The 144,179-nt window shown below is 44.7% G+C and overlaps 1 protein-coding gene across 1 annotated transcript; it reads left to right on the top strand.

Moving 5' to 3' along the window:
• The first annotated feature begins 47,238 nt into the window (after window positions 1-47,238).
• Window positions 47,239-135,884, top strand: DKK2 (dickkopf WNT signaling pathway inhibitor 2). The gene is made up of 4 exons (XM_004612741.3): window positions 47,239-47,792; window positions 129,204-129,354; window positions 130,271-130,426; window positions 133,604-135,884. Exons 1-4 carry the CDS (start codon window positions 47,604-47,606, stop codon window positions 133,852-133,854), a joined length of 747 nt encoding a protein of 248 aa, XP_004612798.3. The 5' UTR covers window positions 47,239-47,603; the 3' UTR covers window positions 133,855-135,884.
• Window positions 135,885-144,179: the final 8,295 nt, after the last annotated feature.

Below are 144,179 nucleotides of genomic sequence, written 5' to 3'. Positions count from 1 at the left end.
ATCTCCTCAGCAGGCGTCTCTCTGAAATGCAGGGCTTCCCCTTAGCAGGCCTCTCTGCCTCATGTGGAAACGCTAGGACTTCTCCTCAGCAGGCCTCTCTGCCTCGTGTTGGCAATGCTAGGGCGTCTCCTCAGCAGGCGTCTCTCTGAAACTCTAGGGCTTCTCTTTAGCTAGCAGGCTTCTCTGCCTCATGTGGAAACACTAGGGCTTCTCCTTAGCAGGTCTCTCTGCCTCATGTGGAAACGCTAGGGCTTCTCCTCAGCAGGCCTCTCTGTCTCGTGTTGACAATGCTTAGGGCATCTCCTCAGCAGGTGTCTCTCTGAAATGCTAGGGCTTCCTCTTAGCTAGCAGGCCTCTCTGCCTCATGTGGAAACACTAGGGCTTCTCCTCAGCAGGCCTCTCTGCCTCATGTGGAAACACTAGGGCTTCTCCTCAGCAGGCCTCTCTGCTTCATGTTAGAAACGCTGGAGTTTCTCCTCACCATCAACTGATACTTGTGTAAGCACCTTCAAGGCATTTTGTAGTTTCTTTCCCCATCAACCTACTCAAGTTTCTTTCTCTCTTCGAGTCCATTTTGTATGTCTTTAATTCTCTCTTGATTTGTTATCAGAGCCTTTTAATTGGCTTGTCTTCCTCTGTTCTGTGTCTTCCAAATACAAAGTTAGTATCACCATCTGTTCATAAACGTAGAAATGAACCTTTCCTCAGAGAATAGTGGGTCAGGTGTAGGATCATATTTACACTCTCTGAACTATGCTTTTGTCGCCGGGGCAGGGGACCGTATGTGGGGCTAAGGATCAAATCTGGGTTGACCAGGTGGAAGACAAGCACCTTAACCCCTATACTATCTCTTGGCTCTTGCCTGAAACTATGAACATAAAAAATAAATTCCAAATAAATGACAGTGCTTCTCCAGAGTCTATGGTAAAACTGTTTGTAAAGTCTGAGGAGACAAAGAAGGAGCAACCACTTTATACCAGAAAACTGCCCTCAGTTGCCTTTGAAGTAGCCAGAGAAGGTCTCAGAGTTGTGTTGATCTAAGGAGATGACAGACTGAGGGAGGCTTTCAAGAGAAGCGATCATTGATAATCGAGGTGACATTTAACCAGTGTTAAAGGTTTTGTAAGTTCAAAATAGTCGGGGGAAAAAAGACATTCCTGTGGAGAAAAAAGTATGGGAAAAGCAGACTCCTGAGGCAAGCGGGCAGGTGCAGAGCCTGGGGTGAGAAAGCCGTGGCAGATGCAGCTGAGCACTCGGGTGAGAACTGCACGGTGAGTGCTCACGGTGAGTGCTCACATAGTAAGATAAGGAGGGGGGCACAGGAAGTCTGATGTTCCACATGGAAGCCACATGGGAGTTTGGACCCTGGTGGACATGATCCTTTAGCTTTATTTTAATACAGAATAAGTCTTCACAGGGCCTCGGTGGGAGAGAACGATTAAGTTACCTGATGTAACTTGTGTTGTTGTCTAGTGTAGCGTGAAAGCTTGAACAAGCACCTTCAGTTCCATCTTCAAGTATCAGAACGCCCAGGGGAAGAACATGTCAGAGGGGGAAGTGTTTCTGTTTAGGTTCAGTGGGAAGAACAGGATGCAATACCATCTTTATGAAACGAGACACACTACAGCTGACAGGCTCACTTAAAATGTAAGCCAGATTAGAATGTACAACCCCAAGTTACATGCCCCTTTCCTAGTCTATCCAAAAATTAAGAGATTTGCCTGTGCTCTTTCCCTTGAGGTGGGGAAAGAACAGAGTATATGCTTCTTTAACATCTAAAGATTCCTTGTAACTCACTCCACTTATTTCCCCATTTTTAATTTGAAGGCTACTGTACCCACAAATCCAGGTATATAATTTCCATTTTGATGTAAGCAGTTTTAAGCAATTTTTTCTCTATCAATATTTGTCCAAAATTTTTGGAGAAACCATATGTTCACAAGAGACCTTTGTGAATGTCATCATGGATGGTAGTACAATGAGCTGGTTTCAGATTTTAGCATATTCTGTAATCTCTTTATATGTGTGTATGTGTGTATGTGTGTGTGTGTGTGAGAGAGAGAGAGAGAGAGAGAGAGAATAACCCTGCAGTACTTGAGGTGGGCACCCAAAGCCACCCAGACAGAGCTGGGTCTTGCTGGCATGGAGTATGGGAGATTGAGCTCTGGATCCCACGTATATTAATCTCTCTCCCCAGGCCCCTAGTTATTTTTGGTTATATTTTTTTAACAGCCAAACCCATATCATATACCATGTGAGTGTATTGTAGCTCTTTCCTGATGTTTATTTTCTACTAGGGAACAATGGTCTTCCAGAAGAAGGGATCATAGCTGACTACGCCCTATGCCCCCGGAAGGCCGGCACACAGAGCTGTGGGGAGGGCTAGAATGGAAAGACCATCTATTTTCCCTTCAAAAACCTTCAACTAAGTTCTGCATCAAAAGCCATTGGGAGGCAAATGTGTCTCTTCGGTCCTGTGGGAAATGTTTTGTCATGAATAGGAAATTGGCTCAGAAAAGGAGATAAAGGGTAGTGATAAATGAACATTTTCTTGCTGGAAAAGATAAACAGTGGGGTTCTCAAGGATCAGAACTTATAAGACTTTTTTCAACATTTTAACAGATGGCCTGAGCTATAAAAAAGGTCTCTGTAATTTTCATATCTGAGATTACATAACTCTTTCAGGTACAGGAGTGTCAATCAACAGAAACACTTTGCACACTGGACAGGCAAAAATCTTAGATGAAGGACTTTTTCCTTTTTGCTATTAAAAAAGATTTGCTGGGGCTGGAGCGATAGCACAGCGGGTAGGGCGTTTGCCTTGCACTCGGCAGACCCGGGTGCAAATCCCAGCATCCCATATGGTCCCCTGAGCACCGCCAGGGGTAATTCCTGAGTGCAGAGCCAGGAGTAACCCCTGTGTATCGCCAGGTGTGACCCAAAAAGCAAAAAAATAAAAAATAAATAAAAAATAAAAAAGATTTGCTTTTTGCTATTAAAAAGAAAAACATGATAAATATGTAGCACAAACAACAACTCCTGGTTCTAGTCCATAGATATCCCACCTGATGTAATTGCCTGCAGTCCTTCTTGGAAGCGTGCACATGTACATGAATTTATAGGTGCTCCGTCAGACCAGACCCCCCTCTGCCTGTGATAACCAGTGTGTACAGTGAGATGCTTACTCCCACTATATTCTAAACATTGCTTCTGCTTATTTATTTATTTTTTAATTTTCTTTTTTTTTCTCTAGGCTTCCTAGTGAACATTGGAAAGAAGTTTCTTTCGTGAAAACCACTGCCTTAGTGAAACGCATTATACTCTTGTGGATTATAGTTAATGCAGGGTTAGTACTGCAAGGTTATTCTCTCTCTCTCTCATACACACACACATACACACATATAAAGAGATCACATAATATGCTAAAATCTGAAACCAGCTCACTGTACTATCATCCATCTTGTTAACTTCTGATTCTGAAGTTCCCTGATGCTGGATATGTAATTTTCTCTTTTCGTTATTATTTGTTGCCTTTGCTATGATTTTGTTATTGTTGTTAACAAAACCAATACTGCAAGGACTGTATTTCCCACATCTATTTGGATAGAATCCCAGACATGAGAGTACTCAGTCAAAGAGGAGATGAACTTGGTTTGCCTTCTCCCTGGTGCCTCCACTCAGTGGTTTGCTGATGGAAATTTCTTGCCAGTAGAAAAGAAGCCTATTCCCCTATACCTTGCTCAAGAGAGAGGATTACAAAAATCTGGTAGTTTTTTTTTTAAAGCATCACTTGTGTCACTTGTCATCTCATTGATCTTCAATTTGCTCGAGCGGGCACCAGTAATATCTCCATTTGTCCCTGTCACGTGCTAGTGTAGCCCAATGATATCTGCTCGCTCCAGGAACACGAGGAACCTCAAACTCTTCATTCAGGGTTTTGACAAAGAAGTTTGACCATCTAGTAGGTGGGCAGCCACACGGTCTTTTGACGTCCTGTGGAATCCAGTGGGTAACAGCTCTAGTCCAGCGGTTGTCTCTAAATCACATTATGTGTCCGGCCCATCTGATTTTTGATGCCTTGGCAAAAAGAACAGTGTCCCTGATTCTTTTTTGTTAATTTTTTTATTAGAGAATCTCTGTAATGTACAGTTACAAACTTATGAACTTCTGTGTTTGCATTTCACTCATACAGTGATCGTTTACCCATCCCTCCTCTTGTGTCCATTCTCTTCCACCAATGATACCAGTATCCCTCTCACCACCCCCTCCCCATCCCCCACCACCCCACCCTGCCTCTGAAGCAGGGCATTCCCTTTTGTTCTTTCTCCTTTGGGTATTGTAGTTTGCAATCGAGGTATTGAGTGGCCATCATGTTCGGTCTATAGTCTACGTTCAGCTCACATCTTCCAACCCGAATGGGTCCTCCCAACATCCTCTACTTGGTGTTCCCTTCTCTATCTGAGCTGCCTTTTCCCCCAGCATGTGAGGCCAGTTTCCAAGCAGTGGGGCAGACCACCTGATCATTATCTCTACTACTCTTGGGTGTTGGTCTCCCACTCTGTTATTTTATATTCCACAGATGAGTGTCCCTGATTCTTGATCATTGACGAAGGTCAGAACTCCGGATTCCTTCTCTCACTTGAGTGAAACGTGACACTCCAAGCATAGCTCTTTTGATTCCGAATAGCATTCTCATCCTGTTTGCACAGGGCCCAGGTCTCTGAGGTGTATGTTAATGCAGGAAGAACGGTGGAGTTGAAAAGATGTGCCTGGAGCTGGAGGTTCTTCGTCCTCTTAACCACTTCTTCCAACTCTTGAAGGCGTTCCAAGCTGCTCTCTTCCTCCTGTGCAGTTCTGGCACGAAGTTGTTCCTCATGTTGAGTTCTTGACCCAGGTATACATAGCTGCTGCATTTGGAGATGTTCACTTCATTGAGAGCAAATGGAACGTTGGGGACTAGTTCATTTTTCATGAACATTGTTTTGGTGAGATTCAGCTGCAGTCCGACCTTTCCACACTCGCGGTCAAAGTCGGCCAGCATTTGTGCCACTTGGCTAGTATTTGGTGTTATTTGAACGATGTCATCAGCAAAGCGGAGGTGGTATAGTTGCCAACCATTTATCTTCACTCCCATTCCTTCCCATTCCAGTCGTCACATGATGTTCTTGAGGGTGGCACTGAAGAATTTCGGTGAAATGATATCACCCTGCTGAACCCTTCTCTTTATGTTGATGATCACTTCCTTGTAGAATGGTGAGATCCTGGTTGTGAATCCATAATATAGCTCGTGGAGGATCTTGATGTACTGAGTTTGAATGCCCTGTTTGACTAGGGCTTCGATGACCACTTCAGTCTCAACAGAATCAAAGGCCTTCTTTAAATTGCTAAACGTTAGACAGAGCAGTATCTTGAACTCTGGCGAAACTTCAATGAGCTTGGTTACTGTGTGGATATGGTCGATTGTGCTGAATCCTTTTTGGAACCTGACTTGTTCGCATGGTTGTCCTTTGTCTAGTGTTCTGCCTATTCTATTCAGGATGACTCAAGTGAACAACTTGTAGACGATGGACAACAGGCAGATTGGGCTATAGTTGCCAAAGTCGTGGATGTCTCCCTGCTTGTACAACAGGACGATCCTGCTTGTTTTCCATTGGATGGAACCTTGAATTCGGACAGGTAGTGTGTGAAGAGTCAAGCCAGTGTATTGATGAGTACTGGCAGCAGATTCTTCCAATTTTTAGGTCTGACCTTGTCCGGACCAGGTGCTGTTCGTGTCTTTACTGATGAAATGGCGTGTCAGATTTCAGAAGGGAGGACGTTGGGAATGACATATCCATCCTGCGGAATTTGGTATGTGGGCAGGTGGACGTGGCTGTGGAAGAGATCCGAGTAGAAGTCGTGAATAATCCTCTCCATTGCCCTTCTGGAAGATGTGATAGATCCATCAGTGTAAAAAACTAAGGCTCGCCAAGGGGTGAGTGCACTCTCGGGCTCTCCGGGCGGCTCTGTCTCACCACCCGCGTTCGGTGCTCTGGAACCGCAGTGTGTGGACTGGATCGGGACGGCCGGTGGTCAAGGACAGGCGAAGGAAGAACGAGGACCAAGCTGGTTGCTGATTAGTTACCGTTTATTCAATCTTCAAACTTTCTCATCTCCCGCACTCCCAGCTCCGGCCTCTCTCTGGATCTACTGCTCAACTGCTGCCTCTCTCTGGCTTCTCCCTCTCCTCCTACTTGTCTCTCCCACCTTGCCCGCTAGGCTACAACCAGCCAGGTAGCCAAATCAACATAAGAAAGCCCTTCCTGAGGGCAGGGCACTCCAAAGCCCTTCCTCACTCTTAAGGTTTTTTTTCTTTTCCTTAGTCCAGGAACTTATTAACATCTTAATACTAGTTATTTTTGTATGGACATAGCAAGGGATACATTGAGGCTTGCAAGGCAGCCCTCCTGGCAACATCTTGCCACAGGCTCAGACCACAGCACTCAGGCCAGATTAATCATTCCTCACCCTAGCAGGGTCCAAATCTAGTATCACTGTTTGGATCATGACAGCATTTGTCCATGATCAAGCTCTTAACTTATAGTTAAGCATTAGGCACTTTGGCCAGGCCCATCTCGATGCCAGGGTAGCACACAACTCACCGCTTGCCCTGGGTCCTTCTTGTCCCACGTCGGGACCGTGCTTTGGGGGTGCTAGGAAGTAAGGGCAGCTGAGGCTTAGGTCAAGAGAACAGATGCCCTGGAGGAAAATATCATGTAGAGTCAAATGACTCCCAGGTTACAAAAGCATAACATTTGTTAAGTCTTCCTGTGTCCATACAAAAAGGACTTGCTCTGAATAAACTACGAAAAGGACTCAAGGAGAAGAGAAAAACATTATTTACAAGTCAACAGAACACTAAGAAAGAAGGTAAAAATAAACAAAGAGGAATAGGAGCACTGTAACGGGAGTAACCCAATAAACCTAAACTACTGAGGCTATGTTATCCTACACATCAGGTCATGGAGGGCAGTTATCTTGGTCTTATAGTTGGCGAAGGACATAATTTTATTATACCTTTCCATTAACTTTTAAGATTTTTCTCTTGTGCTTATTAGGATTACTGTTATAAGTTTGTTATTTGTATTTGTTTGCTGTCCAGTCACTGCTAGCTGACGTGGAGTTGGAGTGTTGCCAGGAGTAAGCCCTTTGGCCAATTTAAATCTCATTTTGTATCTGCCACTCGGGCCTTTTTTATTTTCCATAGAGAGCTCTTACTTCTTTCCCTTTCTGACTTGTTTTAATTTTAGGCCTTTAAAAATTTAAGTCCACCTTTAACAGTAAAACTATTTCAGGGAAATTCTAGGTGGCGATGACAATGAGGTGCTGGTAGCACTGCACTGGAGCACTGTCGTCCCGTGGTTTGTTGATTTGCTCGAGCGGGCACCAGTAATGTCTCCATTGTGAGACTTGTTGTTACTGTTTTTGGCATATCAAATATGCCACGGGGATCTTGCCAGGCTCTGCCGTGCATGCAGGATACTCTTGGTAGCTTGCCGGGCTCTCCGAGAGGGATGGAGGAATCGAACCCAAGTCAGCCACGTGCAAGGCAAATGCTCTACCTGCTGTGCTATCGCTCCAGTCCAAGGATGCTGGTAAAAATCTACTCCATTAACTTTCCATTTTGAAATACAGGCCACACACTGTGTAAAAACACAAAAAAGAAAAAAAGGGTCGAGCAGGAGGGCACCTCACTGCACCGGGCACAGGGCACAGGGCAGTGGCGCTGTCTCTCCCACCACCCGCATTCAGTAGTTTCCAGCCGCTTCCCCACCCCGGGGAGGTTGATGGCGATGATGAGGCAGGCGAAGGAAGGAACAGAGCCAAGCTGGTTGGTCTCAGTTGCAGTTTATTCCATTCCCATCTCCATTCTCCTCTGAGTCTCCTCCTGCTTCTCCCTCCCCCATGCTACTTCATTCTCCTTCTCCTCTGGATCTGGGTCTCGATCTGGCTTCTCTAGATCTGGCTCTGGGACTCACCGGCACTCGCCCCCAGGCCACACTCACAGCCTAGTTAAATCCCTAAGAATGAAGGGTTGGGGCTTACACATAGGGGTGGTCACCATCAATAGGGGTAAAGTTCTTTCCCCCAGGGGATGCTTCTACTAGGACAGATTCTCTTTCAGCAGGACACCCACCCAAGAGTGGAATCCCATGGGTGTGTTTCCCCTCTCCTTGTCCAACTAACATATAAGCATTCATAATATTAATCATTTTTTATGGAGAAAGCAGGAGATCCATTAAGTTTATAGAATTGCTCTCCTGGGGTCATCTCAATCTCAGACTACAGTGCTCAGGCCAGATTAGTCTTTCCTATCCCTAGCAGGGTCCTAGTCTCGTCGTTGCTTTTGGATCATGACATGACATGTCCATGACCAAGCTCTTAACATATAGTTAAGCATTAGGCACTTTGGCCAGGCCCATCTCAATGCCAGGGTAGCATATAACTCACCGCTTGCCCTGGGTCTGTCCCGTCCCTCGTCAGGACCCTGCTTTTGGGGTGCTAGGAAGTAAGGGCAGCTAAGTTGAGAAAGCAGATGCCCAGGAGTGAATAATATTTGAAGCTAATTAAATCACATGTTACCAAAGCATATTAACAATTGTCTTTCTTTGTCCATACAAAAAGGACATTGTTTTAAAGTAAACTATTTAAAAGACATAAGGAGAGGAGAAAGGCAATATTAACTTACAATACAAGTTCACTGTCCTAGCAACGTCTGACCTTACCAATTAACAGTCTGATTAGGGGAAGAGCTGATTAACTAGTAGAAGTGGTTACAGATAAACAAAGGAATGGAAGTGACTCAGGAGCACTTTGATGGGCGTGACTGATATACCTAAGCTCCTAGTGGCAAAGGGAGCAGGACATACCAATGTAGTCTAGAATTGTTTAGAGATTATTACCAGATAAGCCCAAACTCTGGCAAGGAAGAAAGGACAAACCAATGATATCCTACACACACCATATGTAAAATAGTGTTGTTTCTTCAGCACGAGAGACTGCAGAATGAGGAAAAGAGGGAGTAGGTGGCCGGGACTAGACTATTCTTCAGAAGGGCTTGAGGAGAGGTGGAGAGACAGATAGAGGACATGAGAGGGCCTCATGTCAGGAGAAGCATTTTATTCATTCAGAATTTGAGTTAGTTTCTGCTGAGTTGGGGGACTCTCACTGGAGTTAGACACACGGTGACTGAGATGCCACTTGAAGACCCTGAAGAAGCTCAAGTACTGCTCTCAAGTCTCACAGGCAAATAAAATCTTTTCCAATGTGTGTTGGTCTACTGTCTACTGAGCAAAGTACGAAAAGTACACAGAAGATATAGTCTCAAAAATTCCTTCTAATTCCTTCTAATTCTAATTCTAAAATTTCAATTTTATTATTGATAGAGTGGGAGTGGAAAATGTTCTTGCATACTATTCAAATTGCGGGGGGATAATGTAAGTTGCCAAAATCCCTGTGTATTTATTTATTTATTTATTTATTGCTTTTTGGGTCACACCCGGCAATGCACAGGGGTTACTCCTGGCTCATGCACTCAGGAATTACTCCTGGCAGTGCTCAGGGGACCATATGGGATGCTGGGAATCAAACCCGGGTCAGCCACGTGCAAGGCAAACACTCCACCTGCTGTGCTATCTCTCCAGCCCCCCTGTGTAATTATTAATTCTAAGGGCTTAACTCTGGAGAAGAGAAGAGAATAGGGAAGATTTAGTGGTTACAAACTTATATTTCTTTTTTTTAATTTTTATTAGTGAATCACCATGGAGTACAGTTACAGATTTACAAACTTTCATGCTTGTGTTTTAGTCATACAATGATCGAGTACCCATCCCTTTACCAGTACCACTTCTCCACCACCAATGATCCCAGTATTCCTCCGAGCACCCCCACCCCCTCCCCCCACCCCACCCCTGTGGCAGGGCATTCCCTTTTGTTTTCTCTTTCCTTTGGACTGTTGTGGTTTGCACTAGAGGCATTGAGTGACCATTGTGTTCGATCTATAGTGGACATTTGGTTCGCGTCTCCCAACTCGAGCTGGTCCTCCAAATACCCTTTACTTAGTGTTCCCTTTTCTATATGAGCTGCCTTTTCCCCCAGTATGTGAGGCCAGCTTCCAAGCCATGGAGTAAATGTCCTGATCCTTATCTCTACTACTCTTGGGTGTTAGTCTCCCATTCTTTTACTTTATATTCCACAGATGAGTGCAATCTTTCTTTGTCTCTCCCTCTCTTTCTTTTTTTTTTTGATTTTGAGTCACACCTGGCGATGCACAGGGGTTACTCCTGGCCCTGCACTCAGGAATTACTCCTGACGGTGCTCAGGGGACCATATGGGATGCTGGGATTTGAACCCGGGTTGGCCGCGTGCAAGACAAATGCCCTACCCGCTATGCTATCACTCCAGCCCCACTCTCCCTCTCTTTCTGACTCATTTCACTTAACATGATACTTTCCATGTTGATCCATTTATATGTAAATTTCATTACTTCATCTTTTTAACAGCTGCATAGTATTCCATTGTGTAGATGTACCAAAGTTTCTTTAACCAGTCATCTGTTCTTGGGCACTCAGGTTTTTTCCAGATTTTGGCTATTGTAAAGAGTGCAGCAATCAACAATGCAGATGTCATTTCTACTATACTCTTCAGCCTCTCTAGGATATATTCCCAGGAGTGGTATTGCTGAGTCAAATGGGAGCTCAATTTATAATTTTTTGAGAATCGTCTATACTGTTTTCCAAAAGGGCTGTACCAGTCGCTGTATTCCCACTAGCAGTGAAGGAGAGTCCCTTTCTCCCCACATCCGGCCAACACCGGTTGCTTTTGTTCTTTTGGATGTGAGCCAGTCTTTGTGGTGCAAGATGATATCTCATAGTTGTTTTGATCTGCATCTCCCTGATGATTAGTGATGGAGAGCATTTTTTCATGTGCCTTTTGGCCATTCGGATATCTTCTTTGAGAAAGTTTCTGTTCATCACCCCATTTTCTGATGGGGTTGGATGTCTTCTTTTTGTAAAGTTCAATTAGTGCCTTGTATACCCTTGACATCAACCCCTTATCCAATGGTTATTGGGTAAATATTCTTTCCCATTCTGTTGATGGTCTTTGTATTTTGGTCACTGTTTCTTTTGAGGTGCAGAAGATTCCTTGTTTAAGATAGTCCCATTTGTTAATCTCTGTTTTCACTTGCTTGGCCAGTGGTGTGTCATATTTGAAGATGCCTTTAGCTTCAATGTTGTGGAGAGTTTTGCCAATCTTGTTTGCAATGTATTTTATGGATTCTGGACTGACAACCTGATATTTCTTTGGAGAATCCTTAAAGACCAAGAAATATTTTGAAGAAAAAAATTAAAAAGTTTCAACTGAGGACTCCTGGTTTCTTTGCTTACTATTTATATTTGAAATTCCTGTATGACTGCATTTTTTTATGTCTCTGCTTACATGCACTAAACCCTCCATCTAGCAAATAGGTTTTATGTGCAGTTTTATACACAGTTTGGTCCATTTCATGAGAGTCTGTTATACACATGCATTGGTTTTCTCATCTGGGATTTATATAAACTAAGAAGATGCCTGACTCAGGGACTAAGCAAAAAATAAATAAATAAATAAATAAAACTCATCGTAGATATAGAAGTTGAAATTTTTTCTTGCTGTTTTTGCCAAGAGCCTGGAGTGGTATATCACAATAATTTAGTTTAGAAGATAACTATCAGGGGTGTATCAAAATATTTTTTATCAATTTACATTGAGATGCTTGGTTTCAATATGGGCAATCTTTCAAACGCCTGATTAAATGCGTTAGAAGTTTTATTTGCTAAAGCATTTCACATCCTGGGAAAATCAAACCAAATATGTTGTTTTTCTTTGTTCTTCACTGAGCCATGCAAAGTTAAACAGAGCTTTAAAAATAGGGGGGAAAACAAAAATATGAATAAATCCCCTCTAAATCAAATTGACCTTTTCTAGGCAATGTTTTCTACAACTTGGCAGGGACCGAATCCAGCGCCTTCTCATTTTCTTGGAGCGTCTTGTGTGGCCTTCTTCCGGTGGCCCTTTCATTCTCTAAGATGACAATGTTTTTGGACTACAGTAGCTCAAAAACATTAATTTCCTGTCACTGGGAATAGCCTACGTTTAATTCGAGGCAGAGTGAAATATTCCTGCTTTCTTCCACGTGAGCTTGACTAGGCTGGTTTCAGAGCATTCAGATGCGGGGGGCGAAACCAGCTTTCTCGGGAGTCCTTTTCTCCCCGTGCTGCTTTGCTGTTGCCTCCAGGACCCCCTCGACCTTCCCCTCTGGCTGCCAGAGCTTCCTCTGCGTGAGAGTGTGAGTGTGGAGAGGGCACGCTGCAGGGAAATTTAATCAGACGGGGAATGTCTAGTTTTGATTTCTGTATGTTAGGAAAAAAAGTCACTTTGCCTTCCCTTAAAATTTTTTTATTTAATTAAATAACTGTGATTTACAAAGTTATTGATAGTTGAGTATCAGGATTATAATATTTCAACACCAGTGTCAACTTCTGTCCGCCGATGTTCCATCTCCCCTCCCCACTCCAATCCCCACCTCAACTCCACCGTCCACTTGAGGGACGCATTCCAAAGGTCCAGGGCTTGCAGCTTGGGACTCATCTTTTGAGTGTTGTTGAGCCGGTGTGTTGGATTGTGGCTGTGTCACTCTCCCATATCATCGGTATAACCGAAGCCCTGATGCCTGTTCACCCATTACTTCCCATTTCCCTCTTCCCCGCTTGATTTTTTCCTTCTTTGTCCTTCTTATTCTTCTACACTGCAGTCAAGAAGGATCTAGGCATCCCCCCCTTTACTACAATACATTTCCTCACCAGTATTCTATGGACCATAGCTAAGTGAGATCATCCCATGTTTGTCTTTCTTCTCTGGCTTACTTCACCAAGCATGCAATCCTCAGGTCCAATCAGGATGCAGCAAATTACATGATTTCATCGTTCTTTGCAGCTGCATAGTATTTCATTGTATATATATATATATATATATACAATGTATACATTGTATATACAATGTGTGTATATATATATATATATATATATATATATATACCATATAAAGGTATGGCTTTAGAATGACAGAAATCTGGAAATGTTATGTTTTGGATATTTTCAGTCTAAGAGATGACAAAATTAAGTCCCAGACAACGCTGCTCTTTCCCTTTACAACTTTCATCCCCTTTAAACCAAAGGAGATCGCTGCCTAGTTGATGTTCCTTCAGGAATGGGCTGCACTGAAGGAGGGGATCAGGATACAGAGGCAGAAGAGCAGAGACCGTGAACCAGGGGAATCTGGGCTGGCCTGACCTTACAGATAGGAACCATCACCTGATGGCAGTGTCCTGCTGTGGAAGGATGTGGATCTGTCTGGCCCCAGCAGGAGGCGGTGGAAACTCAGCCCGGGTGTGTTTGGAAGTTGGATCTGTCAGCGAAGTCTTTCCCCCAAACAGGTGGTTGTAAGCCATCAGCCTATGATTTGAAAAAGAAAATTATCTTCAGCACTGGAAGGTGGGTGTCCTCGCAGGTGAGGGAGCGTTAGAGTCACTTTGCCATCTTGTGTGTGGAGCGCCTGCTCCAAGCCATCGGACTGCCTCCCTCTCCTAAAGGAACTCAGTAAGTACCGGGAGGAACGGGAGCATGGCCGGAGCACGTCTGAGTGCCGAGGAGAAAGAGGAGGGAAACAGAGGGGAGAGCACTTGAAGCGCCTCTTGGAGCCCTGAGGGAATCGGAATCACAGGAAGGAGGCTCGGGACTAGTGTGAGCTCCGCACTGGACGACTGGCCCGTGGGGGCTAGGGCAAGCGACGGAACGGGAAAAGCAGTAACTCCTCTGCATTGGGGAGTCTTTGGGTTTACGCGCCAGGTAGAACCTAGTCCCCAGGCAGCGGGAAGCCTGGTAAGAATGACTCAGTTCCCAGTGTGTCTGCCCGCTTCATCCGTGCCCACAGTGACTCCCGTGGTGCTCTGTAACTGGAGTCTTACAGTGATGTTGGGTTGAGTGCTGCCTGCTTTGTTTTACTCCCCTGGAGAATATCTGATGTGCAGGATGACTGCAATGTATCAGGTAGTTCTGAAGTGGTTGTCATAAAGGTACATGGCCCTGTTCAGCCACCAGCAGGTGTGAGGCTTTGAGACACAGGCCGGAGACAGAGGCTGACTGGAAACGTCGTTCTTTAAGGCTTCTCAAATGTGTGTTCACTCTGACAAGTGGTGCCCACTCTCTGGATCTGCGCTGCTTCACGTGTAGGTTAGGGAAAATGGGAACCTGCCAACTGATGTTGTGTTGGACTCCCAACTTGTTCATTTTACCTTGCTTTTTCCTTCAACCATTGTTCAAGTCATGAAATGCTCCGAGACTTCTTCAGGGTGGAGATTGACTCATTTTTGCTATGGTCGCCATTGTTTTCTTTTCATTTGACTACTTTTTTCTTTTCCTGTCATACAAGGCAAGATGCTTTTCCACTCTTGACCTCTCTTAAAGCAGGTCCTCGGTGGGTTCTGGAACTCCCCTGAATCCCAGCCAAAGTGTGTGTGTCCGAAATGCTTTTCAGATAGAGTGGACTGGTGGGAAGCAAAACAGACAGAATTCAATAGAGGACATAGACACAAAAAGTCTTAGCAGCACTGTTTATAAGAGCCAAACCTGGACGGGAACCAAATGTTTGGGCTTGTGAATAGAGATGATACAGTCACATAATAGAATATTGTTTAGCTGTCAAACGAATAAATCAGGAACCTTTGTATATGTATGAAACATAAATTTAAAAACTCAGACCCTTAAAAATTCAACTATAACCTGAAATTCTTTATAGTACTAAGAAAATGTGTTAAGGAATATTATTTTACTTATATAGAATAAATTATAATACCATCACATTATAATAGAACCATATAGAAAACAAAACAGACAAATTACGCAGGATCAGAGGATAGAATGGGGAGTAATGAGGCTCTAATAGTGATTTTGTATGTGATTATTATGTACTTAAAAAATGACCCAAAAGAAGGAAGCAGAGAGGTAGCATAGTGGAGAAGGTCACCGGAAGCTGTCCCCAGCACCACAGAAGTTTCTGCATGTCACAGACAAGTAGTCCCTGAGCACTCAGTGTTTGACCCAAAAATTAAAAAAAAAAAAGTAAATGATTACATAAGAGAAGACAAGTGTCAAAGTGTGTCATGACCAAAGCTTGTGATTGAACAGACTTGTTGTGTCTGCGGTACAAAATGAAAGTCACAGAAGCATGGTGCTTGCTCAGGAGATACAAGGTAAGAGCAATGTGGATGAGTTGTTTTCAGAATTAAGTCAGATAGTTTGTGAGTAGTGAGTACAGAGTTGTAATTGCAAACTGAATCAGGGAAAACAGGAATGCCACGGGTTTACTTTAAACCCGCTGAAAATTGGCTCCTGAGCTAGAGGGGCTTCAACTTGCCTTCTCCACATGCTTCACTCTCACTAGAGCCGGCACCCCAGCCACGCGGCCAGGCAGAAGGGACTCGGGGTATTCTGCCAGTCATCCTATCTGAGGGGTCTGTGACCACTTCTATTTTTTCCTAAATTTTATTTTATTTTTATAAAGTTGTTCACAATAATTCATTACATTTAATATTCAAACACCAATTCCACCACCATTGCACCTTCCCACTTCCATATTTCAAATGTTTCCACCCCAAACCCCAAATTGTGCCCCAAAAGCTTGGTACATCAGTTGGGTAGAGTATGAGAGGTCGCTCCAGGAATTCTAAAATTTAGAATACGATTATACAGCAGATTCACTCATGGGTGAGGCCTATGTTGCTCTCTTCCAAGAGCTTTATTTCAGAGTCTCTGGATCATGGTAGTTGATGAGATTATATGGACTTAGCAACGTGACGAGCGTTTCGAGTGGGCACGGAGGAATCGGCCCTGGACTTGCTTCTTCCAACTCTGGTTTTCTTTCCACACACAAAGAACGACACCTCTGTGTGCGGGCATGCAGGACAGTGTGACTCTTTTGAGGTGCTCCACAAAATACCTCTGACTGATAACTCCTAGCAGGATATGTGAAGTGTCACTTTTCTTTCAAAGATGGCTTTGGGACTTGACATAATCCATATGAGCTATAAAACTGGCTTGTATCTTTCTGTGGCTCTCTTGCCATAGGGCTATCCTAATCATCTTTTATGTAATTGCCTTCCAGGTTTTTTTAATGTTTTAATTTATATAAGAATTACACATGAAACCTCTATTTCAGGTTACACGTATTCAAGATGAAAGGTAGAACCTTGACAAACACCTAATGACTTGTTCTACTCCTTCCCTCTCTTTGTGCCTGTTTTCAGGCCAGAAGGGGGGTTGCATCCTCAGATGCCCCAACACACTCTTCCCACCACAGAACTGTGCACTGAACTCAGGGCTCTGTTTTCTCAGCCTGTCATTGTGCCCTACAGGCAAGCAGAATAATGTGAGCAAATCATTTCTGGAACAATACAGTTATGTATGTGAAGAATATTAAATTTGAGAAAAGTCATTCCAAAGAGACCTCCAGAAAAAAAAATGTTGTCTTTCTCTATATTTCCACAGGGTAAACTCATCACCCAAGTAAACAGGAGCCCCTGCCAGCCACCCAGCCACCCGGATGGCCCTCTCTATCACTGGGTGTTGCAGTGACATAAAAGAAACTATGCTTTGCTTTCAACCGAGATGAAAATGCATCTCTGTTATGGAGATAAATTTAGAAACTGTATCAGGTTACTAATCTGCCATTGAACATCAGCCTCAAAGGAAAGTCATAATCATGCTTGTCATATCTGTCTTCAAAGGCTGTCACAAATATAGCCAATGATTACAAAGGCACCTGCCTCCACCTATATTGGCTTAAGTTTATTTACTTTGCTAATGATACAGAACAAAATTATTTCTTTTCTTTATTGAATCAGCATGAGACACACAGTTACAAAGTAGTTCGTGATTAGGTTTCAGTCATACTGTGTTCCAACACCCATCCCTTCACCAGTGTACATTTCCCACCACCAATGTCCCCAGTTTCTCTTTTGCCACTCCCACCCCCCTAGTTCGCCTCACACTTTTGTTTTCTTTCTCTCTCTCTCTCTGTTATAATTTATGATCTGCCTTAACATCATTGACATTGTAACATGTTTTTTTAAAATATATAACACAGCAAAAAACGTCTCTTACTAGATATAGTGCTTGGAATTGTGTGAATATGGACATTGGTATTTTGATCTTTGCTTGTTTTTCTGTATAGGCATGAGTTTGTGCTGATTTTTACATCTCCATTGTGAAAATGACAGGCAGTTCCGTGCTTACAGAAGATAATTTACCATTCTGTGGGTAAAAACAGACCAGAAAAAAAATCTTACAGCCCCTGGATCACCCAAGGACTGTGTAGCTCCTTAAATTGGGGTCATATAACTGGATGCAGGCGGTGTGAAAAAGTTGACAAAAGGTTTCTGAATGCACAGTGCCCCAAGATTAATTCAAAACCAGACACGTCATGAGTCTGAGATATTTTCTGACAATGCTTGATCATGTTGCATTTCTCAGGTGAAAAGGGTCACTGAGCTGGAAAGGTTGAAGAAACTCTAGTCTGGATCACAACATGATACGTAGAATTTAGGGAACAGATTTCAAACAATGAGAAGCTCTCAGAGTGGTTCAGTTTAGAACTCATTTTCAGCTCTTACCTACTCAGCTTCTCTTCCTTTTGGGAAAACCAGTTTTTATTCTACAGAAGATACTGTGGAAGAGTTTAACTGCAGCTTCATTAACGGACTCTTACAACGTTAGGAACTTTTCAGGGATACGATTAGATGACTGAAACAGAAATCAAATATATTTCCAGGGATAGATTTTATTCAACAGTTAGCTCCTTTATTATTCTTCAATGTGGTGTAAAATGAGCCATGACTATTAGATGAAACATGGAAATGGTCATATAGGAGCAATTTACTAGTAGAAAGTTCTTGAACTGAACCTGAACTTTAAAAGGTGATGACCTATGTGTTTTCTCAAGTTGCGATCACCATAAAAAATTAAGCTATCTTCACAGCGGGTAGGGCGTCTGCCTTGCACTCGGCCGACCCGGGTTCGATCCCCGGCATCCCATATGGTCCCCCAAGCACCGCCAGGAGTAATTCCTGAGTACAGAGCCAGGAGTAACCCCTGAGCATCGCTGGGTGTGACCCAAAAAGAAAAAAAAAATTAAGCTATCTTTAAGATTATCCAGGAAAGGTGATTTTATGAATTCAGATGGCAAGAGAAAGTGGCCGAATAATAATAATATATCAAGCTGAGGTCAGTCCTTGGGAAGGAACAGAAAAGATATGTAGGTATGGAATTAAGCCTAAAATAAGGAATATGAAATCTATTCTTCTTATGCCAAATTCAGCTTGTGACATTGGGCAGTTTGTGAAGGTTCACACAGAGTCCGAGGAAATCTTTCAGACTTTCAGGTTGCTGGTTAGGTCCTCCTCCTGTAGGGAAGTACTCAGGCTTGGAATTATCTACAGGGTAGGTCTTAGTTGGGAAGCACTGATAAATATCCTAGTCTTATACAAAGTGATGATATTTAAAATTTTCACCCCAAATAGGACCCATTGTTTAGAAATGCATCAGAGTCCCAGAAGAGACTGATAAGAAACCTTCCTTTAACCCAGCTTCCCCGACACTGAGAAGTAGAGTTCCAGTATAGAATTTATCACTGAACATCTTTGTGTTGTTTTTTTTTTTTTTGGCTTTTTGGGTCACACCTGGCGATGCACAGGGGTTACTCCTGGCTCTGCACTCAGGAATTACCCCTGGCCGTGCTCAGGGGACCATATGGGATGCTGGGATTTGAACCCGGGTCGGCCGCGTGCAAGACAAACGCCCTACCCGCTGTGCTATCGCTCCAGCCCCTCACTTAACATCTTGCAATGTTCTCTATGGATCTTGTTGTTGTTGTTGTTGAATGTTCATGAAACTCAGAAGATGGAGCACTGCCAAGACAAAAGTTTTATTTTTTTCTTTGTATACTTTCAAATATATGAAAATATGCTGAAGATCATTTTTAGCTTAAATTTTCTGTTTTCCAGAGAACAGTTATTATTTTTGACTGGCCAACACTTTTCAGAAGTGGCAACTCTCCTGTCCAGTGTGATTCTGTTGGGACCACCAAGCCCAATCTCACACTCCTTGTGATCACAATAGGTGTGGGACCGGGACCACATTTTTCAACTCTCTTGCTAATGCTGATAGATTCAGAGGTCAGTAATGTGACCTAAGACAAATCACCCTGTGGTTTTTTATTGTTTTTTTTGAAGAGCGCTCATTTTGAAGTAAGTTCTTCCTATCTGCACAACAAGCTATAGTCATTCATCTATGATTCAGCAGATGTTAAGGCCTCAGCTAGCATTCGCTTAAATGAGATAGCAAGTCATTAATCCATCACATTGAATGTATAGCTTTCTTCAGCCAAGTCATTAGGACTCCAAGGTCATTCTGTGCTATTAGCCACAGTGCTAAACGCCCTGCTGTCCTTCATGGCCTCAGGCGACCTCCCCTGGAGGTCTCTCTACAGTCAGAAGAGAGCGAGCCAGCACTGGGAGGCACAGTGCTACCTTTTTTACTTCACATATACTTCATCCTCTCAGTGAGGGTATTTCAGTGCTACCCTGAGAAATCTGAATAGAGCTGTACTATTCAGGACGTTCTAATAAACTAGAAAAATGGATTGCTTTTTAAAAATTTGTGTGTTTGCTTTCTTTCTGAAAAACTAAATTTAAGTCAAGCTGCTGTTGCTTGTGGTTCAGGAGGTCCTGACTAGTGCAGTGCTGGACTGGGGGCAGCTTGCCTCCTGGTCATCAGGGGTAAGTACTCAGAAGGGCCTCCCGTGTGGCTCTGGAATATGGGGTCTGCGTCAGGGAGTCCTGGAAAGACAGTAATCAGTGCACGTGGAAAAGAGCTCTGGAATGTTTGGCTCAAGGAAAAGACGTGTCTAAGGTGTTAAAGGGGGTTGAAGTCTCAGAAATGAATAGGAACAGAGCAGCAACTATATAATCATATAAAATTATTTTTAAAAAAATATTGTTTTCTTGGGGCTGGAGCAATAGCACAGTGGGTAGGATGTTTGCCTTGCACGCGGCCGACCCGAGTTTGATTCCCAGCATCCCATATGATTCCCTGAGCACCGCCAGGAGTAATTCCTGAGTGTAGATCCAGGAGTAACCCCTGTGCATCGCTGGGTGTGACCCAAAAAGCAAAAAAAGAAAAAAAATTGTTTTCTTGCTGGTTCTTTGGGCTCACCGCTGGCGATACTTAGGGCCTGTCTGTGGTGCTGTGGATTGAACTGGGTCAGCCAAGTCCAAGGCAAGCACCTTCCCCCCTGTACTTGCTGATAATCTGTGGGTGACTCAGGACTGCATCTGGTGTAAGCCTGAGTCAGCCTGCGTCTCTCCCGTTCCTCTACTCGTCACTGTCCTAACAGCATCTTTCTCCCCGGCATCATCACCTCTACACTCTCCTCAGCACCACAGTCATTCCCACGGAAACTGCCTGGCCACCACTGAAATACTGCCTCCAGCCCCCCGCAATAGCTCCAGGGTACTCACGGGAGTACCCTGGCCCAAGTTTCCTCATTGCACGCCAAAGGTAACATTCAGTTTATGACAGCATAAAACCCTGCACAACATACAAAATTTATGAAATCAGGAATCAGATATTGGTCTGTTAAACCTAACATGCTTTCAATGCCAGTTTTTCATGACAGAGAAGTCTGAAATATTTAGGCTCGTAACTTGATTTTGGAATGCATTAATGAGCACGTGAAATAGGGACAAGATACGGTTGAGCTCCTGGTTGTCATCAGGTGTTAAGTCCCAGGAGAGGACAGTGTGAGAAGGAGAGGGTCCAGAGGGAGGGTAAAGTAAGACTGGAGTCATCTCTCGCAAGGAGAGTGGGGAGCAGAGCGTTCAACAGTAACCTCCACGGACGGCTGGGGGCTCGGAAGCCGGTGATAATCTCTGTGAGACTCCTACTCACGGTGGTGTGTGTGGACAGGAAGAACGGGTTGGAATTGTAGAGAAGTAAGTGAGGAGTCACTGAAACTCTGAGGAACAGTTGGGCTTAGCCTAAGGGCAGAGGAAGAGATGGAGGTCATCGGCCCCTGAGCCCCATCTCCATTTTGCTGCTTTCAGGCGGGGGGTCAAACCCGAGTCACAGGTGGAAGATTCATATTAGCTTTCAGATAGCTCAGTGAGAGCAGTATCTTCAAGAACCAGTTGATCAAGAACCAGTTGACTTGAGATGGGCTAAAGGGTAGAATCTCCGTGGCTTGTGGTATGTCACGGTTTCTTGATTTTATCAAACCTCTCCAGTGGCGATGAGGAATCTCGGGAACACTAGCTAAGATGCAGTGCTGGGGTGGGTAGAAGGTATCCAGGACAGGTCAGGACTTTACACCTACAAAGCACGTGCTCCGCCCTTGGGACTATCTCTTCAGCCCCAGTATATCCCCATTTTAAAGATCACGCCACTACTTCTGTGTGGACACCAGGGTTTAAATATCAATGGGAAGTTTCTAAAGTAAAGAATGTATTATCCATGTAAGTTAAGATCAATTAAAAGTTTATAAAATAATTCAAAGAAGCTCTGAGACAATTATTCTCTCTATATACTCAACCCTGTTATAGACACACATAGAAGCGCATCTCTGCAGATAGCTTATAGGTATTCTCTGTGCAGATATGATTGTTTACTTAATAGGTATGTAGAAATAATAGAGCTATCCCTGATGCAGTAAGGGTAGTTTACATCTTAGGTTTTTATCTCCAGAGACTTCTAAGTAACTCTAAACATCTTTAAGAACAAGGACATTCTTTTGCATAACCACACTGCAATTGTTCTTTTTTTTTTAAAGAATTTTACATTGATTGATATAGTACTACAATGTGCTATCCATATTCCAGCTTCGTCCACTGAACCACTAATGTCCTTTATACCAGTTTTCCCTCCTAGCACTGGATCTGTTCCAGAATCACGTATTAAATTTCATTATATGCATCTTTAGTCCCCTTTCATCTGAGAGGGCGCCTCAGATCGCCTGCCTGCATTTTTTTTTTTTTGACCATACAGTCTCCTTGTTACAACAGAAGATTTTCCATTTGGGACTGTCTGATTTTTTGTCCTGATTAGATTCAGATTTTACATTTCAGGTGATAGTATTACACGAGTGATGCTGTATTCGTAGGGCACGGCACAGCACTCAGAGGTACGATGTCATCTCCATTTCACGGGTGTGTTAGCTTCAGTCACCTCACCAAGGTTCTGCCTCATTTTCCCACAGGATTGTTCCTGTTTCCCCTTTTCGACTTATACGACTTTATAAGGAGATACTCCATGGTATGCAAATAAACATATGCTCCTCATTATAATCCTCCCCGAAGATTAATCATCATGGATGATTCTGGAGGGAGCCAAGCATTGCTCTGGTCACAGAGTGATTCTCAGACTCTAGTCCCGTCTTTGATGTGTCCCCATTTTATTGGCCTTGCAGGTCACTCCTAGTAGTACGCAGGCTAGCACTGGGTTTCAGCCCTTCGATATGAAATCTACCCAAGTCGGTGTTCAGTTTAAAGCCTGAATGTTTAAATACAGGCATCTTTGTCGAGTCTTACATTTTGTACACACTGATTTTGTGTGTAAATGTAAATGTGGATATATTCCAGTCTGTATATTCCAGTCAGTAAATTCCAGTCTGTGAATGTGGATATATTCCAGAGATCATTGGATTTATGGGTCTGGATACCAGGAGCATAGTTTTGACAGATTCTTCCACAGGTGACTAAGTGCTTTCCATTACTGTCTGTTCTCCGCCGTTAGAGCACCTGGCTAACACACAGAGCCTCCCCCGGGGCTACCTCTCAGCCCAGATGGCACTGCCAGAGAGAAAATAGCACACAACGTGACAATACACCAGCATCGTGCCTTCAAGGTGACTGACACTGTCCCACCCAAGCAGGGGTTCCCTGGCTGTTCTCACTCTTTCTACTGTTTGAGGGCCACACCCTGTGGTGCTCAGGGGTAACCCTAGCAGTGCTCATAAGACTATATATGGTGCTGGGATTGAATCTAGCTGAGCTGCATGCAAGACAAACATACTCTCATCTCTCTGGCGTCTGTTTGTTCTCAAAAGGTGGTTTCAAGGAGGATGCTGAGAGGTTTTTGGGAAAAGGGGTGGTAGGCAAAAATTGTGTGGGTGCCATTGAGCTACACTTGACAATGAAGGCAAGAATACAATTTGCTACAAAATATCAGATAACACAAATTAGAGTAGAACTAGACTTTTCAGCATAGCAGATTCTTTGGAATTAAGACAAGTATGCAGGTGATGGGTGTGGTGTTGGAAATGATGTGCACGAGAGACCATTATCAATGGTACTGTAAGCCACAGAATCGTGATAAAAATTAAAAGATAAAATAACTGAAAATTAAGGGAGAGGTTTTAAAGCTATGTTTTAAACGATTGTAGGTTAAAAGGAAGAGAACTGGTCACTTGGACTTTTGGGTATTAGCGGAGAGGCTAACTTCTGGAGAGATTTTCAAGGCAGTTATTGATGGCTGATATCTGAGCTATAAGGAAAAGAGTCTTTGGAATTTTTATTATGGATTTTGAATAAATAATTAAGAAGTAATTTTAGGCCAGTGGGATAGTAGAGCAGATAAGGCACTTGCCTTGCACTGGCAGCCTATTCTTATTCTACCACCCCATATGGTTCCCTGAGCACTGCCAGGAATGATCCTGAGCAGCTGTGGTCCCCCAAAATCAAGAAGTAAAAAAGGACTAATTTTACCTATGTTATGTTAAATAATACTCTGTCTTCAGCTTCATTAAGAAGATAGAGCATATTCAGCTATAGATCCCTGTCTATACCTCACAGGATTTTCAAGGACATGATAAAGACGTAAACCAGGACAAAGAGAGTGTGTAGGGTGAAACTCTGTGCACTGCTGACCCAGGCCAAGCTCGTAGCGCCGCTGGGTGTGACCCCTACCCTCCCAAATGACAAAAACAAGAAGACTGAGAAACGCACCACCAAGCTGGGAAATTTTAGCAAACTTCTTGCAGGAATGGACAGAGTAAAGACAAAAAGTAAACAGAAAATATTTAACATATTAAAATGGCATCTAGGGAACATATTTTAAGTTATGCTACTCAATTATTGTACATTTATGCACACACAAAGTACTAATACAATTCTAACTCAGATTGAGCAACAAGGCAAATCTCTGCACCTGTGAAAAAATTATGCACGCACACATTCTATCACAATTCTGGATAGTTTAGAAAAACATAAAATTAATCTCCTACTCTGTTATTTTATGTTCCACAGATGAGTGAAATCCAGTATATAATACCAGGAAGCTGGCCTCACTTGCTGGGGGAAAGGCATCCCGGATAGAGAAGGGAACACCAAGTAAAATGTGATTGGAGATCCCGCGCGGGAAGGGAGATGCGGGCTGAAAGTAGATTAGAGACTGAACATGATGGCCACTCAATACCCCTACTGCAAACCACAACACCCAAAAGGAGAGAGAGCGAGCAAATTGGAATGCCCTGTCACCGAGGTGGGGTGGGGTGGGAGGGATGGGACTGGGGGTTGGGAGGGATACTGGGTTCATTGGTGGTGGAAAATGGACACTGGTGGAGGGATGGGCTCTTGAACATTGATTGAGGGAAACACAAGCACAAAAATGTGTAAATCTGTAACTGTACCCTCACGTGACTCACTAATTAAAAATAAATAATTAAATTATTTTAAAAATAAATAAAAACAAAAACATAAAATTTATCCTCCTTCTAAAACATATTCTAAGTGATTTAAATGAGCGGTCTGGTACTGTATCCATCAGAACTTGTGAGTGTAATTAAACTGGCACCTGAAAAATATTCTAATGTCAAAGGCTCATAAGAAAATTAATTCCTATTGTGTTGTCATCACATTTGTGGCCCTTTTGAAATGTTGCTTTGTTTTGATCAGTGTTTTGCCTGGCCATATTAATATACATAGCAGTGGCTTTTTGTATGTGGATTTAAAACTATCACTATATTACTACCATCTTGTTGATGGTCGACTTGCTTGAATGGGCCCAGTAAGTCTCCATTTGTCCTAGCCCTGAGATTTTAGCAGCCTCTCTTTACTCTTCCTTCCCAACAGTGCCACATTAGAGGCTCTTTCAGGGTCAGGAGAATGAGACCCATCATTGTTACTGGTTTTGTCATTTAAATACACCACGGGGAACTTGCCAGGCTCTCTCATGCAGGAGGGAAACTCTGGGTAGCTTGCCAGGTTCTTGGAGAGGGAGAACTAGGCTATAAGAAGTTGCGAGGCCGAAAAGCAGCTGTGTGCTTCCGGGAGTTGGTTTTATAGTCCCTGGATGTTGGTCATTGATGGCATTACACGGTGCCGGATTTAAAACTAACACTGAGTATTTCTTCTGTAATTCATAAAATTCTTATATGTGAGGGATCATGTCAGTTACTAACCTGTCCACCCACTCGATTCCCTCTGTGTGGATTGTCCTCTATTTACCACACCCTCTCCCGAGTACAGCAGCTGTGGCTTGCTCATGTGGCCTGGACTGTCCCCTGAGGGTTTCTATGCAACATTCTGTTCTACTGGTAGAAGAGAGTTGAAAAATTATAAAATTACAAATGCAATCAGTGAACAGCTGTTAAACTCCAGCAAAGGTAGATTCTGTATTCGCATGCACTAACCTACTTTTCTAGGACATCATCATAGTAGGATTTAAGGAAATATAAAGAAATATATTGCTAGACAGATGAGGAGACTCTGTGGTTGAGAAGTATGAAACATGGCTAATTCATGAAGAATTCAGACAGGAACCCATAAAGAGAATTAGGAAAGTTTGGGTATTATTGTCACTGTCATCGATTTGCTCAAGTGGGCACCAGTAACGTCTTCATTATGAGATTTGTTGTTACTGTGTTTGGCATATCGGATACGCCACAGGTAGCTTGCCAGGCTCTGCTGTGTGGGCAAGATACTCTCATTAGCTTGCCGGGCTCTCTGAGAGGGGCGGAGGAATCAAACCCGTGCTGCGAGCAAGGCAAACGCCCTACTGCTATGCTATTGCTCCAGCCCATTTGGGTATTAAAGAGAAGAAAAGTTCCAGGACTTGAGGTGAAATAAAGCAGCTAAGAAGATAAAAATGGAGAAAAACTCCACAAATTTGGCTTTATGATAACAAAGAACTGCATGTCAACACTGGACCACAGGAAATGTCAAAGTCTCATAAGTGAGGCCATATATTTTGGAGAAACTTTTGTAGTTGAGAATATTTTAAAGGAAAAAATCTCTAGAAACCTTAAATATGTTTACTTTGAAAGCCGACTCAGAATAATCAAAGAGAAAGCACGTGCTTCAAGTTTGGAAGCCCTGGGCCCCCACCCCATCACTCCCCAATATCTTCACAATGAAAGTTTTGAGAATGAAAGTTTCAGGGCTGAGAGGCAGCATGGAGTTGGGGTGCTTGCCTTGTACACATATGATTCTGCTTCAATTCATGCCACCACGACGTGGTCCTGAGCACTGAGTCAGGAGTAATCCCCAAGTCACTACCAGGTGTAACCACAAAACTGAGAGAAGAAAGGATTAAAATGCATGTATTTTATAATAATTTTTATTTGATTTACATGGTTTTCTTTTTCTTTTTGCTTTTTTGGGTCACACCTGGCGATACACAGCGATTACTCCTGGCCCATGAATTACTCCTCAGGAATTACTCCCAGTGGAGCTCAGGGGACCATATGGGATGCAGGGAATTGAACGCAGGTCGGCCGCGTGCAAGGCAAACGCCCTACCTGCCATGCTATTGCTCCAACCCCCTATTTACATGGTTTTCTATATCCTTATTTATTCAGGATAAAATGTCACCTTCTTTTGAAAGAATAGTAAACAGTGTCAAAGAATCCAGCCAGAGAGTGAGCAGATAGCAATTGCTGGTTCAACCCTGGTACTTCATCCTGTGCCTTAAGCACCAATAGGCATGACCCCCAACCACCGGCCCACGCACACACACACCCTTACCCCAAAAGTACTGATTATACTTTGAGAGAATACTCACAAACTTGACATGCCATACACTGACTTATGATAGCTGAAACCATGCTACAATGGAAGTCAGGGTGGGCTTATAAAATGTGAAACAGAGAATGAACATTTGCTATTGATTATGAGAATGTGTCAGATACGTGTGTGGGAAGAGGGGAGGGTGAATCGGGTGTAGTCGCATGATTTATTAATAAGAAACAGTTTAATGCAAGAGATCGCTAAAGCGCAGCTCATTCTGAAGCCAAAAGCCGCACATTCTTCACTTTCCCCGGCTTTCAAACCAGTCTCCCCGCACTCAGCACAGGAACTGGAGCCGGATTCTTTGAAAGCGAAGCCAGTGTTTAGAAAACCTGAGACGGAGCTAACAGCACTGCGTAGAGAAGCCATACAGGATGTTATTTTAAACTGTAATGCATAAATGTCAGTTCACTTGATATCTTTATTTGTTACATGTGGGCCTGAAGAAGTCATGTTATATACATTTTTGTTTTACAAATACTCTGTTCTAGGGGCATTTTCAACAGTCGAGAGTCTAAGGTCCTTCAAAGAGTCGAATCTTTACTGAAGAACTTTCCGGAACTTGGAGAAAAGAACACAGAAAGATGTTTCTTATTCCTTCCCTTAAGACAAAATATATATATTTTAAAACTATTCACGGGTCATGGAAGCAGGTTTTTCTTTCCCAGTCTGGGTGACTCACTTGTAACTGAAACATCTTCCTCATTCTCTCAGCACACACCTCTCCTCTGCACATAAGCCCCCTCCCCCAGCCCTCCCAGGCCCAAGAAGAGGTACTCGATGCTATGAGACATGGGTGTCCTGTTCCCTGGTTCATGCGACCATTTTTGGTGCAATAATATCAGTGGATAAAATGCACAAACCCCAGGGTCCACATACCTGACAACCGGCATTTTTGCTTTGTGCTTCATTTCCAGTTTTACTTGACTACTTCTAAATCGTTAACTCAGATATTACTTGGTTGCCTTCTATTACATGCATCCAAAAGAGAAATGTGGAAAATGAAGTTTTACATGAAATACGTGTCTCCATGTGCACAGCAATCTGAAAATCAAACATCTGTTTTGTATTAAATATATACAAATTAATCAAAAATTTTGTCTCTACCCTGCAGACATAGGATACACTTTGGATACAACAGTAAATAAAGCAATACTTGGATGCTGTCTTGGAGTATTTCCAATGTAAGAAGGAAAAAAGCCACTTTTCTTTAATAAAGATACATCGGAGGGTAGAATTCAGAAGAAGCCTCATTTTTGTCCGTCCGAGGGCTGGTCACACAGCCTTCTGTGTGTAGCTTCACTACTTAGCTTTGTCTAAGTGAAAGTTTAATTAGCACATCGTGGATATTAGTGGAAGGCATACTTTATAAAGCAAGTGGTCATTTCACAAAATGTTTAAAGAGTCTCTGTTAAAAGTAACAGACAACATGAAATTATAAATATTGAACTTCCCTCTGTCCAATATGCAATCTTTTTGTGTAAAAATATCCGTATTTGCACAGAAGATGGAACACAGACTGCAAAGATGCACAACTTCCAAACCCTGACCTCTGGGATTTGGAGGTCTGATCAGATGGGTGGAGGTTCCTGGCACATGGCTGGCACGGAGTCATAGGTACACAGTATCCCTGGAGCATGGTACTGGTAGGATAGCAAATAAGACTTGTCCCTGGTTTGGGAAATTAAAACCAGATTAAGGATACAGTAATTAATAGGTCTTTAGGGAAGAGAAAGTCTGTCAAAATAAATGTATATTCCCTCTTGATAGGAAGCAAGCTGTTTTATGGGTTTCCTTGGAGTTGTAAAAATAGCACAAGGAAGAATGTTTCGGTTACGCATGGCATATTCTTTATTCCTTTAGGTGGAACCGGCCACATAACCATCCACCTCTCAGCAGGGCTGGACAGCTCCACCCCAGTCCGGGCAGGACCTTCAGAGGAACCACCAGCCTGCCCCGGAGGTCAGTGGAAAGACTAGGTATCAGAGAGGAAAAAAGTTCTAGCCTTACAGGTGAGGTAAAGCAGCTAAAGGGATGAGAATAGAGAATGTGTCATTGCAGAAGAAGTAACTTTTACCTGTTTTAAGAAACAACTTGGAATTCACTTAAATTTTAACAATTTCTGAAGAAGATGATTTATTCTTCTTTAGCTTTTGCTTTTAACTTAACCCCTGCAAGTCCATTTGCACCCAGCCTGGTGCTTGATTTCATCAGGAGGTTCCCGGGAACGAGGAGGGGAAGTCGGGAGGGAGCAGGCAGGCACCCTGGCCAACGTTGGCTGTGTACAGGAGTAAGAAAGGCAGACTCCACACTGCAAATTCCTGGGGCATCTTGTATCAGGCTAATTACTCTCCTGAAAGGTCCCCTATATTTTCTTATCCTCAAGGAATTTAATCTTTTGTTTTTGTGAGACTTCTGGAGATTTGAAAGTCCAGGGTTCAAAACTCATTTTCATCTGCAAATTGACTGCAGCTATCAGCCACTTGCAGGGAACTGATAAAAACTACAGGAAGAAACATTTATGATGTACTGTGAATATGAGAGCATAAAGTCAAAATAATTAGGCTGCATCTGAACTGTGTTCTCTGAACTGTGATCATGCAACCTATAATGATTTTCCCTAACCAGTAAAAAAAATATTATTCTCTTTTCATATTTTTCTAGTGTGGTGATAAGTTTAGTTTTAAGGGGAAAAAGATCATTTTCCTTCCTTTTATGCCCAGCAACTATACAAGACACTCCATGGAGAGCATAATTTTGGCCAGTTAGCAGCATACAGACCCCACCCTGACCTTTGATGGAAAGTGGGGTTTGCTCAGATCAGCTAGTCCCACTCTACAAGGGTGCAGGATAAATTTGTGGATGGCATTTGGCAGATGTAGATTCTTTTAGGAAGGACATGGAGGGGGGAAATAATATTTCATAATAGTAAATTCAATTTAAAATGACATACGAATTTCTCTGGTTATTAAGATTGTTTAAATTCTGGCCTTCCTCCTCTAATTACCATGACTTCTGACCCCTGGCCCTTCCTTTATTTCTGGCCAAGAAATAAAATCAAATCCTGCTGTGATGATCCTTTTCAATTTTCCAAACCTGCATTGTCTTTTCAGAGGAGGAAGTAGGGAAGGTTCTGGTTGACAAGATCAGTTTGTGTGTCTCTTCCCTCCCAGAAACTCCTTCCCCATGACCCCCGATTCCAGCCCCTGACTGCACAAGGACAGTGCAGACTTGTCTCTGCCCCTGAGCTTCCTGTACACGGGGCACCTGCTCCTGGCCTGGCTGCTTTGGCCCGGCTGTGCTGAGTCTTCTATCCTGAGTAGGCAGTTCATGAAGTTCAATGTCCACACAATGGCTTTCTGGCTCAGGGCTTCTGAAATGCACCATTAGATCCTAGATGGCTTAGAGTCAGAATTCTAAGTCACAAATGGGATCATTAAAAAACAGAACCAGGATGAACCACCTCTGGCACCCAGTAAACTAATTCACCAGTCATGATCCAGAGACTCCTAAATAAATCTCAAAAGAGATCAGCAAGTTGCAAAGATTTATCCATACCCTGTGCAAGACTGAGTCAAGTGCACCCTGGATAGGGGCGGGTGAGCCCAGCACCTGCCCAAACAGAGCTGGAAGCCTCCACACTCCACAATCACTGCCATTCTCCTGGCCAGACTCCACTGCTCAGGATGAATCTCATCCAGAAACAAATCTCTTGAAACACTCAGGTATGCTGGTTTTATGACTGAAATCTCCAGGCTTTCATAGAGTTGGGATGGGCTACCTCCCGCCATTTCCCTGCCGGAAACCCTGGCAGTCACAGGCATGCCTCAAAGCCACCACCCAGTTAAAAATTTAACTCCAGCTTATCCTCCCACTTAAAATTTTGGACTTCCAAAAAATAAAGAATTTGGACTCTGTGGAGTGCACAGCCACATTCTCAGTGGTATGGTACCTCAAACTCTACACACTGATAAACCAGGAGTAAGTAGTGCATCAGATGGATGGGATGTAATGTGGATGGCAAACAATCTCAATTAACAAAATATAATCACAGAAGGTTAAACCTGTAACCGTATCTTATAATCTCTTATCACTGTATCACTGCCATCTCGTTGTTGATTGATTTACTCGAGTGGACACCAGCAATGTCTCCATTCGTCCCAGCACTGAGATTTTAGCAGCCTCTGCTTACTCGTCTTTGCCAATGATTGAAGGCTCTTTAAGGGTCAGGGGAATGAGACATGTTACTGTTACTGTTATTGGCATATCAAATATGCTACAGGGAGCTTGCCAGGCTCTGCCATGCAGGCAGGATATACTCAGTAGCTTGCCAGGCTCTTTGAGTGGCATATATATATATATATATATATATATATATATATATATATATATATATTTCCTTAGATTTATGGAAAATAGGTAGGGAGTGTCTTATGGTGTGTCACATGGTCACTTTGCAGCCGGGCAGTCCAGGAGTATGTTCACTCATGTGTGAGGCTCGGCCCGAGCGTGTGGAAAGTGGCCTGGAGCATGGCAGTGGTTGGGTATCTCTTATACAAGAGCTTAATGGCTCCATGGTGAGACACAACAATCTTCACTAACTTTCTTCTAAGGAACATTATTTTTTATCACTCTTTTAGCAAATTATTTATAACAAGTCGCGAATCACAAATCACGAAATCCCGTTGATCGTCGATTTCTCGAGCGGGCTCAGTAACCTTTCCATTCGTCCTGTCCCTGAGATTTTAGAAGCCTCTTTCCACTCGGCCCTCCCAACAATGTCGCACTGGAGGCTCTTTCAGGGTCAGGGGAATGAGACCCAGCTTGTTACTGGATTTAGCATATGAATACACCATGGGAAGCTTGCAAGGCTGTCCCTGTGGGCAGGAAACTCTCAGAAGCTTGCCAGTTTCTCCCAGAGGGAGAAGTAGGCTACAAGATATCCCTTCTGGGAGCTTGCTTTTAAGTCTCTGGATGTTGGCCGTCGATGGGATTACACACACCTGGGTTCTTCTGCTGGTGCCTTCATGTATGAGGCTTGTCCGAACGTGTGGAAAGGGGCCTCCAGCATGGCTGTAGCTAGGTTCCGGTGGTCTTGGGCCACCGGGAGCTCTGAGTTCTGCTCGGGGTGGGGAGGGAAGCTGGAGCCCATCCCTTTCGAGGGGTCCCGGGGAAGACAGCCAGGCATGTGGGGAAGTAATATAAAATAAATTATCAAAGGTCTGCTATGGGGGCAGGCCTAAGGGATGGTTGGGAAAATTGCAAATAATGGTGGTGGGGAGGTGCTTTGGCGGTGGGATTGGTGTTGGAAAGTTGAATGTTTATAACAAATATTCATGAATAACTTTGTAATAAATAAATTTAAAAAATGACAAATTGGGGGAAAAAGCAGAAAAATAAAAGAATCTTCTATCATGATTCTCTATGTTTATGTGACAGTTACTGACGGAATTTAATTTTTGAATTTTCCTCTTTCTGTTACTTTAGTTTTACGTCAATATAGTTGCATGTTGAGAACAAGCCCACAAGTCCTTTTTAACAGGTGATCACTGTCTGCCTAAGACCCATTTTTGAAGAACTATCATGAGTGAATTTGACGTTTCCTACTTTTAAAAGTTAGTGTTGCATGTTTTCCTTTCTAAACTATTGGCAATAAGTCACTTGTGCTTCGAATGTAGTTTTCAACTCCTGGTGAAAAGTCTCCTGCCTGCTCTGTCTTTTCTGATGAATGTTTTCCTGTTGGGTGTGTTGAAGTTATTTTTTTCTGAAATGACATATTCTAGTCAATATATAGTGCCTAAGTTGTTCCATAACATATCCTAGATAAATTTTCTCTAATAAATTAGTCTGGCATTTAAAATCTTTGTTTTCTGTCTGTTATTCTTGACAGAAAGTTTAGCAGATATAGAAAGCCTGTTGTGTGGGACTGTGAGACATTGTGGTCAGTTCATTTCTTTAAAAATTTTAAAATAGGAATATATAAATTCATAAACATGTTCTCTCATTCTGAAATTTTATGCTTAAAAGGTTTACTTTAAAAGCTTCCAAGTGCAACTTCTTTATAATATTATGTTTTCTATAAACTGATCAACAAATAATCACACACGGGTGTATATTTTATTCTGAGCTTATGGGTGTGATTGATGACGTGAGCCTATAAACAGTAAAATAATCTGCTACATGAAGTTAAAAGGACAGAAATTACTCTCCAGGGTTCGGGGCCGTGGGCCCTGGTCTCCTGACAGTGCTCAGAGAACCGTGAGGTGATGCGAACAGGACGGGGCCTCCTGCACCCCTGCGTGTCTTTGCCCCACTGAGCTCTGTCTCCAGCTCTCTCTGGCTGTTTCCTGAACCTGAGCAAAAATGGGAAACTGTGGCTAAAGCAAAGTACCCTGTGACCCTGTTATATTACAGCGGTGAATGGGAACTTAATTTTTGTTTTCTTTTCTAAAACGAGGCAGAATCACTTGCCAGGGCCCTACAGCCCGTCTCTGGAGTATTCTTCCTTCACACAGCAAGCACTGTTGTTCTTAGGTTAGGTACATGTTCCCTGCTCCCTGCGGGGGGCTGAGGCCACACGCTGCCCAGAGGCGCCCTGCCAGGGCAAGGGCCAGCGTGGCAGGGTAGAGGGAGGCCCCTGGAAAGCCTTGGGCTCTGATGGAGATGCTGGAGCAGCTGCCAGCTCCTGGCCGAGACGCCCAGACTCTGTCAAGGAGCGTGACTCCATCTGTGGGAAACTGTGGGGCAAGCGACTGGGCTCTCCGGGCTGAGGCAGGGAGTCTGTGGAGAGCTGCACACGGCTCCCCATGCGGGCACAGCGGTGTGCCCTGCTTCCTTCTCTGACTTCAGGTAACTTCCTGCCTTTTCCCCCTCTGACAGCTACGTGGCTCTTATTGGGAAGAACAAACTGTTTTCTTCAGAAATTGTTAACATTCGAGTAGATTCTGAGTTGTTTCCTACAGAGATGCCTTTGATGTTGACGTTTTAGTATGGAGAGATGGGGCACTCAGAACTGATTTCAGAGCTTCCTTAATTTTCTGGCCAATCACTGCATAGGTAAATCAGTTAGTCTCTCCGGGTGGCTCTACAAACCGTCTATCCACCACAAGTGGATGCAAACCTGGGGTGCAGCTAGAGAAGAGAATGAGTTTAATTAGGAACAATAACTTTGGTGTTTCTTCAGCCTATATACTTCCCTTTACGATTTTTCTATCTTATGCATAAGGAATGGAGACATTACTGGTGCCTGCCTGAGCAAATCGATGAGCAACGGGATGACAGTGACGGTGACATAAGGAAAATACTCATGTTCAAATTGAAATGCAAAATTACTTGCCAGAGTCACCTTTAGAAACTTAAATACCAACCATATACAGCCCTGAGAGTTATGAGCAGTTCCATCTCTTTTGTCTTATTCAGTCTATGCTTTCATCTTCTGAACTAATATAATTTACCCAGTGCCTCATCAGTACTCCTTTGAGTAGAGATTATTTCAATATGTCACACTTGAGAAAAAACAAATCAGGTCTTAACCTAGATTTTTTTTTTGCTTTAGTTTCTTCCAACATTGCTTTCCTTTACTTTTAGGACATCTTTATGACTTAAAATGCAAATACAGTCAATTTTATATGGTTTATAATTTCTTTGTTTTAGAAAATATCATCTATAGAAATATCAGTATGTTTCAAATTATTTTAATATGTCTTGGGAATTTATATCCATTGTACCATCAGAAACAGTTTTGCATTCCCTGATGTTTTTTCATTTCCTTCCCCCACCCTGAACTTTTCCAGTGCAACCAACATCTCTAAACAATTATCATAGTGAATGTAATGTCTGGTTTGTTTCTAAGATCTTGGTTCATTTCTACCTGTGAAGACTATAAACGTCATACTGTCAGTTTTAATCTTCGAAAGACATACTTTCAAATGTTCAGTGAATCTCCTAATATAGTAATACTTCAGCTTACTTGGTACAAAGTACAATGCATGAAACATAAAGTATGAATGGGTGATTCAAATAATTATGATTTGCTATCTCATTAATTTATTCTGTTTCTAGCAAGAAAGCATGTAACAGTATTTCTCTGGTAACTGAACTGTTTTGAGATTAGTCCCCCTACTCACACCCTCTCTGAAAAGCCCTTCTCTCCAACAGAAGAAGCTTTCACTTGAGTGACAGTGAACCCAGAGATCCCTTTAGTAACAGGTGAGCCTGCCTGTACGAAGACTGAGATTCTTGGAGTCCGGGATATAGAGAATATAGAATGATCAAAGTGATGGCTCGTCCAACCAGAAAAAGCCAAGACCTGTGAATGGGGCAGATTCAGCAGGAAAATACCCCACACAGAGTGAAACAGCCTTCGGAGAAAACAGGTTTAGAAATAAATCAAAAGAATGAAACTGATTACATTTCTATTTCATATCAAATTACCAGATCACAATGTGTGAGTAGCTTAATACACCTTAAGCCGAAAAGGAACTTTTCCATCTTAACATGTATTTCCTTCCTAGAAAACCACAAGCACATTTGCCCACATGACCCTTTTACCTGCATGCTAATGTTCTTCAGTGTTGATCTTAATGGAAAATAGACTGTTTGCTGAAGCAACAAATTTCCTGTTTGTTCTCGGACTAATTTTTCCAGGTGGTTCCATTTTGTCCAGTTTCAGGAGATTCTTTTCATAGTGACAACACCCCAAAGTGACAGCACCCAACACTAAAATGGTTTGATCAAAAAGGAAAATATATTGATACTCAAAATTGGATCTCTAACATCATTCGTGCTGTGTGGCTCAAACCATCACTAGTCAGTTTTTTTCTAGTCAGCTTTTGACTCTGTTTTACTCTGGAAAGCCTTATTCCTCTGACATGTGCTTTATCATGTTACAGAATTGTCAAAAAAAGCATCTCAGATCCTTCTTCCTGACCCTGGAACTGAGATTCAATTTCAGAGGCTGGGGACAAAATTCTCTTCTGAGTCACTAAGTCTTGGGATTGCTGTCAATCAAAGTGTCACTCGAGAGATGCAGCGAGGCCGCTCATAGTTCCACAACAGAAAACCCAGAAATCTTTACTGCGTGGGAGAGGGAGAGGGCAGGGAGGTGTAAAGAAAGATGACTCTGAAATTACACATTTGGCTTTTCTTCATTTATTCTGACTTCCCAGAATCACCTTCATTATTATACATTTTGACATACACCCTATGATTTCTGTGGTCACTAGTGGGAGGATTGTAATTCTGTTGTGTTATTGTCATTTATGGCATGATCACCTAGACACGTTTTAAAAATTGAATCACAGTGAGATACACAATTACAAAGTTGTTCATGACTGGGTTTCAGTTACATAATGCTCCAGCACCCATCCCTTCACCAGTGTACATTTCCCACCATCAGTGTCCCCAGTTCCCTTCCCACCCACCTCCCTCCCCGTCTGCCTGCTACTATGGCAGGCCTCTCTCTTTCTCTCTCTTTCTCTCTATATTTATTTATCTCTCTTTCTCTCCTCTCTTCCTCCCCCGCCCCATTTTGGGCATTATGGTTTGTAATACAGATACTGAAAGGTTACCATGTACCTTTGTACATGGTAAAAGTACATGTTACGTACCATGGAAAGTACATGTTACGTACTTTCAACACTCAGTTCTTGGTCAGAGGGATCATTTCTAACTATTATTGTCATATTGGTTCCTTCTCTATCCTAACTGCCCTTTGACCCACACACACCTGTGGCAGGCTTTCAACCACGGACCAGTCCTCCTTATAATATCCCACAAATGAGTCCAGTCACCTAGACATTATGAAGTTCTGTCTCATCTTACAAATGAGATTCATAATTCAGAAACACCATTCATCCACTCGCAGTCTTGGGGGATGGATTCAGAGAGCCGGAGACTGCCTCTCTTGGCGCCCCCTTCCACTGTTGGATGAAGAGTCGAACTCATTCTGTGACTCTTGTTCTTGTGAGTCTTGCAGTTTTCCGTTTTAATTTCCACACAGTAGTAGAATTATAAAGCATTCAGGGTTGATGACTAGTGAGGAAGCAGTTTTCAAGTGGGGCAGTGTCCAAGGAAAATTAAATGTTAGGTGTTATTTGTTGGCACAGAATCAAAGATTCATTTGGTATAACATCATAATTTTTCCTATCATTTGGTATAACATCACAATTTTTCCTTTCTGCTGTAGGCAGCTTTTATCATTCTTCAATGCCAGAGTGTGTGTGTGTGTGTGTGTGTGTGTGTGTGTGTGTGTGTCCGGGGGAAGGGGAGAATAAGTCATATGAAGAAAAGATATTAAGAACACAAAATGATTTCTTATTTAATATCTCTTAAAGAAGACTAAGAATTTCAAGTGCTAATAAGAAAAACAAGATAGGCTAGCACTCTATCAGTGTTAGTGTGTTAGGACTATGTCAAGACTATCGTGTTTATTATACTATATAAGTGTCAATTCAATAATGTGAGATCTTCAATGAAAAATTTTAATTTTAACAATATCGTATTGAAGTATCTTGCTAGTAATCATGATGAAGATGTTTCCTGTTTTGCATTTTTTACATGTCTCGTGCTAACCTAGGTGTGACAGCGACATAGGAAAGAGCCTAAAAGCCTCACCTTTACTGAGCAACAGGAGGGGATACACAACCTCCACACGACATACTGGCCATCTGTGGAATAGGAAGCTACAAATGCCACACAAAAATGAAATAAGTGAAGAAAGATGTCGGAGGTTTGGTGGTGGAAAGGGCAGGGTTTCCAAGCAGACTATCGAGACTGGGAGTGTGGAATTTGGACAAGACTTGAAACAGTGAGGGAAGGAGCACGTAGACATCAACGGGAATGAGCGGTGGACTCTGAGAGGCTCACAGTGGAACGTGTCTGGAGGATGCACAGCAGAAGTGGAGCCACTCTCTAAACTGACTGAGGAAGAGAGTAAGGGACACTAAAAAGATGTGTCAAATGCTGAGTTATTACAAGTTGGTTATATCCTTGGAAGTTCTAATTTTGTTGCATTTTTTAAAAGAAATTATGCAGTATACTGTAATTATACTACTTAACCTATCTACATTTCTTTAAAATTTCAATTTGGAATCTAATTTTATAAATTATTTCTAGTTAGCTCCAACATTAGTATTATCTGTATATTAGAAGTGCTTTTCCTATTGTGTTTTCTATTGTGATATGAAGTCCTGGGCTGCTGTCTGTGATTGAATACAGTCACAAACTGAACATCCGAGTAGAAGTAGTAATTGCAACAATCTCCCTCTAGTGTCCAAGAAGAAAAATGTGTACATTTTCTTGAATGGATTTTGCTGGATGTATTTTTTTTTCCAGCAAAAACAAAAAAAAGAGATGTGGTTCATTTGGGCTTTGTTCTAATGTGGGATTTGTGGACCACTATTGAGCAGTCTTCAATAAATTAATGAGTTTGATTAAATTATTGCTAAGTAACTTTGCTGGGTGATAAGATGTATTTGAAATTAGTTTCTTATTTGTCTTATTTGTCTATGGCCAGACCCATCTGTGCTCAGGGGAGCATGCAGGGCTGGGAACTGTGCCCAGGGCTTCATCTAAGCAAGGTGAACCTGAGATCAACTTTGATTGTGTTTGTTGGATGATTGCCACCTAGAATGATGTGTATAGTTAATTTGATTCATAAATAGTTTCCAATATCAAATCCTATGGATGGAGCTGAGATATTTTTGGAAAAAGTTTAAAAGAGCAAAAAAAATCAGATATAGTCATAATTCATATTGGATTTTTATTTATAAATCGATTTATCCATATAATGTATTTTGGGTTATTATTTTTTTTTGGCTGCACATTCATTTTCAGACTAGTCTCTGCTTCTAACAAACACAGTTTCTGACTTCTTCCAGGGAAAGTGAATATGTAGGGGAGAGCAATTTGCTGACTGCCGACTGAAATACACATAGAGCTTCCCTCTGGAAGGAAGTAAGGGCTGATCCTCAGATGAGATTTCTGCCTTTCTCAATCACTTTCATGGGTGAAATTGAGAAATGGGGCAGCCAACAGGTAGGGCCTCAAAACAAACAAAATATCTAGATCTTTATTGTTTACAATTCAGATTTTTCCCTCTATTTTTGAGTTTTTATTGGATGTTATTATTTGAATTTTTTATTCCTACTCAATTAAATACAAATAAGCTTAATATGTTAACAAAATAGAAATAAAAGTTTCTAACACAAAAATACAAAATTTAAGTCCTCTATAATAATATGGTAAAGGTAACCTTTCACTTAATACTGTACTTCTCTAGTCGAAGTTAGGTGTTTGCTTCATCTTGTGCACATAAACACGCTGTATATTCCTCCACCATCACTCAGAGACCGTGCATACGCTAACTCTTGCCGTTGCTTTCTCTGTTTTCCTACCCAGCACTCTATCCATTCTTCCATCACTGTCACACTTCCTAGGAAACCCCTTTCTCCCCCACTAAGCTCCACCTTTCTACTCCTCTTCATCAGCCTCTCTCACCAAAGACCTCTACAAGACATAAAATACTCCCAGCTGATTATGAGTTTGCGTCTTTTAGGAAGAAAACACATAGAAGACTCTTTTTAGTGCTAACTTCTTGCCTCACAGGGAAGGATGGGCTTATTGACCTTACGGGGTTCAGCTGTGACCCTAAATCAACCGCTGGGCCAGGGATGCAGATGGGTGTGACCTTCAGGAACCCGACCCTGCATCTCCGAGATCTGGACTCAGGATCCGTCCCTCTGCCCAGTGCCTCTCCTGCAGCGCGCTGTGGGGGAGGAGTTGGCCTCTGATGCCCTCGGTGTCCGCTTAGAGGCACACGTTCTCAGAACCGAGTCCTGTGGTAAAAACCACATCTTAAGACGTGCTCTATACCAACAAGACAGGTTTGCACCTGTTTGAGTTACCTCCTCGTGTAGCCATCAGAGACATCCTCACTTTGCTCTCACTTCCGTGGCCCCCCAGTCCTGCAGGAAGCCTTGGGTCTGAGCCCTTCAAAGCACGACCAAACAGGACACTGGCTCTGAAGTGGTGATGTCGTTGGGAGGAGATGCCCTGGGGAGGAAAGCCCAGTGTGCTTACTGGAGGCAGCCTTCTCAGAGGCCTGTGTGGGCAGTGGCACAGAAGCCACTGCCAGCAGGGGTGTTGACTACGGCCAACTGCTCCTGGCATCTTTGGGAGGGAATGGAAACACTGGCTTCTGCATCGGCTTTTGGGGCCACACCGGTGGCGTTCAGGCCTTCCTCCTGACTCTGCACTCAGGGGTCACTTCTGGCGGGGCTCTGGGGACCCTGTTGGAAGCCTGGAAGAAACCTGGCTTGGCTGTGTGGAGAGCACGTGCCCTCCCAGCTGTATGACCACTCGGGCCCCAAGTACAGAAACATAGATTTTTAACTCTATCCTAGAGAGTGCTATAATTAATATGCATGGCATTGTTCCTTGTGTCAGGTTTTTCCTTAAACTATCACTTCTAGTTACAAAATAATTAAATCTACACAAATTTAAAACATATGCAAATAAAAGACTATAATGAATCTATGTCAGTCACTAGGCTTCAATGATTATAATTCATGACCAGGCGAACAGATTTCACTTATACATCAAATAGCTCACATGCTTCTTGCTGATTTTGAAGCATAGCTCAGACAGAAATGCTTTCTTTGTGTAAACGGTCAAGGCTGTTTCTTTAAAAGGGCTATATTAATAATCATAACTGTGTAAGACCGAAAAAAACTATTATTGACTGTTAACAGGAGCTTTTCATTTATCCATTTAATATCGGGATGGGCTACAATATCTTCCCCTACCCCAGAATCTCCTGCCCCTGTGCCAGGCTGTCTTCACCAGTGCACCTCCAGAACCCAGCCACAGCCATGCTCAAGACCACTCTCCACGCACTCAGACAAGTCACACATATGAAGGAACCGACAAAGGAACCCAGGTATGCGGAACTTATGGCTGAGATCTCCAAGCCTTCTTGGATCAGGACTGGGCTTCCTCCACCCAGGTTGCCCGTTTTCCAGTAGCTTGGCAGTCACACCCAAAAACCGCCCCCAGCACCATGTAATCTCACCAACGGTCAAGATCCAGAGACTACAAAACAAAGTTCCCAGAAGAGAGCAATGCAGAATCTCGTATGGCAGAGCCTGGCAAGCTACCCGTGGTGTATTCGATATGCCAAAAATAGTAACAGTAATGGGCCTCATTCTCCTGACCCTGAACTTGACAGAAACGAATGGAGATGTTATTGGTGCCCACTCGAGCAAATCGATGAGCGACAGGATGACAGTGGTAGAGTGATACCCCAGTATGTAAGGATTGATTTAAAGGCACAAGTCAGAATAGTTTCTTACAGGTATTTTAACACTTACTTGTTTTAAAAAAAGAAAATTCTGTTTTCTATACTTAGAACATGCTACACTGTATCTTCAGTTGGCTAAAGGATGCAGTGTTGGATGGTACTAAGCATTACTTTTTACTAGAACTTTCAACTGTGGAGTTATAAATGGATGACTTGCTCATTTTGCAGACATAGAGAAGGAAAATCAGGAAATTTTGTGGTTGAACAAAGTAATGCGTCTGATACTATTGAACAAAAAGAGAGTTTTTAAATGTTGATTAATTCTATTATGGGCTAAGATCATGTATACATAAGTATGTTAGCTAAGAATTGTGTGTTCTTGTTAATTAAAATCTGTAATGTTGATATTGGAGAACAAATGAACCCTATTTTAGAAACATGTGAGTTGACATGTTGCATATTAACATTAACATATTGTTAATCTTAGGACCTACACAAATTTGCAGATATATTCTTCACACTAATGACTAAGATAGCATTTAATGGATCTAAAGATAACAAAATATACTGAGCAAAGTTTGAGCTTATTTTAACTTACATCTTGATGATTTAAAAACTAAGTAAATCATGTATGTTAAAAGTGATTTCATGAGCAGACTTCGTGACATCAAATACTCCCTCTGTTTCAACATATTTAATACTGCCTTGAATTAATTAAAGGTACTTAAGTTCCAAGTGACTATTAATTTACTGAGTAAATTGAACAAATCAAATTAAATAAGTGGACAAATTAAGTTAGTACCAGAATAAGTTGCTGATTGCTAGATCACTCTGTTTGATTGTCACTTCCTTTTTCTTAGATCTGTGTGCTTGTTTTGTATCATATGCTCCCATATTTTATTGTTTCCATCTTTCAGTAAGGAAGTGCTATTGTTAAATATGGGACTGACCTTATCTTCTTGGCAAATACTTTACACGCTTTTCCTGGGCCCAGTGGGATCCTGGTGATCACGTTCAGACTCAGCAGGGTTCTTTCTTTATAGGAGTTCACACAGAAGGCAGATGAAGTTGCATCATTAACACAGGCAGAGGTAAAATGGTAGCAGGAGAAATTGAAACAAGGTGTTAGGATTCTTCTTCCCCAAAGTTCAGGGCTGCTGGAAGACTGCTGTTGGGTTTTGGTGCAGAAATGTTCCTTTCCCCAAGTTTGATTCCTCTAGAAATCCATATGTCATGGGCTGATTTGTGGCCACCTCAGAATCATTAATTGAAGCACCAATCCCCGTAACTACACTTAAGGTCTTTAAAATGGTAATTATGGCTGAGTTGTTCAGGGTAGACCCAATCCCGGCATGCAGTGACAGAGAAGGGGCTGTGTGCAAGGCAGAAAGAAAGGACCGGAAGAAATCAAACCTGCCCACACCTGGCATTGTGCATAGCATCTTGTCCAGCAACAATGCGGCTTTATAGCTCTCTGAGCATTTGGTTTCCAAGTCGCTTTCCCATTTGACATAACATGGCTCTTCTTGGATTCTTCAGAAGAAAGATTGTTTGGCATCACTGCATGCAGTGCTGTTGTTGTTGTTTCTATTGTGTGGCAGGGATCACCTGGCTGGCTGATTAATCTTGGCTCTGTGCTCAGGGGTCACTCCAGGCTCCGAGGACCATACGGATTCCAGGAATCAAACCAGGGTGGGGCCCTGCCCGCTGTCCTGTCACTCTGGCCTTGCATTCCCTGGGTGGCCATAACTGGGCATTAGGGACAGCAAATGAGAGTCGGCTGTTCGGGGAGGCAGTTCCTTGCTCAGTTTTTGTTTACAATGCGACTGCTGGTTGTTTTAAAGGTGTGGACTACGAGATGCAAGTGTGAGCCCACACAGTAGGAACAGAGTACTTCACAGGTCTACAGAGTACTTAGTAAGCACACATCATATTTGGTGGTTTCATGGCTGTTGGGGTCATGCCTCAAACCTAGTTAACTTTAAAATTCCTTAAGTTGAGTGAAATTTAATTGTCTTTTCATAGCTCATACTGCTTTTGGAGCATGGAAAAGGGCAGAGTCTATTACAGTTCCTATCCCCTTACCAAGTCCTATCCTGGTTCTAATATAGATTTTTAAGTTGCCACTTGAGAAACTTTTGTTTCAAATGGTTTTAACTAAAATTATTTTACTTTTTCAGGGCCTTCTGAGGGAGGACTGGGGTTAGGTGCTTTGCCGTGCATGTGACCAGGTGAGATGCTGTCAGCATATGCCATCCCCACAAACAGAGCTAGGAGTAAGCTATGAGCAGCACTGGGTGTGGCCCAACAACAACAAAAAAGAAGTTTTATTTTATAAAAAAAATCTGTTACATATTTTTATGCCATTTATACTGTTTCTTAATCATAAGTTCAAATAACTGCCCCAGAACACACACAGCAACCCATGACTCGATAAGCGGCCATACGTTACTTTCCATTCTCGCCTTAACATAACTGTCATTTTAAATTCCCCATTTCACTTCTGACTCATTTCTGACTCAATTCACTTCGGATTCAATAAACTGCCAGAATCTTTGGTTTCCCCACTGAGTAATGTTTGGTTTGGATATAGTTCGTAATAACAACAAGGTAGAAGTAAGTCCATTTTATTGCTGGCAGGTAAGGGGCTTCCAAACCTTTGGTGTTTAAAACAATCCAACATCCTCCAAATAAAATGAGTAACACAAACAGGCATTAAGAAATGTTAGAGCTCTGTAGTACACGCCCTATCACAGTGCTACAGCTTTCATTCCATGGGGCGGGGGGGGGGGGTGGATTCCTCTAGAACCCTAAGATCGAGGAACAGACTTAAGTTGCTTATCAAGATTTCTTGCAGTGACCTTATGGAAGAACTAAACATTTAGTCTTTCACTATCAAATGCAATAATACTGTTTCCAAAGACGAAGTTTGAAACAGCTTGCCAGAGCTCAGCAGAAGCAGGAAGTAGATCACCTTGAAGAACATGTATGCAGCCCACAGAAACTGTACACTGGAATTCGTGTTTAATTTCAGTTCCACCTATGGCATTTGTATGCATAAGAATCGCCACAGGTACATACTGACAATACTGTTTGCACACCTTTTATTAGCGGGTATAGATTCAAGAGACACTCTCTGTCCAGAAATCCTCTTTCACTTGGTAGGTGAAATTTTGAGAATAGGATTAATGTACCAGGGATTATGAGACAGTGCACCGGCCAGGCAATTACTATATTTCTATTCCATTTTCCTTGTGAATCTCCGTGTGGTGCACAGCACAGCAAGTGCATGCCTCAAGCATGAGGAGGCTTTTTCTTCTCTCTACATCTCCCTGCTAGCCACAGAATCAATGCCGGGGAGATTTAGCTCAAATTATGGCAGGGGATGCAATTTTTCATATCAAGAAATTATAAAAATGCTTCTGAAATACCAGTGCTAATGCAGCTGCTAGCAGCATGTGGCGCCCTTGGTCCTTAGGCACTGAGAGTACAGTGGGACTCTCAGGGGTTAGAATGACGGGCCGGAACCCAGATCACTGGCCGTGGGGAGGGAGGGAGCACCGTACCCAAACCCTCCATCATTCAGCAGGATATCGATCTGGCCTCTTCTTCCTCAAGGGAAGCGATCACCCTCGTGTCATTTCTGTAGGCTAACCCTCACTCAGGTGAAGGAGCTCTCTCCCTTCCTACTCCGAGGCTAACCTGTGATTTAGAAGGACATCTCTATGCTTTCAGTTTAGGTCAGTTTAGGTCAGCCCGGGCGTGGCAAAGCCCCCTCAACTCGCAACTAGGGCTAGAGGCTACACTGAAGGCTGCCCCTGGGAGACCCCGAACCTAACAAATATGCAGGTGTGCAGGAAACAAAAAACCTGCACAGACTCTAGTAGGAAGTGGCTTCTCATGCAGGGAGGGAGATCGTGAGAAGAAAAGCAAGAATGACGTGACAAGGTAGAAGGACCCCAGCATCTCCCCAGAGCCGCTAAGCAGGACACGGGCCCACGGCAGCCGTGCTTAAGGGAATCTGTCTTATATGGATGGGCGGATGCTTGTAGATAATATAATTCCATGCGAACGTTGTTTTCTCAACTGCATTTGTTGCAGTTGGCGTGGGAGCTGGCAGGCGCTGTGCCAGCTGCTGGGCATGTTTCCACACTTGGTTTCTGCGGCGGGTCCGCCTGCCTGCCCTTCTCAGTGGCACAGGTGTAGGCGTCTGCAAGGAGAGAGAGGAAAAGCTACGTTCTCTGGGCACATTCTCATCTGTCCTTCAGCAGAAGGTGGCGGGTCACTCTCCTCTAACGGGCACATCTAATGGTTTCTTAAGATTTTTCTCAAGGTAAGTAAAGAACTGTGTTGCGTTCTAGGCATATGATATTTCAACACCAGTCCCACCGCCAGTGTCCACTTCGCCCACCCGGGGAACACCCAGGGATTTTTTGCCTTCACATTTCGCTCCTGTGTATCCTCCCTTTAAAGTTTATGATGCTCTGGAAAAACGGGAGAGCCAGCAGAGTCCCCACTTCGTGTTCTAATGTTAGCTGGCTGCTAAATTAGAAAGATGGTCAAAGATGGACCTCCATGAAGTCAAAGCACCAAACCTGCGGGCACACTCAGAATCCCGCTTAGCGTCCCTGAAAACTACAGGCACTGCTCTGAAAACGCCACCAACCGTGAGCGCGTGACTCGCTAGGGCAGATACATCTGAAGGTAGATACGTCAGGTGACGCCGCCACCTTGCATTCACGCAGGCTGTGTGTTAACAAAGGAGCAAACAGCAGCTGAAGCAGCGGTTGAGAGTCCCTTCGCGGTGGACAGACTCCCAGCTGGAGCCGAGCAACAGGCCGTCTGCTGGAAGGGAGAAGCCAGCTGTGGATTCGTACTCGGGAGCTCTGGCCTTGGCAAAGAGAAAGAAACCGAGCCTTGGCTGCTGGGTGAGTGGCAGCTGTGGCAGACAGACCCCAGCACTCACGGGGACCGCAGGGGTGGGCATGTGCCAGCTGCAGAGCCCAGGCCTGGGAAGGTGCAGAGCGGTGGGGTGCCCTCCCCGCCCTCCCGCTCTCGCCCCAGGCTCTCCCCAGCGCCCTGGAGAAGATCTGAAAATGCAGAGACTTCAAAGCACCCTTCGCTGGACTCGACTGGCCAGAGGTCCCCGTGCGGCGCTGGCCTGGGACAGTTGGTCTAAACCTTCCTGCGCGTCCTGCCACTGGCGCCCCCAAGTGCCAAGCGGTGCCCGTCCCGGAGCAGTAGCAGCACCGAAGTCGGGGACCGCCAGGACGCGCCTGCCCCTGCGGATTCCTTCGTGGCAGTGGGCTCCCCACCCTTGCAGGGGGCTTTGGGAACACCGGAGCCCCTGCTGCCACCCCCAGAAACCTGCAGAGGTGCCGCCCGGGTGGAGGTGGGGGGCGAGGACTGAGGCTAGAAGACCCGCGGCGGGCGCCTCCGGGGGCGCAGAGGACAGGAGCATCTCCCCGCGGTGTGCCAGAGCCCTCCTTGGGGGCCTTGGGGGGACCTCAGCGGGCAGCAACCCCCCGTTCCACACACTCACACACACCCTCTGAACTCGGGGAGCGCAGAGCGGAGCGGGCAGGGCAGGGCAGGGCAGGGCAGGGCAGGGCCGGCTCCTCCTCACACCCCTTCCCCACATCCGGGGCAGGGGCCGAGCGCGGCCTGGGCGCGGTGGCGAGGGGCAGGGGCGGGAGGGGAGCGGAGCGTTTTCACTCTTTGTCGCCGTGGAATTGGGGGCGGAGGAAAAGCCCGCGGTGGGAAGCTATAAAAAGCGGCGGGCCGGGCGGGAGCGCAGAGGGGCCGCGGGCGCGGGTCGGGCACCGCGTGGGCGCAGGGCGCAGCTCCCGGCTCGGGGCCGCTCGCACCCGGGTCACGCCTCCTCGGCCGCAGGGCCGGGCCCCCCCCTGACCGCGTCCAGCCGCGGCCGCACTTCTCGCCCCGCGGAGGAGCGGAGGCGCCGGGTGGGTTCCCACGGCGCCGGGTCCCCAGAGCGCACGACGAGCGGGGCAGCCGAGCCCGGCCGGCCCCGCGCCCCGAGCCCGGGGGCCCCGCGCACCCGCACCGCGACCCCCCTACGCCCGACGCCTCGCCGGGACACCCCGCGGGGCCAGGATGCGCGGCCGGGACGCGTGCCGCTGCCTCCTGCTCCTGGCCGCCGCGCTGCTGGCCGAGGGCGCGCAGCTCAACTCCATCAAGTCCTCCCTGGGCGGGGACACGCCGGCCCAGGCCGCCAACCGCTCCGCTGGCATCTACCAAGGACTGGCTTTCGGCGGCAGCAAGAAGGGCAAACACCTGGGCCAGGTAGGCACTCCCCCCGGCCACCGCGCCGCACCAACGCCGGGGAGGCGCAGAGCTCGGGGCGCGGGGGGCCGGGTGACCGGCGGGCCGGGCCGGGGACGGTGAGCTTCGCTTGTCCGACCTTTGCTCGGTGTCCTGGACTGCGATCTAGAGCTGCCCCCGTGTCCCGGGTCGCGACGACTCTTGGGCACCCGGCACAGCTGTGAGCGGGTCGGGCGCTCGCTCCCTGCACAGCCCCGATGCAGAGCTCTGCTTTCCTCCCCCTGGAAAGGAGAAACGGAGGGAGGCACAGCGTGACTAAGCGACTCTGGGGGGGCGGAGGGTACCCAGCTAGTGTGGCAGCAGCCCAGGGACCCCAGGATACCCGGAATCCCCGGGGTGCTGCCCGTTCAGGCGCTCCTTTCCGTCTCTCCACTTTCTCCCTTCCAAGAAGTGCGCTCCCAGTCAGGGAACTGCAGTAGGTGTTGATGTTCCACTCCTGCTCGCCTGGTCAGTCATCCAGGAGGAAGCTCAATAACCCAGGGGCAGGGGGGTCGGCGCCAGGGATGAGCGGCACTAGCTAGTAGACCGCTGGAGCTACTGGGGGGATAGAGAAGTGCGCGCAAGTGTCTCCAGCACGACAGAGTGACAGCCTGGGCGCACAGCAGCCAGGAGAGGGGGCCCTAGGAACCACCACAGCTCCCTCTTCTGCAGGAAGCCAAAATCAAAACCCAGAGTGCCACACGGCACATGCACCTCGCACAGCCCTGGAGGAACCCTGCCCTCCAACGCTGGCGCTCCCCGTTCCTCCGTGGAGCCTCCACTTGTCTCGCCGTTTCCTTCTGCACTTCTGCCCCTGGCGTCCTTGAACTCTGCCCCCGGCACAGGCTGGCAGCTGGGGCAGCCCTGGGGTGGCTCTCCTGGGCAGCCTGGCAGGGCTTGGCCCCCTACCGCTCTGTCCGGGGAACAGTTCTCTGGCAGACAGTGGTTCCTGGGCTCTGAGTGTCACATGTTTTAAACATCTTCGAAGAGAAATACAGGCAGGAGGGAAAAGCGCGAAGGCACAGAGGGAGGCTTGTGTGCAAAGGGGCCGCCTGTGCGCAGGAGTGTTTCTCTTCCCTGGAAAACAGACTGATGTTTGCATTGAGAATGGCCTTAAGAGTCTCTCACAAACTCACCGCAAGACGAGGCGAAGTGTAGGTTACGGATATTCTCTCCCTAGGACATCAGGCTTTCCCGCTCACGCCTCTGTCTTCAGGTTCTACCTTCTCGTTTGAGAGCCGATTTAGTTCAGCCAAAGACAGGATATATTTCATACATATCAATCCTCTTTCAAGGTTCTTTCAACTCTGATAGTCACTTTGGGGCTCCAACATCTGACGTTTTGTCGCCTAAGTTACACCGGACTCTTCCCTAGCCGTGGGGCTTCATGGCCTAGATTGAGGGATAGACCCCAAACCGAACTTGTTGTAAGTGAAATCGTATCAACATCATGCAAATATGTATGAAATGTATCTTTTTTCCCCCCCAAATATCCACTCTTTTAAGGGACAGCAGCTCTGTATGGCTTTAGATCAATGAGTTATTCATTGGGAAAGTGAGATACATTTATTCTATAAAATTGTCTTTTTTTTTTTTTTTTTTTGCCTCCCAAGCAATACGGGGGTTGCCTTGCAGTGCGGAGAATCCAATCCCGGGATCCCGAGAACTCACAACAAGCTCCCGAGCCCTCTGCCTTGTCTCCTCCATCCTTGAATCGGATTTATTTTATACCCCCAATATTTCTGTGAAACACGTACTTCTGGCAGAGAACCAGATCCTTGAATTTGGAAACGGGGTTTGTAACAAATGAGAGATAGGAGTAGGTGAAAGTAAAATATTAAGTGGAATGTTAGCTGGAAATTGGAGGGTTACACTTCGTGTGCCCTGGCTTCTCATTTATTTAGAAGGTGGTCTAAAGTGTGTCATGAAGAAACAGAAGAATTCTTTGTCTTTAGGTCTCTGCCTCTCTCTGACTACTTTACACATAGGTAACAATTATTTTTAACAATGGGTTGGAGATTAGGAAGAAATTTGAGGGAAGATGTCACTTCCTTTTCTGGCAAATACTCTAGAACTAAAATGTGGAAGAGCAGAATTTTTATCCTTCAGAATAGAAAATACCACAGTTTGAAAAGATTGGAAGTTCCAGCCGATTCAGTTGGTTAATTATGTACAGTGACCCAATAAGTCTGAATCTCGCCCCTCCAGTCTTGAGCAATGAAATTGAAATGTAGAATACAAATTCAAATGGAGATGTTAGAAAGCTTTTGGCCTTTTTCTTAAGTGAAAAAGTTTTTAATTGTTCATTTGTTCTTATTTATTTTTAGGATAGAGAATTTTTGGTAAGGTGTTATCATTGCAGGAGAAATTATTTTAAAAATTAGTATTTTATTGACCTCTGAAAATGAGCCTAAATGAGCCCCAAGGTTTTCTTGATTTCCCGTATTATGGTTTCATGTAAAACAAAACATTATTATTGATTAGGAACTCTTCTTGTACTCTGAGAAAAGTAGATTATTTGCAAACCATTCTTTATAAAGCTGTCTTAGAATTTAGAGAGATTTAATGTGCCCCAGGAAAAACACAGGGGTGTTATCTTTCTAGCACTTTGGTTTGGTCTTAAAGATAATAACTTGTTTTGATGGAAGTTGATACAGAAGTTGAGAATAGTGGGATTCAAATGACTCTAACAGAAGTAGAAAGTAAGGTTTTGCTGAACTATTCACATCAGTTTTAACTGGGCTTTATTTTTGTAGTTTTTGCAAATGTAGCTTTACTTTTGTAGCTTTTTAAAATGGTAATAAGTCTCTACACATATATGTAGATAGGTAGATAGATAGATATGTTAGATGTACTTATATCTATCTACATGTATATATTTATGTGTAGATATACATATATATAACTATCTATGTAATTTCCTGTGGCTATCACTATACTATTATGTATATGTATGCCAATTATACTACTACAAATATGCCAATTTCCAGACTGCTGTAAGTTTTTTAAGCTAGAAATAATCTTAAGCAGACTTCAATATCAGTGGCTACCTATATTCTGATTAAATGTTCTAACTTAATGCTACCCTCTGAAGTTTGAAGTTACCAATTTTTGTGGGCCAACTTAGAAACAAGTTTTCTAAAATAAGCAATGAAATTAATTCAGCAATGAAATCAATTTACTTTTGTAACTCACAGACTTTTTTTAAAAAAAAAGGAAGTTTTGGGTTTTGTGCTGTCGTTGCCGTTTTTCGACCTTCCTCTTGGTCTTCCTGAGAGATTTGAATGCAGTACATTAGAACCTTGAAATATTTCAAAAAGTTCTAATGGTGGGAAATCATTGTACTTCAAGGTTAGATAAACTTTCTGGTTATATAGTTTGGAGATCTGGTTTTCTAACATAACATAGACACATGGAGGATCGTGTGTTGGATAAGTTCATTTAAGAGGAAGCTTGAAATACAGTGAAACCAGCTGAAGGAACTCAGTCCGTGCAGGAGCACTGATATTTTCGTGTCAGTGTTTCTTTGATTAAAACGCTTTCCATATCTCTTCCCATACATGCTCCAGAGAGCACTTGTTGAAATCAGCTATAAACATGATTTTCCATAGGCAACTGTTTCACCCCTGAAATAATCTCTGACTTTTTAAACCCCAGCTTTCCCCTGCTGTACAACCACTGGTGCTAAATATAATCGAGAAAGCAAATGATCTTGAAAACTCAGTTATACAAAATAAAAAACATTTGAACCAATCTGCATGCAGGTCCCTTTTCTTTCACTGTGAATGACAGCAGGCTAATAGTTAACTCCAGGGAAGGCTACCTAGTGAAATAGCAAAGGAAGTATTTTAATGATAATCAAAGTATGAGCATCCATCATTTTACTCTTGTGTAAGAGGAGAGAGAGAGCAAGGGACAGGTGACCCAAACTCACTCCAGCTGTGACTCTGACCCCGACGTCGTCCTCATCAGAGACGCAAACTTAAACTCTGAGAGCGCTGGAAGTGGAGCGAGCGCGGCGGGGCAGGCTCTCTGCTGAGCTCTGTTCAGGAGAGCACTTGCTGCCTCTGGCTTCCCGGCTCATTAGGCGAGTCCTACCTCATGGACGTCCCCTCGTACTCAAAATTACCACTTTAGACCCTCTTTTCCTTCCTTTGGTATTGATCAAAATGAAGTATAATCTTATTTCTACAAGATTTCCTGGTGGTCTTTTAAAGCCATTTTACTTGTGATTACTCTAGTCACTTGTATTTATCTGGAAGGAGACAGAGCCTCTCCTAATTATCTACCTGATCAGTGAAGAGTTATGTTATTTGTGTTTGCCTGTACCTTGTAGAGGCAGTAAAAAAGAAAAAAGGAAATCTAAAACAGAAACAAATTTAAAATCATAATAATGATCATCCATGTTTATTGTTTTGAGTTGTTTTAAGAGTTTATAGAATGATGAAACATAAAATTCAGGGCCAGAGAGATTATTAAGGAGGTTAAGATGTTTTGCATATGGTCCCAAAAAGAACTGCCAGGTAACTGGTAGAGCCATCTACACACACACACATACACACACACACACACGCATACACGCACACAAACACACATGCACGCATGCACGCACGTGCACACACACACATAAAATGCATAATGAAAATTGAGTCTTGCTATTTTTTTTTTTTGGAAATAGAATTTTCTCTTCCTCAACTGTTAACTTTCGCCAAGGACTTGAGATCAGCATATTTTTCACAGCAGTTCTTTTAGGAAATAATAGAAGCCATTCACCCAACTAAAGAAATCAATAATATAAAATCGGGTTCCTTTTTTAATACAGACATTCGTCCGAAGGAATTTAAGCATATGAAACTAGTTCACGGTGACAATTTGTCAAGTGGCTTCCTAGTGAGCCTCCTCAGCACACAGCTCTGGGTCAGTGTCCCCTTGCCGGGTTCCAGTGTGTGGCCAGAAGGCCACACGCACCACCACAGCGACCGAGGTTCTCAGCTCGTGCTATAAATGCTCCCCTCTGTAATGATAAACTGCATCAGAAACCTTTAAGGCAGAGGGGTTTAAATATCACATGTAAATTGTTTTATTCTAACTCAAACAATTAGTCTAACGTTCCATAGCCAGCACCTGTATAAACATATTTTAGAAATATAATGCTAGTTAAGATATATTATCTATGTACTCAAAATCATAAATGTAGAACTGAAAACCAGAAAAAGCACAAGAGTATTACAAAGTTACGTGTTCTTCCCAATAATCAGATATAAAGGATAAACGTGTATCGGATGTACTATCAAATGCATTACAGCATCTGATTGATTCAATTTTATATAGAGACTAGCACATAATCAGACAGCATCTTATTGTTCCAACCTGTCTAAAAACCACAAAATCAGCGAGTGCATAGGTAAAACGTCACTGGAACTGAAAGCATCACAAGGGGCGGGGGGGGGGGCGCGGGGGACAGTCCAGCGGGTAAGGCTCTTCTTGCTCAAGGCTGACATGGGCTCAGTCCTGAGCACTGAAATGGTCACTAGAGTCCCACCAGGAGTGATCCCTGAACACAGAGCCAGGGGCAAGCCTGAGCACCCTGGATGTGTGTGTGTGCGCACACACACACACACACACACACACACACACACACATGCCCCCAAGTGCATTATAATTAGAAGCAATTGATCTTATAGTTGTGCACGTATCTAAACATTCCCTGAAAGAAGGGGAGCTTCTCCTGGTGGAGCCAGAGTGAAAGGCTGGGGGAGCAAGAGATTCCAGACTCTTCCCTGGCTTGCCAGAGCTGGAGCCTGTGGAGACGGCGGTGAAGGGGCAGCTCCCGCCTTCACTCTGGCAACACCCTCTGGCACGCGGGCTTTGCATTACAGCTTCCAGCTGAAGTCGTTCTTACGCCCTTACTTTTGATAAAGGAGGAAATATTTGCCAGAAAGTTCCTGCGACGCACAGAAGTTCGTAGAGTCACACAGCGTTAAGCAGAAAGCGCTGACAAAAGGCTCAGGGTGGCTCTGCTCATGCTGCTTCCCTCTGCACGGCCGGGGGAGCCCTTGACTCGCCCTGACCTTCTCATAACGTGCGTGGGACTCTCGGTCATTTCAAACCGAAACAGAAGCCGAGCCCGCTTGTCACTCAGCTCCAGACGGGAGAGACTCCGCCCCCACCTGCCGCGCTGGTGCCAGCACCTGCTCTCTCTGTCTGTCTGTCTCTCTCCTTCTTGCTGGCTCTCTCATGAACCGAGATGAATCCAATTCCCTGATCCTTCCTCCTGACACCCCATTCCCATCTCACACACAGACACACACAGACACACACAGACACACAGACACACAGACACAGACACACACAGACACAGACACAGACACAGACACACACACACACACACACACACACACACACACACACACACACACACACACACACCCTCAGCTCCCTCTGTGCCCGAGGCCCCCTGCTCTTGCTTCTGGCTTCCCCACCATCGTCCTTCTAGCTGCCTCCCCCTTTCACATCTCTTCTCTCAGCTCTGCAGCACCCAGCAGGGTCTGGGTTCTGACTGTCCCCGAGGAATCCCTTTCTATGGTCCTGGGGTGCAGGATAAGGTGAGCAGTAGTAACAGTCCTCCCCCAGCTGACCGCAGGAAGGAGGAGTCCGGGACACCAGCACATGGCCGTAAGTTAGTCACGGGCCTGAGGCCCCGGGGACGTCAGCGGGGCCAGTGCTCAGGGAAAGTTCCGGAGCTGCCGGCCGAGCCAGACCAGCCCGTGAGTCTGGTGAAGGAGGGAAAGGGACTCAGCTGCAGGCAGGCTGAGAATCACACAACCCAACAGGCCGTGGTCTTGCTGGGACTCTTACGCTGAGCACAATTCCACAGAGTCATTGCTGGAATCACAGAAGCAGGGAAGGGGGCACCCGGCAGTTAAATATCGAGTCTCCCTAAGCGGAGGCCCTGACAGCCGAGGGGACACGAGCGATGTGATCTCACACGGCGGGCTCCCTGAACACGCACAGGCCTGCGGCCAGCGCCACTGACACTGACGTGACACTCTGGCGTGGGCGGTTCCCTGCAGAGTTGGGTGTTCCCCCCTGCCACCCTGTGGGACTCAACTGCCACTAGGAGCAGCCAGGCAGACCCGGGGGGGCACCCGCTCTGCACCCTTTACTCCCTCCCGTTATCTGAGCTCTGTTTCTCTGTTTTTGTTTTGTTTTTTTAAAGAGAAACACAATTTTATTTATTTATTTATTTTTGCTTTTTGGGTCACTCCCGGCGATGCACAGGGATTACTCCTGGCTCATGCACTCAGGAACTACTCCTGGCAGTGCTCTGGGGACCATATGGGATGCTGGGAATCGAACCTGGGTCGGCCGTGTGCAAGGCAAATGCCCTCCCCGCTGTGCTATCACTCCAGCCCCTGAGCTCTGTTTTTCTGATTTAAGTAGCACTGTCACTGTCATCCCGTTGTTCATCTATTTGCTTGAGTGGGCACCAGTAACGTCTCCATTGTGCGACTCGTTGCTGTTTTTGGCATATCGAATATGCCACGGGGAGCTTGCCAGGCTCTGCCGTGGGGGCGAGATACACTCGGTAGCTTGCCAGACTCTTCGAGAGGGGCAGAGAAACCTCTGATTTAAGTACTTTGGAAGTATTTTAATATGTGAAATTGGGAGGAAAGTCGCAGCATTTACATTTGTGGCATCCTGGAAAGCCACTGCCAGAAATGTTGACATACGGCAACGAACAGACCTCTCCGCCTAGTGGGTGGAGGACAGGGGAGAAACGATCAATAATTGAAGATCACTTGAAACAACTCACCTTCAGTGCTTTCTCATTTCCTGAAGTCTGACTGGCTTTTAGCGTCTCTTCTCTGAGCCCAGAGCTTACGCCTCAGGCCTCACCACGTCCTCAGCCCTGAGGCAATGCGGCCCCCTCCTGTGCCCCCTCCCCTCCATCTCTTCCTCTGGCCCCTCTCTCTGCCCACAGCCGGGCTTGCTCAGGCTCTCCTCAGCGTGACCCCTCCCCTCCCTAGGTTTCATTTCCCACACCAATAGTCCTTCTGAGCAGTTGGTCATGGACGCAGACAGCTGCCAATAACTTCTTTACCAAAAAAGTCTTCTTATATAAAAAGTTAAAAATTCACATTGTCAAGAGTCAGACGACCAAGTTCATGATTCCTGGGAGATGTCAGGGATTCCAGGTCAAAGGGGTCTGGGTGGGAGCCTGCAGTCACAAACCCTGCTCGGCGGCTCCAGTTCTTCCCCTGCCCCGGCGGTCTGCCCTCCCACCCGGGAGGAATATCCCCAGGGAGCACCGGGCTTTTGTTTGTTGGACCCTCCTGATAAAATGCTGGGGACTGAATTGGCTTTCGATTTGTTTTCTATCCAGTGCAATTCCTCTGTTATTAATGCTCCAAAGATACTGCATATTATAACATGTACACTTGTGTCCTAATGCGTGTGTTCTTATAGTTTGGACTATGCACTAAAGTGTAGTTTGGAAGTCTGCAAGCTCCCCGCGGTGTACTCACATGCCAAAAACAGTGACAATGACGAGTCTCATTCCCCTGACCCTGAAAGAGCCTCTCATGTGGCACCTTCGGAAGGACGAGTAAAGAGAGGCTGCTAAAATCTCAGGGCTAGGACGAATGGAGACGTTACTGGGCTGCTCGAACAAATTGATGATCAACGGGATAACAGTGAGGCAGTGATTTACCATTTTACAGATAACTATTTCTTTAATATGCTTTATTATTTAAGAGGATTTCTTGGATGGAATCAGTCATTACTGTTTGATAAAGAATATTATAGAGGGGGTGGAGGGATGGTACAGTGGGTAGGGCGTTTGCCTTGTACGCGGCCGACCTGGGTTTGATCCCCGGCATCCCATATGGTCCTCGAGCACCACCAGAAATAATACCCAAGTGAAGGGCCAGGAGTAACACCTGAGCATCGCTGGGTGTGGCCCAAAAAGAAAAAAAGGAAAAAAGAATATTATAGAAAGAACCTTTCTCACTTACAAGCTTCAAGGACAGACACAGAGGCAGAGTCAGCGCTGGGAGACAGAAGCCGCCTAGTTTACTCTTGTTCATACCATGTACGAGGGAACCAAATTGGAGCCTTGCCATGCTTTGCCAAATGGCTCCTTTCGAATAACCGAAAGCAATGCATTCTGGGCCGGAGCCAAAGCACAGCAGGGAGGGCGCTGGCCTTGCACACGGCTGACCTGGGTTTTATCCCTGGAACCACTTCTAGCCCCCTGATCCCACCAGTAGTGATCCCTGAGTGCAGAGCCAGGAGTCTGCCCTGAGCATTGCCAGATGTGGCAAAAAACAAAACAAAAGCAGCGCTTCAGTTGACTCTATAATAAGGAAACTTTAGATGAAATAAATGTCTTAGAAAGTGGCGGGAGAGAGCAATAATACAGAGGGGAGGGCTCTTGCGTACATAGCCAGCCTGAATTTGATCCCCGACATCCCTATGTTCCTCCGAGCACCACCAGGAGGAATTCCTGAGTGCAGAGCCAGGAGTAACCCCTGTGCATAACTCGATGTGCCCCCCCAAACCAAAAATAAATAGAGTGATGGGAGATAAATTATACCCTTCTTAGCTCTCAACTTGTGTAATACAAAATGTGTTAAAGAATACAATGCCATGACTCGTGTGTTAGTAGGATTTAAAGGGTATTAATAAGAAGTGCCTTTGACTTTATTGTCGTTTTTCAGTCGAGATTGTAATCTTATTAGCAAGAAGCCCAAGGGTGTCTGCCCAGGAAAGGTGGGGTGCAAAGAAGGGAAGGAAACAGCGGCGCTGCTGGGAACATAGACTCCTTGACCTTTGTCCAAGCATCGTCTCGGAGAGAGGCCAACGGCTTTAAAATGCTTCCGACATCAATGCACAGGAAGAAATGTATTTTACACTGTGCTCCAGTAAACACACCCCCATAAGGAGTTTTGAGAATTATTTCTACAGGATGGTAATGCAGTGAAACATAGTTTAATTCTTTCTTTCACCTCCGTTCTTTTCTTGTTCACTGTCTTGCTCCCAGTCTTCTGCTCAGAGGGAAGCAACACTCTGAGTCAGTTCCACTGGCGGGAGAAGGCCCGCCCTGCCAGCTCACTCCCGCCTTCCCTCCTGCATATCTGCTTGGAGCCCCACGTGGCTCTGGCCCAGGGGCGAGTGAACTCTGGGTCCGATCGCCCCTAGCCCAGGACTCCAGCGGGCCGCAGGGGACGCCGACACAGCCCTCCCTTCAGGGAACCCAGTTAGCTCATTTTTGAACGTGCTGTACCTTGAACAAATCATTTTACATCTTTGAGTTTCAGTTTTCTCGTCAGCAACTGGTGGTCACACTTAAAGTGTCTCTTCTTTTCCCTTGGCAAAATATTGAACATTTCTTTTGTGTGTTTTTTTTTAATCAAATCACCATGATATACAGTTACAAAACTTTCATGTTCGAGTTTCAGTCATACAATGATCGAACACTCAGCCCTCCACCAGTCCGCATTCTTCACCACCAATGTCCCCAGTATTACCCTGCCACACACACTTCCCACCCCTCCCCCTGCCTCTATGGCAGACCATTTCCCCCATACTCTCTCTCTACTCTGGGGCATTATGGTTTGCAATATAGATACTGAGAGGCCATCACATTTGGTCCTTTATATACTAATATTGAACATTTCTTACATTAGAACATTATATGTTGACTTACGTAAAACAAAATAAGACCTTCTTAATGTGTAACGGACATAACTGATTTAGTGGATTGATCCAATACACCAATGTGGTTTATACTAACTCCAACTGAGATAATATTGTTGGATTTTATGGTTGTGAAATACTCACTTGTTTTTGTTGGGGAGGCAGACTCTGTGTGAGGACAGCTTGCTGTGCTGGCCAAACATGCTCTCTCTCTCTCCTCCCATCTTTTATTCAGTTTGTTTGACTATTTGCACTTTTTAAAGCAGGCGGACATGTTAAGGGCAAAAGACTTTTGTTTTTTGTTGTCTAGAGGTGAATTAAAAAAAAAACACCTTTTTTTGCCTATTTGTTTTCACTTTCATGGATTTCTTTTATAAACGAAAGCCCAATACTAAAACAGTAGCACTGTAGCACTGTTGTCCTGTTGCTTATCGATTTGCTCGAGTGGGCACCAGTAACATGTCCATTGTGAGACTTGTTGTTACGAATATGCCACAGGTAGCTTGTCAGGCTCTGCTGTGTGTGTGGGATACTCTTGGTAGCTTGCCGGCCTATCCAAGAGAGATGGAGGAATCTAACGTGGGTCGCCGTGTGCAAGGCAAACGCCCTACCTACTGTGCTATGGCTCCAGCCCAGTACTAAGACAACAAATTAAAAGGTCAGTGCCAGTAATGATGCGTCCCCATTTCTGAATAACACTTTGTTCCTTAACATTGCACAGACAGCAAACTGCTCTCCTACATGCCATTCGGATAGCCTTCCCCTGATATGTAAAGCCTGGCACCTTTTCATTCTATCCTGTCTGAGATGCACCATCCTTTATTTGACCTTAAAACCCTTGGGGAGGCTGAAGGACAGCACAGAGTGAAGGCGCTTGTGTGTGTGGGGGGGGGGTATTGAGGGGGTCTGGAGGAGCAGCAGGGCTAAGGCTCTTGTCTTGTACCCTGGTTCGAATCCCTGTCCAGCACTGCCAGGGTCACTCCCAAACCAAACACTGTAAAGGGCTCCTCACGGGCCTCACCAAGAGGAGTCGTGTCTTGAAAGCTCTGATCCCAAACTTCAGTGTCACCCTTTGGGCAACACCCGCAGGGGGAGAGCGAGAGGCGGGGCGGCCTGTGGCTGTGGGCCGGCAGGGGCTGGGCGGGAAGGAAGCCGTGAACACGCTCGGCCTTTCCACGGGGGCATGTGTGGATGCCCCCACGCTAGAAGCATTCCTGCTTTCTAGCTCCATTTCTATTTTGATTTGGGGGCAACGCTGCAGGGTTGAGGGTCTCTCTCTGCGACGGTCACAGTGTCTCGCTGACTGAGGTGTAAGACTGTATAAGGCCGAAGTCTGGTGGTCGCACCCACCAGCTCCAACATGAAGAGGGTGGTCAGCAGGAATCCCTGCCTGGTTCTGGGCTCAGAGGATGGAGCTGATGCCTGCGGGCCGGCCCCCCAGTGCAGGCGAGTAGGGGCTGCTCACTGCAGTACAGAGCTCAAGGGACACAGGGTGCTGGTGCCCGGAGCTGCGATTCGGCTTGGGCACGCAGTGCACGCACACGCTGTTCCCTCTCCCTGCAGTTCCTGGCTCCTCTTCTGCATCCAGACTGATTTCTGCAGGTGATTTCTTGTTACATCCGCTGTCTTTGTCTCGAGTTAGAATGTCTCTTCCCAATGGGCTACATAACAGACTCAGGTGAAAACCCACTTTAACTCCCGGCCATCCATACCACCTCCAGAGCACGCTTTCTGTAGGAAAAACGGGTCTAACTATTCTTCATTTTACAGGAGTTCCCCGAGCTTGGGGTTTACATTTCACAACACTGCACATGGTGTCAGCACCCCCTGTTCTCTTTCCTCAGCCCCCCAACCGTGAAACCAAGGAGCTGTAGCACTGAGAATTAAAAGTAAGAAGTTTCCTTGAGTGATTTTACTTAATCACTGTGTTAAGCTGCCACCTCTTATAAATGTTGTTTGTTTTTGGTGATCATTTAGACACTCTTTTGAAACTGACTCCCGAAGTCATTTACACTGCTGGTGTATGGAGGCCGTAGTTGCCTGTGCCCATTCCCACACCACCAGTCACACCACCCTCTGGCCGTGCCCTCTGTGTGCCTTTGCATTCTGCCAACCCAGGATCCCTCAGAGGAGAAGATGCAAGGAAGTGGGTCGCTGGTCCTCAGAACAGTTGCGTAAAGTTCTCAAGGGCATTCTGAGACAATCAATCCTTATTGTCACAACTGTGGATTCATCAGTGTTTGTTGTTTTAAGGTAGAACTTCTCTTAAACATATTACCTTGAAATCATAAGACATCTGTAGCGTTATCTTGTAATCAGCACCTGTTGAGAGCTGCACAGTGGGGTGATTGTCTTGGGGGTCAGGAGGAAGTTATGGGCACCATGCAGACGGATACTTCTCCAACCCAACCCACCATTTCAGTAGGAGAAGACTGGGGGTGGGGGAGTGTAAATTCGATCAGGGACAGCGGCCCAGAACCCAGTCTGCGGGCACACAGGACTTTGTGTGCCACTCCTTAGTTTAAATGCATGCACTGAGACCAAACGAAGAACTCAAAAGTAACATTTTTTATGTAAACCTATCTGAGTTAGTAAGAGAAAACCCTAACTGAATAAGCATAATTTGTTTTTAGTTGCTCAAATTAACACAAGCTTCAAAATGCTCTTTGGAAATCTTTGTTCACCTGCTTGTTGGTCTACTTAGCCTCTTTCTGCTTTTCCAACACTCTTCAGAAGGAGGTGACATCGTAACAAGGCAACTATTTCTTAAATTATGTTTTCCATAGGATTGGTGCAGACAGCTGTAATACAATGTAAATAAACTGTCACTCTGTGTTTGGTTCTCATTGTTACAAACACAAGTGACCAATACTCAGGTCCTATATGCTACAACCATGCCAAAAGCCACTACAAATTGCATCACACTGCTTTTGTGACCTTTCTTATTAGAAAATTTAAGCTTTCAGCACAAAAGAGCAACTACATTTGTTGATCTCATGCTTAAAATATTAAGATAAAAATACATTTTTTGTCTGAGTGGACATCAATGAAAAATAATATAGCCCAAGTTTTAACAGTAATTTTGAATTTTTTAGAGGTGACATTTATAGGGTTCAAACCCCAGTGTGTCCTGGGCGACTTTGAGCCATCAGGTTCAAACTCAGGGACTTGCCCCTGCTTGAGTTTTCTCTCTGGCCCAGAGGCAGACTTTGGAAAACAGAACATAGGAAATCTGATGATGGGACAACATGTTCTGAAATTCCCTCTACTATATAAAATATTTCCAAGAAAGAGGCAGAGTAGTAGACTATTCAATTTCAAATCCATGCTACGGAATTTTAAAAATTACATGCTTAACAGAACCAGTAGCAATCACTAGGAAAGTCAATATTAGGATTTGATGCTTTCTTTTCAGCAGATGGACTTTAGGGGGGAGAAACTCCAAATCAATAATAGTGAATTTTTTGTTTAAATATTGAATGTAATCAAAGTAAAGTGAAAGTAAAGTGAAATTTACCAGTTACACATGCGGGGTGGGGGGCTGGGGAGGTGGGGGGAAGGGGGGAGGTATATTGTGATTCTTGGTGGTGGAATATGTGCACTGGTGAAGGGATGGGTGTTTGAGCATTGTATAACTGAGACTTTAAACTGAAAGCTTTGTAACTTTCCACATGGTGAATCAATAAAAGAATTAAAAAAAAATTAAGGTAGTATGTCAATTATAATTTAAGGAAAAGTTTAGGATTTGTAGGATGTGGCCTTAACTAACCTTGATTACACAATGTCAGACCCCAAAAATTATTTGTAGAAAACTGAAATTTATTTTTGTATCACACATACAAAAATATTAGGATTTGAAAATTAGGTTCTGCAGCCAAGATGTGTGGAAGGAAAAGGAAGTCTGTAACTGATAACGACTCACAACCCAAACACAAAACCAAGAGGAATATAGGTTAGTCTCCAAATTGCCATCACTGACCATTCAAGGATCATGCAATATCATCCTCAATGTGGTACCACTGTTCTTTCCAGTATATTCCTGGCAACATCTTAAGTGTTTTGCTATCTGAATTACGTAGAATATAAAACAATTATCATTTGTTAATTGATAATTTACTTGATGTAAATCCTCATGTCATGAACTTTGTTATCTCCCCTGGTGTTTTCATGACTATCAAATTCTCTATCAAATTCTCTCATACATAGAGCACTGTGTAGAGAAGGAGGCCAGAAGGATGGTGCTAGGATGTAACCATGTATAGTACCAACAAATTCAGTAACTGGAATCCATTGTCCCGTGATGGTTGGTCAAGAAAATCATGGTTATTTGATCATATTTTTCCACAGAAGAATTTTCAACTTTAGCTTTAAAAAAATGAATGAATGAGATTGTTATTGTTTTCCCCATATTGGGCCTATTTTTTTTTCAGGTGTTTAACAATTTTTTATAATGTGCATGTATAGTCTAGAATCATCAATGTCCTTGCTTCCTCATCCTGGGAGGAGACTATAAATATCTATTAAAGAAAAATATGAGCATTTAAAATACTTGAATTACAAATTGCTACTGAAACAGGAAAGACTGCTACACAAAGACTTAAAGACAGTTTGTGGGAGAGTCACGTTCCAGTATCTCGAGGAAGTGAGTGAGTTACTCTTCTAGATGTTAGTTTTCATGAAGGAAAGGACAGCTAATGGGTCGGTAGATTCTGGATTGCCACCATGTCTTCTCCGAGCCGACTTGCATGAATGATGAAATCAGTGCCTGATGAAATCAGTGCCTGCTGGTCCAGTTGTTTCAAGCCCAGTGGCAGGAATGGGCACGTGCACGACACCTGGGGTTCCGGGAGTCACACTCATCCGTCAGCAGGATGAAAAGCCAAATGCCGATAGGAAGAACTTCTGAGGCAAGGCTGGAGCGAGCAATAGACCCTACTTGTCATCTCTCAGACGTAAGCCTTTAATCCCCTCTTCCTACAGTTGTTTATTTAAAAATGAGGATGGCTAAGGATGTCCCAACGAGCTGTGCGCTCTCTCCCAAAAGGGTCTCATCCTTCAAACCCATCTTCGCGAGGAATCGGGCATGTCATGTGTGGAGCAGATGGCCTCCTGTGCGAGGCTGGCCTCCCCGTTGGCCATGCTGGTTCACAGGCAGTCTGGCCTGGCCTTTCTCGAACGTCTCCACTGGCGAGTAAGACAGGACAGATCTGAGCCTCGAAGTCCCTCTCTGCTGCACTGGAACCCAGTCCTCAGCTCATGGTGCAGCTGGGGCTGAGGGAGCGGAGTTTGCTCTGAGCGTCTGGGCCGAGTTTTGGACTTTGAATGGTTTTCTTATATCATGGCATGTTATTCCCCTCACCTCTGTGGATTCTGGGACTTCTCAGCAAGGCAAGGGAGTTCAGGGGACAGGATCTATTGTCACGAACAAAGCTTGCAGTCACAGCTCCTCGAATCATCCGCAATGGCCGGGCAGCCACATTTTTGTCTTCAAGGGCTTAAAAATGAGGAAAAAAATAGATAAATTCATTAAAATTTTAACAACATTGGAAAACAACTTCAAGGAAAAGAAAATATTTCAGAAATGTGAGCCATATTTTTTTACATAATCATTTTAGTCTCACCAAAAATAAATATCTCAGCACAGACCCCAGATGTTTTGAAGGTTTCTTTTTTGTTTTACTTAAGAATTTTCCTGTTCTTTTCCATCTTCCTAACAGCTGACTGCTGCTTATGATACAGATGGCTAGGTAGGAAAACCAAGATGTGGGCCTGAGGGCTGGGGATGGCATCAACCAGACTCCAGACTGCGCTCTGCTTCCTTTCTCTCTCTCTCTCTCTGTCTCTCTCCCTCTCTGTCTCTCTCTCTCCTCTCTCTCCTCTCTCCTCTCTCCCCTCTCTCTCTCTCCCCTCTCTCTCCTCTCTCTCCCCTCTCTCTCCTCTCTCTCCCCTCTCTCCTCTCTCTCCCCTCTCTCTCTCCTCTCTCTCTCTCTCTCTTAAATGTCTCCACCCCTCACCTTGTTTCTCTTTCACAAATTTTTTTTAAACCATCCCTGTTTTTAAAGAGACTCATCTCCACCGAGAACACCAGATCAGGGGTATATAAAGGAGGTGACACAGGGCAAGGGTGGGGGTTTGGACACTCTGGTGGTGTGATGGGAAGTGACTCTACACCCAAACTGTAAATGCCAACACCATTGTAAGCACATTATCTTAACTATAGAAAATTAAAAAAAATTAAAACACTCATTTTCACTCAATAGACTGTGTGAAGGGGTTTTAACTATAGCTCTCAGTCTTAAAAGAATCATCATGTGGAAGAGATACTCTGGTTTTCACTAAGTGAAGGTTTTTACAATAGACTTTTACTGTTTTTCAACTACATCACAGAGCATATTATATAGTTCAATCTTTAGGGAAATAAATACAGCCGAGAAACAGCAAAACACCTTAGAATAAATCTTCACCAGCTATTTCTTGAGCACAGGAACTGAGCCAGGTGACAGAATGGTGTTCGGTCCTTACGACTTACGTACCACCAGGAACCACACTTATATCTCTGTACAGAATTGCTCTCCGAACCTTCAGTAACATATTCAAGAGTCTACTTTTGCTCAAACCAAAATTCCATCAAAATGCCACCTGGTCCCACTGAATTGGTGGCAAATCCGTTTTGCTAATTGCTACACTAACGCCTTGAATTCATTTATCTCTCCTTCTCTCTGTTGGGCTTCCATTCAGCTCTACAGAAGAAGCCCTGGCTCTATTTGTAGACCAAAGGTCAAAGGTCAAAACAGGCATCCTTATGCAGGGGTGTGACTTTTCAGGAGCTCACAGAGAATGACTTAGGCCAGAGTAACCACCCCTATGAGAACAATTTCATACAAATGTGGGACAAATGTTTATATTTTATAATCCAGTTTTTTTTTTTAATCTGTGTACACTTTGAACATTAGCTTGATATCTGGGGGCCAGAGAGCTTGTTTTCCTTGTACATGGCCTACCCACATTTGATCCTTGGTACCCCTGATCCCTGTCAGGAGTGATCCCTAAGCACAGATCCCAGAGTAATCCCTGAACCTACTGGATGTGGGCGCAAAACACCCAAATCATAGCACTGGAAGCCAGTTGAGTCAAGCCAACAATTGTGGACAGAAAAGCTGCTAAGGTAGTATTTATTAACCATACCCTGTATAAACAAACTTTATATATCCCATTTTTATTAGTAAAATTAGAATTTCTTGGGGGCTGGGTGAGGTAGTACATTGGGCAGGGCATTTGCCTCGCACAAAACCAGTCTGGGTTCAATTCCCAGCATCCCATATGGTCCCTCAAACACCACCAGGAGTAATTCCTGAGTGCAAAGCCAGGAGTAACCCCTGTGCATCACCAGGTGTGACCCAAACAGCCAAAAAAGTTTAAACAAATAAAAAGGACTAGGATTTCTTTCTTTTGATTAGTGACTAGACAACCTGAAAAATACATATACTAGCCTAATTTTTTGGATACTTTACAAATTTTAAATATTTAAAAAATAAAAAATAAAAAGGTACACATACAACCAACAATGTATTTGGCTGAGCAGATGGAGAGAAAGATTTAAACACAATATTCTTTGTCTTGAACTCTGTTCTCACTTGAACCTTTAAAAGGGAACTAGACTATTGCTTAGAATTAGAAGGAACAGTATCACACTAATAGGTTTATCATGCTAATACAGTATCATTTATTGTAGTTCCAGATTTTATCATGAGTACTACATTTCTCTCAATATCCACTAGTACTACTGACATTATTGATCCTTAATTAGGTACATAGATCTTTGAAGAAATCTTTATTTTATTTTAGTAGCTCAAAGTATATTTTGCCTGAATTTCAAATCATTCAGTAATCCAATTTATAGGAATTGACACTACAAAAAACACAAAACTACTATAGACAACACTGTAATACTGGTAAAGCAACCTATGTAATATTCTGGAGAATCCAGATAAATACTGAAAAGTAGGAGAACATATTTTAAAAAATGAATGCTGGGGAAATTAAATAGAAATGTAGAAAGTAAAAAATGGATTTTGTAATACTACTTTACATACAAAGTTCAATTCCAAATGTATTGGTTTTTTTAATATGTAAAAAAAATAAGGCTTTATAAAGGAAATACAGTATCTTCCAAACCTTGGGTAAGAAAGGATTTTTTAAAGCAATGTGTTAAAACCAAACTGTTACCAAAGGAAAGCCAACAAGAGGTCACTAGCCAGGAGACGCCTGACACAGATCTATGCAGGACAAGTCTTGGGAACTGAGAGTCGGAGTGAAGGATGCCAAGGGCTTCTCATACAACTCTGTACAGAAATGGGAGGCAGGCGGGCTAACACAGCGGGTAAGACAGATGGGTGGGCATTTGAGATGAGATAAAAATAGCCAATAAACATTTGAATAGTCATTTTACTACTACGCAGTGTTTTAGTAGTAAAGAGAATGCGAATTGAAATATTGACCTTCCACCCAATATACTCATTGGGTGACCAAACAGAAAAACTGGGTAGTTTGTGCAGGAGAATAACAGGCCAATGAATGAAACGTTAACCTACTGCTCACGGGAGTATACGCGTGCTAAATGTTAGGCACAGCTTTCAATTCTCTGCCTCGGAACAAAACCCAAAGTATTTCTTGCGTGACAGAAGATATGTCTAAAACAGGCTCTAGTAACCCTGTCTGAACTACTTTAAAAAAGGAGACGTTTCAGGCTTGGTTCCTGCAGTCTGGAGCTCATGTTTGCAGTGTCGGTGACTCAGTCAGGGGGGCAGGTGAGGGGTACAGGAGGCAACTTGAGGACACGGGGGCTGGGGTGGTGCAGAAACATTATCTGTCTAAAACTAAGCCCTCAATAACTCTGTAAATCATGATTCTCCAACAAAATTTAAAAAGAAACACAAACAGCTCAATTCTTCAACCAAAGGAGACATGCATTTGGAAAATTATAAAGCAACGAATATATATATATATATATATATATATATGACAGCCTTGCAAGCTTCCCATGGTGTATTCATATGCTAAATCCAGTAACAAGCTGGATCTCATTCCCCTGACCCTGAAGAGCCCCCAGTGCAACACCGTTAGGTGGGCCGAGTCGAGATGGACTTCTAAGATCTCAGGGAAAGGACTAAATGAGATGTTACTGAGCCCACCTGAGAAATCGGTGATTAACGGGATTTCACGAAATCACAAAATTATGAAATCCCATTAATCAATTGTATATATAATATACATATTATATATCCCATTAATCAATTATATATCATATATATAATACATATATACATGAACTATAATTAGAAGTGAACACAGATGTCAGGCTTTAAAATAGTGTTAGTTCCTTGGGGTCTCACATTTTAGAGTGTGCTGATGAAGCATTCCCATTTCTCCCCTCCCGGACATCCCCTTTCTCACTCTTAGATGTCACCTCTGACACAGTTCCCTGTCCTCTGACCTGACTGCCCTATTCCTTAGCCACCAGCTCTGAAAACAGGTTCTGTGTCACGCAGTATCTGGAGCATCTTTGTCTTTGTAAGATGCAGACTGTCCCTCCTATAAAACATGTTCCAATCCCACTTCTGTAACCTCCCAAGACATTTGATAGAGATAAAATTTCATGTAAATAAGAACAGTGAGTTTTAAGGTCTCAGTACTGAAAATGGCATAAATATTGGACAAAATTTATTTTAACCACATTTTTTAAAAAAAACATTACCGATATGTTCCACTGGGAAGGTTGTAAAACTTATTTGCCCCTTGGGTTCTTCGCCTTTAATGTAGATGCTCATTCTTAAGTTGTAGTAAAATAGGTTTGACTTTCTTTAAAATCTGTGTTTAAAATTTCCCGTCAGCAATATTATTCATATGGAGTAAGAAATATTTTGCCATTTTATTTGGAAAGTTTTGTTCAAATGATTTTTGTCATTTACTGGCAGATTCTAACTGGTTTGCAGTGAGAGGGCTCAATGCTATTCCTCGCCTCTAGGAGAAAACTAGAAAGTTGCCTTTTAACTAATTAAGATAAAAAGTTGCCATATGCAGCTTCTCAGTATTTGGTTCTAGTTGTAGATATTTTCTCAAGACTTTCAAGAAGTCAAAGGTGAGAAAGAATTTATTAAGAAAAGATGTGCTGTGATTTTTAATATTAGTTATCCATTATTCAAAATACATGCCGAGCATGTATGGATGGATATTTTCCTTTAAAAATAATCTCGATGAATAGGGAGTGTCATTCTTTGCACCGCAATAGATCTGAATGCTTTGACTTAGAAGTTGAACAAACTACTTTGAACTTTTCTTTTTCTCTTCCTTCCTTCCTTCCTTCCTTCTTTCTTTCTTTCTTTCTTTCTTTCTTTCTTTCTTTCTTTCTTTCTTTCTTTCTTTCTTTCTTTCTTTCTTTCTTTCTTTCTTTCTTTCTTTCTTTCCACCGTTTGCTTTTAAATGAAAGTATAAAAAAATAAGCTGTGGTTTTTAGACTTAGCATATATTTTCCAGAAAAAAAAAAGGCGACCATATTACTTTCAGAAGATGCAACTCATGGTATTTGTCACCACTATCAGGTTTGAACTTTGCCAGTCTGCATAACTGCATGTACTAGTATTTTCTGAAATGCATAACAGACCAAAGGATTTTAATGTAACTAAGTATGAAGGGCTAATTTATATGTAATCCATATTGCAACTAAACCACTAATGGAGTGGGAGCAATATAGCAGAGTGAGTAGGGCACTTACCTTACAGATTTGATCCCTAGCACCCCAGAGAGTGCCCTGGGCCCTACCAGGAGTGACCCCTGAGCCCAGAGCCATTAGAAGCCCTGGGCACTGCTGCCAAACAAAATGAAACAAAACAAAGATAAGAAACTACTAATGGGGCTGGAGAGATAGTACAGCAGGTACTTGCCTTGCCCAGTCCTGATCCAGGTTTGACCTTGGGCATCACCTCTGGTGCCCAGAGCCCGCCAGGAGTGAACCCTGAGCAGAGTCCTGAGTGAGCCCTGAACACTACTAGGTGTGACTCAAAAACAGAAACCAAAACAAAGCAAAAGAGAAATAAATAACTATCTTTAAAGTTGTAATGTGTTATCACTGTATCACTGTATCACTGTCATCCCGTTGCTCATCGATTTGTTCAAGCGGGCACCAGTAACGTCTCCATTGTGAGACTTGTTACTTTTTTTTTTTGGCATATTGAATATGCCATGGGTAGCTTGCCAGGCTCTGCCGTGTGGGAGAGATACTCTCGGTAGCTTGCTGGGCTCTCCAAGAGGGGTAGAGAAATAGAACTCTGGTGGGCTGTGTGCAAGGCAAACACCCTACCGCTCCAGCCCGTAGTGCGTTTATCAACAAAATATTTACAACTATATGAAAAAACTAGTGAGATATAACTTTCCTTTTAAACTACCTGCATGAAGCCAGATTTTCTTTATTTCAACAAAACCACCATAGAGTAGGGTAGTAAATGCAGAAGTAGATAAGGGAATCCACTTAAGTCAGACATCGAAGAGGTTTCCTGAAATGCATGACACAATGTGATGCTCCTAATGGAATGTTCACCCACTTTTGAAGTTATTTTTCACACATTTAATAAGATTTTATTTTTAAGTGAATCATTAATATCTTTAAAGCCTTAACTTTGCAGTTCCAAATATAAACAGAAAGCTCTTGACAGCCCCTCAGTGTCTGGGCAGACGGGAGGAACGGGAGGCTGTGTAAGAGCATTCCTCTGGGCGGGCCACACCCAGCTGTGCTTCGGGCTCACTCCGGCCTCTGCACTCAGGGAACGCTCCTGAAGAGGTCTGGGGACCCTCTGGGGTGCTGGGGATTGAACCTGGCTTGGCGATGTGCAAGGAAAGGCCCCTGCCTGCTGTGCTCTCTCTCCAGACCGTGGATTCAGTTTTATTCCAAGTATTGGGTCTTTCTTTTCAAGGGAAGGAGCAAATAGAGAAGTGCTGAGGCTCCCAAGAACCACCGCCATCTCCCCCGGCTCTGTCTGATGCTCAGCGGAACATGGGGGCTCCAGCTGCCTTTCCTTTCAGCTTTGCTGTCGGGGTTCTCACTTCTCATACTAAAGCCGAACCCCACACTTGCCCTTTTAACCAAGATCTATTGAGTGTGACTCGTACTATTCCTGAACTGGAAATATGGGGAGGTATGGACACACACATGTGTCTCTCCTTTCCCCTAGAGCAGGTATGGACACACGTGTGTATCTCTCTTTCCCCCTAGAGCAGGTATGGACACACATGTGTGTCTCTCCTTTCCCCTGGCACAGGTATGGACACACACGTGTGTTTCTCTTTTCCCCTAGAGCAGGTATGGACACACACGTGTGTCTCTCCTTTCCCCTGGCGCAGGTATGGACACTCCTAATGGTCCATACCTGCTAGGGGAAAGACACGTGTGTCTCTTTCCCCTAGCGCAGGTATTTTAATGCTGGATGCAGCTCAGATCAGTGACAGTGACAGACCACTGGAGAGCATGAATCATACTTAGTTACTTCAACCAAGAAAGGCGAAACAGAAGTACGATCAGTTCTTCTTGTCTAATGACACTGATGTTTGCGATCTTCACGAGGACAGGGGCAGGGAGCTGGCTTAGGCAGCTGGGAAGCATGCTCTGAATGTGGGAGCCTCTGGTTTGCATTAGACCTTGTCCCGGCCCCTCCCCACACATGGCAGGGCGTGGCCCTCCAACCAAAAATAAATAGATCATTAGGCCATACTTTGAAAGGGAATCATCGGTTATTTTACAGTTTTGCTTGGACAAGAGTTTAGCTGGGTACCCAGGAATCAGGCACTGATATAACCCCGAGGACACACTGGCATCAGCACCCACCCTCCGGGAGGGAGGACACATGCGCTGGGACCCTCCCAGGAAACAAAAGCCCTCTGAAATACAAATGTCAGGGACCCAGGGACTGTCACCTGGGGCCAAATTCTTCTCCTCTGTAAAGCCAGAGGAATTCTGTCATTCTAATCCCACAGAATTACAGAGGGTTAGAAATTGGTTAGAAAGTAGTCATTTAAAGGGAAAATCTGTTAGTCAAAGAGCCTGAAATTGCCTTTTTGTGTAACAAAATGCCTGAGCGCACTTTGATGTTGATTCCAGAACATCCCTTCCAATGCTGTGTCAAAGTGAGGGCTTGCATATTTTATTGAAGTGACTGAGTTGAAAAATATTGCTGTCCCTCTGCCTTCCCCCAGCTGCAAGTTTCCTCGCTGAGGCATGATTTCATAAATTTATTTTGAAATAAAATTTCGTTTTTCCTTTGCTCTACACCCCTTCCAGCTGCACACTCCCCTCCAGCTCTGCGCAGCAATTAATAATATGCTGAAAATAAGAACCTGTCCTCTCTCCTCTGCCCTCCCAGCTGCAGATTGCTGTCCCTTGGTGCTTTCTTGTTTGTTTGTTTATAGTAACATTTCACAAATACAGGACAAGAGCCGATTCGCTGGTAGCTCATTCCAAGCCGACTCTGTTCCTTGATTCAGCGGCTCAGGTTCTTTGACAATGAACATTAGCCTGGGCCCTTGCTCAGGTGTGGCTCTATTTCATTGCTGGTGTGCTTGTTAGGGGTCACACCTGGGGGTGCTCGAGGTGACTTCTGGCTCTGCACTCAAGGATCATCAGAGGTACCGGGGACTGAACTCGGGTCAGCCACGTGTAGTGTCTCATTTGTGGTACCGTCACTCTAACCACAAATGCAGCATCACTTCGAAGTGCAGCTATTTAATTTCCTTTTTACTGAGTGAGCATTAGACAAGGAAGAAAATGAGTTTCCAGTTTGAAATTAAGTGGCATATCCATCCGCTTGTGCTTGAGGCTACTAGATAGCCCACATCTTGAATAGATGCTTTGCTGAGTAACTGCCTATCTTTTCCTACTAGAAATAAATACATGAATGAAAGGATTTAAGCTATAGAGAAGAGTGACTATTTTGGTCCTTTGGGAGTTCATGTTCATTTCCATTTACCATATTTGCAAACTGAATTTTGCTATTTGATGAAAAAGTCACCACAAAGAACCAAGGATTTCTGATCCTTGAGTAATGAATTGATACTTCTGTCTTATAATTGTTTTGATTTTGTCCTATTTCTAAGTTCTCTGAAGATCTTTGCTCAGTAAAATATCAAATGTAGGAAACTTTGGGTGTGTGGGGGGGGTTGGATCCCACCTGACGGAGCTGGGGGGGTCTTATGTGGTGCCTAGTTGGACCTGGGTCAGCTGCACGCAAGGCAAAGCCTTACCTAATACCATGTGACCCCCATATCTAGGAGATTTTTATAGTATTACAACAACTCTATATTATAAGGTCCTTAGGCTACTAAGGCCTAAAAACTTGCAAATGAGTACAACCTAAAGTAGACACTAAACAATCTTCAGTCTGGACAAGGTGCTAGTTGCGTACGTGATTTTTTTTCTCCCTCCTTCGACAAGAGTGAGCTTTAAAGAGAGCATGTCTGTGTATCCTGGTCACTAGTCTAATTCCTTTAACATGACCAAAATTACTAAGCTCATGACATGTGAGTGCTACTAGTAGCCAAACATAGGGTGTTCTTGTCCCCACTACAAATAACCTGGATAACTCACAGTAACCTGGATAACTCCAGTAGACTTTACTGAACGTCTCAAGACAAATCAACACTCCCAGCTGTCTCAGCAGCACCCTGTACATCTCACTTTTGGACAAATAAATGCCACTTCTCTGAATGTTTTTGGTCAATATTCCCCTCACTCACCATTTCTACCCAAATTGGAAGGGTGATTCTTTCCCACACAGCACGTGGCAAATTGACAGATACAAAGTACATGTGTAAGCATATGTGTAGTGAATGTTACCTGAATAATGGATGCTAAATTATAAATCCTGGATTTATAGCATCGCCTACCCTTCAATGTGATTCTGTTCTTTTTTTTAATGTACTTAGTTGAGTGGTGATTACTTTCACTTTCTTTTGATTATTTTTCTCACGGGTTAAGACCTGAGTGAGGACATAAATACAGTACTGGACAGAGTATTTCTATTGTGCTTGTGGAGCAATCAGCAGGCCAGAGTCCGGTGGCAGACGGTGCCTCCGAGGCCTTCCCAGGGTCCTGCAACACAAGCTGACCATCCTTTGTACTGGCCAGAGAGTGTAACATCGTCCGTAGGGATTCTAGCTCCTCAGTTTCGCTACACTGCAGTGACCAGATGCTCAGGTCACACTCCAGACCAATGAGACAACAAACATCTTGTATAAAACCAATGCATTGTTTAGCTGCTGAAATTCTCCAGAGAGGTTGAGATCCACTGCATTAGGGGACAGAAATGCTGTTGTGGCATCACAGTCCACGCCATGTGTCAGCCCCACCGGGCGTCTCCGTCAGGAACAGCCAAGAGTTGTGAGCTGTGCAAATACCAACATATCTAAGGTATTTCATTTCTGAAGTGATTAAGGCTAAAACTATATGAAAATATAAGAATGAAGCTACAAATTAGTCATAAATGGAATAATTATTTTAAAGATGCTGAAATAAGTGGTTGCTCTGCCAAGGAAAGACACTAGATGTGAGGAAATGTAACCTTTCCCTTACTCCGTGCCAGGGAGAAGGTTCACAGGACTGAGTGAGCACTGTGCAGAGGGGCCAGGATCTGAACCCACAGCACACGCTGCTGTCTCTGCCCCAACAGAATGTTTCCTTACTGCCACCCCTCTCTGGGGTGAGAAGTGAGAAAACAAAACGCCTCGTGATTGAATATGAGGAGACAGACTCTCCCTCACCCTGACTTCAGGCATTTCAATCTCAGTATAAGCTTGAAAGTAGCATCACACATCTAATACTATGTTTCAGGGGTGGGGTGGAGTTCGGTATGATCCTACTGGAAGAAATTATTAACCTACACTACCAAAGTTATGATGTTAATTGCTCTTTCAGACATGCATTCATTGGCTCTGAAAATGTGAAGTGAAATTTGGAGGTGCCCAGAACACCAAAGGCCTGAAACAACTATGTTGTCAACAACTTTGGAAACTGGTGTTTCAGTAAAGTTAAGGGAAAATAAAAATAGAATGAATTTGAAATAAGGCTCTTTTCTTTTTTAAAGAATACCTTCTCATCACAGCATCTAAAACACTGTCCCTCACCACACCATGGCTTTAGTTATACCAGTGACATAAGTGGGTGGTATGCCATGTATCTAAAACACAGACAACAACATTGAAAACAAAGAGCTAAGCTGCAACTGTTCTTTGTTATGTCCATAGCTGGGTGTGATGTGAAGCTTAGGGTGGGGAAGGAATATGGGGACACTGGTGGAGGGAAGTTGACACTGGTGGTCGGATTGGTGTTGAAATATATGCCTAAAACTCAACTATCAATAACTTTCTATATCACAGTTCTTTAATTAAAAAAATAAAAAATAAAGCGCTGACCCTTTGAGAAGTCACATCCCAGAAGTGCTGTATGCTTTCACACATTTGTCAGATTAACACTTCTCATGTTCTTTCATGTTCCTTGTCCAAAACATGCATTTCATAACTAAGAAAGGTTAGAATTTATTTTTCTTCCCTTTAAAATTCTACTTTCCAATCGACCTTTGAACATACTGCTTTTGCCAAAGTCTGCTTAAACCCAGGATGTAAGGCAGAGACTCTTACCTGCCCAGTGAAGGTAAACGGGCTGCTCTGCAGTGGGTGAGGGGAGGAGAGTGGGACGTGGACACCAGCTATACTCGGTGAGACACGAGACAGACACCGAGCACTTCCTGTGATCCTATGATCTTGGAGTCACGAATGATTCCATTCAGATCCTAGAGAATCTCAACCCCAACACTCTGTGGTGACCAAGAGTTTGCCGAAGGTCTTCCTTTCCTCCTGTCAAACGATCTGAGACAGGGACTCTCTCCCACTGGTCAGGCACAGAGAGCAACCACCTGCCTGGAAAGGACCCTCGAGGTGTTGAAATTCTCCCAAACCATGCTGTAAAACTTTATTCACATTATCAAAATTACATGATCAAGCACAATTACCATTAATAGTAGGAAAATAAATTGTTGTTGTAACACATGTCCCAAATATTAACCTTCTGGCACTTTATTTTTTATTTCTAACATTTATTAGAATTAAATACACTGGTGCCAAGTTTAGAATAACTGCAAGTGCGTGGAAATTCACTAAGGAACTGACACTGACCCATTATCAGACAGGGAAGAAAGATAAAAACAGCTCCACGGATTTGGAGAGCTGTGTTAAAGGCATGAAACATCATTTCCAACAAAACATTTAAAAATCTATGATTTATTTAAATGTTTTCTCTTGATGCCATTACTACAAACCATGGTTTCAATCAACGTAAAATGCCAACTTTACAGGTAGAAGTTCAATCTGGCCTTTAGGGAATTATTTTAAAAGCCACATCTTTTTTTTTCTGTGGTAAGGGAGAGACTTCTGAGTACCCAGAAGGCCCTCCATTTATTCAAAACTCAATCTGTGTACCTAGACCACAGTTAATCCTACAAAACTGCACAGGAATAAGATGGTAGATAAGGTGGTAGGGGGTGGCCAAGCTCTCAAGTATTTCTTTTTTTTATAATAAATTTATTTATTTTTAATTAATGAATCACCATGAGGGTACAGTTACGGATTTATACACATTTGTGCTTATGCTTCCCTCATACAAGGTTCTGGAACCCATCCCTTCACCAGTGCCCATAGTCCACCACCAGTAAACCCAGCATCCCTCCCGTCCTCCCCAATCCCATCTCCCCCCACCCCACCCTGTCACTGTGGCAGGGCATTCCCTTCTGTTCTCTCCCTCTAATTAGCTGTTGTGGTTTGCAATAAAGGTGTTGAGTGGCCACTGTGCTCAGTCTCTAGCCCTCATTCAGCCTTCAACTCCCTTCTCCCGCATGGCCTTCGGCTACATTATAGTTGGTGATCCCTTCTCTGAGTTGCCCTCTCCCCAGAATGTGAGGCCAGCTTCCAAGCCATGGAGTCAACCTCCTGGTACTTGTTTCTACAATTCTTGGGTGTTAGTCTCCCACTCTGTTATTCTATATGCCATAGATGAGTGCAATCTTTCTATGTCTGTCTCTCTCTTTCTGACTCATTTCACTTAGCATGAAACTTTTCATGCCGATCCACTTAAATAAAAAATTCATGACCTCCTTTTTTCTAACAGCTGCATAGTATTCCATTGTATAGATGTACCAAAGTTTCCTCAACCAGTCATCCGTTCTAGGGCATTCGGGTTTTTTCCAGATTCTGGCTATTGTAAACAGTGCTGCGATGAACATACATGTGCAGATGCCATTTTGATTATACTTTTTTGCCTCTTTTGGATATATTCTCAGCAGTGGTATTGCTGGGTCAAATGGGAGCTCAATTTCTAATTTTTTGAGAATCGTCCATATTGTTTTCCAGAAGGGCTGAACCAGTCGGCATTCCCACCAGCAGTGTAGAAGGGTCCCTTTCTCCCCACATCCTCTCCAACAGCGGTTGAAAAGCCACATCTTTTACAGTTTAATAGAACTGTAGAATTTTTATAGTAAAATTTTAAAAATTTTATTAGAAGTATATTTGGCAACCGTAGAACAGGTATCAACCGATTCATAATTGGGGCTTCGGTCTAATTCACCTGAGCAGATTTCTTGGGAAGACATCATTAAGAATCTTAGTACACAGCGGGTAGGGCATTTGCCTTGCACGCGGCCAACCCGGGTTCGATTCCCAACATCCCATATGATCCCCTGAGCACCTCCAGGGGTAGTTCCTGAGTGCAGAGCCAGGAGTGACCCTTGTGCATCTCTGGGTGTGACCCAAAAAGAAAAAAAAAAGAATCAGTACAAATTTGTTGATCATAAGCTCAATCCACTTTTTTTTGCCGCTGAAGCAGGTCAGCAGCATTGTGAGTTGGCAGAGAGAGTGGTGGGTACGGTAGTTACAGCGAAGGCTGCGTCCCTGTGAGTCCCGCCGAGCTCTCACACCTCTGTGTCAGCCACACTCGGAACTGAGGCATTCCACAGCACACTCGCAACCCCAGTCCAACCCTCAGGAGGCCAGCTGCCATCGGGGGTCCACCTGGTGTATTCTGATTTACCAAATGGGGAGGGAGGGTCTTCCAGCTTACACTCTGACAAGGCCCAGGTGCCGTGACAACTGACCGGGGTCCAGCTAATAAGGCCATCACGGTCATCTCAAGGGTGCAAAAGGAAGCTGCAGGCTGAGGTTCGGGGTGTTTCCCTGGGCCATCTGTGGGGGCCCGCCTGAATACCTCTGAGATCCCCTGAGATCCCCTGAGAATGAGAATGTTAGGGCACTGCCACCAGGCTCTGTTCGGCTCCGTGATGGCAGAGACCACCTGCGTGCCCAGGCCGCAGTGGGGTGCTGGGAGACAGAGCACCAGAGCTCTGAGCAGGGCTGAAGTGAGGGTGGAAGGTGAAGTGAAGTGAGGAGGGTCTCTCCTGCCAGTGTGCTGGGGGCCGTGCCCGGCGCTGCCCTGCCCTGCTCGGGGAAGGAAGGCTGGACACGTGGAGTGTGGGCGCTCCCCTCACTAATGGCTCCACCCCCAGAGAGCGTGTGAAGGGGAGAGCAGGGTCCTCCGGGCTCAGACTAGAAAGGCCACCAAGCACCTCAGGAGCTAGGAAAGGAGCAGGAGAGGCTCAGAGCCCCGCAGGAGCCCGGGGCTGCCGCCTCTGAGGGACAACGGGTCCCCGTGAGTGTGAGCAGTGCAGGTTCCCCCTCAAAATCCCATGATCCTGGGTGCAGTGCCACAAATCATTATATCCTGTAAATTATTTATGGCCTGTGGTAAGAGTACAATATACGCCAAACACATATCACCTAATTTATTTAAATTTCTCTTTAAGCATGAAGTCATGAAATTTGCATGTAAGTGGATCAACATGGAAAGTATCATGTTGAGTGAAATGAGTCAGAAAGAAAGAGACAGACACAGAAAGATTGCACTCATATGTGGAATATAAAGTAGCTGAGAGGTACGATCTAGCAAAGAGGCAACCTCTGGCAGAAAGCCGTCTGGACTTAGTCACTAAAATACTAAAATACAGTAATCTAGAACCTCACAGCCGCTACTGTGGCCACGTGACCTCACATCTCCTGAATCGCAGCAGTGGAAAACAAATTATCAAATGCTTCCTTTCCAGCAGGTCCGACTCTGGGGGAGAAACTCCAAACAATAATAGTGAGGTGTTTTTTTTTGTTTGTTGTTGTTGTTATATGTAATCAAGGTAAAGAGAAAGTAAAGTGTAACTTACCAACTACACAGATGGGGTGGGGGACGGGGGGGCAGGGTGGGGTGGGGTGGGAGGTTTACTGTGCTTCTTGGTGGTGGAATACAAGCACTGGTGGAGGGATGGGTGTTCGAGCATTATGTAACTGAGACTTAAGCCTTAAAGCTTTGTAACTTTCAACATGGTGATTCAATAAAAAAAAAAAATTAAAAAAATAAATTTCTCTTTAAAAAATCAAGGTTCTTTGGGGGCTGGAGTGATAGCCCACCGGATAGGGCATTTGCCTTGCACCCGGGTTCGATTCCCAGCATCCCATATGGTCCCCCGAGCACCATCAGGAGTAACCCCTGAGCATCGCTGGGTGTGACCCAAAAAAGCAAAAATATTTAAAAAATGGAGGTTCTGTGATTTACAGTACTGCTGATGATGGTCACCCGTGTACATACTTCCAAAAGAACGCTGAGGGGACTCTCAGGATATGTTCGCGTTCACACATTTTGAGGTGGTGTCACGAAGCCAGAGCCCTCTCTGTGGTGCAGGAGCTGGGGTTCAGATCACTGCTGCAACATTTGCTTCAAGACGAAGTACGCCCAGAAGCCTGGGTCCAGAAATGACAATGAGATAGGTATCAAGGCATATCATTTTTGAAGGCATGCAAAATTGGCTTTCAGCACAACATCGACTCAGTGATAAGTATTTTTTTTCTTCCATTCCCCCCCTCCAGCCCCCCCCCCACTATTCTTTTCCCTTTTGGCAGTAGATGTCATTGAGCCAGCAAAGCAGAAGCACGAAGCCCTGCAGCAGATAAACATTTTCCATTCACATTTTGAAGAAAATAAAAAAGCCAAATAAAAGAACCCAAATGGCAAACACTGGAAAGCCATTCCTTCATAAAAATAAGTTTTTGGTGAAGAGGTCTTTCATTTGGAAATTAGATCCAGCTTCTGCTTACGGAAAAAGCAAGTAAAAGGCAAAGACAAGCAGTAGGTCTGCTGACTATATAGACACATGTTAGGGTCCTGCAAGACAAAAATGAGAACCTAAAGGATTCAGACAATTTGTTTGCATTATCTATGCGCTGTGAAATCAGAAATTGCAAAGAAATAGTGTTTTGTCGTGTCTTGCAGCTCATTCAGTGCTATATAATTCAGGACATATTTTTTTCTGCAATACATGGTTTTGAAGTTGAAGATTCCTTTGAAGAAAGATGGAAAAGTCATTACATACCAATTGCAAAAAATTAAGTGCAGAGTAAGCTTTTCATGGCTTGTAACATTTCACTTCCTGCTTATCGTTGGGTGTGAGCCTTTCTTTCTCTGGTCGGCAGAAATCAGTGAGTTTTCCAGAGCTGAGGTACGTAGTGAAGATAGTGCTGTAATGACAAAACGTTCCCTTTCAAAGGGCAATGGCTTATCTCCGGTGTAATTTGCAATGTTTCTCTTTCCTCCATATTCCAGAAATTGTATTTCATGCAAAATGACTTAAAGTTCCTCGTGGCAAATAGGTAGCCTTTATTTGGGTTAAATTAATACCTCATTTTTGTGTGCCTGCTTCATACCTCGTGGTTTCAGAGGTGTAAACCAGATCTGTAGCTCCAGGAACCTCAGGACCTGCCACACAGCTGGGGCAAGAAGACAGACAGTATGAGAAGGTGCCATTGTTTACTGACACAAGGCACTATTCTGGTTTGGGGCTGTATCACTGTGTCACTGTCATCCTGTTGTTCCTCGATTTATTTCAGTGGGCACCAGTAACGTTTCTATTCCTCCCAGCCCTGAGATTTTAGTATTCTCTTCTTACTCATCTTTCCCAACGATTGGAGGCTCTTTCAGGGTCAGGGGAATGAGACCTATCATTATCGTTTTTTGGCATATCGAATATGCCACGGGTAGCTTGCCTGGCTCTGCCCATGCAGGCAGGATACTCTCGGTAGCTTGCTGGGCTCTCTGAGAGGTATGTGTGTGTGTGTGTGTATGTATATATATATATGTATTTATATATGATGGCAGAGCCTGGCAAGCTATCTGTGACGTATTCAATATGCCAAAAACAGTAACAACAAGTCTCACAATTTGTTGTGAGACATTCCTGGTGCCTGCTCGAGCAAATCGATGAACAGCAGGAGGACAGTGCCACAGTGATTTGTTGCCTACTGTCTGAACTCCATCAAATATGGCGTGGTAATTATGGAAAATGGGTAGGAAGTGTCTTATGATGGTTTGGGGCTAGGAGCATAAAATATTTTTTTTAATCCTCACAGCAATCACTACTCGTTGTCCTAAACCCACATTCTATTGCCTTAAACAGCTATTCCCTTAATTTGGTTCTAGACGTACTTATGTCATTGTATAAGAGTTAAACAGTTTGCTAAGGAAATTCATAGATGAGGGAGACTATAGGGTCACCACAATCTCTTACAAATTTGTTAGGATTTCTGGAATGGGTACCACACTCGGGTGGCAGGAAACAAGATGGACGAGTTATCTCATGGTGTAGGCGGGAGAATGAGGAAGAGGGAAGGGGAAGGCTCTCACAGGAGCCCTCCTGTTCCTGTCCCCTCTTCGCCCCCTTCTCTCCCCTCCCCCTCCCCCTCCTGTTCCCTCCTCCACTGAGGGCTCTCGGGGATGCTTTTCCTCTGCTCCTCTGTCTGTGGGCAGCTTGTGGTGGCACATCCTCACTCGGCCAGCAGGTTTCTAAGCAAATGTTTTTGTGTTGACTTTTTTTTTCAACAAAAGAATCTTATTAAATTGAGAAATTTGAATTAAAAAGAAAAGAGTCAGTCCACTGACAAGTCATACCTTAGGGTCCCTCAAAGATTCAAATCTACGCGCTTGGTGCAGGCTGTAGCAGAGGCAGCTGAGGCCGTGGCAGAGAGGACGACTCACCTGGCCTCTCACGGATCCGAGGCCTTTGACAGCTGAACTCCCAGCAGTGTAGCCATGGACCAGAGACAGCTCAAATGTTCATGTCTTCGTCTGTAAAATGGAGAAAGTAAACACTGCAGGAGGATTGTAGGAGACAGGACGTGAAGAGCGACAGGTGTCACCCTGTCTGCCACTTGCCAGACCCAGGTTGGTTCTGTCTTTGGTTTATGTGGGTTTGCTTTATCTTTTAGGGTCATACTATCATAAAGGCTGGAGCGATAGCACAGCGGTTGGGCTTTTGCCTTTCACGCCGCTGACCCGTGTTCGATTCCTCCTCGCCTCTCGGAGAGCCCGGCAAGCTACCGAGAGTATCTCGCCCACACGGCAGAGCCTGGCAAGCTACCCATATGTATTGGATATGCCAAAAGCAGTAACAATAAGTCTCTCAATGAGAGACGTTACTGGTGCCCGCTCGAACAAATCGATGGGCAATGGGATGACAGTGACAGTAACATTGACTATCATGAAATCTGGTAGAGATTCTCTATCAGCATAGAAAAGAAGGAATAGTGGTATGAGACAATCCATTCTTAGAAAAAACAAAAATATTGAATTTTTAAAATATTAAAAAACAAAAAAAATTGAGGTCTGCAGACACAAACTTTTTTGTTCTCTAAGCTGAAGCTTCCGTCATGTCTCAGATGCTCAATGCGTGTCTATATCTATCTGGTTTACACACTGAGTGTGCAAGTTTTGCTTAGATTAAAATCCTTAATCATTCTGACCACATGCGGTAATGTTCATTCTCTATTCTAGTTGGAATGAATGCTATGCTTTTGATGAATTAAACAGAAGCACTATTCTCTAATCACAACATCATTTCCCTACCTTTATACTGTGTTTTTTTAATTCTGTAAGTTGAGAAAAGGAGAACATATTGTAGAACAATTTTTCATTAATAAAAGACAAATCTTTTTAAAAGTTAGAATTTATTGAACATTTAGCTAATCTTAACTCCAGTAAATATGCAGTTTTAAATTGTTTAGACTGCTAATTTTTATACTTCTATAATAACCATTTTTCACTTATCTCATTTATATAACCTCTCCATTCATATGGACTCTTATCACCTCTTTATGTATTTCTGTTAATGTTATTATTTTAGTGTCACATTTATTCAGTTCCATGGTGATTAGGTTTCAAACACTTCCTTCCCTTTCACAACACAATTCTTTCTACCATAATTGTCTAAAGAGTTGAAATCCTACTAGTTAAAACACTCCAGTTTATACAGTAGTTATGCTAGAAGTGTCTATCATCAATCTAAAAGTGAAAAAATACAAAGTGACTTGTTTACTTTTTACTGTAGCCATATTTTTTGATAAATACTAAAATAGGTATATGCATACATACGTATGTATTTTAAATCCATACATTTTACAGATTTTCTTTATAAAGTGGGATCTTTATATATCAAAAGCATTCTAAAACCTGCAGGAAACTGGCCCAGGCCTTGTGGGGGTGGGGGAAGTTTCACCTTGTTCACAATACAAGTCCTGGGTCAGTATGTAAACGAAGTGACTTGTTTAAGAACACATAAGATTGTGAATTCAAAATACTAAGCAGGTCTTTTTTATTTGAAAGTTTGTATGTGCTCCTCCAAACCAATCCTTGCTCTCCTCCCCACCCCAAGAAACTTAAAGTACATAACTCTAAAGTGTTACTTTACATGAGTATTAAGTCAGTGACCCCACTTTGAATGTTTTGTTTCTTCCTCTTAAAGATTTTCACATGATTTTAAAGAAGTTATTTTAATAATTTCTAAAATTACATACTTGGACATTATCTTTCTAAAATGGCTTCCAACATGAAGAACTTATGTTTCTATAATTAGTATAAATAAATTGATTTGGGGGTTTATTGGGTCACAAGCAGCGGTGCTCAGGGATCACTCCTGAAAGTGCTCGGAGCATCATGAATGGTGCTGGAGAACAAGGCCAGCGGCAGGCAAGGCAAGCCCCTAGCCCTGTATTATCCCCTTCACCCCAAGTAAACTGATACCTGTTTCCAAACAAAACCTATGGAAATTTTTCTAAATAGTTAAGCATTTATATGTAGCTCATTTTAAGAAAACTTGGCAGGAAATTTAATAAACATATTTGGGGAGGTATCATCGATACTTATTATTCTTTTTACATGAGGCCTCTTTGGAGAACTTAATTTGAAACATGACAGTTTTAATAATAATGATGTTTTAATCACTCTACTATGCTCACTAGCATTACTGAGTTAAATGAGATTTATTGAAAACCAATGCAGGCATCCATTGTACGTGCCGTTGTTGGAGGGAAGCCAGGGAGTGTGTCCCAGTGTCTTTGCAAACCCAAAGGCACTTGTCAGGTAGGTAGACATGTGTGGGAACACTGCATGTACTCACCTTCCAGAAAAAGTTAAACAAAAGAACCCATGAGGGGACCAGAGGGAAGGCGATCACATTTTGGGATGGAATCAAAATGGGTTAGAAAAAGTTCCAGTAAATACAACTCGATTGGAAAAATATGATGCTTTTATTATGTAGGGGGGAAAAAACAGGATGTTTTGATAACTAGGAAGAAATGAAAGTCCCTTTGCATGGCTGTTTCCCGGTCTCTGTGCCAGTGGGTTAGACTCGCCCGGCCTCACCTACTTACATGCTCCCCAGAAGGGCGTTTCATATGCCAAGTGAGCTCCGGATCACCCTTTTTCTTGAACAGTCCTGACAACTTTAAGGCTGTAATTCTAGAAACAGGAGTCTGATATTAAACCTCCCCACATGTTCTCCATTATTTCCTCCAGAAGACAACAATAGTTGGGTAAGATTACTCTCTAATGGAATCCATTTTCTCCAAATAGGTACACTTAGTCAGATGTAATTTGGTAGACCGTAAACAAAAGAAGAAATTATTTAAAGCAAGAAGAACAAGTAGAATGACTATTAAAAAGGTATGAGTAGCTGATACACAAACATAATGGGGGACCTGATTATTGGTGCACCCTAATCGTATTTTTGAGAAAATTCAATATTTACATTACAGCATTTTCTCATGGATAGTTTGTCATCTTAATATGTTCCTGCCCCTAGCAACTAATTTTGGATTTAATTTCCAGAAGGTTTTTATTTGGCATGGCAAAGGAAGATTTCAACTCTAAATTGAGAAATACAATCCTTAAGTGCATAGACAGTGAGTAGACCCAAAGTAATCTAGTTGATGCTAAGTTTTAGGAGAAGATGAGCCAATTTAGAGATTGATAATCTATGTCCTAAGAATAATTTGTTTTCTGAGTTAAAAACCATAAAAAACATTTTACAGAATAAACTTTTAAAAATCTAGTAATATCTATTAATATCTGGAATATCTAGCAATATTTTAATTTTTGGTAAGGAATAACTGCTATTTCAACTAACCACTTATTAAGCATTTATTGAGAGCATAGTGCATAGATATTACTAATACTACAATTATTACATAGATGTTAAGAAAGATCTCTCATGTTTATGAGCTAATATGGTGGGAAAGGCAGAGAGTCTCTTGCCCGCACACCTGGCTGTCTTCCCCGGGGCCCCTCAGAGGGGATGGGCTCCAGCTTCCCTCCCCACCCCGAGCAGAGCTCCTGGCGGCCGAAGACCACTGGAACCTAGCCACAACCATGCTCGAGGCCCCTCTCCGCACGTTCAGACAGGCCTCACGCATGAAGGTACTGGCAGAGAAACCCAGGTTTGTGTAATTACATCAACGGCTAACATCCAGAGACTTAAAAGCAAGCTCCCAGAAGCAGGCGACCTCTTTGCAGCCGCAAGATATCTTGTAGCCTACTTCTCTCTCTGGGAGAAACTGGCAAGCTTCTGAGAGTTTCCTGCCCACATGGGACAGCCTTGCAAGCTTCCCATGCTGTATTCATATGCTAAAGCCAGTAACAAGCTGGATCCCATTCCCCTGACCCTGAAAGAGCCTCCAGTGTGACATCGTTGGGAGGGCCAAGTCGAGAGAGACTTCTAAGATCTCAGAGAAAGGATGAATGGAGAGGTTACTGAGCCCGCTCGAGAAATCAACGATTAACGTGGATTTCGTGATTCGTGATTTGTGATGGTGGGAAATTATTTTTTATAGTTGTAAGAAAAAAATTGTGACAAATTAGTAGGCAGGACAGAGATGCAATAAAGGTGATAGGTCTGTGCTACAGAAATCTCTCTCAGAGTATTCCAAAGGTAACATGCTAATTTGTAGGATTACACCAAATCACTGATACTGAAATTTTTTAACTTTATTATCATGTAAATTACTTTTTTAATCTATGTAATTTGTCAGTAATGAAATTAAAATTAGGATTGTTGAGTTAACGTAGGTCTTCAGAAAAAGTTAAGTAGGTGTCAGAAAGATTTTCAGTAAAACAATCTAACTCTTATCTAATACCTAATTCTAATTATCAGAAGCTCCAAATTATTAAAAATATGCCAGTCCTTAGACGTTTCTGGGGTAGAAAAAGAATAAGAGAGAGAGAGAGGGAAAGAGAGAGAGAGGGAGAAAGGAAAAGAGAGACAGAGAGAATATACAGAAAGAATAGAACGCCCTTTCAATCACTATCTCTTCATGAAAATATTGAGAAAAAAGTCCCAACAAGAGGCCAGGGGGACAGATATTTGAGGACCTGCTTTCGCTCTCTGGCTGAGTTCCTGGGCCCTCCCGTACGGGTGCCCCATTCTGGGCGGTTGTGTTTTACCAGAAGGAAGGCGGCCCGGGCCCTGCAGCACCACACGCCCTGCAGGTGATGCAGTTCCCAGAGCCATCACCTGGGAGGCAGTGACAGTTGCTCTGGGACCTGTGGGTGTGAAAAGACACTCGAGGACGAAGACCAGAACTTAGAGGAAAACAGCCCGATGAACGGGAGGCAAAGGGCGGGGGCCTTTTCCGATTCTTCCCGTCACTCTTCCGTTTCTTACACAGAACAAGTCACAGTGATGAAATATGAAAGAGAAAGAGAACCGGTCTCCAACCCTCAACTATTTGTTTTCTGCAATCACAGACTCTCTCAGTATGGCTCACTTTTATAATTATTCCAGTTCAGAATGACCAGCTTTGGCTCTAAACCCATCAGAGGTCTGTCTGTCTGTCTGTCTGTCTGTCTGTCTGTCTGTCTGCGTGTGTGTGTGCAGGCGTAGGCACATCCATCAGGATTGCTTTGGAAGATTTCTTGGTGGAATTAAGGGATCAAGGTGTGACTAATTCCCAGACAGACATTGTGAAAGTGGACTAGAAAAATGTATCTTAAGTTCGTTTGCCTTTCGTGGCTTCTCTGGCTCAGAAAATAGCCGTGGTGCAGCGTGTGGGTATTGCGTGATAAGCCCAGGGGTCTCCAATCGGGCTCCAACTACCCAGAGGAAAAGCGAGATCGCCCCGCTCGGGGGAGGATGGCAGTGAACTTCCAGGGGAGAGGTGACGAAATCCAGCGTCTGCTGGCAGTTTCCACAAACCACAAAATGCTCTTTAGGATTTTCAAACTGAATTACTTCAACCACTAGATAAGGTTTCAGCACATGGTGAGAGAAACCCATGGTGAAAGCTGCCGGCTTTCTTCCCCCTTCCAAGCTAGTATCTTTGTTTGGATTTTGGCTGGGGAAGTTCCTTTGTGGGTCAGCCACAACATTTCCATAAACTCACACAAACTCCCCCTCTTGAGAGCCCTGCCAGCTTCCTCCCTGCCCAAAGGAGAGAGAGAGATAACACTGGCACTGCTGTGGGAAACGTCTGAATGAAAATGGTTTCTCCCAGAGCTTCTGACCTCTGGATGGTGAATAAATTCAGTATCATTCACAGACTTCCTACTGAAAGCAATGGACTTACAAATAATAATAATGGTTATTATTATTATTGTTATGGGCTGGAGCAATAGCACAGCGGTAGGGTGTTCGCCTTTCACGCAGCTGACCCATGTTCGATTCCTCCGCCCCTTTCGGAGAGCCCAGCAAGCTACTGAGAGTATCGTGCCCACACGGTAGAGCCTGGCAAGCTCCCCGTGGCGTATTGGATATGCCAAAAACAGTAACAATGAGTCTCACATTGAGACTGGTGCAAGCTCAAACAAATCGATGAGCAACAAGATGACAGTGACAGTGACAGTGATTATTGTTATTGTCATTGGTCTGTTTTAAGGTCAGGGTTTACTCCTGGCTCTGAGATCAGGAATTACTCCTGCGTTGTTTAGGGGACCACATATGTTGCCAGGCACCCAACTGTTTCTCCAGCCCTGAATGAACATTTCTAAAGTATGGGCAAAATATTCATGTGTCGCTTAAGAATTAGTTTCTGTTTTGTTTCTTGAAGAAAGGGACTGGGGGGGTGGGGGGTGGATGATGCGGCAGGGAGATGCCTTGCTTGCAAGCTGCTGGCCTGGGTTCCGTCCCAGCTCTACGAGGAGATGCCTCAAGCCTGCCCAGATTCATTACTGAGTGTAAACCGGGAGTTGCCCTGAGCATGGCTTGGTGTGGTTCAAGGCACCCCCTCCAAAAAACAAAACGCAGGGGAAGGGTTCCCAGAATTGCCCTGGCCGCTATGCTACAGGCGTGTGGCTGCTGAGCGCCCCCTTCCCCCCTTCCCTGCCAGCCTCCCAGGGAGCTGACACAGGCATCCTGGGCTCACCTGGCTCGGGCAGCCTTCCCAGGGCAGGCAAGCCTACCAACAACCTGTTAGGTCAACAAATCCGTAAGCCACGGTGCCTAGAGTCAAATTTCAAGAAAGAAAGGAAGAAAAAATTTTCTCCGCAAAAAGGTTTCTGCCATAGAGGCAAGCTGGGTGGGGGGGGTGGGGGGGCAGGAAACTGGGAACATTGGTGTCAGCCACTGTACCGTACCAACACTGAAGCATGGACAACTTTGTGACTATATATCTCACGTGGAGTTGATAAAAATATTAATAGTACTGAAACCCTAAAACAAACATTCTTTCCCCCCGCCAAAAAAAAATCTATTAGATTTACTTATTTACTAACTCTAATGCTAGACAGTATTTCAAATTTAAAAAAAAATAAGTTTATTGCTGGCAATAAGTTACTTCTCTTTATTGGCTTGTTTACCACTTACAGGGCATGGGCTAATGCTGTAACATGACTGAATTCCTGATCTTCATTTCTAGAAACAAATGTCATTCTTCAAATCCTCAAAATTTATACAGCGCTCCTTTGAAATATGGAGCCAAGGAGATCTGGTGACTGGCGAAAGAACCAAGACTCACGCCTGGCTCCCAAGCCTGTTCTCAGAACCATTCCTCCCGCTAACGGGCCCGATGACTAGGAGTGGGAGGAAGCGAATAGCCTCAACTTCCACGACTCGAAGGATTCTTGTGGAGGTTTCTATGGGTTCTAGGCAACATCCACAGCAGAGTGAATCTCAGAGCCCCCCTTCGGCCCACACAGGACTGGCTGTTTCCGGGAGGCTCAGCAGAACTTTCTAGCTCTTAGACAGAAAACATAGGGATTTCTCCTACCAGGTCGAGTTCAGGAGATTTCCAGCAAGAACTTAGCAACCGTAAGTTCTATGTCAGTGGAGAGAAGGGAAAAGTTTCTCTCTTCCTGGATGTGTCTAAAACATGACCATGTCCTTTTGATGATGCCTATTCCATATTAACATAGTAAATAAAGGCTTTGGAAAGTTTCACAGCAAAGAAATATTTTTGTTCTAGCCTTCTTATTCCAAATTTATTTTAATATCCCTTCCCATAATCTCCATGAATCATTATTATTAAGTCACTGTCACTGTCACTGTTGTCCCATTGTTCATCGATTTGCTCAAGCAGGCACCAGTAACGTCTCCATTGTGAGACTTGTTGTTACTGTTTTTGGCATATCGAATACACCATGGGTAGCTTGCCAGGCTCTGCTGTGCGGGCGAGATACTCTCAGTAGCTTGCCAGGCTCTCTGAGAGAACAGAGGATTCAAACCCGGGTCAGGGGCCGGAGCGATAGCACAGCGGGTAGGGCGTTTGCCTTGCATTTGGCCGACCCGGGTTCGATCCCCAGCATCCCATATGGTCCCCCAAGCACCGCCAGGAGTAATTCCTGAGTGCAAAGCCAGGAGTAACCCCTGAGCATCGCTGGGTGTGACCCAAAAAGCAAAAAACAAACAAACAAACAAACCCGGGTCAGCCACATGCAAGATACCCGCTGTGTTATCCCTCCAGTTCATTGTTAAGTAGATCCCATAAAATAGGTACATTTTGGATGGATTATTTAGCACTCCTAATAATTCTGAGACATGCAGGTTTTATTTGTCCATTTATTTGTTTTTTTCTGGGGGCCACACCTGGCTGTGCTCTGGGCTTACACCTGGCTCTGAGCCCAGGGATTACTCCTGAGGACCTCGGGGAACTGCATGGGGTGCCAGGGATTAAACCAGGGTCAGACATATGCCAGGCAGGTGCCCTCCCTGCTCCGCTCTCTCTCTGGCTCTAGGCAAAGGGACATTGCAAAGTGCCCTCGTTTTCTAAGAAATGCTGCCTACACAGCTGCTGAATCAAGGCTGTAATCATGGACAGTTCTGCTTCATTTACACCCCAGGACTATCCCCTAGCAGAGCAAACGATCAATACTCCTCAATCTTTAAACAAAATTCGGGGATGAGTTGATGTTGCTTTACTGGTTTTCGAGCTTTCCTGCAATGTTGTTGGATGTTGGTGCTTCTTCTCCCGTCCCGTCAATTTGTCAAACCACATTCCACCCCCGAACAGGGGGAAAAGCAGCTCTGTCAAGTGAACTTAGAGAAGACTCGAGTTCAGACACTCCACCGGGAAGTGCTCTCTCGGGCTTGGCGGGTGGGAGATCTCGCCAGAGGCTTGAAGGAGGGAAGGAGGCGAGGGGATGGCCAGGCTCAGCACCCTGCCCAGAGCCAGCACCGGGACAGTAGAGGCCCAAGGTATTCTCTGCACCCAAGTTACAAAACAGATGACCTGACCTTAGCCGATGGGGGCCCAGCGTCCAGCGGCCTCTGTCCTTTTCTCCAATCTAGAATCTCACTTGTTCTTCCTGCTTGTGACTCTGACAAGGCAATTCTTCATAGGACTTTCAAGGTCCTGTTTACATACCTTGGTGCTTTTTCTCTCTTGCTGGGGGGCTGTCTAGCAGATGGAGTGTCCTTTCAGCCAGGTGAGTTCCGTGGCTGTGCCCAGGGCGCTGGCTTGGCACTCCTTACTTACCCAGGAACCGCCTGGGGACAGGACACTGGCCAGCTGAAGAAATGCAGCAAAGCGAGAGACGCCTTCTCCGAGGGCCCCTTGCACATTTTCAGTCTGACCAAAATAGGCTGATGGAACTACACAGGGCAATCCCATCTGATCTCTTCGAAAGGGAAATGGGGCGAAGTTGAGGGGTGTAAGGAGAGCAGATCAGGCAGAGGCGAGTTTAGCTGTGTGCCCACTCTCGGAGTCAGTGGACACCCCGCGCCCCAGTTTCCTGGCTGCAGGAGAGACTAAGAGTCCCTCCAGAGGAGGCTTCGTCTGTGGCATGGCGGGTGCCTGGTGGCTGTTCCTGCCATGCTGGGGTCCCCCAGGGCTTCACACACGGGAGGCGCGTGCTCGACTGCCGAGTGCCGCCCTAGTCCTCTTGTTTTTTATTTTATTTTATTTGGTTTTGGGGCCACAGAGACAGACTCCCCGCTCTCACTCGGGTCCCTCCTGCCAGAGCCCGGGGGCATACGGGGCCAGGACTGACCCAGAATCTCCTGTGTGCCAGGGAAGCACCCTAGTCCCTACTCCATCTCCCCAGCCCCTTTAAGAGGAATTTCCGCTGTAACGATATGCAGGAGCTGCAAAAAAAAAGACAGAAAAGGAAAAACTTCGCTTCCAAGGCTCATGGGCCCTGGAGACTCGGGGCTTCACACGGCCCCACGGAGTTCAGAGGTGCCACTAGCAGACTGGAGGGGCCTCGGTCAGGTGCCACCCTGGCATGGCGCTTGGGGTGCAGATGTCACTGGGGAGAATGTGAAGGGCTCTGCTGGGTGCTGCCCTAAAGAACACAGTCCCAGTGGGAGGTCTTCATTTCTGTTCTGGCATAGGGGGTCTCCTGGGGCCGTCCAGACAGCCCTGTCAGCATTCCCAGCCCAGGGGGTCACTGCCCTGGCCAGAGGACACTGTGCTACTTGGTCCCTGTGGGGCCAGAGATTCCCTGGGTCACCGCAGGGGATCCAGGGGGCCTCTAGGGCTGGGCCCGGTGAAGCTCATGGGACCAGGTAGTCCCAAGGTCAAGCACGCAAGCTTAGGTCTAACCCTCTCTACCGTCTCTCTGAGGTTGCATTTGTCTTTTTTTTTTCTTATTGAATCACTGAGAGATACAGTTACAAAGGTTTCATGATTGAGTTTCAGTCGTACAATGATCGAACACCCATCCCTCCACCAGTGCACATTCATCACCAGTGTCCCCAGTATCTCTCCCCACCCCACCCTCTCCCTGCCTCCATGGCAGACAAGTTCCCCCATACTCTCTCTACTTTGGGGCATTATGGTTTGCAATATAGATACTGAGTGGTTATCATGTTTGGTCCATTATCTACTTTCAGCCACATCTCCCATCCCGAACAATCCCTCCAACCATCATTGGCTTAGTGATCCCTTCTCTATCCCAGCTGCCTTCTCCCCAGCTCATGAGGCAGGCTGCCATGAGGTTGCATTCTTTATTTTTTTTCTTTTTGGGTCACACCCGGCCATGCACAGGGGTTGCTCCTGGCTCTGCACTCAGGAATCACTCCTGGCGGTGCTTAAGGGACCATATAGGATGCTGGGAATTGAACCTGGGTCAGCCACGTGCAAGGCAAACACCCTACCTACTGTGCTATTGCTCCAGCCTCAAGGGTGCATTCTTAAAGGCATCATGTGTTCTTCCAAGGAAAGGGACAGAGGAAGAGGAGGAAGGAGAATAGGAGGAAGAGGAGAATTTGAAATATTCACTAATTAAGACTGACTACCAGGGGTCTGGAGACACGGTTTAATTTAATTTTTTATTATTTTTAATAATGTAGGAGTACTGCTATTTGTTCAGCCATTGATTAAACTGATTGAATTGGGCATGAACTCCACTGGGGACACGAGTTAGCAGTGAGCAAAGCATGTTCTGGAACCTGAATTTGGGATCTAGACCACCTGTCCCTCCCCTCCCAACAAAAGCACTGCTGCTTCCAGCCCTGGAGGCCCCAAACACCACTGCATGGGACCCTCCTGATGCCCGAGCAGCTGCGTCCTCTGCCCGACCATCCCACGGCCCAGCCTAGAGCACTGCAAGGAGAGATGGCAGGTGCCCTGAGCACTGTTTGGGGGCAAGGGCACCTCCCAACAATGACCACCTCATTAAAGTACAGTCAGTGATACAGATACACACAGTAATGGCATATCTTCAGAAAGAACATAGAATCCAGTTTGTTCTCCTGTTTTTCAAGAGCATACTTACACACACACACACACACACACTCACTCATATAGCTGCCCTTCAGACTTTTACTAATGAAGCATTTGTAACAATTTGCTATCTTAGAGATATGTGGAAAATGAAATAAGTAGTAATTATATCCCAAATAGTTAGCATGCAGTTATTTAATTCAAAGTCTGCCTTTGCTATTTCAAACATAAGCCAACAATAAATCCCACGCCATCTATTTTAGTTATGGTAAATCATAGTCGTATGTGGTCGTGATTATGGCTAATTGTGGGATTAAAGGATTTCATTTTAAAGTATGAATGAAATACACTCTTGTTGACATTTATGCATGACAGTCTGGGACGACGGGAAGAGCTAACAGCCCTGTGATATAAGTCCCCTACAGAAAGGATAATAAAGGACGCTTAAATCAAGGGTTCTGATTGAATGATGGGTCTGGTGAGTCTGCGAGGCTGGCTTCTCCGTGTCTGGGAAGTGCCAGCTGCTGCTCATCAGGCGTGCTGAGGAGTCTTCTGCCTGGGCTTGCTGGTGGGCCTTTGTGTGCACACATGTGTGTGTATGTGTGTGTGTGAGTGTGCCTGTGCATGTGAGTGCATGTGCATGCATGTGTGTGCACGTGTGTGCATGTGCATCTGTGAGTGTGTGTGAGTGTGTGCATGTGTGCATGTGTGTGCATATGTGTGTGAATGTGTGCATGCATATACATGTGTGCGCATGCATGTGTAAGTATGTGCGTGTGTGTGCATATGCACATGTGTGCATGTGTGTGCATGCATGTGTGTGAGTGTGTGCGTGTGTGCATGTATGCACGCATATGCATGTGTGTGCATGTGTGTGTGCATGCATGCGTGTGTGTGTGTGTTTGTGTGTGCGTGTTCAAGTCTCTCTGGTTGTTCACATACAGAAAATAGATACCACTGACCTAGACTTTTGGAGAATAGAGGATACAGACGACAGCCAACTGCCCATCTGCAGTTTGTAATAAACAGAGAATCTGTTTAGCATGGATCTGAAAATTGTTTATGGACTACAAGGCGATTTAAAAGATACTTAATTTTTTAAAAAATTAACGCTTTCACTTCCCAACAATGTCTTCTGTTAAACCTGATTGATCAGGAAATGCCTCAGCAAGGCCTCAAACAATTAGCACAGGACTTGAACAATCTCTAGTAAAAGGCGGTAAATATTTTTAGAGTACAGGCGGGATCTAGAAGGACCCTGTGCTGCCAGGGAACAGTGAGAGAAACTCCTGCTGGATCAAGGCTGAGCGCTGCCAGCGCTCTCCAAGGGACTCTGTTTGGGAGGGGGCTGGGGCCAGCCAGGTCCTGTGGGTGCTGAGCGCTGCCCTGCGGGGACTCTCCCTGACACAGTCACCCAGGAACCTCGGGAGCAAGAGCTGCGGGGAGCAGCCCCAGGTGCCAGGCGTCACCCATCCCCTCTCCAAATGAGCTGCAGGAAATTATAACCTGTGTCACTTTAATTTATTTTAATTGGGGGTTGTATCCAGGCTCATAATGCAGGGGGTCTGGGAGGCTTGCAAAGAAGTCAGGGGTGAGGACTCTCCGGGAAACTGTCGACCTTGCAGTCCTCTGAGGCTCTCGAGCAGCCTGTGGGGATGGGCTGTGATGTGTTTCTCCCTCCCTCCCTTGGGCTGTGCACAACAGGGCCTTCTCACAGGACTCAAGCCTCCACCCTTTCCTTTCGGAGTAATCCTGGTGTGCCAAGAGGCCACCGATAGGGGGCAGTGTCGAGGCCCGGTGTGCTGGGAGCTTAAGCCAGGAGTCGGGTCTTTGAAAGAATAAACAAGACTGACAAACCGATAGTTAGAGTAAGAAAAAGAAAAGAAAAAAGTAATCAGTAGGATCAAAGATAACAGTAAATAAATGACAACAGACACTCCAGAAATACAAAGCAATTAATGGTAAGAGGTTGTTAGGAAAAACTTTATGTCATCTAGCCTGAGAACCTAAAACAAATGAATAGAACCTAAAACAAATTCTTAGAATCATAGGAACTTCCCAAAAATGAACCAAAAAAAAAACCCAGAAAACCAGAATAGACCAATCTAAGTAAAGAAATTGAAACAGTAATTAAAAATGTAATTAAAAATGTCCTCAGAAGCAAAAGCCAGATGAGAATGGTTCACCAGGAGCTCTGCCCAACCTTCAAGGACATAGCGCCCACTGTGCTTGGCCCTAGTCCAAATACATGGTATTTTTCAAAGTACTGAGTGAACAAGAGTGATCCCTAATAGCTTTTATTAAGTCAATATTGAACTGATCCCTAAAACAGAAACACCACTAAAGCAGTATCCCTCTTGAATATTGATTCAAAAGATCCTCAACAAAATCCAAGTAATCCAAATCAAGCCATACATGAAAAGGATTAACACCATGAATAAATGTGGTTCATCCAAGAGATGCAAGAATTGTTCAATAATACGGAAATCAATTGATACCATACTCCATCTCAACAAGAAGGAAGACAAAAATCATACAGCAATATCAATTGACAACATAACCCAAGATAGTAATGGCAGCCATCTACAACAAATCCAAACTCAGTTTCACACCTGATGGTGGAAAACTGAAAGCCTTTACCAGGAGACCCAGAGTGTATCCAAAAGGATGTCCGCTGTCACCGCTCCAATTCAATACAGTTTTCAAAGTCCTCACAATAGCAATTAGATAAGAAAAAGATTTCAAAGGGATCCAAAATGGAAAGGAGAAACTCAAACTATCACCATTAGCAGATAATATGATATAATACACAGAAAATCCTAATGACTCCACAAAAAAAATACTCCTCGGATAAAACAATGCAATAAAGCATGAAGTTACAAAATCAATACACAAAAATCTGTGTCATTTTTTATGCGAATAGGAAATAGAAGAAAAAGAAAAAGAGTATTCCTTTCAAAATAGTGCCCCGAACACCACATACCTAGGAATCATAACAAGAGAGATGAAGACTTATGTCATGAAAATTATAATTTAAGGTTCTCTGACCCGCTCTCTTTCCTGTGATCTTTACTCCTTACATTAGAAATTAACAGCATAATCTCAGCTCCATACATTGTAACACTGAACCCTCTGAATGAATGCTAATTCATATAAAACACAATAGCTCCTTATATTTTTGTCTATAGTTAGAAGTTTGCAACTGTTTTAAGAACTTTATGTATTATGTGTTGAATCCTTACAGTAATAAATATCCTACCTATGTGCACTGGTGAAGGGATGGGTGTTTGAGCATTGTATATCTGAAATTTTAACCTGAACGCTTTGTAACTTTCCACATGGTGAATTAATAAAGGAATTTAAAAAAAAAGAAATCAAACACAAAATAAAATTTATTGAAACATTTCAAAAAAAATAAGTATCCTACGGGTAGATATTAACTGAGCATTTTCAGGCTTTTATAATAATCATAAAGAAAAGTACCATTTTGTATACATAGAATTGGTAACAAGGACACACACTTTGCAAGAAGATCCAATCTACCCTACATGTATATATCAGGACTTTGCACTTAATAGGGAGACAAGAAACTTTTCTTTCCTCGTGAGAATTTTTATTATTAAACAGACAGACACTGGTCATCACAGAACTCTCTCTCTTCTGATCCCATAAATAACCAAGATGTAAGGAGTAAAGCTCTGTCTAGCAAGTAAGTGCAAAAGTGAGGGTTGTGCTGTGCAACTTGTGAATAAGCTTGATACATTGTTTCACGTTTGCTCATTCATGTAAGGATAGTGGTGGAAAGGAGTGGGCAGGGAGAGAAGAGTACTGGGAGTATGAGCCGGAACATGATGAAAATCCTCTGACTTGCCAGGTGTGAAAGATGACTAGTGAATTATCCTGGTATTATTGATCAGGAGCTTGTGCTGAAAAAGGTCTCTGAGCAGAATTTCCCATAGCACTTTGGTAGCATTAGGACTTTGACTGAGGTCCTTACATCTACTCAACAGCTTCACAAACATATAGATCCTCCCGTTACGATGGGCTGGGAGAACCCGAGAAAGCAGTGTCAGATTGCTCCATCTGGATTTCCAGGGGTGGAAAATAAAATAATGAGGATGCCAACCGGGCCACCCACTGCAAAATGCGGGTAACTGAAAAAGCCAAGAGATCCTCTAATGAGTATTTACTCTAAGGATTCTACACATAAACTACTTCCAGACTGATGTGGTGCCAGGCTGGGAGGATTAAGGTTTTCAGTGGATTCTGTTGATGACCAGCCAAGACATCTAGGAACAAAGGAGGGGTTTCCTTCTGAAACGTATCAAGGATACTACTTAGGGGCAAGAAGAATGCAAAGAATGGGTTTTAAAAGACACTAAGTGGATGTAGCACTGTAAAATAAATAAATAACACAGCATTTCCACTTTCCAAACTCCTTTTCAAATGGACTACACGTGCGTGTTAGAGGTTATACGGTGTCTTTCCAAAGGTTAATTTTCTAATTTAACCAGCGTACATAGCGCCACAAGGCACTGAACATGTTCTCATTTATTTTTGACGCTTCTTAGTATCTTAGGGGGGGTTGATGCTATGATGCTGAGTGACCACTAGGATCACACCGGGAACTGGAGGCAGGAGGCAGCGGATGTGAACTGCTAGAAACTCGTACTACGGGGGCTGGAGAAATAGGACAGCATGTAGGGTGCTTCTTTGCATGAGGATGACCCAGGTTCAATCTCTGGCACTCCACACAGTATCCCAAGCTCACCAGAAGTAACTCCTGAGTATATAGTCAGGAGTAACCCCTGAGCATTGCTGGGTGTGGCCCCAAACCCTAAAAGAATCTTAGAAAAGTAAACAGGTTATGGACTCCAACGTGGGACCCTGTGTATGCGCTTCAAGCTCTCTGAGCTATTTCCTGAGCCCAAATTTTCTCTTTTCTTCACCTGATTTTATTCAATCAATGCTCTTAACTACTAGCTTTGAAGTAGACAGCATTATTACCCTTGTTTTATAAATGTGGAAATTGAGGTTATGTAAATTATCAAGGGTCATGTACCTCCAAGTTGCCAACCTGCATTGTGACTCAAGATCACGATGACATGTTCTTATGAGAGTGATTACCTGGCTTTTCTTGGTTAATAATCTTTGGGTGGAGGGCGTTGGGGATGGGCCACATTCTGCAGTGCTCAGGGATTATTCCTGGCTCTGATGATGCTTGGGGGACCATATGTGGTGTGGGGGGTTTGAACAGGACTGTCAAGTACAAAACAAGTGCCTTAACCCCTTGCTCTCTCTCTCTCTGGCCCAACAGAGGTTTTCTTAAGGGCCTCTAACTCCTAACACTCCCACAATTGTATGCCAGTCGTTCCTTTCCTTGACTCTGAGCAATCAGCAATGGAAACAGGAAGTGGTCCATATCTCTGCACGGGGCAGGGCTCATTTCTGGAGCCAGAGGTACATTCTGGGAGGATGGTGGGGAGACCCCCGGTCAATCTAAACGTCTAAGCGTGTCGTGCTCCTAAAAGCTCCTTGCGGTCCCAATTGTTAGCTCCTTCTTTGCTATTATCAGTCAATGCAAAATTAGTTTTTCCCATTTTTTTAGTTTTGAAAGTCCTAGAATCATAAGAACTTTAAATAATTATCAAATTTTTCAAAGGTTATATAGCAGAGGCTCACAAAGAAATTGAAAGAGTGCAACCTGGACAGAGGAGGAACAAAACTCTCAGAAAATTATTGATTTTGTGGGATCCACACTGGGCAGTGCCCAGGGGTTATTCCTGGGTCTGCACTCAGGAATTACTCCTGGTGGGGCTTGGGGGAACATACGGGGTTTCAGAGATCCAACCCGGGTTAGGCATGTGCAAGGCTGTACTATCGCTCTGGTCCAACTCTCAGCACTTTAAAAATGGCATTCTTACTCCACCTCTGTCCCATTTGAACACCACACGTGGTGCAGGTTACATCCCTGGTGTTTAGAGTAAACCTTAGTGTTCTGGGATCAGCACAGAGGAGGACTGGAAGGTGCGGGAGATAAAAGAGGGTAGTGGTGTAGAGAGGAAGCGTGCCAGGGCAGGGGCAGGCAGGGGTGGAGCCCCTGGGGTGAGTCTGGGCCTTGTGAACAGGGAACTGGAGCTCACACTGGACCCAGCAAGGCTGAACAAAGGCAGAGTGGGGACCCGGTTCCAAACTGGGGCTACTTCTTGCGGTAATTGACTCCTAAATTCAAACCATCACCACTACAACACAAATCAGACGCATCCTCAAGAAACCTAGGACTCAATGTAAGTCCAGGAATAAGTGAGATTTATTTTCAGTCAAACGCGTGTTTCTTCTTAGCCAAAGTTGGAACTGGCCACGTGGCCTGAGAAAGAAACAAATCGTGGGAGTCGCTTTCCGTCATCATGGTCCAGGAAGATGAACCCTTGCTGGGGCAGTGGGTGCTACTGTGGGTACTACAGTGGGTACTAGCAGTGGGTGCTACTTATCCCATCCCTGTCACCAGAAGGAGCCACAGACAGGGCTATTTTCTGTAAAGCCAGAGAAAGAGTCAGAAACCTTCTCACTACATCTAAAGCCTGATGCGGCCAAAACTCTCTGTGCCAGATGTGGGAAGGACCTCGCAGCCCATTAGATGCTTTATTTATACTTTGTGAGGAAAGCTGTGCTTCGTAGCGACTTGAAAGTAAAGGCAGTGGGGCAGAGAGCGACCCCCAAGCTCAGAGTCGGACACGGCCCCTGAGCACGGCAGGGTGCAGTTCCCCTTACTTACTGCAGTTCCGTAAGTGAATACTGGCGGCGACTTTGAGACTCTGGACCAGGCCCCATTTCTCAGACTCAGCTGAAACTGTAATCACATCCAAGTTCTTCTAAGAGAGGGGGAAAGAAGACGTGTCCGTGCATGGAACCCGCCGGAGAGAGGGCTCTTAGGCTCTGCCTCTGTCACCCTGAGCAAGTTTCCTACTGGGCTTATTTTTAGAGTCCGCACAGAGGGGAGTAAAAACCAACAAGCGTCCAAGTTGCGAGGAACTCCGGGAGAAGCTTGAGTCGCAGCAGAAGGGCTGCGGTTTGACTGAGATGCTCGGGACTCCTGTGTCCCTACCATGTCGAACCCCCGCTCCTCTCTCACCCCGGCAGTATCTGTCAGTCCTGTTATCTGCCTGACACTGTAGGTGGGCCCCTAAGGAAGCCTCCCAGGGGGCTGTGCTCTGGGAGACCATACTGGTCTGCAGACGACCGTGGGCAGGCTCATGTTTCTCCTCATTCCCTTCCTGCATCTGTGCTGAGGGGTTGATGTCTGACATACCCTGAGCAGCTTGTGCCCTGTAGCTGCCACCACTGCATGTCTGACGACTGTAGGGACTCTGGTGTCTTCAGCCATGGGGACTGAGCACAACCACTTCCCCTTGGGAATCTTGCCTTCAGCTACTTGACCTCCTGGGCCTCCTTTAGAATTTAGCTCAGAGACCGCTTCTTTGCAAAAACCTTCTCTGCTCTTCATCTGCGTAGCAGTCTGTTGCTTTGTGCCTCAACAAGATTGTACCCCATTTGCGGTCAGCCATGTCCATCGTGAATCTGTACTCCGATGGCCAGCGGGACCCCGAGGAGCCATCTTGCCCTTGACTTCCACCAGGAAGCAGCCCCTGACCTGAGATAAATACTGGGCTCAGGATCTAATAATTGGACGAATGAGTGGATCCAGAGAGAAACTTTATTGTCATAAATTCCTATGCCGATGAATGATTTCCAAGCTTTTATGAAGAAGTTATTTTGTAAAAGAAGTTCTTTTAAAATTAAATAATAAAATATGTGTATTCTGTAATTAATAAATGTACTCTAATAACGAACATAATTCTCTGAAGACAGATCCTTATGCTGAACTTTCTTCTGCACATACTCTCTTACTAAACAGAAAGCTAAGGTTGAGAAGCCGGGGTGTTCCGAGACAGCCTGCAGAGTTCTGGCCTCCGGGCCCTTCATTAAAGTACATATTGCTCAGAGAAAGAACGCAGAGGCTTACAGACGCGCTTTCTAACATGACTATTTGTGAACAACGGTCAAAACATTTAGTTTGCTTCCTAACAGATGAGATTTAAATAAAAAACACACGTACATTTTTTTGAAAATTAAAACTGAAAATGTTGGTGGAGTGGAGAGTTGCCTCCTCACAAGGAAAGCCCCGGAAATGGGTTGGGTTGATTTTCAGTGGAGTTCTTGTGCCTGGAGCTTAGCCTAAGACCACATAAGATTTTGGCCTATTCTGCATTTTCCACACAAATTCCATTGTGTGAAAAGGTTACAGGCTTAAAAAACAAAACAAAACAAAATAAAACAAAAAACTCCATCTAATTCCAAAGTTTAAAATGTTCACTGTTCTTCAGTGAAGCCTCTAAGACATGAGCTCTAACATTCTAATCGAGTATTAAGTCATGTTTGTTTGTTTGTTTGTTTGGGGGACACACCTGGCAATGCTCAGGGTTTATTCCTGGCTCTGTGCTCAACAGTCACTCCAGCGGTGTTTGGGGGACCATATGAGATGCCAAATTGGACCCTGGTTGGTCAAGTGCAAGGCAGGCCTCTACCCACTGTACCCTCACTTCAGCGCTAACTACTGCTTTTAATCTCTTGGAATTTACAAGCATAAGTTTTCCTTGACTTATTGTACACACCCAAATGTAGACTCTTTTGAAACTATACATGTTAAATCCAATTTTATTTTCTCAAATTGGTTTTGAATATTCAATTATTACATGTATCATTGATATTTACTGGATTTCCAATAAAATCGAGAATTCTTGGTGACACTATTATTCTGTGGAAGTAAATGGAAATAATTACATGAAATATTGAAAGTAAAGTGTGTTATATGAATTAGATCTTATTTTTAGTGGAATGCTCTGAACAGTTTTTACTGTCACCTTAGGAAACCTAGTCCTAAGAAATCTTTTAAAATATATTATGGGCTCTCAGGCACACTGCCACAGTTTTCACCCAATGGCTGATACTAGTTATTCAAAGGAACAAAAAGTGTTGATAATCTGGATAGTAACAAAACAATCTAATGTTTATATTCTATTTGGTTCCCTCAGAATTCTTGTGGGGTGACATTTAATGTCAAGGAGTAAACTGTGTTAGATGAAGAAAAAAGTAAACAGAAATATAGGAACATGTGGGAAGAAGTTACTTGTTCTTCTGTTTTTGATCTATTTTAAATCAGAGTTTGATTCTCATGAATACTGTCTCAGGGTTTTCCACCTGGCCTTGCTTCTCTTCTCTCTCTCCTGCCCCTGCCCCCCTACCTGCCGCTGACTCTTCTCTGCACCTTCCTGCTTACCTACTGTTTTGTAAGAACGTGTCCGTGACTATGAGGTTGGCTACTGTGAAATTTGTGGTCTGAAAATTCAGGAAGAGTTGAACCTGAAATCTTGAGACAGAATTTCTTCTTTGGGAAACTTCATTTTTCTCTTCAAATATTAACCACATCTTACAAGATACCAGCATAGCAATATGGAGATAGAGGCTGGGTATATTAGTTACCAAAGTGAATACATCAAACAAACCAGCAAAGAGCCAAGTCGCTTGTTAGCATACAACTTCCCTAGAGCTTCCTCTTGCTGTGGCAGGAACTCCTTTTTATAATAATATGTAATTAAAACAATGAAACTAAAAGAAACACCATTGATATTAAAATCATTATTCAAATCGGTGATACAACAATACCTGTGTTTATGTCGTAAAGAAAAGAATTAGCTGCAGGTTTAGCAACTACCATGTTTTAAATACTGTTGAATGTGAACACTATTTTGATATCAAGAAGTAACTGTATATTGTGATATGAAAACATCCTATCCGTGGTTTCAATTGTTGACATAGTCAAAAATAACTCATACCACTGAGATCTGTGATTTCAGTAGTTCACATAGTCACAGTTACTAGCACCATTGTGATCTGTGGTGTCTGTTCAAAGTTGAAGAATATGGTGTTCGCAGGCTAGAGAGAAGTGGGTTCTCTTGGTCTCCTGTCTTGGCTCATAGATCTCTGGTTACAAAACAGTGCACTATTCAATAAGAGTGATGGTGTGACTGAGAATTGGAGATTTATCTACGGATTTGGTTTTCAGGCTCTGCCCTGACATTAAGAATAACAGGGGGTAGAGCAAGACTGCAGTGGATAGGGTGCTTGCTCTGCACACCTCTGACCTGGGTTCGATCTTAGCACCACGAATGACCGAGTATTTCCCAGAGTAATCACTGAGTGTAGAGTCAGTAGTAAGCTCTGAGTACTATAAGTGTGGCTCTCCCTGAAGACCCCATTCCACCTAGAAAAAAAAAAGTCATTATTAAGAACCTCTTAAGGGCCACTGTAACTTCCTTTTATTAGTAGCTTAAAACAATAATTTCATTATTTCTTAGGATTCTGCAAGCCATATCCTTTCTTAAGTGTGTCTTATTTTGAAAAGTTTTGAATTTACTATTAAAATATGACCATATTTTAGAATAAATGCATTTACAAAAATTCTATAAATCATGGGTTTAGGTCTCATTTAAATTGCATCTTAAGAAACATTTGGGAAAAAAATAGGCCTAAGGAATTAAGTAGATTTCTCAGATAAGTGAAAATACTTGCACCAAGAGAAAGTGGTAATTTCCCTGCAGTGAGTACTACAAGCTAACCCTTTCTTAATGGTTTGGAGACCAATTTCTAGAGTCCCCGAGAAAGAAGAATGAGATCAGTCAAACCATAGATTTATGTGAGGCAATCAGCCTCCCATAAAAACAGTTTAATGCAACAAATTCCTGTGATGTGGAGACTAAGGATATTTCATTCCTAATCCATGAGGAAAATGTTTTTATATGTTTGGAGTATTTTCCCACACAAATAAAATCTTTTTTTAGACATCCTGTGATTTTTAAAAAGTTGAATATAGTAATTGGTCTTCTATATTTGGTTTTACTAGACATTGTCTGCTTGACATGAGAAACTAGTAAGAAATTTAATGTCAGTTCCTTAGTAGAAACCTTTCCAGTACTTTTGATATTTAAGGAGTGGCTAGAACAGAGTGAAACTGATTCTATGCATCATGAGGGCAGTTGTTGAATGAAATGCCAACTTAGAAATATGTGTGATGGAGAAGACTTTTTGACCTCTTCCGCTCACTTCAATTTTACAAAAGCATGTGCATTAGAGTGTTGCTAAGCAAACACCCATGGGTTTAGTCTCGATTTCCTTCACAGTGCCACAGTGCCTACCCTGTGTTCAGTGCAGTGAACCATTTGCTGTGGGCGGGTTCAGTGCAGTGAACCATTTGCTGTGGGTGGGGGTAACATAAATTAGAGGTCAAACAGCTCTCTTGACTACACATGCAAACCTGTGAATTACAGGTGATGGTATAAAAGCATCTTCTCGTACATCTCATGTTACTTTGTGGGGGTGGGGTGGGGAAGTCATACCCGGCAGTGACTCTGTGCTCAGGGACCACTCCTGGTGGGGCCAGGGGGCCATACGGGGTGCCAGACAGAGATGGGCAGCGGCTTAGCAGCTGCAAGGCAAGTACCTGAGTTGCGGCTTCTCACATATGTTGTGTTTCCATGTCTGGTCTTTCATGACAGTTTGGCTGGGTTTCATGCCGGTTTGGCTGGGCCTGTACTAAAGACTCCCGGGTAATTTTGGAAACTTGCTGACCTCAGTTTGAAAGCAATAACCCTTCTCAGCAATAGCATTCGACATGAACGCGATCGTTGGGGAGTCGCCAGTGACGGGCTGGTGAGTGCCAGGTCTGATGGCACAGGGGAAATCCCAACTCGCCAACGCACACCCACCCTCGGGTGGTGCTGGTTGCTCTTTGCCAGCCCTGCAAAGCCTCCCGGGTGGCAAGCTTTAGTCTCGGAGCCCAGTCAGGAAGTCTGGCTGCAGTCTGGGTGTATTGTTGTTGTTGTTGGGGGAGCAGGGCACCGCGCCACATCTGGTGGTCCTGAGGCCCGACTCCTGCTTCTGTGCTCAGGGACCAGCCCCTGTGGTGCTCGGGGGACGATATGCAGCACGAGGGGGTGAACCCTGGAATGCACAGGGCAATCGGCTGTGCTACCTCGCCACCCCCGGGGGTGCTCACTGTCACAGCAGCTTCATGCTCCTCTTCCTTCCTCAGAGCCCTGCCCCGGGTCTTCAGCCGGCCTGACTGGGAATTCTGGGGAGGGAAGTCGGGGCGAGAAGGGGGTGTGCAGCACACGGGGCAAGGAAGCCTTCGGCCCCGCCAGGAAGCGGTGACCTGCAGGGATGCTAACGCTAGCGCCAGGCACTTGGTGTCCCACTCAGGGCTCCTCACCTGTGCATGGGACAGTTTCCGTTGAGGAGACCTTGGCAGTGAGCGGAGCCCCCAGGCTCCTTCCGTCAGAGCTGAGTAGCCCAGGAACCAGTGGTGCCGCCCTCCGGCTCTGCCCATCCACTCTCCTCAGGCAGCTCTTGGCTGGAAGCCAAGATTCACACCATCAAACTGCCAGAGACGGCTTTGCTGTTACAGGGAAACGGAGGTTTCTCAAAGCTGATTTAGGCTATTGGAGTAGCTGGTGGGTTACTGAAGACTAGACTGTGTCTCGGTTCACACGTGACTGTGACAGCCATCTCCTTTTCCCTTCTGTGACAAAAATAAATGTCGAGGTGGTCCAAAGGGAAAGCAAAATGAAGTGTCGAGAATGCAAAAATTTATATGTTTTACAGAAGTGCCCCTTGTAGAGGCAGATTGGTGGGCAGGAGGCAAATGGGGGGAGGGAGAGGAAATTGGTGTGGGGTAGTGGGCACGGAGGGGAGGATGGGGCTGAAAATATGGATGCCTGAAACCCAATCATGGTCAATTGTCATTTCACGGTGGCGAAAAATAATGTTTAGTTAAAATAATTTTAAAAAGAAAGAAGTGTTGATGCTGTTATGCTAGGAAAGATGAGTTTACAGAAATAGCAGCTCAAAACCTCAGCGTTCACGGGCACGGAGTTAGAGAAGGGCCCCCTGCCCCACCCTGCATGTGGGCCAGTGGCTGAACACAGCTCACCTGTGCTCTGTACGGGAGAGGGCACGATTCTCTATTCTTCAGGTTATTTTTATTGGGGAGTTTTAGGTAAATAAATGAAACAAAACACACTATCAAAGAATTTACAATGAGCTTTAAATAACACATAATCTAATCTGACCCCCTCAATAGTGTGGAAAAAAGATAGTGGTTCTCTGTATTTGTGGAAACTAAGGTTTGGTTTATCATTTGCAAAAGATGACGGTGTGTTTTCACCACAGCACACAGCAGCCCTTCAGACCAAAGGAAAATCATCTGAAGAATTCCCTAAAGCCAAAAATAAATTAGTATAACTTTAAAGTCTAAAGTACCAACCACGTGATTACTGGAAAAGGTGATTGTGTCACATACGCATAAGTTTTGTGCTCGGACTCTGACTCCATAGTCCTTTCTCCAGAGGACACTCTGAATCCCAGGGACACACAGAGTGTCAGGAGCTTCTGGGGGAAGGGAACCGCTACTGCTTTCCTTTTCGTCAGAGTGAGGAGACTCATCGGAGTGTAATTGATCCTCCAAATGGTGATGGCTAAAGCCGTCTGGCCCACCCCCTTTTATTGAATGTTCCACATATTCACCCTATTTGTATTATGTGGAACAAAATGGCTGGAAAGGTAGGACGAAGGCATGGCATTGGAAAAGTACTCTAGCCACCTCTTTGGATGCACGTGTGTGTGTGTGTGTGTGTGTGTGTGTGTGTGTGTGTGTGTGTGTGAGAGAGAGAGAGAGAGAGAGAGAGAGAGAGAGAGAGAGAGAGACAGAGACAGAGACAGAGACAGAGTAGGAAGAGAGAGAGAGGGATTTTCACAAAGGCCATGCCCCATGCCCCCTTTCTCTTCCAGTAGACAGCACAGTGAAGGGGACATTGGGGGGACACTGGTGTTCCCACCAGTTGCCCTGGTAACAGCCTCTCAAGTCTCACAGTTATGTCTCGAGTTCTGAAGCTTAACAGCTGAATGAGGACTTAAATGACAAATGGGAATGTCACAAAATAAAAGTGGTTTCCTAGAAATAACTAAGCAAATACAGGAAATTAGATTCGACTTGTAAAAAATAAATAAATGTCATAGGAATATTAAAATGATAGTGTCCTTAAAGAAATTAAGATTGTAAGTCTAAGTTCTGCATTATTTTTATAAAGAAAATAAGGGGGGTCTGGCTGGACAGCCCATACAGGGGAAATGTGGCCTTGCAGGCGCCTGACCTAGTTGATCCCGGCCCTCTGCACGGTCCCCAGAGCACCTGCAGGAGTGACCCCTGGGTGCAGAGCTAGGACTAAGCCCTGAGCATCGTCAGGGGAACCCCTGGCTCCTGCCAAAAGAGTAGAAAATTGACCAAAAATGTTGGGATGCTGGGATAGGTGAAAGGTCAGATTAAATCGGGGGGAATTTGGAGTAACAAAAATAAACTCCCTCGGGAGTCTCTGCAAACAGGACAGAAGTGACAAGGATGATTTTGTTGCGTTCAATCCCTTGAGAACTCGTGGTCTGGTGCTGCAGACTAGAAAGCACTCGGGCTTCCCCTGCAGTGTCTGACCAGTGACTTTTAACTTCATTATTAATTTTTTATGAAATTATGCATATTCTCATTACATTGGAAGATCTTGAGGTTTATTTTGAGATGAATTTTACTTTATGAACTCACTGATCCTCACGCTGACCCTGAGGGGATAATGCTCCTTTTCTGGTGGCGGGTGATCCCCCAAGCAGTGCTCAGGGAAGGCCTCTCCCAGCAATTCCTGGCCGACCAGGCAGGAGGTTCCCTGTGAGGACAGAGGATGCAGTGCTGGGCCCCCCACAGCCACCCTGCAGTGCTTGGGGGTCTCTAGGACTGCCGCGGGGGTGCTTGGGGGACCCAGTGGGCTGATCTGGTCTGTAAGGCATGCGCCTTAACTCACTGTGCCCCCAGAGAGGTGCTCGTTTAAATTATAGCCTGAGGCCAGTGAAGGGTTTCCAAGCCTCTATCACTTTTTTTATTTTCAAGGTCACTGTGCATGCTTTGGGGAGGGGGCACTCCAGGATGACTCCTGGCTCTGTGCCCAGAGATCACTCCTGGTGATGCCCAGGGTGCCAGGAACTGAAGCAGGTCGAAGGCATCCAGGCGAGGGTGCATACACTCTCCTGTCTCTCAGGCCCAAGGTGCGAGTGTTGACAGTCACAGTGACAAGGCCTCACCTTCATCCTTCTAGTGGGAAAGTTCATTACACGTACAGACTGGAAGGTGAGAACTCACTCTGCCCCAGCTGCTTCCGGACCAGGCAACATAAGACTATCTGGGTAAGGGGGCTGGTGTGATAGCACAGTGAGTAGGGCGTTTGCCTTGCATGCGGCTGACCCGGGTTCGAATCCCAGCATCCCATATGGTCCCCTGAGCACCGCCAGGAGAAATTTCTGAGTGCAGAGCCAGGAGTAACCCCTGTGCATCGCCGGGTGTGACCCAAAAAGCAAAAAAAAAGACTATCTGAGTAGAAGCAAGTCATTTCCAACAGGGAAATCAACCCAAGCTGAATGGGTCGTGTGGTGGCCCCAGGAAGGTCGGGAAAGCCCGTGCACTGGGAGGAGTGGAATCATCGTTCTGTGTCTATTTATTAGGCGCAACAGAGAAACTCGAAATTAGTGAAGAAAGAGATTTGGTTTCTGATTTGTTACGGCGAAGAGATGTTCAGGACTTTATTTCCACACTGGGAATAGGCTAATCCCCTTTCCGAGGGTCTCACCTACTAGAGAACCTCAGAAGGGGACCTGTGCTGGCCAAAGTTGGCTCAGCTACCAGCAGGAGCTAAGATTTCCATTTTTCTGTCATTTGTTCATTTATGTAGGTATTTCTGAATATGAGTTTGGTTGGTGGTGCTTAGAAACAGCGAATGCATGACTGCATTATTTTTCATTTAATGCAAATGTTTTCCCACATTATCAAATTTTTTTCTTGAGATTTTTAAATTAAATTTATTTATTTTTTAATTAGTGAGTCACCATGAGGATACAGTTACAGATTTACACACTTTCGTGCTTGTGTTTCCCTTATACAATGTTCGAGAACCCATCCCTCCACCAGTGTCCACTCTCCACCACCAATGAACCCAGTATCCCTCTCACCCCCCAAACCCGTCCCCTCTCCCCACCCCACCCCGCATCTGTGGCAGGGAATTCCCTTTTGTTCTCTCTCTCCTTTTGGGTATTGTGGTTCACAATAGGGGTACTGAGTAGCCATCGAGTTCAATTTATAGTCTACTTTCAGCAAGCATTTCCCTTCCCGAGCGGGTCCTCTAACCACATTTTACTTGATGTTCCCTTCTCTATCTGAACTGCCTTTTCCCCCAGCATGTGAGGCCGGCTTCCAAGTCATGGTACCAATCTCCTGGTACTTATTTCTACTATTCTTGGTTGTTAGTCTCCTACTCTGTTATTTTATGTTCCACAGATGAGCACAATCTTTCTGTCTGTCTCTCTCTTTCTGACTCATTTCACTTAGCATGATACTTTCCATGTTGATCTACTTATATGCAAAGTTCATGACTTCATCTTTTCTAACAGCTGCATAGTATTCCATTGTGTAGATTACCAAAGTTTCTTTAACCAGTCATCTATTCTTGGGCACTCGGGTTTTTTCCAGGTTCTGGCTATTGTAAACAGTGCTACGATGAACATATAAGTGCAGATGTCATTTCGACTTGACGTTTTTGCTTCTCTGAGATATATTCCCAGCAGTAGTATTGCTGGGTCAAATGGGAGCTTAATTTCTAATTTTTTTGAGAAGCGTCCATATTGTTTTCCAAAAGGGCTGAGCCAGTTGGCATTTCTTGAGATATATTTTTGATAAAGAGGAAATAACTAAAACTCTCAGTGATCATATCCCTAGTTTCTACCTCCTAGAACTGAGTTTCTAACTTGCCTTCCACATTTAATTTAAAAAACATCAGTTTAAGCGTGTTTTGCTGTATCATTGGAAATTCTATAAACCTGCTATTTTCCCCTTCCTCTGCAATCTTGGCTCCCAGTCCCTCCATCACTAAGTTTTGTAGGTCGTCTTAAAAATCTTTTAAGTCACTCCAGAGTTTCAGCTCGGTTGGACGTGGTTCAGAGCTGGTGTTCACTGCATCTAACCAAGGATGCAAACATGCAGCTCTGAGGAGGCCAGAAGTCACTGGGTGGGAACAGGACTGTCTGACTCAGAAGGGGACGACTCTAGGACATCATCTGCACAGGACAGTCTGAGCCCAAGAAACGCAGAGAATCCCGGGAACCAAAGAAGAGGTGGGACCGTGCGGAACTGCGGGTAGGGAGGTGAGTGACGGAAACTCACCTCAGACCGAAGGTGGAGCCAAAGGATGACGATGCTTCAACACAGCTGCAGGAGGAAGAGTGAGTGTGGCTTGCTCAGGGGTGAGCCCCTGACTGCACCCCGCAGGTGAGGGTTGTCAGGGGGAGCCAGGAACTCTCCCCAGCAGGAGATTTCAGGCTCAGGGTTCCTTGGAGTGATGAATCGGTGCTCAGGAAAAGGAGGTTCCATGTAGGACCTACTCTTTTAAGATCACTTGCCATTATCAGGGATTTTGTTTTTAGTGAGATGTTGGTGCAGGGGAAAGAACCATTGCTGGTGGATGGCAATAAATAAGAAAATACAATATCTAGATTTTTCTAAGTGAATTAGACTTTAGGAAACTACTTATTCAGTGAGCAGAGAAAACTTCTCAAGATAAAGGAAAGATCCTACTATCAGAACAGTCTATGGAACCTTAAAAAAGGTAAAGAGAGGAGGATTATCTTAGTGGTAGAAGTGTGTAAGTTTATTATACAACCTATGTATGCTTTAATTTATTGAGCATCTACTATGTATCAGAGTCCTAGATATTGAAGAGATAGCAGTGAACTGAATAGCACTTCAGTGAGAGGAGAGCTATAAGCAAACTCCATGTACACCAGTGGGTATGAACTAACAGAGGAGATGAAGGCCAGGAGGCCCCAGTGATGAGGGGACGTTCACTCAAAGACTCTAAGGAGAGAAAGGTGTGCGGCGGATTGTGGGTCTCAGGAACCTCACCCCACTGACAAAGAGAACAACTTTCTCAGGACCCCGACTTCAAAGACGTGTGGAGTGTAGGAATTACATAACAGCAAGGCCAACAGCTGGGGATGGAGAAACAGCCGGGGAGGCACGGGTGGGTGCGGCTTAGGCTGGAGGGACTCGGGCACTCGTGCCGAGCCAGATACAAAGCAACAGACTTGATGGAAGCCCCATCTCCTCAGCCCAACTAATCCCGCTGCTTTGGACTGACATGGGGGAGGGGGCGAGGGGGCGAGCCTGGGGAGTGCGGATGGTTAGAGAGGCTGGGATGAAGCAGAGTGGACCTGATGATGGATCTGGGCGAGGGAGGAGGAAAGAAACCCAGGGTGGCTGAGCTCGGGGCCTGGGCCACTGCCATCGTAGATTCTCTGTCAAGACGGGAGACACCTGTGGGAGAGAAATCAAGGGCATCTGCAATATTTTCAGAAGATCTCTACGGGCCCTCCCCTGCTTGCATGAATCTTCACAAAACATCTGCCTCGACTGAGACTGTTTTGACATTCCTGTTCGGAATTGAATTGTTGAAAGTGTTACATTTCCAGACATCTTACACCAAGCAGCAGCCCCGTTCAAATAGAGCTCTTGACACACACCAGGACACCTGCGAGACGCACAGTAATCACACGCTGTCGTCACACTGTCTGATGCCAGCCGGAGAGGACAGCGTGGATGTCACTCCGTGCTTACCAGCATTCCGTCTAGACACCTATTCTTTTCTGCTTGGACGAGAACACAGAAATGGTGCTATTTTATTATTTTTTGATACAAGATGAATGAGACATGCCGATGAGAAATTAGTACGAATTCTTCAACAGGTTGCGCTACGGAGATTTATGAGCCACAAAAGCCCAAACGGGGCTTTTCGTTCTGGAGCTTTCTGTCCGGCTCCGCCACCGCCTCCGTGGACGGGCAGACACCTGGGGGTGTGCGAAGCTCAGAGGCTGCTCTCAGCAGGACCCATGCCCGCGCGCAGAATTGGGTTTCCAGTCCTCAATGGGTCAAAATTTATTCACTTCTTTGTTCTGATTATAGAACTAATTATGCAAAGAATCTATAATTTTTCAGTTTCACAGAAATAAAAAAAATTGAGATTTTTTTAATGAAAGCTTCTTAGTCATTCAGCTGCTTTATTGCCCCTCAGTGCTCTGAAGTCCGTCTCCCCCCAGTCCCCACCGTGCAACTTGATGTATGGGGTGAAGGTAAATCGCTAAGTCCCAGCACCAGGATCAGAGTGGACGTCATTTCATCCGAGTGACGAGGAGAGCAGCCACCCACCCACAGAGCCGGGGCCGCGCGCACATAACTCGGTCACCTGGAACCCCGCCGCAGGTGTCTGTAACGCACACCCTTCACTGGCAAATGGTTTCCTGGTGTTTCATTTAGTCCGAGTGTCACTGCACAAAGGAGGAAATATCAGACATCAAAGGAGGGAAGGAGATTAAAGGGTCCTGGCGCTCTGGGGAGGGCTCACTTGCCGCTCTACGGTTTGCTCCCCTCAAGTGCTCTTCACTCAGCCTCCGCCGCGTGCCCAGGAAGCCCCCGGGTCTGGCAGGCAGATGTTGGCTCTACTACAAGTCGTCATCTAGACAAATGGACACACATGGTGGGGGGCAAAGAAAGTGGTTAGGGTTGGAGGCAAAACCACTGGCATCAAGTCCTGCAGGGATGCGGGCGAGGCAGGGAGGCCCGGTTGGTGCTCATGAGGCATCTCAGCGGTCAGTCTTGGGCTCAAGCTCTTCCCACTGGGCCGCTGGTTCCTGTAAGTGCCTTCGCCGTCACGGATTGGGAAGCGCCTCCTTGTCAGGAGCCCCCTGGCCTGCCATTGCAGGGCGGCCTTGTTTAGGCCCATGGCTGACTTGGAATCGCCTGTGATTAGAAAATAGGGGAAAGTCTACACCACAACTTTGGCCAATCTACACAGAAACCCCCAAAAGCAAAGCTTTCACCGCCAGATGAGGAGAGCACTGAGTCGGGTTAGGGGGAGAGTCTCCCCCCATCAGGAAAGAAACCACTGCGGAGACACAGGCAGCCGTGAGATTTCAGCCGTGTGATGTGCACCATCAGGACCACACAGCCTTGCTCACCATCCAGGTCTCCCAGACTACGCACCCGGTGGCCCTGACTGACCTTCTCTCAAACCCATTGTCCCTGTCCAGGCCCGTACCCCTGTACCTCCCCTCTCCCGAGACCCCTGTAGACCCACAGACATGAGGCAGGTAGTAAGGCACTCAGAACTCACCGAGGGAGAGCAGCCAGGTAAGGATTCTTACCGCAACCCAGCTCTGCAAGCTAAGTGACGACTTCAAAGCCACAGTCTGCAGGATGCTCACGGATAGAGCTCGAGGAAAAGAAATTCAACAAAGACAGACTTTGTAAGGAAAATCAACAGCAGTCGGCTAAAGGGCACAGTAGGCTGGAATAAGAAGTACAACCAAGGGGCTCGCAGGAAGAGGAGAAGGAGTCAGAAGTCAAGAGCTGGGTCAGAGACAGTATAGGTTAAGGTGCTCTCCTGACACACAGCTAACCCCAGTTCAATCCCTGACACTGAACATGGACCCCCAAGGACACAGGGGTGATCCCTGAGTACAGCTGGGGGTAGCCCAAAACCCCTCCAGAAATAAAAATCATAATCAGAGAAACGATCTTAAGTAGTGGAAACCAACCAAAGTGACAAGCACAAAGAAGAATTGAAAACAGCAAGGAGAACGTAGAGCTATGCAGGGCCCACTAGCTGAGAACGAAGATCTATATGGACATATTCAAGAAGTTCAAACAGTACTGAACAAAATAAGCCCCACTACATATCAAAACACATAATTAGGAGGATAACAAAGAAAGACCCCTAGAACAAAACAAAAGCAAAGAGTCACGTGCAGTGGAGTCCCCATAAGGATTACCAAGATTTCTGCACAGAAACTCCAAGTTTGAATAGTATAAGTTCTTAAAAAATATAAATAGAAGTGACCTTAAACTCCAACCAAGAAGACTGGCCAGCCAGGTCATCGCTTCAACTTGAAGCAGGAATAAAGCACTTTCAAACATATAGCAGCTAAGGGAATTTATATCTGCCAAACCAATCCTACAAGAAATACAGGGACCCACCCCCCTATTTTTGAAGCAGGTGGATACCTTAAATAAATGTAATAGAAATTAGTTCTGCAGGTCCTTTATTACCAAATTTCCTAATCCTATTTTTGTTATTTCTATCAAATTTACAGATCTTAAATTTTCGATATTACGTATTTCACTTCTAAACTTTATTCAGCTCTATTTAAATAGTTTTTATTTCTCTGTGGATACTTCATATTCATTTATTGTGATCACAGAATGTGTTTTTTTGGTGCGGGGAGGAGTGGTGACTCATACCCCACAGTGCTCAGGAGCTACTCCTGGCTCTGTGCTCAGGAGAGACCCCAATTAGTGCTTGGGAGGTCATATGTGATGTGGTTCCTTGGACTGGACCAGGGGTGGCAGCGTGCCACGCCAGTGCCTTGCCTCCTTATCTCTCTGGCCTCAGGCAGAAGACCCTGACTCCCCATTGCTGGGACGTCCTTCCCGCCTTTCCTGGTGTGTTGGAACGAAGTGGCCTCAGATCACCCCTGGAGCAGCACTCCCCAGTTGTGCCTCTGCTGCAGAAAGTCTTCATTTTTGTGTGTATTTTGATATAAGCTTCAAACAGGGAAGAAGTGGGGAACAGCAAAATTTACCCGGTGGTGCCCACTGCAAGTGCAGCTGTTTTAACGAATGGCTTCATACGCCCTAGCTCACCCTACTTCCCACTAAGTAGATTCAAACAAACCCCACGCTAAAAAGGAGCTTATCCACAAATATTCCAGACGTTTAAAAATAATTGCAATGATCTTATCAGAAATAAGTGATAATAGACCCCAGATTCCCTCACACCTCACACAGCCTCACTTCTGATATTTGAATTTTAATTACTGCAGTTTCCGTAGTACTGCACCTGTGTGAAAGTGAAACACTACTGAAACTACAGTAATTAAATGTTATATGCATATCTATATCTACCTATATATCTATATGCACACAGATGCCTGGAAGTGGAGGGGTGGGGTCACTGAGTGGGGGGATTGGAGGTGGGAACTTTATACACTTGAAACACTATTGTAAGCAATTTTGTAAGTAATGGTGTCTAAGCAGACTTTTGAATTATTTACAAAAACCAAGCAAATACAATAATTTTAAAAGAAGTACAGTTTGAGCTCTTAAAACATTTTTTCTCAAAAAATACTATAAGAAGGAGAGAATGATAAATCACACAATATAAAATATTTTTCAGACTTAATATTTTTTGTTTTGCTTATATACTTTGCCTTGCATGCGGCCAGCCCAGGTTCAATTCCGCCCCTCTTGGAGAGCCCAGCAAGCTACCAAGAGTATCTTGCCCGCATGGCAGAACCTGGCAAGCTACCTGTGACGTATTCAATACACCAAAAACAGTAACAAGTCTCACAATGGAGACATTACTGGTGCCCCTCAAGCAAATCGATGAGCAACACGATGACAGTGATACAGTGATACAGAGCTTATATACTTATAATATGCATAGTAAGGCTATGTAATCAAAGATCATAATATTATATAAATTTATAAAATGCAGATTATTCTTTACTATTTTAGAGAAATGAAAATACATAATACAATCTACTAAACAGTTATATACATTCCTATATCTCCTCCTTGTTTGTGAATGAGGATATATAGCCAAAGCAGTGTGTTTAAATATTACATAAATTTTTATTTTCTCTTTTGGTGTGCTAATGCTATTTTAAATAAATATGTGTTAAAATAAGTTAATAAATCCTAAATATCAGTAAGCCGAACTCTTGAATGCTTATGAGTGGGATTTACCAAGGAAAAGTGATTACAGTCTAAATATGGACTTTAAGGTCAACGCAATTAGTCTTAATTTGTCTGAAAAGTGATGCATCAATATAGTGCCCAGGCAAATTGTGAAATCATTTTGCAACAGCACATGTGCAGAATATCTGCAGTTTCCAGGATCCTGTTATTTTCTGGCCTCATGAAAGTCTGTACTTTGTAGAGACGCTCTAGCGTCTGGCATCTGTTTGCAGAAGGGGAATTTTGGCTTTTGGGAGGATGAATTTAAGGATCCATAGTCGGGTGGAGGTTATGTGGCAAGGAACTGAACTCTAGTGAAAAATGTGTAAAGCTCATCTTCAACCACACCCAGGTTATGCACCCAAATTCCCAGACAATTTTTATATTATTTTCAGCAAAGTCTGTCCTCAATGAAAACCATACAGTTGTATCACTGGAAACACATTTTTGCCTTTGACTGGGGACTCAACAGGGAACCACTCGACGGCAACATTTGGGTGCGTGTTATCACCCCACCTTGGTATAGTCCACCATGTTTTCCTAGAATAATGGGAATATCTCTCTGAAGACATCACACGGACAGAACACACAGATGCTGGCTGACCGAGCTTCTCCCTGGAGCTCCAGAAACACATGTTGGCAGTTCTGACAACTAATTTGTTAATACTTAAGTTCACTACTTTGAAGAATGAGTTCTATGTCCTATTGCTATCAAATATCAATTATTATTATGTAATCAGTCATAAGCTGGATGCTTTAGTAATTGATCCATTCTGTGAAGCCATGCTTTAAAGAGCTTTCGTTTCTTTCTTTGAAAGGGTTCTCAGAAAGCAGGACTCAAATTCTTTTTGCAAATTTACTGTTACTTATTATGTCTGTAGAGAAGAAGTCCCTCTGATGTTCTTGGAATCATCATTTGCAAGTTGTAAACAGATTTTAGTGCTCCATTTGTGAAAGTGTAGTTCCAATTCTCATAACAGTGGGATAAGCAGCCTTATTTTAAGCGCTCCTTCTTGGCTCTCCCAAGCCCTCCTCAGAATCCCAGCCTAATCTGATCAGCATGTGTTAGAACAGGCCGTGCTCGCGGGGAAAGAGGGCAGGCAACTTGACTGGGAGCTTTTGATCTGCCCTGAGCACAGGGCCCAGCTGGTGCTAGGTTTGTAACAAAAGCCACTTCATCCTGCTGTAAGATGGAAACGGCTTGACTCGGTCGCTTGACCAAAGTTCTGGTGATCTCGTTTCAGCCGAGGGAATGTTATAGATCACAATCTACCCTGGGCTACCTGCTGAGTTCAGGTGTGTCTCTCCTCAGGCTACGGCCAAGGGGAGACCCTCCCGGCTCCTGGCTGTGGAGAAACATAAAGTTCCAGCTTTGAGAAGTTAGCCTGTTCAAACTCAGCGACATCCCGGCTTGACTTAAGACATGCGGCAAATGTGGTCCTTGACCCAGAAGGTGAAATTCTGAGTTCGTGTCCCTTTGCCTAAACAATAGATTCATATGATCTTTTTAAAAAATGCCGAATATGAGCCTCCTTCGGATGAATAACATCTCTTTGCAAATTGCTTTAATTCCTTAAATTGGGGAGCAGGGCCTGAAACGTGTATGGATGTTTCCAAAATTCCAAGCAATGGAGTCATATAGGTGTGTCCAAGTCTTGGGGGAGGTTCCCAACAGTGGGGCAGAGGGGCAACTCCCCATGTGATCTGGAAGCCAGATAGTTTAGTGCTGGGCCCAGTGATGAAGGGACACTTGAGTGTGACAGTGCTGGTGGTCCCAGGGCCATCCTGGTGGTGCTGAGAGACCCTGAAGTCGGCACCAGGGCCCCCTCTGCGCTCTGACCTGCTCCTAGTGCCATTCTTCTTAAAGAGCTCTGCTGTTCTGAGCTATGTGGTGATAAATTATTTTTGTGGGACTTAGCTGATGATTTTTTTTTTGTTTTTTGGGTCACACCTGGAGATGCACAGGGGTTACTCCTGGCTCTGCACTCAGGAATTACTCCTGGCGGTGCTCAGGGGACCATATGGGATGCTGGGAATCGAACCCAGGTCGGCCACGTGCAAGGCAAATGCCCTACCCGCTGTGCTATTGCTCCAGCCCCTGATGATTTTTTTTAATGTTTCATATATCTACAAAATTATCCACTAGTATTCCAGTTCTTTTTTTTTCACCTTCTAAAAAGCACATAAGTCAGCATTTTGTCAATTTAATGGCACAAACGCTCAAACTGTGTTGTAACAAAATCTCACTCATTTGTTCATTACCAGAATAAATGTGGAACAGTCACATCATTATGTGACTGCTGAAGACACAAAGATGAGAAATGAGGCCCATTATAAAAAGGTCAGCAAGGATTCTTGTGTGGTATGCCATGGTACAGATTGGCAGGGAAGTCACCCCAGAACCCAGAACCAGCAGGAAGGTTTTCTGAAAGTGAAGTCACTTGGTGCGATGTCTAAACGTGAGGGAGTTCTTCTGATGGTTCAGTGAATAAAGGACAGGTGGTCTTGGTACAGGAAACAGATTTGCCAGTGCACAATCATGCTGGGGACGTGATTCACTGAGGGATGGGCATCCCCACTTTATTTCCACCTACACCCCGAGTGTAGATAGTGGAGAGGACGCCATGCACCACGCTAAGGACAAACCAGTTTCGGTCATCCTCCTCTTACGTCACTTCCCTTTTGGATGAAATAAACCGACCAATTTCAGAGAGCACTCCACATGCCGTTCTAGCAGTAGTTTGCTGTTGGATGGGAAGGAAGTGATTTTTTAAAGTAGAGAGCCTAGCACAGCTGTTCAAACCTCTCTCAAGCACTTGGCTACTGAGTTTCGTTCAGTTTTTTGCCCTGACTTGCTGTCAGTGAGAACAGTGCCCACATTCTGTCCAGCAGGGCGTCCCTGCCCCACGTAGCTGGGGGGAGCGTTGCTTTCCTAGCTGGACTCTGTTCCTCTCCTGCTTTCCCACCACCACCACACATTTTAAAGTCCCATGTTTGCTGTAACATCGGTTGGAATGTGAGGCCAGACACAGCGGTGTTAGGGAGTCCAATGCCAGTACATCTGGGGATCCTTAGTGATGAGCAAAAGCCAAGGAAAGAAGCAGCAAAAACTCAGAGGTGCATGCTCTGCAGAAGGGGCCAATGGGACGGGGGAGAAGTGACTTAAGCGCGGAGACATGATTACATTTTTTTCATCTAGTCACAAATCATCTGACCTCTCTTGCACTATTGAGAATGTTCTGGTCACCACACCAAAGCAGATGTCCTGGGCTGTGGGTGGTGTGGGGGACCAACGTCTTCAATGTGTTTTCCTTGGGATTACTAACACATTGGATATGTCATCACACGATGAACCACATTTCTGAGGCTGAGATTTGAACACTAGGGTCACACAAACCAAGTGATCTGTCATCTGGCTCATAATTTCCTCCCTTTCCCATCCTTTTGCAAAACATTGAAATAGAATTTTTAGATAGACGATTACAAGCCCATGAGTGATGATTCTCTCGGTGCCATGTTGTTCTGTAGACATCAATTCCCTTTGCCCTTGTGTACTGATCTTCTGTTCCTTCTTTCACTTCATAGAATTTTAATTAGTTCATGGGGCGGGGCACTGAAGAATGTATTGATATAGCGGTTATTTTGAAAATTATTCTAATAAACAACATGTGGCCATATTATTGCTCTGAGCAGACACTCCAAGTTAGGACTTTTCAACACAACCGTCTTGTAAATACCTGAAATACATGACTGGTGGCTCCATCATTTCATCTGTCCACATCTCAGCGAACTATTCCACACAGATATTTTCACTCTATCATTATGTCACACACTCTGAGACTGGTTCAGGCTCTCTTGTGGTTTGCCATGATCTCTGGAATCCAGAAATGACATGAGAACTATTCCAAGAGTGTTCTTTGCACTAACTGAAACAACATGACACCTGCTGATCCTTACAGACTAAAAATTCCAGGTAAATATAGATGAAACCCTGGCATGGAAAGCATAGAGCCTCACTTGTTTATGGGTGACAAATAATATCATCTAGGATATCTAGGGAAGGGATCAAGTTGGGAAATTAGTCTGATTCCCAGAATGCCTTGCTCTTGTAACAAGATGCTCTCTCTAGCTTAGGAGTAAAAAGTCATTTAGCCTTCTGCAGGTTTCACTGACACATGATACCTTCCACATTTCAACAGTAAGGTAAATCACAATGATTTTAGTCTAAGATTTTCACAGACTTACTATTTTCCTCCAGGTGACAGAGAGAGCAACAGATGAACGGCAAAGTTCTGTTACAACTGTGAGCCATCTCCCATCCTTTTTAGCCAAAACTTTACCAAAGTTTTTATAGTCACTTTGATCTCCCTGGCTAGCACATGAATAAACCTATAGCTCCCACCCTGCATCTAATGATATGCAACACTTTTGGAGGAAGAAAAAATGTCACCTTCACTCTTGTTAAAAACTCTAGATTTGAAGGCTACTATATTTCAAGTGTCAAGAAATATTTAGTTAGTGAAATATCTATGCTTAAAGTTATTCTTAAGCAAAAATTAAATATTTAAGGACTTAGTCAACATTTAAAATTTATAAACGCTAAAACTTATAAAATTTATAAATGTAAACACTAAGTTGACTATTACATAATCACTTACATGATTTCTAGCAAAATATTGATCCAAAAGTATGTTGTGTTCAAATCTTCTAGGATGTCACTATTTGTATTTTAAGTTGAATTTTCACTGGAAGAGGGAATTTGATACTACACAGTCTAGAACACAATTAAAAATGCATGTTATCTCTTTATCATACTTGTCTGTGGAAGGAAGCAGAGCTCATTTCTAAAAATGAGAATAAAGTGCGAAATCTTTGCACTGCCAACAAGGCACAAATGTACACTGCATGAAGATAATAAAAAATCCAGTCATCGTGGGTATGTTGGCAGTTCTGAGTCCACTTTGTATTTCCTCCCTAAGTACACACATCAAAAAGCTTTATTTTTATTATGTGTTACTTTACTTTCTCAAACAGCTTTTAAAGTTCTCAACCCCTGGCTAAGTCACTAAGACCTAGGGGTGTTGATGAACCTTCTTGGAATCTGTTATTGTTGTCAGTGAGTCTCCTGCTGAAAGCCCAGTTGTCAAAGACCTATGCCCCCCACCATGTTCCCGGACCCTCTGGAAGATAAGACCCAGTCTCTTTCTCATGTAGAGGGAAAGTGCCTAAAACAAGGGCATTCGGATTCCGCACCAGTTCTGTAAAGCAGCATTTCCCTACCCTTATCACACGAATAGCCAGATTCATGGACTTCATCCAGCCCTATAGAATTCAAATTTCAGCAACTCCATATTCCTTCGGGAGGGGAGGGTCACACCCAGCCATGCTCAGGGGCTTTTCAACCCGGCTCAAGGAATATAAGGCAAGCACCTTAACCCTTGTAATACCTCTCTGGCCCTGAAGAAGTTTTAGAAGAAATCTTGTAGGAATTTTTACCTCACACCAGGGACAACCTTGTGCTTGGGGTGGGGTGGGGGGGGGCAAAAGGGGGTCTACCCGGGGCTTCACCCATTCTAGGAACTTGAGCCATTTGCCAGTCCTACCCCCGCTGTGAGTTTCTACGTTTCAAAGTTAGTTAAATAGAGAAGCAATGTTGAAGGTTGGAATTATATTCATTTTATCAAGGAAGAAACTGAGACTCAATTCTGTAATTTTTAATGAATTATTAAAGCATAATTCAGATTGCAGGTTAAGTCCAAAATTCTTCCTACAGGTTCTGTTTTAGAAAGGCGTGAGCTCCGGGAAATTTGTAAGGCTACAATGAAAATTTTATATTATAGAAATTCAGTACCAGTTCAGGAGACTCTGAAATTATGTGGTTTCTTCTTCTGTTTTGGTTAGGACAATGCTACACAATCAGTCGTGGAACTACACAGGGCTTCATGGTTATAGCTGGGACAAAAGTGTTCCAACTACACCCCACAATTACTTCCCAGCGGCTGCTTTTGGAGGCTTCGAAGTCTTTTATCCTATCTTTTCCAAATTAGAGGAAATCGGGTCAAAAACAAACCGAACATAAAGAGCTAGGTAAATGCTATTGTTCGTGTTTCTCTAGGTACTCAGACCATCTGGGGTTATTTCCTCCCATGTCCATCTGTGATCAATAGCGGCAAAGCGCATGTTACAGTGGAGAGTGTGGTTATGTTCCAAGAAGAAAATTCCCTGGAATCTCCTTTCTGTTGAATGACATGCAGAGAAGAGGTCACGGCCATGCAGCTATAGGAAACCCAGCCTTCATTTAATAGAACCGTTGTTTTTTAGGATTTGAGCGAAGCTTCCAGAATCCAACAGGAAAGTTAGTAGACCTCTCTCAGAAATTCATCAGTCCTAATTGTCAATTCAGACAGCATTAGAAATCCACGCTGCTCTGAACTGCCAAGTCCCCAACTAAATGTCGCACAAACTACCCCACAAAATGAGAATGTTTTACAAAGTGTGCCTAGCATGAATTCTTTTTCAGGGATTCAGTTTTTATATCCTCAGCTTCCTTTGTTCTTTTTCTTTAAATTGTCCTGACCATTTTATGCCATTTTAAGGGGTGGGGGCTTCAGACCATTATGCATTCCAAATCTTATTATCTAGTGCATTAGTCAGTGATACAAAAAGCTTTCTTAAAAGAAAGTATTCTTGATGAATACTGGTCCAAGCTAAAGATAGTCTTAGTGGTCAATTATTAAGCTTATATATACAAAAAAGTATTTTTTTCTTGCCTTCCCATTGCTTATTTAAAAGTGAAGCTTGGTTCTAATTGGAAAGTTAGGATACAGAGCACCCAGAGTAGTTACAAATACTATTTTAAAACTTAACTGTTGTTATCTAAGATTATCTCTTGTTTTTCAAGAAAAAAATATGTCTATAAATATTTCTTGATTAATTTTAGGATCATTGATCAATTAAGTAAAGCTACTTTAATAAGTCATGTGGAAGGTTAAACATACTAAGACAGATTTGTGCTGAAAATATATACACATCAAAAAATGAATAAATACATGTTTGTAAAAAATATATATATATAGATCCCTGTACTAGCTGTATCTGGAGCATAGCTGTTGTTCAATAAGTAAATGCTAAATGCTCCCTAAATTCTGAATGAATCACTGTCACTGTCAGTATCACTGTCATCCCATTGCTCATCGATTTGCTCGAGTGGGCACCAGTAATGTCTCCATTCTGAGACTTGTAGTTACTGTATTTGGCATATCGAACACGCCACGGGGAGCTTGCCAGGCTCTGCTGTGCAGGGCAGGATATTCTTGGTAGCTTCCCGGGCTCTCCGGGAGGGATGGAGGAATGGAACCCAGGTCGACCGTGTGCAAGGCAAACGCCCTACCCACTGTGCTGTTGCTTCAGCCACATTTACTTTAATTAAAAAAAAAAGCTTTATTAAAATAGGACTAAATTCTGAATGAATACCCAGGCATTTGCCTTAATGAATCCACGGGCATATCCAGAACACTATCAAGTACCTGAAATTTTCCCCTCAAATTCAGTATCACTTGATCCTGCACCTAGTCCATGCTCAGCCCGGAGAGTGTGCGTGGAGGACAAAGGAAGGATCAGGCTCAAGCACGCAGCAGGCAACTGCACATTCATTCCTGAGTGAGCCTGACATGCGGTGCCTCCCCAAGTTGCAGTTTGGAAGTCTGCTCTGAAATGACACTTTAAGGAGAGCGCACCTGGCTGGTCACTGAACCCTGCATCAGCATAAGGACACCACAAGGAAAAGGAATCTTGCTTTTCAATCTGCTTTCTCCCACGTCACTGCCGACCTTCTTCAGTGCTCTCCAAGCCCCAGCCCTCTGCCTCTCCCTCCCCCTGTGGCCCCAACTGTTTCTCATTCTCACAGCCCAGCCCGGTGGACAGCCCCCACCAGCCCCTCCCTGCGGGCGTTTGTCTGTCTGCCCAGCTGATGACGTTTTCCTGGCTCCAGAAAACTTCCGAGTTTGTTACAAACAGTGCTTGAGGGGACAAAGGATTGTCTCCATTAAAACAAAACTAGGTCGGTCTTGCAAGAGTCGGGATGGGTGGCCATCCCACACGGACACTCTGTGATGGTTCCTTCTTTTTCACACCCTTCCTTCCCGGTCATTAGGCAAGACCAAGTTCATTGTTTTGAAAACTCAGGAGTCCAACTAAGACTTTAGTCCAACTAAGAACTTCAGAGTTCTTCTGAAAGGTGACTGCTGTGGAAACCCGATACACATTTTCTGTCACTCTTCTTCTGGATCAAATGACTTCCCTGTGACAACTGTATTTTCAGGATGGGCAGAAATGAAGGAATAATTAAATTTTTCCTTCGAATTAATTGCCTGATTTTCTCTATAACTGTCTTTCTCTGTGTAAGTTTTTAGAGTAATCGGGGGTGGTGGTAATTGGTTTAAATAAGATGTAGTAAGATTTTAGTTTGATAATTAGGCAATTTAACTCTCATAGGAGTATTGTAGAATTTGGGTGATAAGTGCAATTACATTGAGTTCAAGCATGCATGGAATTATTGGCAAGAAACGGGAGGAGACGCTGTGTAGTGGGGTTTTCCGCCGAGTCTCTGCAGCAGTTAAGCAGAAGGAATTGTCCGCGTCGACCTTCCTGGTCTCTAAGCGGAGAGCGCAGGTCACCGCTAAGCCGTTTCCATGTGCATTAAATCTTCAGTGTGAAATGTCCGTTTATCCCGATTTCTTCCTCTGAGGAAGCCACGCTCCACCCGGCCAGCTTCTGATCACACGGGTCTCACTGGCAGAAATGACTTCACCTCTCTTCACCCCTTACTAAATCTTAAATAATGCTTCCAAATTAGCACAGAGGAAAAGAACTCTTAAAAAAAAAAAAAAAGTCCCGTGTCCTAAAACAGAAACACTCATTTCTGATAGTTTATTTTCAAGCTGTGGCCAATGTGTTCCCTCCCTCTTTAATTCGTGCCAGGGTTGAGTTGGCAGCGAGCACTGCTATTTATAGAGATATCTCTATTTTTAGGCTGGGGGAGGGGGTGGGCAAAATGTCTGCTTTTGGGCGAATGGTGAGCAACTCTCAGACATTCCTCAGTGAAGGCCCAGCGTCTGCTGGGTGAGACCATCATTGGTCTCCGATGATGCCCCCAAAGCCCAGGACTCCAAGGCCGGAGCCCCCACCCTGCCCCGCGGGGCTCCTGTTTGCCTCCTGCTCCTTCAAGTCCAGTAAACGAAGAGCCACAGAAACCGGCTGCCAGACACTCGCACGGCAAGTAAGACATAGTCTCTTGTCCCTGGATAAGGGCCGTGGGGGCACGTTGCTTTTGTTCAAGGGAAACAGACTACAGACATGGACTAAATTTTTGTCACAAAACCAATTTCGGGCGACACGAAGTATGGGAGGGTCTCTGCTTGCTGTGCCCAGCAATCACTCCTGGCAGGGGACCAGAGGCAGTGCTGAGGGTCACACTAGGGCCGGCCGTGTGCAAGGGAAGCACCTGCCCCACAGAGCTCGCTCCAGGCCGGGCCTTCACTAGCTGCAGGTCCCCTGCAGTGGTCCAGGAGTGACCACCAGGCCTTCCTCACTGTCACCCTGTGTCGTCTACTCCCTCTATCAGGCACACAGAGGGGCTGTGGGGGGTAGGGGGGTGCTGCAGAGCCCCTAATCTTGGCTGAAAATGCCATGTTTGACTCGACTGGATAATGATGCAGCTGGCTGGAGAGATGGCAGTTCTGTGCATGTTCAGACCTCCTTGTACCTTCTCACGCTCTGTGTATTTGAGCGACTGGTCATGCCCAAGAGAAACTTTGTGGCTCTGCAGATCTGTGCTGGGGACACTGTCCAGAGGAAAAGGGACGACCCCCAATACCACCGGCCTTCCCTGAAACCTATTTCATCCAAATTCTGCTTGTCACAACCTCTAAACCTATACGTAAAAGCCAGTTTCATCAGCACACTGAAAGCGGGGTAGTCTAATCTTGCATTTCAATCCTTGAAACTTGTTTTTGAAGTGTCAAAATATTCCTCTTAATATTTATGTTTTGGGATTTCAGTCCAAGGCAAAGTTCACATTCACATCACCCTGACATTTAAAACAATTCTGCACATTTTTCTTCCTGTCATTTCTCCTTTGTGTTAAATAAAACTATCATGTTCTTTCATTTATCCCCTCTTAAAGTGAGCTTTCGTCTGCAGGAGTGAGTCCATTCAGCTAAGGACTACTGTGCATATTACTGTCTGTAATATCATCTGCATCAAATATTTTCCATTTCAAGTATTTTCCATTTAATTATTTTCCACTCCCCATCAACTGAGAAGGAGAAGATGATGAGTCTTCCACAATTTTCTGCATAAATGAATTGCTACTTTTAGCAAACAACTTGCTTCCTACTATGTAGACTAATTTTTTTTTAGGAAAGGAATTAAGTGTTATTCTATATTCAGAATCCCTTGAAGATCTGTGAATTTAATTGTGAATTGCACATGATGTTTTAGGTGGGACATGTTTATTTGTGTTGTAAGAACATGTCCTATTTTTGAGAAAGGAAAAAACACTTCAAATGTTTCTTGCAAAAACAATTTGATGAAATAATTGTAAATGAATCAGAAACATGTGAATTGCATTTCAATTGAAATCAATGGATTTAAATATGAATGGAGTAAAGGCTTGGGGGAAGCTCTGTGTGGCAAGGCAGGAAGTGACATTTGTTTTGTTTTCATGAGATTTGGATTCTTGAAAAATTGTCTAATACTTCGAATTTAGCCTCATTCAGATTTTCCCTTGGCTTACCAATGGAGTTTCAGAATGGAAAAATAATATCCAAATCCATTCTATAGCATTCCCTGGCTCCAATTATGTAACACAGTCGTCAAATATTGCCTCTGTAAAACCCTTCAAAGTCACTTTCAATCTGGAGGCACGATTTCATGAAGACTGTCTTCTTTGGAGGATAAACAATTTATTGATACTAGAATGTTCCTATAGCATACATTGTTGCATCTAGCATACTTTCCCCACAGAACAACATGTGAGCTCTCAGACTCACACATCAACTTCATACTAACTTTCTAACTGAAGACGATCATATCCAGCTAGAAAACACACGTGGCTGAATGTCTCACACATACACAGGCGGGTGAGAGCAAGTGTGAGGTGTGAGAGAGTCGTCGAGGAAAAGGAAGAGCCCGAGGGACACCCTGGACACCCTTTCGTGAGGAAAGCATCCAAATCACCAGCTATTCATTATAAGTTTCATCCCATTGTCTTATTATTCATGCACATGTAGAAATGGTAGCTTTAGGCTTTTCATAATTTTCATCATAAAAAATAACCAGAGATTATTCTGAAAAGAGAAAAATATCAAATAGAGGAGGAAAAACTATCCCTAAAGGCTCACAAACAAGTCTTCCCTGTCCATGTGCTTTTAAAAGCAAGTTTCATGTGTGATGCTTAGGGGGGGGGGGGGGTAAGGACATTTCAGATTTTCAAATGTTAGTTTCTGAAAGCAGGAGTATTATAAACGTCCCCGTAATTTAGAAGAGGCAGGGATTACATCATGCAACACTACATTTTTTGTTTTGTTTTCTGGTATCTGAGAGTGCCACCTCGCCACCTGTTCCTGTCTGTGGCAGACTCTGGACAAAGACCTTTTTGCATGGACCTGCCGTGTGTCTGTCCCCACCCATGCCGCAGTGCCGGGCAGCAGCTCATCTATCAGAGCCCAGACTGAAACCGGGCTCTGTCACCCAGGGCCCTCTGTCACCGTCACCAGTCTCTGTCACCATCACTGGTATTCTCCAGGGCCCTCTGTCACCGTCACCAGTCTCTGTCACCATCACTGGTATTCTCCAGGGCCCTCTGTCACCACCACCAGTCTCTGTCACCATCATCAGTATTCTCCAGGGCTCTCTGTCACCATCACCAGTCTCTGTCACTGTCACTGGTATTCTCCAGGGCCCCTCTGTCACCGTCACCAGTCTCTGTCACCGTCACTGGCATTCTCCAGGTCCCCTCTGTCACCGTCACCAGTCTCTGTCACCATCACTGGTATTCTCCAGGGCCCCTCTGTCACCATCACCAGTCTCTGTCACCATCACCAGTCTCTGTCACCATCACCAGTATTCTCCAGGTCCCCTCTGTCACCGTCACCAGTCTCTGTCACCATCACCAGTATTCACCAGGTCCTCTGTGTCACCATCACCAGTCTCTGTCACTGTCACTGGTATTCTCCAGGGCCCTCTGTCACCACCACCAGTCTCTGTCACTGTCACTGGTATTCTCCAGGTCCCCTCTGTCACCGCCACCAGTCTCTGTCACCATCACCGGTATTCACCAAGTCCCCTCTGTCACCGTCACCAGTCTCTGTCACTGTCACTGGTATTCTCCAGGTCCCCTCTGTCACCATCACCAGTATTCTCCAGGTTCCCTCTGTCACCGTCACCAGTCTCTGTCACCATCACTGGTATTCTCCAGGGCCCTCTGTCACCATCACCAGTCTCTGTCACCGTCACCGGTATTCTCCAGGTCCCCTCTGTCACCGCCGCCAGTCTCTGTCACCATCACCAGTATTCTCCAGGTCCCCTCTGTCACCGTCACCAGTCTCTGTCACCATCACCAGTATTCTCCAGGTTCCCTCTGTCACCATCACCAGTCTCTGTCACCATCACCAGTATTCACCATGTCCTCTGTGTCACCATCACCAGTCTCTGTCACCATCACCGGTATTCTCCAGGTTCCCTCTGTCACCGTCACCAGTCTCTGTCACCGTCACCGGTGTTCTCCAGGGCCCTCTGTCACTGTCACCAGTCTCTGTCACCATCATCAGTATTCTCCAGGGCCCTCTGTCACCGCCACCAGTCTCTGTCACCGTCACCGGTATTCTCCAGGGCCCCTCTGTCACCATCACCAGTCTCTGTCACCGTCACTGGTATTCTCCAGGTTCCCTCTGTCACCATCACCAGTCTCTGTCACCGTCACCAGTATTCTCCAGGTCCCCTCTGTCACTGCCGCCAGTACTCTCCCTGCTCTGCAGAGACCCAGGGCACTGTCAGCAGCGCGCGTTCCCTCAGCGGCGACCCTGAGGATGACGGACGCCCGACACCACTCGCCCTGTCTAACCCACTCCGCTTTTGGTCTCTTGTGTGCCTCATGCCAGGCCTACCCGTGCAGCAGCGACAAAGAATGTGAAGTCGGGAGGTACTGCCACAGCCTCCACCAGGGCCCGTCGGCCTGCACGGTGTGTCGGAGGAGGAAGAAGCGCTGCCACAGGGACGGCATGTGCTGTCCAGGCACCCGCTGCAACAATGGTAAAGAGGGGACGGGACTGCCCTTCCCCGGGCACCAGGCAGTGGCCGGGTCTCCCTAGCCAGGACTCCAGCTGGCAGGCGCCTTTCCCAACCGCCGGCCCAGACCATGGTGCAAGGATGTGCCGGGGGACCCAGAGCGTGGGTGGGTGGGCCACCCTTCGTCCTGGACAGTGTGTGCTAACCCCGGGGACTCTCCGTTCAAGTCACTAAACCCGTGAGTGAGCAGAAGCCCTCGGGGAGCTGCTGCAGCTGGACACTGTCTAGGCCCCTTGTCCAGGGCCCTGGATGCAGGTGGCCTTTGGAAGGCACCGCCCAGAGGGTCACGGCAGCAGATGTCTCCCACCAGCCTTCCCGGAAGCACGGCTGCCTGCAGTGTGCTGAGCTGACAGCTTGACACGCATCGTTCATGCTAGCAAGCAACCAGCCACTGTAGAAGCTGGTGAGAAATATTTCCTTAGACTCTTGCTCCCACACGTCTGACCTCTGGGCAGCGGCAACACCGTGGACAGGCGGTGACTGGGGCCCTCAGCCATCACCGGGCTAGCACAGCACTGTGATGTCACAGTGACACTGTGATGTCACTAACGAAGGAGGCTAGAGGCAAGCATGAGGGGCCACTCAGGTGATTTTTAAAGCGCTAATGGTAATATTAATCGAACGGTGCTGTGTCACTATTCTGAGCACTGCACATGCATTCACAACCCCTTTATGAAATGAATAGTTTTTATTCCTATTTATTTTTTTTGCCTAATGCCACTTCTTGGTCTTGAGGGTGACAAGATTCAAATGGAGGAAGTCTGGCCAAACTATTCAGTACCCGATTTCAACAGACTTGAGAGAGAACAGATGCTCGTAGGACAGTAAGTCCTTCCTTGTGAAAGTGAGTGAGTGTAAGCATTTTCCTGATCATCTCCAGGCATCTGCATCCCGGTCACGGAGAGCATCCTAACTGCTCACATCCCAGCTCTGGACGGCAGTCGGCACAGGGAACGGAACCACGGTCATTACTCGAACCACGACCTGGGGTGGCAGAACCTCGGAAGAACACTCACTAAGATATCACATATCAAAGGTAGAGTTATCTGTCTTTCCATGTTTACCCTTTTTTTTAATGAGGCAATAAAAAGAAAATACCAGTAATGTATTCCATAGTTTTAGAATTAAAGTATAAGAATATTTTAATGGGAATTTTTTAAGTACATTTATTATTAATTTTGCATCTACAAGAGTAGGTCTCTTAAAGAACTTAAATTGCTAGGGAATTCACAAGAGTTGGCTGGAGAGAGAAGGGATGGGGTTTAGGCGCTCAGCTTTCTTGCTGGACCCAGTTTGATCCCCAACAATGCAGACGTTCCTTCCCCTGAGCAGAGAAACAAGAGTAATCCCTGAGCATCACAAGGGATTACTCTGAACTCCCCAAACCAAAGAAAGAAACAAGATACTCAAAAATTACAGTATCAACAATACCATTTTCTGAACAGTCCTGCCACTTTAAGGTGAAATTTAAAAGAAACTATAAATACAAGTATTAGTGTCACATAGCACTGTAGCACTGTCATCCTGTTGTTCATCGAGTTGCTCAAGCGGGCACCAGTAACATCTCCACTGTGAGACTTGTTACTGTTTTTGGCACATTGAACATGCCACAGGTAGCTTGCCAGGCTCTGCCGTGTGGGGAGGGACAGAGGAATCGAACCTGGGTCGGCCGCAATGCAAGGCAAATGCCTTACCCGCTGTGCTATCGCTCCAGTTCATATCAAAAGATAAAACATTCTGAAAATAAATGAAACATGTTTGTTATTATATGTTAATTCGATTTTTAGAGTGTTAGAGTCTTTTCCTAACCTTTACAAACTCCAATTTTATTTCGCTGAACAACCAGATGGAATACTACTCATAAATCAGTTTAACAAAAAAGATAGAAAAAAAGAGAGACTTTTTAGTGCACCTGTGTATAAAATTAATTCCTCCTTATCCCCAAGGTTTTGGTCTGTGGGCCACATCTGTAGTGCTCAGGGCTTCCTTCGGGCTCTGTGTTCAGAGATTGGTCCCCCAGAGCTCAGAGGCCCATTCCTGGTGCTGGGATCAAACCCAGGTTGGTTGCATCCAAGGCAAGAAACCTAGCTACTGTGATTATCTCTCCATTCCCCCAAATTCCCACTTTACATAAAAACTTGTGAAGCCTAATTGTTACCGTAAACTTTGAGAGCACAAAAGCACTTCCATTCTGTTTGTTTGTAGGTTTGGGGGCTGCACCTACCATGTCGGGGGTTATTCTTGGCTCTGCTTATGGCTCTCTGTGCAATGCTGGGAATCAGACTGGGCTCAGCCACATGCAAATCAAATTCCTTATCCCCATGCAAACTCTCTTGCTCCAAATCACTTCCCTTATTATTTTTATTTTTATTGGTTTTGAGGAGACTCCCGGCTTACTCCTGGCTCTGCACTCAGGAATCACTCCTGATGTACTCAGGAAATCATGGTGCGCCAGGGACTGAAGCCGGGGTTGCACGCTGGCCACCTACAAGGCACGCAAGCCCCTTCCCTGGTGTCCTATCTCTCTGATCCATCACTTCCACTGTTAGAGGAACGTTTTTGCAATATAGTGGATACTTCTGTTCAGACCTCCCTTGAGGAGAAATGGCACGTGTTCACGAGTTTGAAACTGATCTTGGAAACTTTATAATAAACTTGGTTATACTGAAGATGGGAAAACTTATCTTTTTCAAGAAGTGCATTTCCCTATCTTACATGGTAACAAAACCATTTGTCCACATTATTTTACTCTGCAGAGCTAGTGTCTCATCTCGCCTGTTTATCTTTCCGGTGTGGAATATTATTGCTCACCTGGATCGTGCTAAAGGCACCAAGGGTACTCAGGGTTTCCCTTTTCCCCTCTCTCCACTCCCTGGAGGTCTGTGTTCTCTACCCGCATCTCCTATTTCTGTCCCATCTGCATCTTTATTTCACAGGTTCCCTTCTTCATTCCAAAATATAACTAAGTCCCAGAGTGCAGTTTCCCACTGACTAATTCTTTGGGTTTGGGAGCTGCATCCAAAAGTGCTAAGGATCAAAGCAGGCCCCTACGCATAAGAATACGTGCTCTGGCCCTGATATCTCTCAGAATGTCTCGCCCACAAGATACTTTTCCATAGTTTGCGTGAAATTTTCTAATGGCAGCCTTGGAGAACTCCATGTCATTGACTGAGTCCACTGTCACCCCACACCGAGCTTGGCAGTGGCAGGTCACCCTTCCCACGGGGCAGGCACACCAGCTGGTCACCCAGCACCGCTCAGGCTCAGCCAGGGCTGCCGCCTGCTTTATAAACAGCGTGTGGCTGGAACACAGACTTGCCTGTTTACCCAGGCATTATCTACAGCTGCTTTTGCAACACAAGAGAACTTGAGTCCTTGGCACCATCTAGCCTAAAAGAGTATAAAATATTATACGCTGCACATTGCGGAGACTTTTTCCAACTGTTTTCTTTCTTTTTCTTTTTTTTTTTTTACAAAAGTTATGATGTGTGGGTCCTGTTAGCCGAGTTGATGCTTTTTTCCTGAATCAAATACCCATATCATTAGTCAGATGACCAGCTTTGATGAGCCCCACTTTTTCCCGGGTTCTTCCCGCTCTGCCCCACCTCACACGGCGTCCTTCCCGAGGGCTCTGGCAGAGTGACCGTCTCTGGAGGGAGGGAGACGGGGCACAGAGGGAGGGAAAGGCCACTGGATTCTCCACCTCCACAGCCTCGGAGGTATTTCCGGCAGAGCCTTCTCTCTCTCTCCTGGGAGGTTCAGTGTAGGGCAGCTTGCTCAGTCCCCGATTTTGACTTAAATTGCTCCTTTGATCTGGTGGCTCTGGCTTTCTGTCCCGGATGCCAGACCACGGTCTTTGCTGGCTCCCCAAATTCCCTGCTTGGTAGCCAGTTTTCAACTCAAAGTATCTTCTGTTGGCACCGGTGAGACTTCGGCATCTTCCTGACTAGACATGATATTCCCTGAGCATTGTAGCTTTCTTGAGTCAGCGTGTGACTTGTAGGAAGGCGCCGACAGGAAAATAGTTATTGTTGGTCCTACCTATCTAAGGAGGGATCAGGAAGGTACCGAAGAGCAAACAGTGAGAGAGATGAAATGCAGTGCTGCCTTTTCGTCATCAAAGACAGCACGAGGAACATATTTTAAGCACTCAGCGCACCAAGTGGGCTGCCTCCTAAAGTGTCCTGTTGTCTCTTGGCCATCACTCCCGCAGGACACGAAGGCGACCCCTGCCTCCGCTCCTCAGACTGCATTGAGGGATTCTGCTGCGCTCGTCATTTCTGGACCAAAATCTGCAAACCCGTGCTCCATCAAGGCGAGGTCTGCACCAAACAGCGCAAGAAGGGCTCCCACGGGCTGGAAATCTTCCAGCGGTGTGACTGTGCGAAAGGCCTGTCCTGTAAGGTGTGGAAAGATGCCACCTACTCCTCCAAAGCCAGGCTCCACGTGTGCCAGAAGATCTGAGCACCTCCGAGGAAAGCATCAGACGCAGACTGTGACCCCAGACATCTAATGCATTAGAGCACGGTGGGAGATAAGATTGGCATCGCGGCAGAATGGCTGAAATGAGGACCGAGCTGAGAATAGAGACGACAGGGCGGAAAGAGAACCAAGTGGATTAGGAAGGTGTCGAACAGGGGCAGCCAGCAGGTTTGCAGTGCCTGTTCATGTAAATAATGCACACAGTTGGGAAGATGTGATTGTGGGAGGGAAAAGCACATAGTGGGAATGACTGGGCAGATACCACAGGACTGGCCAAGGTTTAGCTGGGGCTGGAGGACAGAGTTCCTTCAGATTAGTGATTGTTATTTAAAAAAAAAAACAAACCCCAAAAAGCCATATTTCTGTTTTAAAATTTAGCTTAAATAAAACGCTGATTGCACACAGTTGACTCTAAAACACAAAACATGTTGTCACCTAGGGAGTGGAATTGAGTATAATCTGAGTATAATTTCTACTTCTCATTGAAAGGGGGAAAGCAGTCAGTATTTTCTAAATACTTTAAAAGTATCTGCAGGGTTTTATCAAGACATTTAATAAACTTGTCTTTTCTCAAACTTTACTTACATGTTTTAATTTTTATATTTAATTTATAATATCCAACAATTAATAAGTATCAATATTGTAAGATTAAAACTTGGCCCATTTAGACTCTTAAATGACATTGCCCTGCTCATTTGTGATTCCTGCCTTGAATAGACGCATTTTCTAATCTGTGCCCAATGATCAGGAATAGCATGGAGATTTTCCACAGACTGGAAGTTTTACAAAAGCCAAAATATGTGGGAAATACGACCAGCATGCTAGGGAGATAAGTTACCTTAGAAGATCTGGCATTTCCTCTGTTTGGCCAGAGAAGAATGGCAAATACACCTATTCTTTATATAATTCGCAAAATAGAAGGTGAAAGCTCATGGCAGGCACTTGAGTTACAGCTGACCTACACAAAGCTTGGTAATGAGCCAACTTTGTCAAGTATGCAGATTAGGTTAATATGCAAACTGTACGTCCGAAGCACAAACAAACATTCCTATACAAAGCACCAGACAGAACAACCTAATTGGAAGTTTTCCATGGATTTGCTCTCTTAACTATGTACTATAAATATGAGGCCAGTGTGGTCAAATATTTTGGTCAAGTCCAACAATGTCAAAGTATGTTTATATTTATGGTCTTAAGATCCTGAAATAATTCTACTATGAAGTGGTCTTACAAAACAGACCTCTTGGGCTTCAAAAGAGAATAACTTGGCCCACTGTTTTCAAACAGCCTGTAACTGCTGATAACCCCATTTTTTCTGCACCAAACTCTGTGAATTCTCTGAATTGGCTGTTCTTGTTTTGGGATTATTTTTGGCCAATAACGATAGCTTAGTTTTTGCAACTGTCAATATTAAAATTATGAATGGAATAGTGTTTAATATCTACACATCAGAAATATACAGAAACAACTTGTTCTTGATTGTTTGAAACCTTTCAGGCACTTCTAAATATTATGGATAGAGCAGAAAACAAAACATTATCTTATAATTGTTATAATTTTGACCCTTATAGGCTGCAAATTACTCCTAATTTTCTCTCACTCAAATTCATCTGCAGGTTTTCCCAGTCGAAATTAAGCAGAGCCTTTTCATTGAGTCTGTCAGCTTCCCACTGACAGTCATTTTCCCCATGTCTGCTGAGACAAAAATTATAAGCTAATCCATCGAAGAAGTAAAGTTTGTACCAATAGATTATTGTAAGGTGACAACATGGACGTGGAACTTTTCAGTCAACCCTTTCCTATTGAACAATTATATACACGATCTGGTTTCTGCATTATTTCCCTTGTGTACATCCCTTCAAAAATTATTTGAAGTAATTTATTTACAGGAAATGTTAATGAGATGTATTTTCTTATAGAGATATTTCTTACAGAAAGCTTTGTAGCAGAATATATTTGCAGCTATTGACTGTAATTTAGAGGAAATGTATGATAAGATAAAGTATATTAAATTTTTTTCACACCAAAAATTTAACTCAATGTTCCTTGTGTTTTGCTTACGGGGAGACCTTTCGTGGAAACAGACTCAGAGTTCACCGAGACTGTCTGATGTTGTAGGACTGCTTTGGGCCGTACCACTGGTCGACGCAAGGCAGTTCACTCTCACTGAGCTGCTGCTTCTAGGAGGCTGCAGTTGTCACGTGGTTTTTCATTCCACTTTCTTTTTCCTCACCCTTGCTAAACCTTCTGTAACCACTTTCCACACGTTGTGGTGCTCAGGGCTTAGTGATCCCAGAGAACCACGGGGTGCCAGGGACCGAACCCAAGATTCCTTCCGGAAAGGATGAGTTCCGGCTGTTGACTTGGCTCTCTGGCCCTCTACACGCATTTTCTTCAAAACAGTAAAGTCACCTGGAATCTCTTTTAATATCCTCCAGATTAGACTTCCAAAAGAATAGAGAAGTCAGCCTGCGGACAGGGCACTGGCTGTTCTTTCTCCCACAGCACAGACAAGCTACACAGCAGCACTTTCCTGTCTAGAAGCAGACCGTGCTCCCCAGGCCTGCGTGGACTCACCCTCATTTCCTGGGAAGGGCTTTCCTCGGGCTCGCCAGTGAGGAGATCAGGACTGTTTGGAGCGCCCACGTTGTATCAGATGCCTGCTGGCAGCAAAGTGGGAATAAAGCCATCTGTGACACAATGGGGCGGGTATAAGGCAGCCCATCATGCAAAGCTAAAGCCACGTCTTGACTCGGACAGGGAGCCACGCCCAAGCACCGCTAAATAGTCCCCATGCCACTCCAGTGTTGCTTGGGTATGCTCATGAACTGTGCCCTTTCTTCGGGATAACACTTATACTTCCCATTTCACTGTATTTTTATTGTATTGTATTTCAGTTTAGTTTGGTTTTGGTGCCAAAGCCAGCTGTGTCTAGAGTGTACTTCTGGATCTGTGCTCATGGGTCACCCCTGGGCGAAGCGTGTGGTGCCAGGGATCGAAACTGGGTTGGCTACATGCCGAGGCAAGCACCTCACCTACTGTAGTCTCTCTCCAGCCCCCGTGTATTTGTAGAATATAACAACTATAGCACTGTCACTGTCGCACTGTTGTCCCATTGTTCATCGATTTGCTTGAGTGGGCACCAGTAACGTCTCCATTGTGAGACTTGTTGTTACTGTTTTTGCCATATCCAATATGCCACAGGTAGCATGCCAGGCTGTGCTGTGCAGGCAAGATACTCTCGGTAGCTTTCCAGGCTCTCCGAGAGGGACGGAAGAGTCGAACCCAGGTCAGCCATGTGCAAGGCAAACACCCTACCCATTGGACTATCGCAACTATATGAGGGATATTTCTCTTTTCCACTGATCTGAGACAACCTGGGTAATAACAAACCATCCTAACTTCCCTTGAGATTGAAAAAATGCTCTATAGGAGCTTCAGAACTCGAGGGGCGAAACAATTCCTAACACCCTTCTCCCCCTAGATTCAGCCATCTGGGGCAAAGCTTCCAAAGGGGAAGCCTGCATGGGCAGAGCGTTACCTTTGGGTGTGTCCCCTGAGAGAGTCACAATGTGCATGGCAGAACAGCCTGATACTTCTGGTTCTTAGGAGGAGGAGGGACCAGACAGAATTATGCATTTCTTCATTCAAGAATCTCCCTAGAAATCTCCCAAACTGGGTAATTCATTCCACATGAAAGGAAGTTTGAGGGATTAAGTGGGACAAAGATCACATAGTCTGCATTAATCCCTGAGAATTAGAAAAGGCCCTTCCCTCCCCCTTCATTCCCTTCATCTGTGACATGGGCTTATCCAAAATCTCCTCAACTCCCCTCAAGCCGGCCCTGGGGGTGATTTCCTCCATGCCAGCCACCCTCCTGAGCATCCTGTTTAGGATCAGTGGTCAGCAGTTTAGAGACAGCCCCCAAAGATTACAAAATGGATGAAGATAATTCCCTCAACCCCAAGATAAGGTCAATCTCAGAACTAGGAAATAACCCCCTTCCTTATGATCATTCCAAATGAAGTCTGTTGCCGTTTCCACTGCAGCCTGCAGAAGTCTGCGGTGAGGCTCAACAATACACTGGGATCCGAGAAGAACAAGTATGAAAGCATTTACATCGTAAAATTCCAGCCAGACAGACTGGAATTCCAGTCCCTTCCATTAAAAACGCTCTTAGGTGAAATGACAGTTACGAAAGATGCAAATTCTCTTGCACCTTAAGGTCAAATTTTGTTGAAGACCAACAAATTGCAAGTCTGTTATCTTTCTCTTTAGAATATTGAGTCCGAGGAACTGGCAGTTAGGAAACTCTGGGCTTGATGCCTGTAGTTTTGCTCGCTGATATTTTACTCTGCTCAGACTCAGGGTTTCTCGATGCCCTGGAGATGAGAGACTGCTTCTGCACTAAGGTCTGCACAGCATCTCCCAGGAGTGAGGGCGACACAAGGCCTCAGAGGTTTTAAGTCTAACTGCAGAGACCATCTTAAATAAAGGACAGTGAAAGTGAGTCACATGATCAAATCAAAGATGCCGCATTTAAAAAATCAACTGTTCTCCGGGCCTTTGAGCAGTCATTGTAGGTAACGTGATGCTGACACGTATGTGGCATTTGCTGTATGAAAACATAGCCACGATGACTGGAAACTGGGTGATGGGAGGTGGGAGAAATCTTTATTTTTGCTTTGCTAAAGAATTTCAACGGCCCTTACAAATCACCTTAGACTAAAGAGTGAACATATAGTGTGTGGCCACGGAGTGAACGACTGACCAGGAGGAGCCGTGCAGGATGCAGGAGGAAGCGTGTGGCTCAGGTCTTCCAAGGAAAGTGGGACTGTCTGTCTGCCTCGCCAGGAGAGGCTCAGACGGGATCAACTTGTTTGAACTTCCAAGACAGAATGCCAATTATTCTGGGGCTTTCTGCAGGGTGAGGTGGGGCCACACCTGGAGATACTCAGGGGCTACTCCTGACCCTGCACTCAGTAATCGCTCCTGGAAGTGCTCAGGGAACCATATGGGATGCCGGGGATCAAGCCCGGTTTGGCCGTGTGCAAAGTAAGCGCCCTCCCCACTGTACTATCAGTCCAGACCCCATCAACTATTCTGAATGTCGCCTGGAACCTGTGTCCTCTAAGCTCAACCTTGGGGGAGGATGTGCAGTTGTTGGGTTTGGGGTCTGCCTGGTGTCGTCCTCACCTGGACGGCTCTCTCTTCTGCACCCCCCTTCAGCATTCCAACATCAGCCTCTCTTAGGGTTTGTCTGGGGAGAGAGTTCCAATATCTTTCAATCTAACCTTTTTATGGGCTGTATGTGTATGTGTGCAGGGAGGGGGAGGGTGCTTGTGACGGGCTGTCACTGCTCCAAGCTGTGCAGTTGCTCTCCTTTCCGGCACCATTTCTTCTTGTATTGCACACTAACGGCCCCCCTGATTTTGAAGAGGGGCCTAGGACCTAGGAGACGGCCCTCGTCCCTTCACTCAACACAGCACCTGGGAGCACGTCTCCAGTGCTAAGGAATTTGGGAGACACACCGGGGAGACCAAGGAAATAAACCCAGACTGTACTCATCAATTCTCCATGACACAATAGCTAAGAGGCAGAAAACACCCAAACAACAATCCAGTACCTGCTCTCCTGTTTTTTAAAAACAAATGATTCAACTGAGAAGAACCGCAATTTGCAAAGTTGTTGATCGTTAAGTTTTAGGCATATAGTATTTGGCAGGAAGAGATAGAGGTGAGCGTCCTGAAGCAAACTGAGGAAGGATGAGGAGAGGCAGTAGAAACAGACAACTTTGGCTCAGTGTAAGGACAGTGCACGTGAGCAGGAACCTGGGGAGGGGGCAGGTTCTGGGGAAATGACTGCAGAAGGAAGAAGACCAAGGACGTTTGGCAATGGAAGTGAAGGGCAAGGTCAAGACGGGTGTGAAATAGGGAAAGCGGGGTCAAAATTGTTCGGACACTCAGGGTTTCCATGCTTGTCTGGGGACAAGCATGCTTGGATGAGCCTCACGCATGAAGGAACTGGCAGAGGAAACCAGGTGTGCGAGACGCAGGGTTGAGATATACAAGTCTGCTTGGATCGGGACTGGGCCTCTTCCACCCAGATCCCCAGCTTTCCAGTAGCTAGACAGTCACACCCAGAGACTGCACCCCACCCCATGCCGTGTAATCCCATCAATGGCCAAAGCTTTGGATTGCTGGGGCTGCTCCCCAAAGAACCGCCCAGCTGTGTGGAGGCAGAAGGCAGGGTGCTGAGGGCTAGCCAGGTACTCTGGGGCGCGTGGGGATGCGGAATGGGCTGGTGGAGTATAGGGGCACCGGGGGCCGGAAGTTGACACCGGTGGTGAGATTGGTGTTGAAGTATTATATGCCTAAATCTCAACTATCAACAACTTGGCAAATCGCGGTTCTTCCAGTAAATAACTGGTTTTTCAAAAAACAGGGGAGTGCTTCAGGGAGGAGGTGACTAGGAAGAGGTAACAAAGCTGAGAGCGAAGGAGAGCCTAGAAGAGAATGCAAGGTGGCCCAGGGGGCGCTGACCAGGGACTGGGGAGGGACAAGGGGCAGCTTGACGTCCTAAAACTATGCTAAGTAAGTTTCAATTTGACACAGATGTCGGAGGATGCTGAGGGAAACTTATGGGAAGAGAGTGGGTGACTCACAGCGGGAGGCGGAGGGTGTGGCTCGGGCAATGCTCCCCTCAGACATCGGGCCAGAGAGCTGCATTAAAGAGCGATCTGCCAAAGTCAGTCCAACCCCCTCAGCCTCGGTAAGGCACAGTGCAGGGCCTGGGGATTCCAGGGAAATAACAGTGTGCAAGTAATTGAAGTGCTTCCAGGAGAAACGCACTTGCCCTCGTGCCTCTCACACATACGTCACGAATACCTCAGTGAACGACCTTGTAAAATTTCCTGGGGGGTCAACATTTCTTCTAGATGCCACAGGCTTGTTTTATTGGCTCCACACCTTCCCCTCTAACTGCACCTGCTGCACTCGTCATCGTCCTGTGTTTAATGGCTGATCAGTGGCCTCCAGGGCCTAGAACAGATGGCGAACATCAGACCGGCCGGGACATGTGTGATGGTCTCACTCAAGCATTGCAGGTCGACTTTGAAACCGAGGTCTTCTAAACTTTCATTTATTTTCCTACCTAATCTACTGCAATTTTCAGCTTCCGACAGAGTATTCTCACCTGTCCCAATAGTGTTTGCTTCTGTGCCCAAGAGCATGTCACTCTTTGAAGTTTGTTTACATATGAGTAAACCCAGCAATACCTAAGGTGACTTCACAGTGTCACTTAAGCTATTTCACACAGCTCCATGTTCGATTACTTTCTGGGATCCAGTATGGGTTTACCTGCTTTTACAATCCAGAGACAGAGATACACAAAGGTCTTTATAATGTTAGCTATGCAGAGTCTCTTGCCCCTATCCCACCCCATCTGGCTGGCTTCACCAGGGCCCCTCAGAGGGGCGGGTTGAGTTTCCCCCCATCCTAAGCAGAGCACTGGCAGCCAAAGAGCTCCAGAATCCAACCACAGCGATGCTCAAGGTCCCTCTCCACATGTTTGGATGAGCCTCACACATGAAGGAACCAGCAGAGGAACCCAGGTGTGCGAGACGAGACGCAGGATTGAGATCTCCAAGTCTGCTTGGATCGGGACTGGGCCTCTTCCACCCAGATCCCCAGTTTTCCAGTAGCTAGACAGTCACACCCAGAGACTGCACCCCACCCATGCCGTGTAGTCCCATCAATGGCCAACATCCATGGATTATAAAACCAAGTTCCTGGAAGCACTCAGCTGCTTTGCGGCAGTGGAATATCTTAGAGCCTAGTTCTCCCTCTTGGAGAACCTGTCAAGCTACCGAGAGTTTCCTGCCTGCACAGGAGAGCCTTGCAAGCTCCCTGTGGCATATTCATATGCCAAAAACAGTAACAAGGATGGGTCTCATTTCCCTGACCCTGAAAGAGCGTCTAATGCAGCACTGTTGGGAAGGATGAGTAAAGAGAGGCTGCTAAAATCTCAGGGCTAGGATGAATGGAAACATTACTGGGCCCACTGGAGCAAATCGATGATCAACAGCATGACAGTGATGTCAGTGACAGTAATGGAGAAAAATGGGGATGATGGGCAAATTTTTCTATTACAAGTGATAAAGTCAACTTGAAAGCAGCCAGCATTTATTTCATAGGTTTATTGTTTAAGATGCTGTCATAATTTTATATAGCACTTTTTGTTTTGCCCCAGAATCCCATCAAGTATGTTACTACCCTTTCTTCCTTACAATATGTTTGGAACTTTCCTCTCTTTGCAGTCTTTCCTCTGGAACTTGTGCTGTCCTATAAACAATAGGATGTTGTACATCCATAAATTGTTCTTGTCGATTGTTTTTTTGCTCCGGGACATGCCTCATCTCATGCCTTGAGCCAGGATTTGAGGCCCCCAACTCTTCGTAAGTTTACTTGTTCTCAACTGAAAAGAACCACCTTTTCCAGATCACTGGCTGCTCTGGCTTACCCACTGTCACTGACCCAAGGGTTTCTGGGTTGAGGCTAAAGGCTACCTTCACTTTATTTCACATTTCTTTATTCCAGTATTTGATGAGTATGTCCTAAAACAGATTGCTTATTTTACACAAAAATTCAGTTGTTGCTGGGGGTTGGGTTCAAAGAGTATCATTCTCTCTCCCACGGATATATTTCCTTACTAATTTCTTCCCAGGGGAAAATCCTGTCTGGTTACCATTTTGTACAAGTACAACTTGTTGACAAGAACAATTTATGTAAAAATAACATTCTATAGGTTTTAAGGCTTATAAATGATTTATTATTAAAATAGGGACAACTAAAAATAATTTTAAATTTTGAACTTCATGACAATAATGGAAAGCAGAAATAGGGTTTTCAAGGAAGGATTTGGGGAGTGTGGAACTAGAATTAGCTTTGGTATGACTAGCAAACTAAAATAGCAATTGAATTTGCATCCCACCCAACCTAGCATTCTGCGGCTATAACATCATTCAGAACAGAAAATTTAATCATCATTTATTTAAAAAAAACGTTGTTGTATTTTTAAAAGTCAGCTTAAGATTCTACTGGACTTATACTCTGCTCCATGCCACTTACCAAAACACTACGCCCTGTAGCTCATACAAAGAATTATAAAACACGATAAAAATGGGTAAATCATTCTGAATTATGTATATAAGTAAGATCCCAATTCTTATTTTAGGGAAATGGAAATCCAGACTGATTTAGATGACCTGCCAATGTCACTGGATTAGGAGCTAGGAAAAGTGGTGGATAACTGCCAGAATCCTGAACAATATACTTTGATTTTTATACTTGCAGGCCATGTTTCTTGTGCATCATTTTATTTATTTGTTTATTGATTTAGTCATTTTAGAGCATTACAAAGCCCTTCATGATTGGATTTCAGTCCTATAGTATTCCAACACCCATCCCTCCACCAGTGTACATTTCCCGGCACCAGTGTCCCCAGGTTCCCTCCTGTGGAGCAGGGTGACGACACTGGTGCGGGTAAGACCTGACCCTGCAGAGCAGCTCAGAAGCAAAGCCTCGCAAGAGGGAGTATCTGAGCCAAGTGGGCAAGAGCAGGTGTCAGGCAACACCGGGTGTTTGGTCTTGAGCCTCACTCACCTCCCAGTCATACGAGCCCCAGACACAGAAACTGTTACTTACGCTTAGCAAGTCACCCAACTGCAGCGTCCAGCACTGACTGGGACTGGACCAGGGTGTCGCGCGCCGCTTCGTCCAGCGAAGAAACACGCAACTCGGAGATCCTTTTGGCTGCGATTTATTCAGGAACTTTCTCATGCGTTAGAGAAGAAATCAGGAACGGGGACGTGGAGTAAGGAGGAAAAGGGGACGCATGAGGGAGAACCGACCAGCCAGGTGACTTTCCCCCTTATATACTTCTCCCTGCCTGTTTGCCCTCAAGTGTCTGCAGCTGATAAACCAGCCATAACTTGTGAGCGTGACAAGACATCCTGATTCCCCATCAGGTGTTGCTCACGAAGCATGGTGCAACCAACAAGAAACAGGTGTTCACGAAGCAGGTTCCATGGAGGCTCTCCACAGTTCCCCCTTTTTGTTTTAGAACAGCAAGTCTGTGTAGCGACCTCGGCCCCCTTGGCCTTACCCGTCATTGGGAGCCCTCTCGCTTGTAGGTCCCTGTCTTAGGTTGGTCCAAGGGTCAGGTGGGGCATAGTGCACCCTTTCAAACTCCTCAACTACAGGAGGTCCCCTGCAGTTAAGGGCTCTCAGCTGCACAATACCTTTGCT

The sequence above is a fragment of the Sorex araneus genome, chromosome 6, assembly GCF_027595985.1.
Source record: "Sorex araneus isolate mSorAra2 chromosome 6, mSorAra2.pri, whole genome shotgun sequence".
Lineage (NCBI taxonomy): Eukaryota > Metazoa > Chordata > Mammalia > Eulipotyphla > Soricidae > Sorex > Sorex araneus.
The sequence above is the reverse complement of the archived record's forward strand: the minus strand, read 5'-3'. Positions and strand labels throughout refer to the sequence as shown.

Excerpts from the sequence above, each read along its gene's own strand:
- DKK2 (XM_004612741.3), top strand. The coding sequence starts at position 47,604 with ATGCGCGGCCGGGACGCGTGCCGCTGCCTCCTGCTCCTGGCCGCCGCG. Across the intron at positions 129,355-130,270 it reads AGGCACCCGCTGCAACAATG|GCATCTGCATCCCGGTCACG; the intron begins GTAAAGAGGGGA and ends GATCATCTCCAG. Across the intron at positions 130,427-133,603 it reads TAAGATATCACATATCAAAG|GACACGAAGGCGACCCCTGC; the intron begins GTAGAGTTATCT and ends TCACTCCCGCAG.